At 47.8% G+C, this 141,877-nt stretch overlaps 6 protein-coding genes and 1 long non-coding RNA gene across 18 annotated transcripts; 2 read left to right on the top strand and 5 right to left on the bottom strand.

The window, feature by feature from the left end:
* Positions 1 to 44,902: 44,902 nt before the first annotated feature.
* On the bottom strand, positions 44,903 to 45,206 carry LOC128813087 (uncharacterized). Its single transcript, XR_008438907.1, has 3 exons — positions 45,160 to 45,206; positions 45,038 to 45,078; positions 44,903 to 44,956 (listed from the first exon to the last, which is right to left on the bottom strand). It is a non-coding gene; the product is annotated as an uncharacterized LOC128813087 (long non-coding RNA).
* A 37,802-nt stretch (positions 45,207 to 83,008) lies between these two features.
* LOC128812830 (carbohydrate sulfotransferase 5-like) lies at positions 83,009 to 94,202 on the bottom strand. Of its 5 annotated transcripts, XM_053987481.1 has the most exons (5): positions 91,111 to 91,174; positions 90,506 to 90,657; positions 89,145 to 89,276; positions 87,672 to 87,811; positions 83,009 to 84,495 (listed from the first exon to the last, which is right to left on the bottom strand). In XM_053987481.1, exons 4-5 carry the CDS (start codon positions 87,737 to 87,739, stop codon positions 83,286 to 83,288), a joined length of 1,278 nt encoding a protein of 425 aa, XP_053843456.1. In that variant the 5' UTR covers positions 87,740 to 87,811; positions 89,145 to 89,276; positions 90,506 to 90,657; positions 91,111 to 91,174; the 3' UTR covers positions 83,009 to 83,285. The 5 variants fall into 5 exon arrangements, with proteins under 5 accessions (XP_053843456.1, XP_053843458.1, XP_053843459.1 ...); XM_053987483.1 differs by lacking the exon at positions 87,672 to 87,811; XM_053987484.1 differs by lacking the exons at positions 87,672 to 87,811; positions 89,145 to 89,276.
* TMEM231 (transmembrane protein 231) lies at positions 93,727 to 99,008 on the bottom strand. Of its 2 annotated transcripts, XM_053987488.1 has the most exons (7): positions 98,823 to 99,008; positions 98,577 to 98,746; positions 97,427 to 97,555; positions 95,925 to 96,068; positions 95,553 to 95,634; positions 95,320 to 95,425; positions 93,727 to 94,406 (listed from the first exon to the last, which is right to left on the bottom strand). In XM_053987488.1, the coding sequence occupies exons 1-7, from the start codon at positions 98,962 to 98,964 to the stop codon at positions 94,217 to 94,219; spliced, it is 963 nt and encodes a 320-aa protein (XP_053843463.1). In that variant the 5' UTR covers positions 98,965 to 99,008; the 3' UTR covers positions 93,727 to 94,216. The 2 variants fall into 2 exon arrangements, with proteins under 2 accessions (XP_053843463.1, XP_053843462.1); XM_053987487.1 differs by lacking the exon at positions 93,727 to 94,406 and having other exon boundaries at positions 95,227 to 95,407.
* Positions 99,009 to 99,211: 203 nt separating this feature from the next.
* On the top strand, positions 99,212 to 104,163 carry GABARAPL2 (GABA type A receptor associated protein like 2). Its single transcript, XM_053987490.1, has 4 exons — positions 99,212 to 99,526; positions 99,837 to 99,892; positions 101,817 to 101,989; positions 103,587 to 104,163. Exons 1-4 carry the CDS (start codon positions 99,493 to 99,495, stop codon positions 103,675 to 103,677), a joined length of 354 nt encoding a protein of 117 aa, XP_053843465.1. The 5' UTR covers positions 99,212 to 99,492; the 3' UTR covers positions 103,678 to 104,163.
* On the bottom strand, positions 103,973 to 128,992 carry ADAT1 (adenosine deaminase tRNA specific 1). 6 transcript variants are annotated; one of them, XM_053987479.1, is made up of 11 exons: positions 128,917 to 128,992; positions 128,280 to 128,471; positions 127,443 to 127,511; positions 125,707 to 125,761; positions 124,795 to 124,922; positions 122,997 to 123,328; positions 122,710 to 122,789; positions 120,072 to 120,217; positions 117,761 to 117,860; positions 114,100 to 114,186; positions 103,973 to 109,314 (listed from the first exon to the last, which is right to left on the bottom strand). In XM_053987479.1, exons 2-11 carry the CDS (start codon positions 128,446 to 128,448, stop codon positions 109,182 to 109,184), a joined length of 1,299 nt encoding a protein of 432 aa, XP_053843454.1. In that variant the 5' UTR covers positions 128,449 to 128,471; positions 128,917 to 128,992; the 3' UTR covers positions 103,973 to 109,181. The 6 variants fall into 6 exon arrangements, with proteins under 6 accessions (XP_053843454.1, XP_053843450.1, XP_053843451.1 ...); XM_053987475.1 differs by having other exon boundaries at positions 122,710 to 123,328; XM_053987476.1 differs by lacking the exon at positions 128,917 to 128,992 and adding an exon at positions 128,770 to 128,844 and having other exon boundaries at positions 122,710 to 123,328.
* A 99-nt stretch (positions 128,993 to 129,091) lies between these two features.
* KARS1 (lysyl-tRNA synthetase 1) lies at positions 129,092 to 137,894 on the bottom strand. 2 transcript variants are annotated; one of them, XM_053987474.1, is made up of 14 exons: positions 137,811 to 137,894; positions 136,979 to 137,123; positions 136,607 to 136,772; positions 136,123 to 136,216; positions 135,675 to 135,861; positions 135,305 to 135,430; positions 134,431 to 134,550; positions 134,062 to 134,224; positions 133,790 to 133,963; positions 132,952 to 133,037; positions 132,210 to 132,295; positions 131,392 to 131,518; positions 129,576 to 129,719; positions 129,092 to 129,279 (listed from the first exon to the last, which is right to left on the bottom strand). In XM_053987474.1, the coding sequence occupies exons 1-14, from the start codon at positions 137,870 to 137,872 to the stop codon at positions 129,202 to 129,204; spliced, it is 1,758 nt and encodes a 585-aa protein (XP_053843449.1). In that variant the 5' UTR covers positions 137,873 to 137,894; the 3' UTR covers positions 129,092 to 129,201. The 2 variants fall into 2 exon arrangements, with proteins under 2 accessions (XP_053843449.1, XP_053843448.1); XM_053987473.1 differs by lacking the exon at positions 137,811 to 137,894 and adding an exon at positions 137,613 to 137,776.
* A 31-nt stretch (positions 137,895 to 137,925) lies between these two features.
* Positions 137,926 to 140,481, top strand: TERF2IP (TERF2 interacting protein). Its single transcript, XM_053987486.1, has 3 exons — positions 137,926 to 138,418; positions 138,532 to 138,608; positions 139,187 to 140,481. The coding sequence occupies exons 1-3, from the start codon at positions 137,926 to 137,928 to the stop codon at positions 139,625 to 139,627; spliced, it is 1,011 nt and encodes a 336-aa protein (XP_053843461.1). The 3' UTR covers positions 139,628 to 140,481.
* Positions 140,482 to 141,877: the final 1,396 nt, after the last annotated feature.

The raw sequence follows: 141,877 nt of genomic DNA, 5'->3' as shown, positions 1-141,877 counted from the left end.
ACAAACTAACATCAGGAACCTGGGCTGGCCACTTTTCTTTCCCAGGGAAAAAGGCTGATCTTTTCCTCCAGGGACCTGTGGCCCTGAGTGGCCGGACACCTCCAAAAATCAAAACGATCGAAGATGTGTCGCAGACCCAAGCTGCCCCCACCTCAAACCTGTGCTGCCCTGACAGTCCCAAGGGAACCCTACAAACTGACATCAAGAACCGGGGCTGGCCACTTTTCTTTCCCAAAGAAAATCGCTGATCCTTGCCTCCAGGGACCTGTGGCCCTGAAGTGGCCGGACACCTCCTAAACTCCAAACGATCGAAGATGTGTCGCAGACCCAAGCTGCCCCCAGCTCAAACCTGTGCTGCCCTGACAGTCCCAAGGGAACCCTACAAACTGACATCAGGAACCTGGGCTGGCCACTTTTCTTTCCCAGGGAAAAAGGCTGATCTTTGCCTCCAGGGACCTGTGGCCCTGAGTGGCCGGACACCTCCAAAAATCCAAACGATTGAAGATGTGTTGCAGACCCAAGCTGCCCCCAGCTCAAACCTGTGCTGCCCTGACAGTCCCAAGGGAACCCTACAAACTGACATCAGGAACCTGGGCTGGCTACATTTCTTTCCCGGGGAAAAGGACCTGTCTTTGTCTCCAGGGGCCTGTGGCCCTGAGTGGCCGGACACCTCCAAAAATCCAAACGATCGAAGATGTGTCGCAGACCCAAGCTGCCCCCAGCTCAAACCTGTGCTGCCCTGACAGTCCCAAGGGAACCCTACAAACTGACATCAGGAACCTGGGCTGGCCACTTTTCTTTCGCAAAGGAAATGGCTATCTTTGCCTCCAGGGGCCTGTGGCCCTGACGTGGCCGGACACCTCCAAAAATCCAAACGATCGAAGATGTGTTGCAGACCCAAGCTGCCCCCACCTCAAACCTGTGCTGGCCTGACAGTCCCAAGGGAACCCTACAAACTGACATCAGGAACCTGGGCTGGCCACTTTTCTTTCCCAGGGAAAAGGACCGGTCTGTGTCTCCAGGGACCTGTAGCCCTGAGTGGCCGGGCACCTCCAAAAATCCAAACGATCGAAGATGTGTCGCAGACCCATGCTGCCCCCACCTCAAACCTGTGCTGGCCTGACAGTCCCAAGGGAACCCTACAAACTGACATCAGGAACCTGGGCTGGCCACTTTTCTTTACCAAGGAAAAAGGACCGGACTTTGTCTCCAGGGGCCTGTGGCCCTGACGTGGCCGGACACCTCCAAAAATCCAAACGATCGAAGATGTGTCGCAGACACAAGCTGCCCCCAGCTCAAACCTGTGCTGCCCTGACAGTCCCAAGGGAACCCTACAAACTGACATCAGGAACCTGGGCTGGCCACTTTTCTTTCCCAGGGAAAAAGGATTGGTCTGTGTCTCCAGGGGCCTGTGGCCCTGAAGTGGCCGGACACCTCCAAAAATCCAAACGATCGAAGATGTGTCGCAGACCCAAGCTGCCCCCAGCTCAAACCTGTGCTGCCCTGACAGTCCCAAGGGAACCCTACAAACTGACATCAGGAATTTGGGATGGCCACTTTTCTTTCCCAGGGAAAAAGGACTGGCCTTTGTCTCCAGGAGCCTGTGGCCCTGAGTGCCCGGACACCTCCAAAAATCCAAACGATCGAAGATGTGTCGCAGACCCAAGCTGCCCCCAGCTCAAACCTGTGCTGCCCTGACAGTCCCAAGGGAACCCTACAAACTGACATCAGGAACCTGGGCTGGCCACTTTTCTTTCCCAAGGAAAAAGGGTGATCTTTGCCTCCAGGGGCCTGTGGCCCTGAGTGGCCGGACACCTCCAAAAATCCAAACGATCGAAGATGTGTCGCAGACCCAAGCTGCCCCCAGCTCAAACCTGTGCTGCCCTGACAGTCCCAAGGGAACCCTACAAACTGACATCAGGAACCTGGGCTGGCCACTTTTCTTTCCCAGGGAAAAGGACCGGCCTTTGTCTCCAGGAGCCTGTGGCCCTGAAGTGGCCGGACACCTCCAAAAATCCAAACGATCGAAGATGTGTCGCAGACCCAAGCTGCCCCCAGCTCAAACCTGTGCTGCCCTGACAGTCCCAAGGGAACCCTACAAACTGACATCAGGAACCTGGGCTGGCCACTTTTCTTTCCCAAATAAAATAGCTGATCTTTGACTCCAGGGGCCTGTGGCCCTGAGTGGCCGGACACCTCCAAAAATCCAAACGATCGAAGATGTGTCGCAGACCCAAGCTGCCCCCACCTCAAACCTGTGCTGGCCTGACAGTCCCAAGGGAACCCGAGAAACTGACATCAGGAATTTGGGATGGCCACTTTTCTTTCCCAGGGAAAAAGGACCGGTCTTTCTCTCCAGGAGCCTGTGGCCCTGAGTGGCCGGACACCTCCAAAAATCCAAACGATCGAAGATGTGTCGCAGACACAAGCTGCCCCCAGCTCAAACCTGTGCTGCCCTGACAGTCCCAAGGGAACCCTACAAACTGACATCAGGAACCTGGGATGGCCACTTTTATTTCCCAAGTAAAAAGGCTGATCTTTGCCTCCAGGGGCCTGTGGCCCTGAAGTGGCCGGACACCTCCAAAAATCCAAACGATCGAAGATGTGTCGCAGACCCAAGCTGCCCCCAGCTCAAACCTGTGCTGCCCTGACAGTCCCAAGGGAACTCTACAAACTGACATCAGGAACCTGGGCTGGCCACTTTTCTTTCCCAAATAAAATAGCTGATCTTTGCCTCCAGGGGCCTGTGGCCATGAGTGTCCGGACACCTCCAAAAATCCAAACGATCGAAGATGTGTCGCAGACACAAGCTGCCCCCAGCTCAAACCTGTGCTGCCCTGACAGTCCCAAGGGAACCCTACAAACTGACATCAGGAACCTGGACTGGCCACTTTTCTTTCCCAGGGAAAAAGGATTGGTCTGTGTCTCCAGGGGCCTGTGGCCCTGAAGTGGCCGGACACCTCCAAAAATCCAAACGATCGAAGATGTGTCGCAGACCCAAGCTGTCCCCAGCTCAAACCTGTGCTGCCCTGACAGTCCCAAGGGAACCCTACAAACTGACATCAGGAATTTGGGATGGCCACTTTTCTTTCCCAGGGAAAAAGGACTGGCCTTTGTCTCCAGGAGCCTGTGGCCCTGAGTGGCCGGACACCTCCAAAAATCAAACGATCGAAGATGTGTCGCAGACCCAAGCTGCCCCCAGCTCAAACCTGTGCTGCCCTGACAGTCCCAAGGGAACCCTACAAACTGACATCAGGAACCTGGGCTGGCCACTTTTCTTTCCCAAGGAAAAAGGGTGATCTTTGCCTCCAGGGGCCTGTGGCCCTGAGTGGCCGGACACCTCCAAAAACCCAAACGATCGAAGATGTGTCGCAGACCCAAGCTGCCCCCACCTCAAACCTGTGCTGGCCTGACAGTCCCAAGGGAACCCTACAAACTGACATCAGGAACCTGGGCTGGCCACTTTTCTTTCCCAGGGAAAACGACCGGCCTTTGTCTCCAGGAGCCTGTGGCCCTGAGTGGCCGGTCACCTCCAAAAATCCAAACGATCGAAGATGTGTCGCAGACCCAAGCTGCCCCCAGCTCAAACCTCTGCTGCCCTGACAGTCCCAAGGGAACCCTACAAACTGACATCAGGAACCTGGGCTGGCCACTTTTCCTGGGGAAAAAGGACCGGTCTTTGTCTCCAGGGGACTGTGGCCCTGACTGGACGGACACCTCCAAAAATCCAAATGATCGAGGATGTGTCGCAGACCCAAGCTGCCCCCACCTCAAACCTGTGCTGCCCTGACAGTCCCAAGGGAACTCTACAAACTGACATCAGGAACCTGGGCTGGTCACTTTTCTTTCCCAAGGAAAAAGGCTGATCTTTGCCTCCAGGGGCCTGTGGCCCTGAGTGGCCGGACACCTCCAAAAATCCAAACGATCGAAGATGTGTCGCAGACCCAAGCTGCCCCCAGCTCAAACCTGTGCTGCCCTGACAGTCCCAAGGGAACCCTACAAACTGACATCAGGAACCTGGGCTGGCCACTTTTCTTTCCCAATTAAAAAGGCTGATCTTTGCCTCCAGGGGCCTGTGGCCCTGAGTGTCCGGACACCTCCAAAAATCCAAACGATCGAAGATGTGTCGCAGACCCAAGCTGCCCCCAGCTCAAACCTGTGCTGCCCTGACAGTCCCAAGGGAACCCTACAAACTGACATCAGGAACCTGGACTGGCCACTTTTCTTTCCCAGGGAAAAGGACCGGTCTGTGTCTCCAGGGGCCTGTGGCCCTGAGTGTCCGGACACCTCCAAAAATCCAAACGATCGAAGATGTGTCGCAGACCCAAGCTGCCCCCAGCTCAAACCTGTGCTGCCCTGACAGTCCCAAGGGAACCCTACAAACTGACATCAGGAATTTGGGATGGCCACTTTTCTTTCCCAGGGAAAAAGGACCGGTCTTTCTCTCCAGGAGCCTGTGGCCCTGAGTGGCCGGACACCTCCAAAAATCCAAACGATCGAAGATGTGTCGCAGACCCAAGCTGCCCCCAGCTCAAACCTGTGCTGCCCTGACAGTCCCAAGGGAACTCTACAAACTGACATCAGGAACCTGGGCTGGCCACTTTTCTTTCCCAAATACAATAGCTGATCTTTGCCTCCAGGGGCCTGTGGCCCTGAGTGTCCGGACACCTCCAAAAATCCAAACGATCGAAGATGTGTCGCAGACACAAGCTGCCCCCAGCTCAAACCTGTGCTGCCCTGACAGTCCCAAGGGAACCCTACAAACTGACATCAGGAACCTGGGCTGGCCACTTTTCTTTCCCAGGGAAAAAGGGTTGGTCTGTGTCTCCAGGGGCCTGTGGCCCTGAAGTGGCCGGACACCTCCAAAAATCCAAACGATCGAAGATGTGTCGCAGACCCAAGCTGCCCCCAGCTCAAACCTGTGCTGCCCTGACAGTCCCAAGGGAACCCTACAAACTGACATCAGGAATTTGGGATGGCCACTTTTCTTTCCCAGGGAAAAAGGACTGGCCTTTGTCTCCAGGAGCCTGTGGCCCTGAGTGCCCGGACACCTCCAAAAATCCAAACGATCGAAGATGTGTCGCAGACCCAAGCTGCCCCCAGCTCAAACCTGTGCTGCCCTGACAGTCCCAAGGGAACCCTACAAACTGACATCAGGAACCTGGGCTGGCCACTTTTCTTTCCCAAGGAAAAAGGGTGATCTTTGCCTCCAGGGGCCTGTGGCCCTGAGTGGCCGGACACCTCCAAAAATCCAAACGATCGAAGATGTGTCGCAGACCCAAGCTGCCCCCAGCTCAAACCTGTGCTGCCCTGACAGTCCCAAGGGAACCCTACAAACTGACATCAGGAACCTGGGCTGGCCACTTTTCTTTCCCAGGGAAAAGGACCGGCCTTTGTCTCCAGGAGCCTGTGGCCCTGAAGTGGCCGGACACCTCCAAAAATCCAAACGATCGAAGATGTGTCGCAGACCCAAGCTGCCCCCAGCTCAAACCTGTGCTGCCCTGACAGTCCCAAGGGAACCCTACAAACTGACATCAGGAACCTGGGCTGGCCACTTTTCTTTCCCAAATAAAATAGCTGATCTTTGACTCCAGGGGCCTGTGGCCCTGAGTGGCCGGACACCTCCAAAAATCCAAACGATCGAAGATGTGTCGCAGACCCAAGCTGCCCCCAGCTCAAACCTGTGCTGCCCTGACAGTCCCAAGGGAACCCGAGAAACTGACATCAGGAATTTGGGATGGCCACTTTTCTTTCCCAGGGAAAAAGGACCGGTCTTTCTCTCCAGGAGCCTGTGGCCCTGAGTGGCCGGACACCTCCAAAAATCCAAACGATCGAAGATGTGTCGCAGACACAAGCTGCCCCCAGCTCAAACCTGTGCTGCCCTGACAGTCCCAAGGGAACCCTACAAACTGACATCAGGAACCTGGGATGGCCACTTTTATTTCCCAAGTAAAAAGGCTGATCTTTGCCTCCAGGGGCCTGTGGCCCTGAAGTGGCCGGACACCTCCAAAAATCCAAACGATCGAAGATGTGTCGCAGACCCAAGCTGCCCCCAGCTCAAACCTCTGCTGCCCTGACAGTCCCAAGGGAACTCTACAAACTGACATCTGCAACCTGGGCTGGCCACTTTTCTTTCCCAAATAAAATAGCTGATCTTTGCCTCCAGGGGCCTGTGGCCCTGAGTGGCCGGACACCTCCAAAAATCCAAACGATCGAAGATGTGTCGCAGACCCAAGCTGCCCCCAGCTCAAACCTGTGCTGCCCTGACAGTCCCAAGGGAACTCTACAAACTGACATCAGGAACCTGGGCTGGCCACTTTTCTTTCCCAAATAAAATAGCTGATCTTTGCCTCCAGGGGCCTGTGGCCCTGAGTGGCCGGACACCTCCAAAAATCCAAACGATCAAAGATGTGTCGCAGACCCAAGCTGCCCCCAGCTCAAACCTGTGCTGCCCTGACAGTCCCAAGGGAACCCTACAAACTGACATCAGCAACCTGGGCTGGCCACTTTTATTTCCCAAGTAAAAAGGCTGATCTTTGCCTCCAGGGGCCTGTGGCCCTGAAGTGGCCGGACACCTCCAAAAATCCAAACGATCGAAGATGTGTCGCAGACCCAAGCTGCCCCCAGCTCAAACCTGTGCTGCCCTGACAGTCCCAAGGGAACTCTACAAACTGACATCAGGAACCTGGGCTGGCCACTTTTCTTTCCCAAATAAAATAGCTGATCTTTGCCTCCAGGGGCCTGTGGCCCTGAGTGTCCGGACACCTCCAAAAATCCAAACGATCGAAGATGTGTCGCAGACACAAGCTGCCCCCAGCTCAAACCTGTGCTGCCCTGACAGTCCCAAGGGAACCCTACAAACTGACATCAGGAACCTGGGCTGGCCACTTTTCTTTCCCAGGGAAAAAGGATTGGTCTGTGTCTCCAGGGGCCTGTGGCCCTGAAGTGGCCGGACACCTCCAAAAATCCAAACGATCGAAGATGTGTCGCAGACCCAAGCTGCCCCCAGCTCAAACCTGTGCTGCCCTGACAGTCCCAAGGGAACCCTACAAACTGACATCAGGAACCTGGGCTGGCCACTTTTCTTTCCCAAATAAAATAGCTGATCTTTGCCTCCAGGGGCCTGTGGCCCTGAGTGGCCGGACACCTCCAAAAATCCAAACGATCGAAGATGTGTCGCAGACCCAAGCTGCCCCCAGCTCAAACCTGTGCTGCCCTGACAGTCCCAAGGGAACCCTACAAACTGACATCAGGAATTTGGGATGGCCACTTTTCTTTCCCTGGGAAAAAGGACCGGTCTTTCTCTCCAGGAGCCTGTGGCCCTGAGTGGCCGGACACCTCCAAAAATCCAAACGATCGAAGATGTGTCGCAGACCCAAGCTGCCCCCAGCTCAAACCTGTGCTGCCCTGACAGTCCCAAGGGAACCCTACAAACTGACATCAGGAACCTGGGCTGGCCACTTTTCTTTCCCAGGGAAAAGGACCGGCCTTTGTCTCCAGGAGCCTGTGGCCCTGAAGTGGCCGGACACCTCCAAAAATCCAAACGATCGAAGATGTGTCGCAGACCCAAGCTGCCCCCAGCTCAAACCTGTGCTGCCCTGACAGTCCCAAGGGAACCCTACAAACTGACATCAGGAATTTGGGATGGCCACTTTTCTTTCCCAGGGAAAAAGGACCGGTCTTTCTCTCCAGGAGCCTGTGGCCCTGAGTGGCCGGACACCTCCAAAAATCCAAACGATCGAAGATGTGTCGCAGACCCAAGCTGCCCCCAGCTCAAACCTGTGCTGCCCTGACAGTCCCAAGTCAACCCTACAAACTGACATCAGGAACCTGGGCTGGCCACTTTTCTTTCCCAGGGAAAAGGACCGGTCTGTGTCTCCAGGGGCCTGTGGCCCTGAGTGTCCGGACACCTCCAAAAATCCAAACGATCGAAGATGTGTCGCAGACCCAAGCTGCCCCCACCTCAAACCTGTGCTGCCCTGACAGTCCCAAGGGAACCCTACAAACTAACATCAGGAACCTGGGCTGGCCACTTTTCTTTCCCAGTTAAAAAGGCTGATCTTTGCCTCCAGGGGCCTGTGGCCCTGAGTGGCCGGACACCTCCAAAAATCCAAACGATCGAAGATGTGTCGCAGACCCAAGCTGCCCCCAGCTCAAACCTGTGCTGCCCTGACAGTCCCAAGGGAACCCTACAAACTGACATCAGGAACCTGGGCTGGCCACTTTTCTTTCCCAAATAAAATAGCTGATCTTTGCCTCCAGGGGCCTGTGGCCCTGAGTGGCCGGACACCTCCAAAAATCCAAACGATCGAAGATGTGTCGCAGACCCAAGCTGCCCCCAGCTCAAACCTGTGCTGCCCTGACAGTCCCAAGGGAACCCGAGAAACTGACATCAGGAATTTGGGATGGCCACTTTTCTTTCCCAGGGAAAAAGGACCGGTCTTTCTCTCCAGGAGCCTGTGGCCCTGAGTGGCCGGACACCTCCAAAAATCCAAACGATCGAAGATGTGTCGCAGACACAAGCTGCCCCCAGCTCAAACCTGTGCTGCCCTGACAGTCCCAAGGGAACCCTACAAACTGACATCAGGAACCTGGGATGGCCACTTTTATTTCCCAAGTAAAATAGCTGATCTTTGCCTCCAGGGGCCTGTGGCCCTGAAGTGGCCGGACACCTCCAAAAATCCAAACGATCGAAGATGTGTCGCAGACCCAAGCTGCCCCCAGCTCAAACCTGTGCTGCCCTGACAGTCCCAAGGGAACCCTACAAACTGACATCAGGAACCTGGGCTGGCCACTTTTCTTTCCCAAATAAAATAGCTGATCTTTGCCTCCAGGGGCCTGTGGCCCTGAGTGTCCGGACACCTCCAAAAATCCAAACGATCGAAGATGTGTCGCAGACCCAAGCTGCCCCCAGCTCAAACCTGTGCTGCCCTGACAGTCCCAAGGGAACTCTACAAACTGACATCAGGAACCTGGGCTGGCCACTTTTCTTTCCCAAATAAAATAGCTGATCTTTGCCTCCAGGGGCCTGTGGCCATGAGTGTCCGGACACCTCCAAAAATCCAAACGATCGAAGATGTGTCGCAGACACAAGCTGCCCCCAGCTCAAACCTGTGCTGCCCTGACAGTCCCAAGGGAACCCTACAAACTGACATCAGGAACCTGGGCTGGCCACTTTTCTTTCCCAAATAAAATAGCTGATCTTTTCCTCCAGGGACCTGTGGCCCTGAGTGGCTGGGCACCTCCAAAAATCCAAACGATCGAAGATGTGTCGCAGACCCAAGCTGCCCCCACCTCAAACCTGTGCTGCCCTGACAGTCCCAAGGGAACCCTACAAACTGACATCAGGAACCTGGGCTGGCCACTTTTCTTTCCCAGGGAAAAGGACCGGTCTGTGTCTCCAGGGGCCTGTGGCCCTGAGTGGCCAGACACCTCCAAAAATCCAAACGATCGAAGATGTGTCGCAGACCCAAGCTGCCCCCAGCTCAAACCTGTGCTGCCCTGACAGTCCCAAGGGAACCCTACAAACTGACATCAGGAACCTGGGCTGGCCACTTTTTTTTCCCAAATAAAATAGCTGATCTTTGCCTCCAGGGGCCTGTGGCCCTGAGTGGCCGGACACCTCCAAAAATCCAAACGATCGAAGATGTGTCGCAGACCCAAGCTGCCCCCAGCTCAAACCTGTGCTGCCCTGACAGTCCCAAGGGAACCCGAGAAACTGACATCAGGAATTTGGGATGGCCACTTTTCTTTCCCAGGGAAAAAGGACCGGTCTTTCTCTCCAGGAGCCTGTGGCCCTGAGTGGCCGGACACCTCCAAAAATCCAAACGATCGAAGATGTGTCGCAGACACAAGCTGCCCCCAGCTCAAACCTGTGCTGCCCTGACAGTCCCAAGGGAACCCTACAAACTGACATCAGGAACCTGGGATGGCCACTTTTATTTCCCAAGTAAAAAGGCTGATCTTTGCCTCCAGGGGCCTGTGGCCCTGAAGTGGCCGGACACCTCCAAAAATCCAAACGATCGAAGATGTGTCGCAGACCCAAGCTGCCCCCAGCTCAAACCTCTGCTGCCCTGACAGTCCCAAGGGAACCCTACAAACTGACATCAGGAACCTGGGCTGGCCACTTTTCTTTCCCAGGGTAAAAGGACCGGTCTTTGTCTCCAGGGGCCTGTGGCCCTGAAGTGGCCGGACACCTCCAAAAATCCAAACGATCGAAGATGTGTCGCAGACCCAAGCTGACCCCAGCTCAAACCTGTGCTGCCCTGACAGTCCCAAGGGAACCCTACAAACTGACATCAGGAATTTGGGATGGCCACTTTTCTTTCCCAAGGAAAAAGGACCGGCCTTTGTCTCCAGGAGACTGTGGCCCTGAGTGGCCGGACACCTCCAAAAATCCAAACGATCGAAGATGTGTCGCAGACCCAAGCTGCCCCCAGCTCAAACCTGTGCTGCCCTGACAGTCCCAAGGGAACCCTACAAACTGACATCAGGAACCTGGGCTGGCCACTTTTCTTTCCCAAGGAAAAAGGACCGGTCTTTGTCTCCAGGGGCCTGTGGCCCTGAAGTGGCCGGACACCTCCAAAAATCCAAACGATCGAAGATGTGTCGCAGACCCAAGCTGCCCCCAGCTCAAACCTGTGCTGCCCTGACAGTCCCAAGGGAACTCTACAAACTGACATCAGGAACCTGGGCTGGCCACTTTTCTTTCCCAAATACAATAGCTGATCTTTGCCTCCAGGGGCCTGTGGCCCTGAGTGGCCGGACACCTCCAAAAATCCAAACGATCGAAGATGTGTCGCAGACCCAAGCTGCCCCCAGCTCAAACCTGTGCTGCCCTGACAGTCCCAAGGGAACTCTACAAACTGACATCAGGAACCTGGGCTGGCCACTTTTCTTTCCCAAATAAAATAGCTGATCTTTGCCTCCAGGGGCCTGTGGCCCTGAGTGGCCGGGCACCTCCAAAAATCCAAACGATCGAGGATGTGTCGCAGAGCCAAGCTGCCCCCATCTCAAACATGTGCTGCCCTGACAGTCCCAAGAGAACCCTACAAACTGACATCAGGAACCTGGGCTGGCCACTTTTCTTTCCCAAGGAAAAAGGCTGATCTTTGCCTCCAGGGGCCTGTGGCCCTGAGTGGCCGGACACCTCCAAAAATCCAAACGATCGAAGATGTGTCGCAGACCCAAGCTGCCCCCAGCTCAAACCTGTGCTGCCCTGACAGTCCCAAGGGAACTCTACAAACTGACATCAGGAACCTGGGCTGGCCACTTTTATTTCCCAAATAAAATAGCTGATCTTTGCCTCCAGGGGCCTGTGGCCCTGAGTGGCCGGACACCTCAAAAAATCCAAACGATCGAAGATGTGTCGCAGACCCAAGCTGCCCCCAGCTCAAACCTGTGCTGCCCTGACAGTCCCAAGGGAACCCTACAAACTGACATCAGGAACCTGGGCTGGCTACTTTTCTTTCCGTGGGAAAAAGGACCGGTCTTTGTCTCCAGGGGCCTGTGGCCCTGAAGTGGCCGGACACCTCCAAAAATCCAAACGATCGAAGATGTGTCGCAGACCCAAGCTGCCCCCAGCTCAAACCTGTGCTGCCCTGACAGTCCCAAGGGAACTCTACAAACTGACATCAGGAACCTGGGCTGGCCACTTTTCTTTCCCAAATAAAATAGCTGATCTTTGCCTCCAGGGGCCTGTGGCCCTGAGTGGCCGGACACCTCCAAAAATCCAAACGATCGAAGATGTGTCGCAGACCCAAGCTGCCCCCAGCTCAAACCTGTGCTGCCCTGACAGTCCCAAGGGAACCCTACAAATTGACATCAGGAATTTGGGATGGCCACTTTTCTTTCCCAAGGAAAAAGGACCGGCCTTTGTCTCCAGGAGCCTGTGGCCCTGAGTGGCCGGACACCTCCAAAAATCCAAACGATCGAAGATGTGTCGCAGACCCAAGCTGCCCCCAGCTCAAACCTGTGCTGCCCTGACAGTCCCAAGGGAACCCTACAAACTGACATCAGGAACCTGGGCTGGCCACTTTTCTTTCCCAGGGAAAAGGACCGGTCTTTGTCTCCAGGGGCCTGTGGCCCTGAAGTGGCCGGACACCTCCAAAAATCCAAACGATTGAAGATGTGTCGCAGACCCAAGCTGCCCCCAGCTCAAACCTGTGCTGCCCTGACAGTCCCAAGGGAACTCTACAAACTGACATCAGGAACCTGGGCTGGCCACTTTTCTTTCCCAAATAAAATAGCTGATCTTTGCCTCCAGGGGCCTGTGGCCCTGAGTGGCCGGACACCTCCAAAAATCCAAACGATCGAAGATGTGTCGCAGACCCAAGCTGCCCCCAGCTCAAACCTGTGCTGCCCTGACAGTCCCAAGGGAACCCTACAAACTGACATCAGGAACCTGGGCTGGCCACTTTTCTTTCCCAAGGAAAAAGGCTGATCTTTGCCTCCAGGGGCCTGTGGCCCTGAGTGGCCGGACACCTCCAAAAATCCAAACGATCGAAGATGTGTCGCAGACCCAAGCTGCCCCCACATCAAACCTGTGTTGCCCTGACAGTCCCAAGGGAACCCTACAAACTGACATCAGGAACCTGGGCTGGCCACTTTTCCTAGGGAAAAAGGACCGGTCTTTGTTTTCAGGGTCCTGTGGCCCTGAGTGGCCGGACACCTCCAAAAATCCAAACGATCGAAGATGTGTCGCAGACCCAAGCTGCCCCCAGCTCAAACCTGTGCTGCCCTGACAGTCCCAAGGGAACCCTAGAAACTGACATCAGGAACCTGGGCTGGCCACTTTTCTTTCCCAAATAAAATAGCTGATCTTTGCCTCCAGGGGCCTGTGGCCCTGAGTGGCCGGGCACCTCCAAAAATCCAAACGATCGAAGATGTGTCGCAGACCCAAGCTGCCCCCAGCTCAAACCTGTGCTGCCCTGACAGTCCCAAGGGAACCCTACAAACTGACATCAGGAACCTGGGCTGGCCACTTTTCTTTCCCAGGGAAAAGGACCGGTCTGTGTCTCCAGGGGCCTGTGGCCCTGAGTGTCCGGACACCTCCAAAAATCCAAACGATCGAAGATGTGTCGCAGACCCAAGCTGCCCCCAGCTCAAACCTGTGCTGCCCTGACAGTCCCAAGGGAACCCTACAAACTGACATCAGGAACCTGGGCTGGCCACTTTTCTTTCCCAGGGAAAAAGGACCGGTCTTTCTCTCCAGGAGCCTGTGGCCCTGAGTGGCCGGACACCTCCAAAAATCCAAACGATCGAAGATGTGTCGCAGACCCAAGCTGCCCCCAGCTCAAACCTGTGCTGCCCTGACAGTCCCAAGGGAATTCTACAAACTGACATCAGGAACCTGGGCTGGCCACTTTTCTTTCCCAAATAAAATAGCTGATCTTTCCCTCCAGGGACCTGTGGCCCTGAGTGGCCGGGCAGCTCCAAAAATCCAAACGATCGAGGATGTGTCGCAGAGCCAAGCTGCCCCCATCTCAAACCTGTGCTGCCCTGACAGTCCCAAGGGAACCCTACAAACTGACATCAGGAACCTGGGCTGGCCACTTTTCTTTCCCAAATAAAATAGCTGATCTTTGCCTCCAGGGGCCTGTGGCCCTGAGTGGCCGGACACCTCCAAAAATCCAAACGATCGAAGATGTGTCGCAGACCCAAGCTGCCCCCAGCTCAAACCTGTGCTGCCCTGACAGTCCCAAGGGAACCCTACAAATTGACATCAGGAATTTGGGATGGCCACTTTTCTTTCCCAAGGAAAAAGGACCGGCCTTTGTCTCCAGGAGCCTGGGGCCCTGAGTGGCCGGACACCTCCAAAAATCCAAACGATCGAAGATGTGTCGCAGACCCAAGCTGCCCCCAGCTCAAACCTGTGCTGCCCTGACAGTCCCAAGGGAACCCTACAAACTGACATCAGGAACCTGGGCTGGCCACTTTTCTTTCCCAGGGAAAAGGACCGGTCTTTGTCTCCAGGGGCCTGTGGCCCTGAAGTGGCCGGACACCTCCAAAAATCCAAACGATTGAAGATGTGTCGCAGACCCAAGCTGCCCCCAGCTCAAACCTGTGCTGCCCTGACAGTCCCAAGGGAACCCTACAAACTGACATCAGGAACCTGGGCTGGCCACTTTTCTTTCCCAGGGAAAAGGACCGGTCTTTGTCTCCAGGGGCCTGTGGCCCTGAGTGGCCGGACACCTCCAAAAATCCAAACGATCGAGGATGTGTTGCAGACCCAAGCTGCCCCCACCTCAAACCTGTGCTGCCCTGACAGTCCCAAGGGAACCCTACAAACTGACATCAGGAACCTGGGCTGGCCACTTTTCTTTCCCAAGGAAAAAGGCTGATCTTTGCCTCCAGGGGCCTGTGGCCCTGAAGTGGCCGGACACCTCCAAAAATCCAAACAATCGAAGATGTGTCGCAGACCCAAGCTGCCCCCACCTCAAACCTGTGCTGCCCTGACAGTCCCAAGGGAACCCTACAAACTGACATCAGGAACCTGGGCTGGCCACTTTTCTTTCCCAGGATAAAAGGACCGGTCTTTGTCTCCAGGGTCCTGTGGCCCTGAAGTGGCCGGACACCTCCAAAAATCCAAACGATTGAAGATGTGTCGCAGACCCAAGCTGCCCCCACCTCAAACCTGTGCTGCCCTGACAGTCCCAAGGGAAGCCTACAAACTGACATCAGGAACCTGGGCTGGCCACTTTTCTTTCCCAAGGGAAAAGGACCGGTCTTTGTCTCCAGGGGCCTGTGGCCCTGAAGTGGCCGGACACCTCCAAAAATCCAAACGATCGAAGATGTGTCGCAGACCCAAGCTGCCGCCACCTCAAAGCTGTGCTGCCCTGACAGTCCCAAGGGAACCCTACAAACTGACATCAGGAACCTGGGCTGGCCACTTTTCTTTCCCAAGGAAAAAAGGCTGATCTTTGCCTCCAGGGGCCTGTGGTCCGGAGTGGCCAGACACCTCCAAAAATCCAAACGATCGAAGATGTGTCGCAGACCCAAGCTGCCCCCAGCTCAAACCTGTGCTGCCCTGACAGTCCCAAGGGAACCCTACAAACTGACATCAGGAACCTGGGCTGGCCACTTTTCTTTCCTAGGGAAAAGGACCGGTCTTTGCCTCCAGGGGCCTGTGGCCCTGAAGTGGCCGGACACCTCCAAAAATCCAAACGATCGAAGATGTGTCGCAGACCCAAGCTGCCCCCACATCAAACCTGTGTTGCCCTGACAGTCCCAAGGGAACCCTACAAACTGACATCAGGAACCTGGGCTGGCCACTTTTCCTAGGGAAAAAGGACCGGTCTTTGTTTTCAGGGTCCTGTGGCCCTGAGTGGCCGGACACCTCCAAAAATCCAAACGATCGAAGATGTGTCGCAGACCCAAGCTGCCCCCAGCTCAAACCTGTGCTGCCCTGACAGTCCCAAGGGAACCCTAGAAACTGACATCAGGAACCTGGGCTGGCCACTTTTCTTTCCCAAATAAAATAGCTGATCTTTGCCTCCAGGGGCCTGTGGCCCTGAGTGGCCGGGCACCTCCAAAAATCCAAACGATCGAAGATGTGTCGCAGACCCAAGCTGCCCCCAGCTCAAACCTGTGCTGCCCTGACAGTCCCAAGGGAACCCTACAAACTGACATCAGGAACCTGGGCTGGCCACTTTTCTTTCCCAGGGAAAAGGACCGGTCTGTGTCTCCAGGGGCCTGTGGCCCTGAGTGTCCGGACACCTCCAAAAATCCAAACGATCGAAGATGTGTCGCAGACCCAAGCTGCCCCCAGCTCAAACCTGTGCTGCCCTGACAGTCCCAAGGGAACCCTACAAACTGACATCAGGAACCTGGGCTGGCCACTTTTCTTTCCCAGGGAAAAAGGACCGGTCTTTCTCTCCAGGAGCCTGTGGCCCTGAGTGGCCGGACACCTCCAAAAATCCAAACGATCGAAGATGTGTCGCAGACCCAAGCTGCCCCCAGCTCAAACCTGTGCTGCCCTGACAGTCCCAAGGGAATTCTACAAACTGACATCAGGAACCTGGGCTGGCCACTTTTCTTTCCCAAATAAAATAGCTGATCTTTCCCTCCAGGGACCTGTGGCCCTGAGTGGCCGGGCAGCTCCAAAAATCCAAACGATCGAGGATGTGTCGCAGAGCCAAGCTGCCCCCATCTCAAACCTGTGCTGCCCTGACAGTCCCAAGGGAACCCTACAAACTGACATCAGGAACCTGGGCTGGCCACTTTTCTTTCCCAAATAAAATAGCTGATCTTTGCCTCCAGGGGCCTGTGGCCCTGAGTGGCCGGACACCTCCAAAAATCCAAACGATCGAAGATGTGTCGCAGACCCAAGCTGCCCCCAGCTCAAACCTGTGCTGCCCTGACAGTCCCAAGGGAACCCTACAAATTGACATCAGGAATTTGGGATGGCCACTTTTCTTTCCCAAGGAAAAAGGACCGGCCTTTGTCTCCAGGAGCCTGGGGCCCTGAGTGGCCGGACACCTCCAAAAATCCAAACGATCGAAGATGTGTCGCAGACCCAAGCTGCCCCCAGCTCAAACCTGTGCTGCCCTGACAGTCCCAAGGGAACCCTACAAACTGACATCAGGAACCTGGGCTGGCCACTTTTCTTTCCCAGGGAAAAGGACCGGTCTTTGTCTCCAGGGGCCTGTGGCCCTGAAGTGGCCGGACACCTCCAAAAATCCAAACGATTGAAGATGTGTCGCAGACCCAAGCTGCCCCCAGCTCAAACCTGTGCTGCCCTGACAGTCCCAAGGGAACCCTACAAACTGACATCAGGAACCTGGGCTGGCCACTTTTCTTTCCCAGGGAAAAGGACCGGTCTTTGTCTCCAGGGGCCTGTGGCCCTGAGTGGCCGGACACCTCCAAAAATCCAAACGATCGAGGATGTGTTGCAGACCCAAGCTGCCCCCACCTCAAACCTGTGCTGCCCTGACAGTCCCAAGGGAACCCTACAAACTGACATCAGGAACCTGGGCTGGCCACTTTTCTTTCCCAAGGAAAAAGGCTGATCTTTGCCTCCAGGGGCCTGTGGCCCTGAAGTGGCCGGACACCTCCAAAAATCCAAACAATCGAAGATGTGTCGCAGACCCAAGCTGCCCCCACCTCAAACCTGTGCTGCCCTGACAGTCCCAAGGGAACCCTACAAACTGACATCAGGAACCTGGGCTGGCCACTTTTCTTTCCCAGGATAAAAGGACCGGTCTTTGTCTCCAGGGTCCTGTGGCCCTGAAGTGGCCGGACACCTCCAAAAATCCAAACGATTGAAGATGTGTCGCAGACCCAAGCTGCCCCCACCTCAAACCTGTGCTGCCCTGACAGTCCCAAGGGAAGCCTACAAACTGACATCAGGAACCTGGGCTGGCCACTTTTCTTTCCCAAGGGAAAAGGACCGGTCTTTGTCTCCAGGGGCCTGTGGCCCTGAAGTGGCCGGACACCTCCAAAAATCCAAACGATCGAAGATGTGTCGCAGACCCAAGCTGCCGCCACCTCAAAGCTGTGCTGCCCTGACAGTCCCAAGGGAACCCTACAAACTGACATCAGGAACCTGGGCTGGCCACTTTTCTTTCCCAAGGAAAAAAGGCTGATCTTTGCCTCCAGGGGCCTGTGGTCCGGAGTGGCCAGACACCTCCAAAAATCCAAACGATCGAAGATGTGTCGCAGACCCAAGCTGCCCCCAGCTCAAACCTGTGCTGCCCTGACAGTCCCAAGGGAACCCTACAAACTGACATCAGGAACCTGGGCTGGCCACTTTTCTTTCCTAGGGAAAAGGACCGGTCTTTGCCTCCAGGGGCCTGTGGCCCTGAAGTGGCCGGACACCTCCAAAAATCCAAACGATTGAAGATGTGTCGCAGACCCAAGCTGCCCCCACCTCAAACCTGTGCTGCCCTGACAGTCCCAGGGGAACCCTACAAACTGACATCAGGAACCTGGGCTGGCCACTTTTCTTTCCCAGGGAAAAGGACCAGTCTGTGTCTCCAGGGGATTGTGGCCCTGACTGGCCAGGCAACTCCAAAAATCCAAACGATCGAGGATGTGTCGCAGACCCAAGCTGCCCCCACCTCAAACCTGTGCTGCCCTGACAGTCCCAAGGGAACCCTACAAACTGACATCAGGAACCTGGGCTGGCCACTTTTCTTTCCCTGGGAAAAAGGCTGATCTTTGCCTCCAGGGGCCTGTGGCCCTGAAGTGGCCGGACACCTCCAAAAATCCAAACAATCGAAGATGTGTCGCAGACCCAAGCTGCCCCCACCTCAAACCTGTGCTGCCCTGACAGTCCCAAGGGAACCCTACAAACTGACATCAGGAACCTGGGCTGGCCACTTTTCTTTCCCAGGATAAAAGGACCGGTCTTTGTCTCCAGGGGCCTGTGGCCCTGAAGTGGCCGGACACCTCCAAAAATCCAAACGATTGAAGATGTGTCGCAGACCCAAGCTGCCCCCACCTCAAACCTGTGCTGCCCTGACAGTCCCAAGTGAACCCTACAAACTGACATCAGGAACCTGGGCTGGCCACTTTTCTTTCCCAAGGGAAAAGGACCGGTCTTTGTCTCCAGGGGCCTGTGGCCCTGAAGTTGCCGGACACCTCCAAAAATCCAAACGATCGAAGATGTGTCGCAGACCCAAGCTGCCGCCACCTCAAAGCTGTGCTGCCCTGACAGTCCCAAGGGAACCCTACAAACTGACATCAGGAACCTGGGCTGGCCACTTTTCTTTCCCAAGGAAAAAAGGCTGATCTTTGCCTCCAGGGGCCTGTGGTCCGGAGTGGCCAGACACCTCCAAAAATCCAAACGATCGAAGATGTGTCGCAGACCCAAGCTGCCCCCACCTCAAACCTGTGCTGCCCTGACAGTCCCAAGGGAACCCTACAAACTGACATCAGGAACCTGGGCTGGCCACTTTTCTTTCCTAGGGAAAAGGACCGGTCTTTGCCTCCAGGGGCCTGTGGCCCTGAAGTGGCCGGACACCTCCAAAAATCCAAACGATTGAAGATGTGTCGCAGACCCAAGCTGCCCCCACCTCAAACCTGTGCTGCCCTGACAGTCCCAAGGGAACCCTACAAACTGACATCAGGAACCTGGGCTGGCCACTTTTCTTTCCCAAGGGAGAAGGACCGGTCTTTGTCTCCAGGGGCCTGTGGCCCTGAAGTGGCCGGACACCTCCAAAAATCCAAACGATCGAAGATGTGTCGCAGACCCAAGCTGCCGCCACCTCAAAGCTGTGCTGCCCTGACAGTCCCAAGGGAACCCTACAAACTGACATCAGGAACCTGGGCTGGCCACTTTTCTTTCCCAAGGAAAAAAGGCTGATCTTTGCCTCCAGGGGCCTGTGGCCCGGAGTGGCCAGACACCTCCAAAAATCCAAACGATCGAAGATGTGTCGCAGACCCAAGCTGCCCCCACCTCAAACCTGTGCTGCCCTGACAGTCCCAAGGGAACCCTACAAACTGACATCAGGAACCTGGGCTGGCCACTTTTCTTTCCCAGGGTAAAAGGACCGGTCTTTGTCTCCAGGGGCCTGTGGCCCTGAGTGTCCGGACACCTCCAAAAATCCAAACGATCGAGGATGTGTCGCAGACCCAAGCTGCCCCCACCTCAAACCTGTGCTGCCCTGACAGTCCCAAGGGAACCCTACAAACTGACATCAGGAACCTGGGCTGGCCACTTTTCTTTCCCAAGGAAAAAAGGCTGATCTTTGCCTCCAGGGGCCTGTGACCCGGAGTGGCCAGACACCTCCAAAAATCCAAACGATCGAAGATGTGTCGCAGACCCAAGCTGCCCCCACCTCAAACCTGTGCTGCCCTGACAGTGCCAAGGGAACCCTACAGACTGACATCAGGAACCTGGGCTGGCCACTTTTCTTTCCCAAGGAAAAAGGCTGATCTTTGCCTCCAGGGGCCTGTAGCCCTGAGTGGCCGGACACCTCCAAAAATCCAAACGATCGAAGATGTGTCGCAGACCCAAGCTGCCCCCACCTCAAACCTGTGCTGCCCTGACAGTCCCAAGGGAACCCTACAAACTGACATCAGGAACCTGGGCTGGCCACTTTTCTTTCCCAGGGAAAAGGACCGGTCTTTGTCTCCAGGGGCCTGTGGCCCTGAGTGGCCGGACACCTCCAAAAATCCAAACGATCGAGGATGTGTTGCAGACCCAAGCTGCCCCCACCTCAAACCTGTGCTGCCCTGACAGTCCCAAGGGAACCCTACAAACTGACATCAGGAACCTGGGCTGGCCACTTTTCTTTCCCAAGGAAAAAGGCTGATCTTTGCCTCCAGGGGCCTGTGGCCCTGAAGTGGCCGGACACCTCCAAAAATCCAAACAATCGAAGATGTGTCGCAGACCCAAGCTGCCCCCACCTCAAACCTGTGCTGCCCTGACAGTCCCAAGGGAAGCCTACAAACTGACATCAGGAACCTGGGCTGGCCACTTTTCTTTCCCAGGATAAAAGGACCGGTCTTTGTCTCCAGGGGCCTGTGGCCCTGAAGTGGCCGGACACCTCCAAAAATCCAAACGATTGAAGATGTGTCGCAGACCCAAGCTGCCGCCACCTCAAAGCTGTGCTGCCCTGACAGTCCCAAGGGAACCCTACAAACTGACATCAGGAACCTGGGCTGGCCACTTTTCTTTCCCAAGGGAAAAGGACCGGTCTTTGTCTCCAGGGGCCTGTGGCCCTGAAGTGGCCGGACACCTCCAAAAATCCAAACGATCGAAGATGTGTCGCAGACCCAAGCTGCCGCCACCTCAAAGCTGTGCTGCCCTGACAGTCCCAAGGGAACCCTACAAACTGACATCAGGAACCTGGGCTGGCCACTTTTCTTTCCCAAGGAAAAAAGGCTGATCTTTGCCTCCAGGGGCCTGTGGTCCGGAGTGGCCAGACACCTCCAAAAATCCAAACGATCGAAGATGTGTCGCAGACCCAAGCTGCCCCCAGCTCAAACCTGTGCTGCCCTGACAGTCCCAAGGGAACCCTACAAACTGACATCAGGAACCTGGGCTGGCCACTTTTCTTTCCTAGGGAAAAGGACCGGTCTTTGCCTCCAGGGGCCTGTGGCCCTGAAGTGGCCGGACACCTCCAAAAATCCAAACGATTGAAGATGTGTCGCAGACCCAAGCTGCCCCCACCTCAAACCTGTGCTGCCCTGACAGTCCCAAGGGAACCCTACAAACTGACATCAGGAACCTGGGCTGGCCACTTTTCTTTCCCAAGGGAAAAGGACCGGTCTTTGTCTCCAGGGGCCTGTGGCCCTGAAGTGGCCGGACACATCCAAAAATCCAAACGATCGAAGATGTGTCGCAGACCCAAGCTGCCGCCACCTCAAAGCTGTGCTGCCCTGACAGTCCCAAGGGAACCCTACAAACTGACATCAGGAACCTGGGCTGGCCACTTTTCTTTCCCAAGGAAAAAAGGCTGATCTTTGCCTCCAGGGGCCTGTGGCCCGGAGTGGCCAGACACCTCCAAAAATCCAAACGATCGAAGATGTGTCGCAGACCCAAGCTGCCCCCACCTCAAACCTGTGCTGCCCTGACAGTCCCAAGGGAACCCTACAAACTGACATCAGGAACCTGGGCTGGCCACTTTTCTTTCCCAAGGAAAAAAGGCTGATCTTTGCCTCCAGGGGCCTGTGACCCGGAGTGGCCAGACACCTCCAAAAATCCAAACAATCGAAGATGTGTCGCAGACCCAAGCTGCCCCCACCTCAAACCTGTGCTGCCCTGACAGTGCCAAGGGAACCCTACAGACTGACATCAGGAACCTGGGCTGGCCACTTTTCTTTCCCAAGGAAAAAGGCTGATCTTTGCCTCCAGGGGCCTGTAGCCCTGAAGTGGCCGGACACCTCCAAAACTCCAAACGATCGAAGATGTGTCACAGACCCAAGCTGCCCCCAGCTCAAACCTGAGCTGCCCTGACAGTCCCAAGGGAACCCTACAAACTGACATCAAGAACTGGGGCTGGCCACTTTTCTTTCCCAAAGAAAATAGCTGATCCTTGCCTCCAGGGACCTGTGGCCCTGAGTGGCCGGACACGTCCTAAACTCCAAACGATCGAAGATGTGTCGCAGACCCAAGCTGCCCCCAGCTCAAACCTGTGCTGCCCTGACAGTCCCAAGGGAACCCTACAAACTGACATCAATAACTGGGGCTGGCCACTTTTCTTTCCCAAAGAAAATAGCTGATCCTTGCCTCCAGGGACCTGTAGCCCTGAGTGGCCGGACACCTCCTAAACTCCAAACGATCGAAGATGTGTCGCAGAACCAAGCTGCCCCCACCTCACACCTGTGCTGCCCTGACAGTCCCAAGGGAACCCTACAAACTGACATAAGGAACCTGGGCTGGCCACTTTTCTTTCCCCGGGAAAAAGGCTGATCTTTGCTCCAGGGGCCTGTGGCCCTGAGTGGCCGGACACCTCCAAAAATCCAAACAATCGAAGATGTGTTGCAGACCCAAGCTGCCCCCACCTCAAACCTGTGCTGCCCTGACAGTCCCAAGGGAACCCTACAAACTGACATCAGGAACCTGGGCTGGCCACTTTTCTTTCCCAAGGAAAAAGGCTAATCTTTGCCTCCAGGGGCCTGTAGCCCTGAGTGGCCGGGCACCTCCAAAAATCCAAACGATGCAGGATGTGTTGCAGACCCAAGCTGCCCCCAGCTCAAACCTGTGCTGCCCTGACAGTCCCAGGGGAACCCTACAAACTGACATCAGGAACCTGAGCTGGCCACTTTTCTTTCCCAGGGAAAAAGGATTGGCCTTTGTCTCCAGGGGCCTGTGGCCCTGAGTGGCCAGACACCTCCAAAAATCCAAACGATCGAAGATGTGTCGCAGACCTAAGCTGCCCCCAGCTCAAACCTGTGCTGCCCTGACAGTCCCAAGGGAACCCTACAAACTGACATCAGGAACCTGGGCTGGCCACTTTTCTTTCCCTGGGAAAAGGACCAGTCTGTGTCTCCAGGGGACTGTGGCCCTGACTGGCCAGGCACCTCCAAAAATCCAAACGATCGAAGATGTGTCGCAGACCCAAGCTGCCGCCACCTCAAACCTGTGCTGCCCTGACAGTCCCAAGGGAACCCTACAAACTGACATCAGGAACCTGGGCTGGCCGCTTTTCTTTCCCAAATAAAATAGCTGATTTTTGCCTCCAGGGGCCTGTAGCCCTGAGTGGCCGGACACCTCCAAAAATCCAAACGATCCAGGATGTTTTGCAGACCCAAGCTGCCCCCACCTCAAACCTGTGCTGCCCTGACAGTCCCAAGGGAACCCTACAAACTGACATCAGGAACCTGGGCTGGCCACTTTTCTTTTCCTGGGAAAAGGACCAGTCTGTGTCTCCAGGGGACTGTGGCCCTGACTGGCCAGGCACCTCCAAAACTCCAAACGATCGAGGATGTGTCGCAGACCCAAGCTGCCCCCAGCTCAAACCTGTGCTGCCCTGACAGTCCCAAGGGAACCCTACAAACTGACATCAGGAACCTGGGCTGGCCACTTTTCTTTCCCTGGGAAAAGGACCGGTCGGTATCTCCAGGGACCTGTGGCCCTGAGTGGCCGGACACTTCCAAAAATCCAAACGATCGAAGTTGTGTCGCACACCCAAGCTGCCCCCAGCTCAAACCTGTGCTGCCCTGACAGTCCCAAGGGAACCCTACAAACTGACATCAGGAACCTGGGCTGGCCACTTTTCTTTCCCAGGGAAAAAGGACCGGTCTGTGTCTACAGGGGCCTGTGGCCCTGAGTGTCCGGACACCTCCAAAAATCCAAACGATCGAAGATGTGTCGCAGACCCAAGCTGCCCCCAGCTCAAACCTGTGCTGCCCTGACAGTCCCAAGGGAACCCTACAAACTGACATCAGGAACCTGGGCTGGCCACTTTTCTTTCCCAAGGAAAAAGGCTAATCCTTGCCTCCAGGGGCCTGTAGCCCTGAAGTGGCCGGACACCTCCAAAAATCCAAACGATCGAAGATGTGTCGCAGACCCAAGCTGCCCCCACCTCAAACCTGTGCTGCCCTGATAGTCCCAAGGGAACCCTACAAACTGACATCAGGAACCTGGGCTGGCCACTTTTCTTTCCCAAGGAAAAAAGGCTGATCTTTGCCTCCAGGGGCCTGTGGCCCGGAGTGGCCAGACACCTCCAAAAATCCAAACGATCGAAGATGTGTCGCAGACCCAAGCTGCCCCCACCTCAAACCTGTGCTGCCCTGACAGTCCCAAGGGAACCCTACAAACTGACATCAGGAACCTGGGCTGGCCACTTTTCTTTCCCAGGGAAAAGGACCGGTCTTTGTCTCCAGGGGCCTGTGGCCCTGAAGTGGCCGGACACCTCCAAAAATCCAAACGATCGAGGATGTGTCGCAGACCCAAGGTGCCCCCACCTCAAACCTGTGCTGCCCTGACAGTCCCAAGGGAACCCTACAAACTGACATCAGGAACCTGGGCTGGCCACTTTTCTTTCCCAGGGAAAAGGACCGGTCTTTGTCTCCAGGGGCCTGTGGCCCTGAGTGGCCGGACACCTCCAAAAATCCAAACGATCGAGGATGTGTTGCAGACCCAAGCTGCCCCCACCTCAAACCTGTGCTGCCCTGACAGTCCCAAGGGAACCCTACAAACTGACATCAGGAACCTGGGCTGGCCACTTTTCTTTCCCAAGGAAAAAGGCTGATCTTTGCCTCCAGGGGCCTGTGGCCCTGAAGTGGCCGGACACCTCCAAAAATCCAAACAATCGAAGATGTGTCGCAGACCCAAGCTGCCCCCACCTCAAACCTGTGCTGCCCTGACAGTCCCAAGGGAACCCTACAAACTGACATCAGGAACCTGGGCTGGCCACTTTTCTTTCCCAGGATAAAAGGACCGGTCTTTGTCTCCAGGGGCCTGTGGCCCTGAAGTGGCCGGACACCTCCAAAAATCCAAACGATTGAAGATGTGTCGCAGACCCAAGCTGCCCCCACCTCAAACCTGTGCTGCCCTGACAGTCCCAAGTGAACCCTACAAACTGACATCAGGAACCTGGGCTGGCCACTTTTCTTTCCCAAGGGAAAAGGACCGGTCTTTGTCTCCAGGGGCCTGTGGCCCTGAAGTTGCCGGACACCTCCAAAAATCCAAACGATCGAAGATGTGTCGCAGACCCAAGCTGCCGCCACCTCAAAGCTGTGCTGCCCTGACAGTCCCAAGGGAACCCTACAAACTGACATCAGGAACCTGGGCTGGCCACTTTTCTTTCCCAAGGAAAAAAGGCTGATCTTTGCCTCCAGGGGCCTGTGGTCCGGAGTGGCCAGACACCTCCAAAAATCCAAACGATCGAAGATGTGTCGCAGACCCAAGCTGCCCCCACCTCAAACCTGTGCTGCCCTGACAGTCCCAAGGGAACCCTACAAACTGACATCAGGAACCTGGGCTGGCCACTTTTCTTTCCTAGGGAAAAGGACCGGTCTTTGCCTCCAGGGGCCTGTGGCCCTGAAGTGGCCGGACACCTCCAAAAATCCAAACGATTGAAGATGTGTCGCAGACCCAAGCTGCCCCCACCTCAAACCTGTGCTGCCCTGACAGTCCCAAGGGAACCCTACAAACTGACATCAGGAACCTGGGCTGGCCACTTTTCTTTCCCAAGGGAGAAGGACCGGTCTTTGTCTCCAGGGGCCTGTGGCCCTGAAGTGGCCGGACACCTCCAAAAATCCAAACGATCGAAGATGTGTCGCAGACCCAAGCTGCCGCCACCTCAAAGCTGTGCTGCCCTGACAGTCCCAAGGGAACCCTACAAACTGACATCAGGAACCTGGGCTGGCCACTTTTCTTTCCCAAGGAAAAAAGGCTGATCTTTGCCTCCAGGGGCCTGTGGCCCGGAGTGGCCAGACACCTCCAAAAATCCAAACGATCGAAGATGTGTCGCAGACCCAAGCTGCCCCCACCTCAAACCTGTGCTGCCCTGACAGTCCCAAGGGAACCCTACAAACTGACATCAGGAACCTGGGCTGGCCACTTTTCTTTCCCAGGGTAAAAGGACCGGTCTTTGTCTCCAGGGGCCTGTGGCCCTGAGTGTCCGGACACCTCCAAAAATCCAAACGATCGAGGATGTGTCGCAGACCCAAGCTGCCCCCACCTCAAACCTGTGCTGCCCTGACAGTCCCAAGGGAACCCTACAAACTGACATCAGGAACCTGGGCTGGCCACTTTTCTTTCCCAAGGAAAAAAGGCTGATCTTTGCCTCCAGGGGCCTGTGACCCGGAGTGGCCAGACACCTCCAAAAATCCAAACAATCGAAGATGTGTCGCAGACCCAAGCTGCCCCCACCTCAAACCTGTGCTGCCCTGACAGTGCCAAGGGAACCCTACAGACTGACATCAGGAACCTGGGCTGGCCACTTTTCTTTCCCAAGGAAAAAGGCTGATCTTTGCCTCCAGGGGCCTGTAGCCCTGAGTGGCCGGACACCTCCAAAAATCCAAACGATCGAAGATGTGTCGCAGACCCAAGCTGCCCCCACCTCAAACCTGTGCTGCCCTGACAGTCCCAAGGGAACCCTACAAACTGACATCAGGAACCTGGGCTGGCCACTTTTCTTTCCCAAGGAAAAAGGCTGATCTTTGCCTCCAGGGGCCTGTGGCACTGAGTGGCCGGACACCTCCAAAAATCCAAACGATCGAAGATGTGTCGCAGACCCAAGGTGCCGCCACCTCAAACCTGTGCTGCCCTGACAGTCCCAAGGGAACCCTACAAACTGACATCAGGAACCTGGGCTGGCCACTTTTCTTTCCCAGGGAAAAGGACCGGTCTTTGTCTCCAGGGGCCTGTGGCCCTGAAGTGGCCGGACACCTCCAAAAATCCAAACGATCGAGGATGTGTCGCAGACCCAAGGTGCCCCCACCTCAAACCTGTGCTGCCCTGACAGTCCCAAGGGAACCCTACAAACTGACATCAGGAACCTGGGCTGGCCACTTTTCTTTCCCAGGGAAAAGGACCGGTCTTTGTCTCCAGGGGCCTGTGGCCCTGAGTGGCCGGACACCTCCAAAAATCCAAACGATCGAGGATGTGTTGCAGACCCAAGCTGCCCCCACCTCAAACCTGTGCTGCCCTGACAGTCCCAAGGGAACCCTACAAACTGACATCAGGAACCTGGGCTGGCCACTTTTCTTTCCCAAGGAAAAAGGCTGATCTTTGCCTCCAGGGGCCTGTGGCCCTGAAGTGGCCGGACACCTCCAAAAATCCAAACAATCGAAGATGTGTCGCAGACCCAAGCTGCCCCCACCTCAAACCTGTGCTGCCCTGACAGTCCCAAGGGAAGCCTACAAACTGACATCAGGAACCTGGGCTGGCCACTTTTCTTTCCCAGGATAAAAGGACCGGTCTTTGTCTCCAGGGGCCTGTGGCCCTGAAGTGGCCGGACACCTCCAAAAATCCAAACGATTGAAGATGTGTCGCAGACCCAAGCTGCCGCCACCTCAAAGCTGTGCTGCCCTGACAGTCCCAAGGGAACCCTACAAACTGACATCAGGAACCTGGGCTGGCCACTTTTCTTTCCCAAGGGAAAAGGACCGGTCTTTGTCTCCAGGGGCCTGTGGCCCTGAAGTGGCCGGACACCTCCAAAAATCCAAACGATCGAAGATGTGTCGCAGACCCAAGCTGCCGCCACCTCAAAGCTGTGCTGCCCTGACAGTCCCAAGGGAACCCTACAAACTGACATCAGGAACCTGGGCTGGCCACTTTTCTTTCCCAAGGAAAAAAGGCTGATCTTTGCCTCCAGGGGCCTGTGGTCCGGAGTGGCCAGACACCTCCAAAAATCCAAACGATCGAAGATGTGTCGCAGACCCAAGCTGCCCCCAGCTCAAACCTGTGCTGCCCTGACAGTCCCAAGGGAACCCTACAAACTGACATCAGGAACCTGGGCTGGCCACTTTTCTTTCCTAGGGAAAAGGACCGGTCTTTGCCTCCAGGGGCCTGTGGCCCTGAAGTGGCCGGACACCTCCAAAAATCCAAACGATTGAAGATGTGTCGCAGACCCAAGCTGCCCCCACCTCAAACCTGTGCTGCCCTGACAGTCCCAAGGGAACCCTACAAACTGACATCAGGAACCTGGGCTGGCCACTTTTCTTTCCCAAGGGAAAAGGACCGGTCTTTGTCTCCAGGGGCCTGTGGCCCTGAAGTGGCCGGACACCTCCAAAAATCCAAACGATCGAAGATGTGTCGCAGACCCAAGCTGCCGCCACCTCAAAGCTGTGCTGCCCTGACAGTCCCAAGGGAACCCTACAAACTGACATCAGGAACCTGGGCTGGCCACTTTTCTTTCCCAAGGAAAAAAGGCTGATCTTTGCCTCCAGGGGCCTGTGGCCCGGAGTGGCCAGACACCTCCAAAAATCCAAACGATCGAAGATGTGTCGCAGACCCAAGCTGCCCCCACCTCAAACCTGTGCTGCCCTGACAGTCCCAAGGGAACCCTACAAACTGACATCAGGAACCTGGGCTGGCCACTTTTCTTTCCCAAGGAAAAAAGGCTGATCTTTGCCTCCAGGGGCCTGTGACCCGGAGTGGCCAGACACCTCCAAAAATCCAAACAATCGAAGATGTGTCGCAGACCCAAGCTGCCCCCACCTCAAACCTGTGCTGCCCTGACAGTGCCAAGGGAACCCTACAGACTGACATCAGGAACCTGGGCTGGCCACTTTTCTTTCCCAAGGAAAAAGGCTGATCTTTGCCTCCAGGGGCCTGTAGCCCTGAAGTGGCCGGACACCTCCAAAAATCCAAACGATCGAAGATGTGTCGCAGACCCAAGCTGCCCCCACCTCAAAGCTGTGCTGCCCTGACAGTCCCAAGGGAACCCTACAAACTGACATCAGGAACCTGGGCTGGCCACTTTTCTTTCCCAGGGTAAAAGGACCGGTCTTTGTCTCCAGGGGCCTGTGGCCCTGAGTGGCCAGACACCTCCAAAAATTCAAACAATGGAAGATGTGTCGCAGACCCAAGGTGCCCCCAGCTCAAACCTGTGCTGCCCTGACAGTCCCAAGGGAACCCTACAAACTGACATCAGGAACCTGGGCTGGCCACTTTTCTTTCCCAGGATAAAAGGACCGGTCTATGTCTCCAGGGGCCTGTGGCCCTGAAGTGGCCGGACACCTCCAAAAATCCAAACGATCGAAGATGTGTCGCAGACCCAAGCTGCCCCCACCTCAAACCTGTGCTGCCCTGACAGTCCCAAGGGAACCCTACAAACTGACATCAGGAACCTGGGCTGGCCACTTTTCTTTCCTAGGGAAAAGGACCGGTCTTTGTCTCCAGGGGCCTGTGGCCCTGAAGTGGCCGGACACCTCCAAAAATCCAAACAATCGAAGATGTGTCGCAGACCCAAGGTGCCCCCACCTCAAAGCTGTGCTGCCCTGACAGTCCCAAGGGAAGCCTACAAACTGATCCTAACCCTAGCCCCTAACGCTAACCCCAACCCCTAGCCACAACCCTAACCCAACCCTAACTGCAACCCTAACCCCTGCCCCCTAACCCTGAACCCAGCTCCTTAGCTCTACAAAATGGCGGCATCCGTGTGTTCATGTGAGAGGGAGCAAGATGGTGGCGCCCATCGGGTCATGTGATGGGGAGCAAGATGGCGGTGTCTACATGGTGGGGGTGATGTGGGTAGTGGGTATTGTAATGCGCCAGGTGGAGCAATAATTAGGGGTTGTATAGGTATATATAAAAAGAAGAAAAACTATATCTCCGGTGCAGCAGTAGAATGTTTCAGGCTCCCGGGGTGTAAATTCTTTTTTTTTTTAATAATTATTTAAAGTTTGTTTTTTATTTACTCCCAGGGAGCCTGAAAGTTTCTACTGCTGCTTTTTGAAAGCTAGAAAGGGAAACAAAGTTAGAAATGAGAAGATGGAAAGAAAGAAAAAGACAGAGTTAAGAGACTACTTAAGAGACTACTTAAGAGACTACTTAAGAGACTACTTAAGAGACCAGCTCTCACAGACAGACACGGACAATCACACTCTCTCACGCGCTCTTCCGCTTACACGCTGACCGCGACCCTTACTTGAAACTCTACGCTGACGCTTCGACGCGTCTTCTGACCGCGGCTCTTCGATGTCCGGCGGTAGATTCCGGGATAACGTGTAGGGACCCGGGGACCTGCGAGACGACAGAGACGATGGGAGGCGGTCGACGAGTGACTCTCTGACGGCTAGGAGCTATTCCCGCTCCGGGTCCATAAATTTTGTACCCAAAACCCCCATAGAAGACAGATGAACTGTAAAGTTTTATACCTGCTCTACCTAACCGTGACTACGCGCCTGGGCAGGGCAGCTCCGATCGTAAGTGGCACGACAGAGGCATGTACAACATAAGCCAAGGTAGGTACATACAATATATGCACAATATAAGCCAACGTAGGTACATACAGTATAAGTACATACAATATAAACCGACATAGGTACATATGACATAAGTACATACAATATAAGCACATACAGTATAAGCCAACATAGGTAGGTACAACCTAAGCACGTACAATATAAGCCGACATAGATACAATATAAGTGAGGACTTGACGTAACTCTCCGGAAGATTAATTGTTGAGCCCAATACCCTTTGAGAAGGCGCAAGCTACGGAACTACTGCGGTCAGGCGATGAGGGTCTAATACGCTCCCTCTAGAAGTCCGAGATAATGGCACGGGAAGAGAAGGCGCTACCGAAGGCGAGAAGGAAGATGGATGAGAACGTCTCCTGTACTTCTTCCCGTCTCAAAAAGTAAAAATGTAACGATGCCGGAATAAGCGATATCCAGGAAGGTACACGAGTAAAATATGGCCGATACTGCAGAGAACAATGCCGATAAAGCTTCGAGATGTAACAAAGGCCTATGACGCAGAAATCAATGGACACGGACGACATAACACAGACACGGATGACATAACACAGACACGAGTGGAAACTGCCTGCCAGTTCCACCTTATGGACCCAAGATTGCTAGTCCAAGATGAGTCATAGGCCGATGATGCCAAAGGAAAGAAAGCCCTAGGGCAATAGCATGTGATGATGAAATTTAACTCCTTTCAAGATGTTAGAGCCAAAGGACTTAAGAGGAAGCCTAAGAAGCTCAGTAGGCCTAGACAAGAAAGCGATGACTACGGCGTGACCGTGGCTATAGCTCCGGACGTGAAGGCGGGCTCCTCGGGTGAAAAGATCCACGACGACGTCGAGAGTCGAAGAAGGCCGCCGACGCAAACCTCGCGAGGACGCGAAGACAGATCGGAACTGCCCTGCCCGGCGAAGACTCTGGTGAGGCTGAGGAGAAACCCTCTCCCTCTGCTTCCAAGGGGCCCGTCCCACTACGGGCCTCTCCTCTAAGCTAACATCTAATTGTCTCCTGTGATAGTAAAGGTTTTTCCCCTTCTCCCACCTACTGGCCCCGACACTTAGCTTTTGCAAGACGACCGGACAAAATCCATCGTCAGCCGGACGTGGACGGCGACACGTTCTCTACGTCCGCTTCGGTGCTGCCGTTTCCAAACTTCAGCTATGCGCCTCCTCACGGTACCTAAGACAAAACAGAAAATGCAACTGGCGCCCTGCAAAAGAAGAATCCCCGGAACTCTGACGCACCGCTGCCCCGGCTCACCTGAAATCTTGACGCGACTCAACGGGCTGCCAGGAGGATACCTACAAAAGGAAAAGGTACAGGCTGAGCGTGCTGCCGCATAACGGTCACCTATGAGTCACCCAGCCTAAATGCCGACTCACCCGCTTGACTCTGTTCCTTCATACGCCTAGGGCAGCAATGACACCTGCAAAGAAACAAAGCAAAAAAAACCACACTGAGATACTTAGAAAAGACCACCACCCTGACCCGACAAGTACGCCCACCTACACCTTAAGCTTGCACCCACCTGGCCTCAGACATCTGGGATCAGAGACATCTCACAAGAGGACTGCTTAAAACAAAAAAAAAAAAAAAAAAAAAAGGGGATGCTTAGATTTTCACCAGAAACTGAGACCTGTGCGAGAACAACTGCTTCTGTCCACTGCTCACCTGGCACACTTGGCCTTGACTGCAGCTATCTGCCTGGACTTCCTAATAATAGACAAAGAACAGTGCTGTAACATAGTCACCATTTATGCTTCCCCTGCAAATACAAACAGCAACTGACCTTCTCAGGGAAACCCCCTGACCCAGGAGGGGTGCTCTGCCACAGATCTTAAATGTCTGCATCTGAAAGAAAGTTAGGAGAAAATTCAAACAACTGTAGGATAACTTAACAGGTCCAAGTATCCTGTGTGAATCTAGGAATACCATCTAGAATACAACTACATCCCCCATTCCAAATTGCAGGTCTCCAGGACTTGTGCAATTACACCAGGCTATGCAGCAGGACAGAGCACCTCCGGGACATATATGTGCAGACACCCGTGACACGGGACAGGACACGACAAACGAGGGGACGCCACGAGGAGAAAAATCTCTTGGCGAGAAAAATGCCCGCGAGGACAGAGAGATTGCGGAACGAGATGACCTAGGCGAGACGGACGGCTCGGAGCCGATGAGGCTCAAAGAACCCCGCAGGAAGAAGATGCTAAGAAAACGATGTCTTCCGAGAACCGCACGAGCGGACGCCTGAAAAGCCTACGGTAAGAATGAGCTACCTAGCTTGGCGTTCTCACAAGGCCTAAGCCGCTATAATGGATCGTTGGGGTGTGCGGCTGTCGCTACCGCTCGCAACGAGACCTTAAAAGACATCCGACCGGATGCTTCTAAAGACAGATAGCACTGCGATGCCTGTCGGGACTCGCGAGTCAAAAGGCCTGTGGCGTTGGGGCCGGGCCGAGGAACACAAAGATCACATATGCCAAGATGACCCTCAGACAGCTAAGGTAAAAAAAGACAAGTGACGTGACAGACCCAAACAACACAGAATGCACAAGACACAAGTGACACGACCCACACCGGAACTGCTCTGCCCTGCGCACCTCAGCACTGAGATCAAAAGAGACGCTTTAGGTGGCCTAAGGAGACGCTTCTTAGACATCCCCATCTCCAAAGCAGACTCCAAAATCCCTTCCAGGCAGTCCCAAGCCAGCACCCCGCTTCCCTCCCCTCAGCGGGTCGTAGCCCTCAACTTATCTCGCACACTTCTGGGCGTGCAAATCCCTGCCGAATGCAAAAGAAGGCCACCTCCCCATCTGGGAACTTCCAGCTGTCACCAGGCTCTTATCTCTTCGTCTGCCAAGACAAAGAAAAGGAAACATCAGTGCACAATCTTAACAGCACATGGGCCAAAACCTGACAATTCTGCTACTCGCCTTCTCCTAAGAGGGCCCTGGCGCTCGGGCCGCACGCTTCGGCCGCGCTCCGAGGCCGACGCTGCCGTCACGAGGTACGCCTAGGTTAAGTGGAGACAAGGTGACTGGGCACGGCTGAAACTGGAGTGGACCCCCGCTCCTCCTCCCTACCTCCCCGACTCACCGCAGCTCCTCGGCCGTTCCCGTGAGCTACCCAGACGGGACCTTGAAATACAAGATGTGTGGGCTTCATCACGGGGTCCCGTCATACTTCCGGAGGGCTCGCGAGTGCAGGAAACCCGGTCCGTCCGCCACCTGATGACATGGGCTTAGCGTACGCCGAGTGGATGGCCTAAAGCACACAAATGAGAACGGATGGTTAGAGGTGCACCAGAAATTGAGACCTGTGCGAGAACAACTGCTTCTGTCCACTGCTCACCTGGCACACTTGGCCTTGATTGCAGCTATCTGCCTGGACTTCCTAATAATAAAGACAAAGAACAGTGCTGTAACATAGTCACCATGTATGCTTCCCCTGCAAACACAAACAGCGACTGACCTTCTCAGGGAAAACCCCTTGACCCGGGATTGGGGGCTCTGCTACAGATTTAATCTGCCTGCATCTGAAAGAAAGGTAGGAGTAATGTCAAACGGCTGCAGGATAACTTAACAGCACCAAACATGTCAATCTACGAATACAATCTAGAGCCCAACTACAGCCCGCATCAGAAATGTCAACTCCTGGGACTTGTCCCGTTACAGGCTATGCATCAGGGCAGAGCAGCTCCGGGACAAATACGTGCAGACACCCGTGACACAGGGCAGAACGTGACAAACGAGGGGACGCGACAGGGAGAGAGAGCTCTCGGTGAGAAGAACGCCGGCGAGTGCCGGGAGAACGCGGAACGAGATGACCCAGGTGAGACGGACGGCTCGGAGCCGATGAGGCTCAGAGAACCCTGCAGGAACAAGATGCTAACAGAATGATTTCTTAAGAGAACTGCAGAGAGGAATGTTTTACGGTCCGAAGGCTCTAGCTAGCTTTGCATTCTTATCGGTCCTAATCGGCTATAAGGGATCATTGCGGTGCGTGGCTGTTGACACAGCTCAGAGCAAGACCTTGAAAGACATCTGACTGGATGCTTCTAAAGAGAGATGCAATTCAGATGCCTGTCTGACCTCCGGAATCAAGAGTCCTATTGCACTGGTGCCCGTCCAAGGAATGCGGAGATCACGGATGCCAAAAATGAGGCCGGGGTTTCCGATAGGGCCCTCAAAGGGCTAAGGTAAAAAAGCCATGTGACACGAAATACCCAAACACACAGAATGCACAATAGACAAGTGACACAACACACACCGGAACTGCTCTGCCCTGAGCACCTCAGCACTGTGATCAAAAGGAAACCCTTTCCCTTTAGGTGGCCTAAGTGGATACTTCTTGCACATCCCTGCCACCAAAGCTGATTCAAAAAGCCCTCCCAGCGCCTCGCTTTCATCCCCTCTCAAGGTCGTAGCCCTCGACTTATCTCTCGGACATCCGGGGATGAGAATCCACGTCGCGTGCGAATGGAGGCCGCCTCGCCTGCTGGGAATTTTCTTACGATCGCCGGGCTGTAGTCCCTTGCTCAACTACAATCGAGAACACCAAACATCACTGCGTGATCTTAGCTGTACAACGGACAAAACCCAGCAGTTCTGCTACTCACCGTTCTCCTCAGAATGCCCGGCTCCTCGGGCCGCACGCTTCGGCCGTGCTCGGAGGCTGACGCCGTCATCGCAGGGTACGCCTGGGTTAAGAAGAGACAAAGTGACTCGGCATTGCTGAAACCTAAGTGGACCCTGGCTCCCCCTCCCTACCTCGGCGACTCACCGCAACTCCTCGGCCGTTGCCAAAGGCTACCCGGATGGGACCTTGAAATACAAAATTTCAAGGCTTCATCACGGCCCTGAAATACTTCCAGAGGACTCACGAGCACAGGAAACCCGGTCCGTCGGCTGGTTGGTGACGGGGGCTTGGCATACTCCTAAAGCACACAAACAAGCACACAAACAAGAATGGAGGCTTTAGAGTTGCACCAGAAATTGAGACCTGAGTGAGAACACCTGTTTCTGCAACCAGTCACTGCTCACCTTGACTGCAGAGATCCAGATTTAACGCCTAAAAATAAAGACAGAAAACAGTACTGTAACACACAGTCACCATTTACACTTCCACTGCAGAGACAAACGGTGACTGACCTGCTCAGGGGAACCCCCTCTCCAGGGACTGGGGGGGCTCTGCCACAGATTTAATCCACCTGCAACTGAAAGAGAGTTAGGACAAAAGTCAAATGGTTGCAAGATAACTTAACAGCTGCAAACACCTTATGCCAATCTAGGAATACCATCTAGAGTCCAACTACACCCTGCACTGCAAATTTCAAGTCCCCAGAACTTATCCTATTACACCAGGCTATGCAGCAGGGCAGAACAGCTCTGGGACAAATATGTGCAGACACCCGTGACACAGGACGGGACAAACGAGGGGACGCTAAACACAAACGACACGTTATGACACAAACGACACGTTATGATACAAACGGCGTGACACAAGGATGATAACTTCCTGGCGAGAAGAATAATGGCGAGGAGTGAGAGGATGCCAAAAGAGATGACCGATGCTCTGGCAGTGGTGGATGGAGGAGGCTCTAAGGAGCAGAAGAGCTCCTGGAGAAGACTGGAACAGAGTGACCCGTTAAAAGAACTGTTGGTCACAATGATCCGGATGGCTGTGAGACAATGCTACGTTTAGAATGCTTTCCATATCCGTACAATCTGGTAAGCCCCAGGATGTTACAGCTCGTGGCTGGAAAGGATGGATGGCGATACGGCCGGGAAGGAGGCCTCAAAAGACGTCCGACTCGATGCTTCGGAGATGCGACCAAGAGAGACGGCCGAGCCCGCCGGTAAAAGAACGAATTAGATCGGCGTCGTGCCGAGAAGCGCGAGCGTTCGAGAACCCAGAGATGCTGGCTGATGCTTGTGTTAAGGCCCTTGAGGGGAAAAGGCAGGGATATCTGATCCAAGGGACCCCAAAGACACACCAGATAACATGGTACATGGGACAACACAACACGGACCGGAACTGTTCTGCACTGCACACCCTACAGCTGCAATCAAAAGTAGAGCCTCTCCCTTTAGCTGTCCTAAGAGGCCCCTTAGAAGATATCCCTTTATCCTCTGCTAGTTTTCCAATCTATCCCAGGAATTTCCAATCCACTACTCCCATCTCCAGGCTGTGGCCCCGACTTATCTTTTGGGTGATCGGTGATGTGAAGCCAGGTTGGACCTGAAATGAGTCTACCTCGGAGGGCCGTGTGATCGCCTGTTAGCCTCTTAGTCAGCTACAATAAAGAACAGCAAAATCAATGCATGAGTTTAGTGTTACGTGGGCCAAATCCCAGCAAGTCAGCTACTTATCCTCTTCTGAGCGTGCCTGGGTCCTCAAGTCTCCAGCTTCATCCTGAGTCCAAGGCTATGGCTGTTTTTATGAGTGGATTAGAGAGAGGCAAAGTTACATGGCATTTCTGTGAGTGCAGTGGATGAGCTCGTGTGCTGTACGACGCACGAATGCCTCTGCTATGCTTGTGAAAACCCTTGGCTGGGTCCTCAAATAGACACCATTTCTCACCCTGCTGCCTTCAAAACCCCCCACAATAACTCCTAACCGGGCACCCTGCTTACTCTCCCTCTCCTAGTCACAATCCTCAACTCATCTGAAGCCCCAATCTCAAACATCATCTTTGACACAGGGCAGATACCTTTTGTGACGCAATGAATCTGCTGAAAAAATGTTGTATTTGACACAACCTGGAGTTGCAGGAAGTTGGACTCCTCCTAAAAAAAAAAAAAAAACCAACAAAACAAAATCGTAAATTACAAAAACACCTTACCACCCCTGAATGCAAAACCCAAATCATGAACTTAAATACTCCCTGTATTCAAGGTTGTTTTCTTCACAGTCTCTTCAAAGCCTCTGTTGCTTTAGATGCCCAAAAGCACCTGCTGAAAACAACCTGAGATAAGCTGAAAGAGCCTCTTCACCAAAATGAGAGGAGAGCTCTTACCCCAGCAGATTCCAGAGAGGGAATGAAGCCCCCTGGTAAAGGCTGGGGTTAATATACCCCTGATTGGGCCCGCCTCTAGTTCCCACAATGCCTGGGAAAGGAGAGGGGCAAATCCCACATGGTATAAAAGCCCTCAGAGTGGCTGCAGCTGTTTGGCTCCTCTGACTTGAATTCGAGGGGAGTAAAGGGCTTGATACAGAAGAAAACTCTCCAGCGAGTTTCTTTTTTGCTACAACTACTTGCAGCAAAAGGGTAGAAAGCTGGTAAGAAATAAACTTTGTTTATTTGAAAATAAAAAAAGAAATAAAACTTTGTTTTTAGGCAGCATAGCTAGATAAGTTGGGTAATTTGCTGTTAACTTATATAATTATTCCTCAGGGACTACTAAGTAGTACTCCACTTGTGACTAAGTAGGGTGGAGAAGAATACTAATTATATGAACAGTCTGTCTCCTTGGGACTACTACCTAGGGCTATCTACATGATAAGTAAAAATAAGAAAAATAATAGCCTCCCGGGCAGCATAAAGATTAAGTACATGCCAGGCTTGCCCTCCTCTGAGATATTTAGTCCTAGGGTGCAGAAAGAAGTGCCCTGAAAGGTAGTTTTAAACCCTTAAAATGCTGAAAAAGACAGAGCCTCCTTCAAGTGAAGCCTTTAACAGGAGGAAATGGGGCAGTTACCTCGGCTGAAACTGATACAATGGCAAATGAATGTCTTCTGCCCTTTAATTCAATCCCCGAGAATATTGGGAAAAGAGGGGTTTTCCTCGCTTTAAATCTCTCCAGTGATGAAGAAAGAGGGATTTTCCCCTCAATCCAAACCCTTAAGAAGGAGGGACAGCTGGGCTTTCCCCTCAATTTAAGCCTTAGGACAACACAAAGGGTTACCCTTAATTCAAATGCAGTTACCCTTAATTCAAACCCATAAAAAACATTATCAAGGTTTTCCCCTTCTATTTAATCTGGAAAACAATGGAAAATGGGGATTCCCTGTCAATCAACACCCCTAACAGCATAGAAAAGGCAGGGATTCTTTCCACTGAGACCATTAAAATTGCAGTGGAAGTGGATTCCCTCACGATTTGAACACAAGAAATAATGGAAAAGGAAGCTTTTTCTCTCCATTTAAACTCCTTTTCTCCTACTAATCCCTCTCCTTTCTGGGACTGCTGTGGAAGGTCTGGGGGTTCTAGGGAAGGGCTGACACAATAGAAGAGGAAAGATGAAAGCTCTCCCCTGGAACCCCGCATGCTGCTTGGCCTGCTCAGGTGCTGCCCCTTGGCAAGAGGGCTCTTCCCTTGGCATTTTCTCAAAGGGATGCTCTGTGCCCAGGTGGGTCCCGCTGCTCCCCAGTGCCTGCTGGAAGTTCCAACCATAGTTCCTGGAGGAACGCTTGGAATAGCCCTGTTAGGCCCTCTGGACTAGCAGCTCCCTGTGCAGGTGTGCCCAGGTAACCCTCTGAAAGCGGCTTGTCACACGGGGGGCTGCGACACTTTGGAGTGGGGGATGAGGTGAAGAAAGGTCCTGTGGGGAGTTCCCTCCCCCACGCAGCCCTTTGTCTGCCCCTTAAACAATGGGGTGTCAGACTTTGCTTGCCAAGGAAATTAACAGTCTTTCCTCTCTGTGTGCCCCTAGCCAAACAGGAATTGCATCCAAAATTGCAGACAGCGAACGATTTCTCACAGACCACAGATGCCAACACCAAGAACTCTTGCTGTCCTCGGGGTGAAGCACACCACCAGTGAACAGACATCAATACACGGTGAGAGAGTTTGGTTTTACAGGGAAAAAGACCAGCGATTGGGTCCAGAGGTCAGTGGCCCCAAAGGACATTATGCAACCTCAAGGTCCGAACGGTGCAAGATTTACAAGGGAGCAAAACTGCCCCCACCGAAAATTCGGGCTGCCCTGGCAGTGACAAGAACCTCCTGCAAACTAGCATAAAAATCGGGAGTGGTGGTTTTTGTTTCACAGGGAAAAGGGCTGGGGATCAAGTTCAAGGGGCCTGTGGCCCTGAATGGGCGGTTCCCTCCACAAATCTGAATAAGGCAGGCTGAGTCCCACACCCAAACTGTCACCACCGAGAATTTCTGCTGCCCTGACAGTCCCAAGGGAACCCTACAAACTGACATCAGGAACCTGGGCTGGCCACTTTTCTTTCCCAAGGAAAAAGGCTGATCTTTGCCTCCAGGTGCCTGTGGCCCTGAAGTGGCCGGACACCTCCAAAAATCCAAACGATCGAAGATGTGTCGCAGACCCAAGGTGCCCCCACCTCAAACCTGTGCTGCCCTGACAGTCCCAAGGGAACCCTACAAACTGACCCTAACCCCAACCCCTAACCCCAACCCGTAACCGCAACCTTAACCCCTGCCCCCTAACCCTGAACGCAGCTTCTTAGCTCTACAAAATGGCGGCATCTGTGTGGTCATGTGAGAGGGAGCAAGATGGTGGCGCCCATCGGGTCACGTGATGGGGAGCAAGATGGCGGTGTCTGCATGGTGGGGGTGATGTGGGTAGTGGGTATTGTAATGTGCCAGGTGGAGCACTAGTTAGGGGTTGTATAGGTATATATAAAAAAGAAGAAAAACTGTATGTCTGGTGCAGCAGAAGAAAGTTTCAGGCTCCTGGGCAGTAAATTCTTTTTTTTTTTAAATAATTATTTAAAGTTTGTTTTTTACTTTACTCCCAGGGAGCCTGAAAGTTTCTACTGCTGCTTTTTGAAAGCTAGAAAGGGAAACAAAGTTAGAAATGAAAAGATGGAAAGAAAGAAAAAGACAGACTTAAGAGAGGACTTAAGAGAGGACTTAGGACTTAAGAGAGGACTTAAGAGATGACTTAAGAGAGGACTTAAGAGAGGAGTTAAGACTTAAGAGATGACTTAAGAGAGGACTTAGGACTTAAAGGAGGACTTAAGAGAGGACTTAGGACTTAAGAGAGGACTTAAGAGAGGACTTGGGACTTAAGAGAGGACTTGGGACTTAAGAGAGGACTTGGGACTTAAGAGAGGACTTAAGAGAGGAGTTAAGAGAGGAGTTAAGACTTAAGAGAGGACTTAAGAGAGGACTTAAGAGAGGACTTGGGACTTAAGAGAGGACTTAAGACTTAAGAGAGGACTTAAGAGAGGACTTGGGACTTAAGAGAGGACTTAAGACTTAAGAGAGGACTTAAGAGAGGACTTAAGAGAGGACTTGGGACTTAAGAGAGGACTTAAGAGAGTTGTTAAGACTTAAGAGAGGACTTAAGAGAGGACTTGGGACTTAAGAGAGGACTTAAGAGAGGACTTGGGACTTAAGAGAGGACTTAAGAGAGGAGTTAAGACTTAAGAGAGGACTTAAGAGAGGACTTAAGAGAGGAGTTAAGACTTAAGAGAGGACTTAAGAGAGGACTTAAGAGAGGACTTGGGACTTAAGAGAGGACTTAAGATAGGACTTGGGACTTAAGAGAGGACTTAAGAGAGGACTTAAGAGAGTTGTTAAGACTTAAGAGAGGACTTAAGAGAGGACTTAAGAGAGGACTTGGGACTTAAGAGAGGACTTAAGAGAGGAGTTAAGACTTAAGAGAGGACTTAAGAGAGGACTTAAGAGAGGACTTGGGACTTAAGTGAGGACTTAAGAGAGGACTTAAGACTTAAGAGAGGACTTAAGAAAGGACTTAAGAGAGGACTTGGGACTTAAGTGAGGACTTAAGAGAGGACTTAAGACTTAAGAGAGGACTTAAGAAAGGACTTAAGAGAGGACTTGGGACTTAAGTGAGGACTTAAGAGAGGACTTAAGACTTAAGAGAGGACTTAAGAGAGGACTTAAGAGAGGAGTTAAGACTTAAGAGAGGACTTGGGACTTAAGTGAGGACTTAAGAGAGGACTTAAGACTTAAGAGAGGACTTAAGAGAGGACTTAAGAGAGGAGTTAAGACTTAAGAGAGGACTTAAGCGAGGACTTAAGAGAGGACTTGGGACTTAAGAGAGGACTTAAGAGAGGAGTTAAGACTTAAGAGAGGACTTAAGAGAGGACTTAAGAGAGGACTTGGGACTTAAGTGAGGACTTAAGAGAGGACTTAAGTGAGGACTTAAGAGAGGACTTAAGAGAGTTGTTAAGACTTAAGAGAGGACTTAAGAGAGGACTTAAGAGAGGACTTGGGACTTAAGAGAGGACTTAAGAGAGGAGTTAAGACTTAAGAGAGGACTTAAGAGAGGACTTGGGACTTAAGAGAGGACTTAAGAGAGGAGTTAAGACTTAAGAGAGGACTTAAGAGAGGACTTAAGAGAGGACTTGGGACTTAAGTGAGGACTTAAGAGAGGACTTAAGACTTAAGAGAGGACTTAAGAGAGGACTTAAGAGAGGACTTGGGACTTAAGTGAGGACTTAAGAGAGGACTTAAGACTTAAGAGAGGACTTAAGAGAGGACTTAAGAGAGGACTTAAGAGAGGAGTTAAGACTTAAGAGAGGACTTAAGAGAGGACTTAAGACTTAAGAGAGGACTTGGGACTTAAGTGAGGACTTAAGAGAGGACTTAAGACTTAAGAGAGGACTTAAGAGAGGACTTAAGAGAGGACTTAAGAGAGGAGTTAAGACTTAAGAGAGGACTTAAGAGAGGACTTAAGACTTAAGAGAGGACTTGGGACTTAAGTGAGGACTTAAGAGAGGACTTAAGACTTAAGAGAGGACTTAAGAGAGGACTTGGGACTTAAGAGAGGACTTGGGACTTAAGAGAGGACTTAAGAGAGGACTTAAGAGAGTTGTTAAGACTTAAGAGAGGACTTAAGAGAGGACTTGGGACTTAAGAGAGGACTTGGGACTTAAGAGAGCACTTAAGAGAGGAGTTAAGACTTAAGAGATGACTTAAGAGATGACTTAAGAGAGGACTTAGGACTTAAAGGAGGACTTAGGACTTAAGAGAGTACTTATGACAGGACTAAAGAGAGGACTTAAGACTTAAGAGAGGACTTAAGAGAGGACTTAAGAGAGGACTTAAGAGAGGAAAAGAAATAGGAAACCAATGGCAAAGAGTAAAAAATGAGAAGGTTTACAGTGAAAAAGACAGAGGGTGAGAGTGAAAAAGAGGACAAAAGAAGAGAGAAAAAAAAGAAGAGAAGCTGGAGAGAAAAAGAAATAAAGAGTAAAAGCATCAACTAGAGAGAAAAATAAATAGTTAGAAATAGTGAAACAGAGAAACAGAAGAAAAGACATACAGGGAAATAGAGAAGCAGAGAGAGAGAGAGTTAGAAACAGTGAGAAACAGAAACAAAGTTAGGGACGGACAGAAATGACGAGACAGAAAGAAAACTAAGAGAAGAAGCAAAGGAAGAAATACAGTGGGGAAAAAAAAATTACTAAACCACACCAAAAAAAACACAGGAGCCAAAGGGGGAGGGGGAGGGAGCGGGGGGCATCATTATTAGGGTTGATTCAACTTTATTGAATGATTTTTTTTATTTACACTCCAGCAAGACACATGAAAACAATTTATACGAATGGGAGCGTAGATACAATCCGTACGCTGACCGGTAGAAATCCCACTTACGTACGGAGCCGTATGTGGAAATGCGGCGGCAAATGCAAACACGGAACGATACGGGGCAATAGAAACCGAACGCATATTAACACAATATAACCTTTTTTCTATTTACATTACATTTTGTTTGATTGTTAGAGGAAAGACCAAAACAAAAATAGCACACAGAAAACAACAGTCATCCACCGTGACCGTCTCCTTCACATTGCACGCAAACTCACCGTCGCTCTCGTTTCAACCGCTCCGTTAAGCCCCGGCAATCGTTGTTCCTCGGGAACGTGGTTCCCTGGAGCCTCCTAAAAAATCCTCCTGCCTGACGAAAACCCCGGTCCCGGGACGGTCCGCCTCCCAACTTTGGCGATGAACTTCGCCGCGCGGACCGGCCAGGACCGAGGAAAAAAAAACCCAGCTGGGGGGAAAAAAGAAAAAACCCCAGCTGGGGATTTTTTATTCTAAATTTAAAAATGAGCTGAAAAACCTGAAAGGCAAAGGCCATACGCACAAGGTTAGAACCGGTCAACACACACTCACACCTGCAGACACCAGCTCTCACAGACAGACACGGACAATCACACTCTCTCACGCGCTCTTCCGCTTACACGCTGACCGCGACCCTTACTTGAAACTCTACGCTGACGCTTCGACGCGTCTTCTGACCGCGGCTCTTCGATGTCCGGTGGTAGATTCCGGGATAACGTGTAGGGACCCGGGGACCTGCGAGATGACAGAGACGACGGGAGGCGGTCGACGAGTGACTATCTGACGGCTAGGAGCTATTCCCGCTCCGGGTCCATAAATTTTGTACCCAAAACCCCCATAGAAGACAGATGAACTGTAAAGTTTTATACCTGCTCTACCTAACCGTGACTACGCGCCTGGGCAGGGCAGCTCCGATCGTAAGTGGCACGACAGAGGCATGTACAACATAAGCCAAGGTAGGTACATACAATATATGCACAATATAAGCCAACGTAGGTACATACAGTATAAGTACATACAATATAAACCGACATAGGTACATACGACATAAGTACATACAATATAAGCACATACAGTATAAGCCAACATAGGTAGGTACAACCTAAGCACGTACAATATAAGCCGACATAGATACAATATAAGTGAGGACTTGACGTAACTCTCCGGAAGATTAATTGTTGAGCCCTATACCCTTTGAGAAGGCGCAAGCTACGGAACTACTGCGGTCAGGCGATGAGGGTCTAATACGCTCCCTCTAGAAGTCCGAGATAATGGCACGGGAAGAGAAGGCGCTACCGAAGGCGAGAAGGAAGATGGATGAGAACGTCTCCTGTACTTCTTCCCGTCTCAAAAAGTAAAAATGTAATGATGCCAGAATAAGCGATATCCAGGAAGGTACACGAGTAAAATATGGCCGATACTGCAGAGAACAATGCCGATAAAGCCTCGAGATGTAACAAAGGCCTATGACGCAGAAATCAATGGACACGGATGACATAACATGGACACGAGTGGAAACTGCCTGGCAGTTCCACCTTATGGACCCAAGATTGCTAGTCCAAGATGAGTCATAGGCCGATGATGCCAAAGGAAAGAAAGCCCTAGGGCAATAGCATGTGATGATGAAATTTAACTCCTTTCAAGATGTTAGAGCCAAAGGACTTAAGAGGAAGCCTAAGAAGCTCAGTAGGCCTAGACAAGAAAGCGATGACTACGGCGTGACCGTGGCTATAGCTCCGGACGTGAAGGCGGGCTCCTCGGGTGAAAAGATCCACGACGACGTCGAGAGTCGAAGAAGGCCGCCGACGCAAACCTCGCGAGGACGCGAAGACGGATCGGAACTGCCCCGCCTGGCGAAGACTCTGGTGAGGCTGAGGAGAAACCCTCTCCCTCTGCTTCCGAGGGGCCCGTCCCACTACAGGCCTCTCCTCTAAGCTAACATCTAATTGTCTCCTGTGATAGTAAAGGTTTTTCCCCTTCTCCCACCTACTGGCCCCGACACTTAGCTTTTGCAAGACGACCGGACAAAATCCATCGTCAGCCGGACGTGGACGGCAACACGTTCTCTACGTCCGCTTCGGTGCTGCCGTTTCCAAACTTCAGCTATGCGCCTCCTCACGGTACCTAAGACAAAACAGAAAATGCAACTGGCGCCCTGCAAAAGAGGAATCCCCGGAACTCTGACGCACCGCTGCCCCGGCTCACCTGAAATCTTGATGCGACTCAACAGGCTGCCAGGAGGATACCTACAAAAGGAAAAGGTACAGGCTGAGCGTGCTGCCGCATAACGGTCACCTATGAGTCACCCAGCCTAAATGCCGACTCACCCGCTTGACTCTGTTCCTTCACACGCCTAGGGCAGCAATGACACCTGCAAAGAAACAAAGCAAAAAAAACCACACTGAGATACTTAGAAAAGACCACCACCCTGACCCGACAAGTACGCCCACCTACACCTTAAGCTTGCACCCACCTAGCCTCAGACATCTGGGATCAGAGACATCTCACAAGAGGACTGCTTAAAACAAAAAAAAAAAAAAAAAAAAAAAAAAAGGGGATGCTTAGACTTTCACCAGAAACTGAGACCTGTGCGAGAACAACAGCTTCTGTCCACAGCTCACCTGGCACACTTGGCCTTGACTGCAGCTATCTGCCTGGACTTCCTAATAATAGACAAAGAACAGTGCTGTAACATAGTCACCATTTATGCTTCCCCTGCAAATACAAACAGCAACTGACCTTCTCAGGGAAAACCCCTTGACCCAGGAGGGGCGCTCTGCCACAGATCTTAAATGTCTGCATCTGAAAGAAAGTTAGGAGAAAATTCAAACAACTGTAGGATAACTTAACAGGTCCAAGCATCCTGTGTGAATCTAGGAATACCATCTAGAATACAACTACATCCCCCATTCCAAATTGCAGGTCTCCAGGACTTGTGCAATTACACCAGGCTATGCAGCAGGGCAGAGCAGCTCCAGGCCAAATACCCAGACACCCGTGACACAGAACAAGACAAACAAGGGGACACAACACGGGGAGAAAGCTCTGAGCGAGAAGAATGCCCTCAGGGAGCCAGAGACTGCAGAATGAGATGACCTAGCTGAGACTGATGGCGAGCCTCTAAGGCTCAGAGAACCCTGCAGGAACAAGATGCTAACTGAATGACCTATTCCAAGCAAGGCAGAGAAGGATGCCCGAGAACCCTAGCGTCAGAATGCTCTACGGATCTCCGCATCGCTACGAGTCCTAATCTGCTAGAACGCATCCTTGCCGTCACTATTGTCACAAATCACAGCTGTCGAGAACAGCCCAGAACAAGACCTCAAAAGACATCTGACCGGATGCTACTCTGATGCCTGTCCGGGCTCCCGAGCCAAAGGCGAGAAGGAATCAGCACGGGGCCGAGGAACACAGAGATGAGAGATGCTAAGATGGACGCCCGGGCTTCCGATAAGCCCCTCAAAGGACTAAGGCAAAAGACACAGAAGGCACGACAGACAAGTGACACACTGTGCACCGGCACTGCTCTGCCCTGAGCACTTCAGCACTGTGAGGCTTTTCCTTTATGTGGCCTAAAGGGCCACCCCCATCTCCAAAGCTGCCTCCAAAAGCCCTCCCAGCGCCTCGCTTCCATCCCCTCTCAGGGTCCCAGCCCTCGACTTATCTCTCGGACGTCCGGGGACGAGAATCCACGTCCGGTGCCGAGGAAGGCCGCCTCGCCCGCTGGCAGTCTCCTAGAGTCACCGACTGTGGCCCCTTGCTCAGCTACAATCAAGAACACCAAACATCACTGCAGGATCTTAGCTGCACAGCGGCCAATAACCAATAACAATTCTGCTACTCACCATTCTCCTAAGAACGTCCGCCTCATCTGGCCGCGCCCGGAGGCCGATGCCCTCGCGGCAGGGTCTGCCTGGGTGAAGAGGAGACGAGGTGACGTGGCATTGCTGAAACTCGAGTGGACCCCGGCTCCTCCTCCCTAGCTCCCCGACTTACAGCAACTCCTCGGCCGCTCCTGAAGGCTCCCCGGGTGACACCTTCAAACGACAAAGATCAAGCCTTCATCACAGATCCGTGCACTGCTTCCCAAATTCCCACGAGAGTGACGAAGCGGGGGTCTGCGGCCCCGTTGCTGAGGGGGGTCTCGGCGTAATACGAGCGGACCGCCTAGAGCACGCAAACAAGAACGGAGCCTAAGAGCTGCACCGGGAATTGAGACCGGAGCAAGAACAACTGCTGCCTGCCACCGCTCACTGCTCACCTTGCCCACTTACCTTGACTGCTAGTACCTGGCTTTAGTTCCTAAAAATAACAACAAAGAAAATAGCTGTAATACAGAGGCACCATTTATACTCCCCCTGCAAAGACAAACGGTGACTGACCTTCTCGGGGGACCCCCCTCACCCGGGACGGGGCCCTCTGCCACGGATTCCATCTGGCTGCGTCTGAAAGAACGTTAGCACAAAAGTCAGAGCACTGCAGGATAACTTAACAGCTCCAGATAGCCTTCATCAATCTACAGATCCCATCTAGAGTCCAAATACACCCCACATTACAAATTTCCAGGCCCCAGGACACGCCCCATTCTAGACCTACACCAGGCTATGCAGCAGGGCAGAGCAGCTCCAGGCCAAATACCCAGACACCCGTGACACAGAACAAGACAAACAAGGGGACACAACACGGGGAGAAAGCTCTGAGCGAGAAGAATGCCCTCAGGGAGCCAGAGACTGCAGAATGAGATGACCTAGCTGAGACTGATGGCGAGCCTCTAAGGCTCAGAGAACCCTGCAGGAACAAGATGCTAACTGAATGACCTATTCCAAGCAAGGCAGAGAAGGATGCCCGAGAACCCTAGCGTCAGAATGCTCTACGGATCTCCGCATCGCTACGAGTCCTAATCTGCTAGAACGCATCCTTGCCGTCACTATTGTCACAAATCACAGCTGTCGAGAACAGCCCAGAACAAGACCTCAAAAGACATCTGACCGGATGCTACTCTGATGCCTGTCCGGGCTCCCGAGCCAAAGGCGAGAAGGAATCAGCACGGGGCCGAGGAACACAGAGATGAAAGATGCAAAGATGGACGCCCGGGCTGCCGATAAGCCCCTCAAAGGACTAAGGCAAAAGACACAGAAGGCACGACAGACAAGTGACACACTGTGCACCGGCACTGCTCTGCCCTGAGCACTTCAGCACTGTGAGGCTTTTCCTTTATGTGGCCTAAAGGGCCACCCCCATCTCCAAAGCTGCCTCCAAAAGCCCTCCCAGCGCCTCGCTTCCATCCCCTCTCAGGGTCCCAGCCCTCGACTTATCTCTCGGACGTCCGGGGACGAGAATCCACGTCCGGTGCCGAGGAAGGCCGCCTCGCCCGCTGGCAGTCTCCTAGAGTCACCGACTGTGGCCCCTTGCTCAGCTACAATCAAGAACACCAAACATCACTGCAGGATCTTAGCTGCACAGCGGCCAATAACCAATAACAATTCTGCTACTCACCATTCTCCTAAGAACGTCCGCCTCATCTGGCCGCGCCCGGAGGCCGATGCCCTCGCGGCAGGGTCTGCCTGGGTGAAGAGGAGACGAGGTGACGTGGCATTGCTGAAACTCGAGTGGACCCCGGCTCCTCCTCCCTAGCTCCCCGACTTACAGCAACTCCTCGGCCGCTCCTGAAGGCTCCCCGGGTGACACCTTCAAACGACAAAGATCAAGCCTTCATCACAGATCCGTGCACTGCTTCCCGAATTCCCACGAGAGTGACGAAGCGGGGGTCTGCGGCCCCGTTGCTGAGGGGGGTCTCGGCGTAATACGAGCGGACCGCCTAGAGCACGCAAACAAGAACGGAGCCTAAGAGCTGCACCGGGAATTGAGACCGGAGCAAGAACAACTGCTGCCTGCCACCGCTCACTGCTCACCTTGCCCACTTACCTTGACTGCTAGTACCTGGCTTTAGTTCCTAAAAATAACAACAAAGAAAATAGCTGTAATACAGAGGCACCATTTATACTCCCCCTGCAAAGACAAACGGTGACTGACCTTCTCGGGGGACCCCCCTCACCCGGGACGGGGCCCTCTGCCACGGATTCCATCTGGCTGCGTCTGAAAGAACGTTAGCACAAAAGTCAGAGCACTGCAGGATAACTTAACAGCTCCAGATAGCCTTCATCAATCTACAGATCCCATCTAGAGTCCAAATACACCCCACATTACAAATTTCCAGGCCCCAGGACACGCCCCATTCTAGACCTACACCAGGCTATGCAGCAGGGCAGAGCAGCTCCAGGCCAAATACCCAGACACCCGTGACACAGAACAAGACAAACAAGGGGACACAACACGGGGAGAAAGCTCTGAGCGAGAAGAATGCCCTCAGGGAGCCAGAGACTGCAGAATGAGATGACCTAGCTGAGACTGATGGCGAGCCTCTAAGGCTCAGAGAACCCTGCAGGAACAAGATGCTAACTGAATGACCTATTCCAAGCAAGGCAGAGAAGGATGCCCGAGAACCCTAGCGTCAGAATGCTCTACGGATCTCCGCATCGCTACGAGTCCTAATCTGCTAGAACGCATCCTTGCCGTCACTATTGTCACAAATCACAGCTGTCGAGAACAGCCCAGAACAAGACCTCAAAAGACATCTGACCGGATGCTACTCTGATGCCTGTCCGGGCTCCCGAGCCAAAGGCGAGAAGGAATCAGCACGGGGCCGAGGAACACAGAGATGAAAGATGCAAAGATGGACGCCCGGGCTTCCGATAAGCCCCTCAAAGGACTAAGGCAAAAGACACAGAAGGCACGACAGACAAGTGACACACTGTGCACCGGCACTGCTCTGCCCTGAGCACTTCAGCACTGTGAGGCTTTTCCTTTATGTGGCCTAAAGGGCCACCCCCATCTCCAAAGCTGCCTCCAAAAGCCCTCCCAGCGCCTCGCTTCCATCCCCTCTCAGGGTCCCAGCCCTCGACTTATCTCTCGGACGTCCGGGGACGAGAATCCACGTCCGGTGCCGAGGAAGGCCGCCTCGCCCGCTGGCAGTCTCCTAGAGTCACCGACTGTGGCCCCTTGCTCAGCTACAATCAAGAACACCAAACATCACTGCAGGATCTTAGCTGCACAGCGGCCAATAACCAATAACAATTCTGCTACTCACCATTCTCCTAAGAACGTCCGCCTCATCTGGCCGCGCCCGGAGGCCGATGCCCTCGCGGCAGGGTCTGCCTGGGTGAAGAGGAGACGAGGTGACGTGGCATTGCTGAAACTCGAGTGGACCCCGGCTCCTCCTCCCTAGCTCCCCGACTTACAGCAACTCCTCGGCCGCTCCTGAAGGCTCCCCGGGTGACACCTTCAAACGACAAAGATCAAGCCTTCATCACAGATCCGTGCACTGCTTCCCGAATTCCCACGAGAGTGACGAAGCGGGGGTCTGCGGCCCCGTTGCTGAGGGGGGTCTCGGCGTAATACGAGCGGACCGCCTAGAGCATGCAAACAAGAACGGAGCCTAAGAGCTGCACCGGGAATTGAGACCGGAGCAAGAACAACTGCTGCCTGCCACCGCTCACTGCTCACCTTGCCCACTTACCTTGACTGCTAGTACCTGGCTTTAGTTCCTAAAAATAACAACAAAGAAAATAGCTGTAATACAGAGGCACCATTTATACTCCCCCTGCAAAGACAAACGGTGACTGACCTTCTCGGGGGACCCCCCTCACCCGGGACGGGGCCCTCTGCCACGGATTCCATCTGGCTGCGTCTGAAAGAACGTTAGCACAAAAGTCAGAGCACTGCAGGATAACTTAACAGCTCCAGATAGCCTTCATCAATCTACAGATCCCATCTAGAGTCCAAATACACCCCACATTACAAATTTCCAGGCCCCAGGACACACCCCATTCTAGACCTACACCAGGCTATGCAGCAGGGCAGAGCAGCTCCAGGCCAAATACCCAGACACCCGTGACACAGAACAAGACAAACAAGGGGACACAACACGGGGAGAAAGCTCTGAGCGAGAAGAATGCCCTCAGGGAGCCAGAGACTGCAGAATGAGATGACCTAGCTGAGACTGATGGCGAGCCTCTAAGGCTCAGAGAACCCTGCAGGAACAAGATGCTAACTGAATGACCTATTCCAAGCAAGGCAGAGAAGGATGCCCGAGAACCCTAGCGTCAGAATGCTCTACGGATCTCCGCATCGCTACGAGTCCTAATCTGCTAGAACGCATCCTTGCCGTCACTATTGTCACAAATCACAGCTGTCGAGAACAGCCCAGAACAAGACCTCAAAAGACATCTGACCGGATGCTACTCTGATGCCTGTCCGGGCTCCCGAGCCAAAGGCGAGAAGGAATCAGCACGGGGCCGAGGAACACAGAGATGAGAGATGCAAAGATGGACGCCCGGGCTTCCGATAAGCCCCTCAAAGGACTAAGGCAAAAGACACAGAAGGCACGACAGACAAGTGACACACTGTGCACCGGCACTGCTCTGCCCTGAGCACTTCAGCACTGTGAGGCTTTTCCTTTATGTGGCCTAAAGGGCCACCCCCATCTCCAAAGCTGCCTCCAAAAGCCCTCCCAGCGCCTCGCTTCCATCCCCTCTCAGGGTCCCAGCCCTCGACTTATCTCTCGGACGTCCGGGGACGAGAATCCACGTCCGGTGCCGAGGAAGGCCGCCTCGCCCGCTGGCAGTCTCCTAGAGTCACCGACTGTGGCCCCTTGCTCAGCTACAATCAAGAACACCAAACATCACTGCAGGATCTTAGCTGCACAGCGGCCAATAACCAATAACAATTCTGCTACTCACCATTCTCCTAAGAACGTCCGCCTCATCTGGCCGCGCCCGGAGGCCGATGCCCTCGCGGCAGGGTCTGCCTGGGTGAAGAGGAGACGAGGTGACGTGGCATTGCTGAAACTCGAGTGGACCCCGGCTCCTCCTCCCTAGCTCCCCGACTTACAGCAACTCCTCGGCCGCTCCTGAAGGCTCCCCGGGTGACACCTTCAAATGACAAAGATCAAGGCTTCATCACAGATCCGTGCACTGCTTCCCGAATTCCCACGAGAGTGACGAAGCGGGGGTCTGCGGCCCGTTGCTGAGGGGGGTCTCGGCGTAATACGAGCGGACCGCCTAGAGCACGCAAACAAGAACGGAGCCTAAGAGCTGCACCGGGAATTGAGACCGGAGCAAGAACAACTGCTGCCTGCCACCGCTCACTGCTCACCTTGCCCACTTACCTTGACTGCTAGTACCTGGCTTTAGTTCCTAAAAATAACAACAAAGAAAATAGCTGTAATACAGAGGCACCATTTATACTCCCCCTGCAAAGACAAACGGTGACTGACCTTCTCGGGGGACCCCCCTCACCCGGGACGGGGCCCTCTGCCACGGATTCCATCTGGCTGCGTCTGAAAGAACGTTAGCACAAAAGTCAGAGCACTGCAGGATAACTTAACAGCTCCAGATAGCCTTCATCAATCTACAGATCCCATCTAGAGTCCAAATACACCCCACATTACAAATTTCCAGGCCCCAGGACACGCCCCATTCTAGACCTACACCAGGCTATGCAGCAGGGCAGAGCAGCTCCAGGCCAAATACCCAGACACCCGTGACACAGAACAAGACAAACAAGGGGACACAACACGGGGAGAAAGCTCTGAGCGAGAAGAATGCCCTCAGGGAGCCAGAGACTGCAGAATGAGATGACCTAGCTGAGACTGATGGCGAGCCTCTAAGGCTCAGAGAACCCTGCAGGAACAAGATGCTAACTGAATGACCTATTCCAAGCAAGGCAGAGAAGGATGCCCGAGAACCCTAGCGTCAGAATGCTCTACGGATCTCCGCATCGCTACGAGTCCTAATCTGCTAGAACGCATCCTTGCCGTCACTATTGTCACAAATCACAGCTGTCGAGAACAGCCCAGAACAAGACCTCAAAAGACATCTGACCGGATGCTACTCTGATGCCTGTCCGGGCTCCCGAGCCAAAGGCGAGAAGGAATCAGCACGGGGCCGAGGAACACAGAGATGAAAGATGCAAAGATGGACGCCCGGGCTTCCGATAAGCCCCTCAAAGGACTAAGGCAAAAGACACAGAAGGCACGACAGACAAGTGACACACTGTGCACCGGCACTGCTCTGCCCTGAGCACTTCAGCACTGTGAGGCTTTTCCTTTATGTGGCCTAAAGGGCCACCCCCATCTCCAAAGCTGCCTCCAAAAGCCCTCCCAGCGCCTCGCTTCCATCCCCTCTCAGGGTCCCAGCCCTCGACTTATCTCTCGGACGTCCGGGGACGAGAATCCACGTCCGGTGCCGAGGAAGGCCGCCTCGCCCGCTGGCAGTCTCCTAGAGTCACCGACTGTGGCCCCTTGCTCAGCTACAATCAAGAACACCAAACATCACTGCAGGATCTTAGCTGCACAGCGGCCAATAACCAATAACAATTCTGCTACTCACCATTCTCCTAAGAACGTCCGCCTCATCTGGCCGCGCCCGGAGGCCGATGCCCTCGCGGCAGGGTCTGCCTGGGTGAAGAGGAGACGAGGTGACGTGGCATTGCTGAAACTCGAGTGGACCCCGGCTCCTCCTCCCTAGCTCCCCGACTTACAGCAACTCCTCGGCCGCTCCTGAAGGCTCCCCGGGTGACACCTTCAAACGACAAAGATCAAGCCTTCATCACAGATCCGTGCACTGCTTCCCAAATTCCCACGAGAGTGACGAAGCGGGGGTCTGCGGCCCCGTTGCTGAGGGGGGTCTCGGCGTAATACGAGCGGACCGCCTAGAGCACGCAAACAAGAACGGAGCCTAAGAGCTGCACCGGGAATTGAGACCGGAGCAAGAACAACTGCTGCCTGCCACCGCTCACTGCTCACCTTGCCCACTTACCTTGACTGCTAGTACCTGGCTTTAGTTCCTAAAAATAACAACAAAGAAAATAGCTGTAATACAGAGGCACCATTTATACTCCCCCTGCAAAGACAAACGGTGACTGACCTTCTCGGGGGACCCCCCTCACCCGGGACGGGGCCCTCTGCCACGGATTCCATCTGGCTGCGTCTGAAAGAACGTTAGCACAAAAGTCAGAGCACTGCAGGATAACTTAACAGCTCCAGATAGCCTTCATCAATCTACAGATCCCATCTAGAGTCCAAATACACCCCACATTACAAATTTCCAGGCCCCAGGACACGCCCCATTCTAGACCTACACCAGGCTATGCAGCAGGGCAGAGCAGCTCCAGGCCAAATACCCAGACACCCGTGACACAGAACAAGACAAACAAGGGGACACAACACGGGGAGAAAGCTCTGAGCGAGAAGAATGCCCTCAGGGAGCCAGAGACTGCAGAATGAGATGACCTAGCTGAGACTGATGGCGAGCCTCTAAGGCTCAGAGAACCCTGCAGGAACAAGATGCTAACTGAATGACCTATTCCAAGCAAGGCAGAGAAGGATGCCCGAGAACCCTAGCGTCAGAATGCTCTACGGATCTCCGCATCGCTACGAGTCCTAATCTGCTAGAACGCATCCTTGCCGTCACTATTGTCACAAATCACAGCTGTCGAGAACAGCCCAGAACAAGACCTCAAAAGACATCTGACCGGATGCTACTCTGATGCCTGTCCGGGCTCCCGAGCCAAAGGCGAGAAGGAATCAGCACGGGGCCGAGGAACACAGAGATGAAAGATGCAAAGATGGACGCCCGGGCTTCCGATAAGCCCCTCAAAGGACTAAGGCAAAAGACACAGAAGGCACGACAGACAAGTGACACACTGTGCACCGGCACTGCTCTGCCCTGAGCACTTCAGCACTGTGAGGCTTTTCCTTTATGTGGCCTAAAGGGCCACCCCCATCTCCAAAGCTGCCTCCAAAAGCCCTCCCAGCGCCTCGCTTCCATCCCCTCTCAGGGTCCCAGCCCTCGACTTATCTCTCGGACGTCCGGGGACGAGAATCCACGTCCGGTGCCGAGGAAGGCCGCCTCGCCCGCTGGCAGTCTCCTAGAGTCACCGACTGTGGCCCCTTGCTCAGCTACAATCAAGAACACCAAACATCACTGCAGGATCTTAGCTGCACAGCGGCCAATAACCAATAACAATTCTGCTACTCACCATTCTCCTAAGAACGTCCGCCTCATCTGGCCGCGCCCGGAGGCCGATGCCCTCGCGGCAGGGTCTGCCTGGGTGAAGAGGAGACGAGGTGACGTGGCATTGCTGAAACTCGAGTGGACCCCGGCTCCTCCTCCCTAGCTCCCCGACTTACAGCAACTCCTCGGCCGCTCCTGAAGGCTCCCCGGGTGACACCTTCAAACGACAAAGATCAAGCCTTCATCACAGATCCGTGCACTGCTTCCCAAATTCCCACGAGAGTGACGAAGCGGGGGTCTGCGGCCCCGTTGCTGAGGGGGGTCTCGGCGTAATACGAGCGGACCGCCTAGAGCACGCAAACAAGAACGGAGCCTAAGAGCTGCACCGGGAATTGAGACCGGAGCAAGAACAACTGCTGCCTGCCACCGCTCACTGCTCACCTTGCCCACTTACCTTGACTGCTAGTACCTGGCTTTAGTTCCTAAAAATAACAACAAAGAAAATAGCTGTAATACAGAGGCACCATTTATACTCCCCCTGCAAAGACAAACGGTGACTGACCTTCTCGGGGGACCCCCCTCACCCGGGACGGGGCCCTCTGCCACGGATTCCATCTGGCTGCGTCTGAAAGAACGTTAGCACAAAAGTCAGAGCACTGCAGGATAACTTAACAGCTCCAGATAGCCTTCATCAATCTACAGATCCCATCTAGAGTCCAAATACACCCCACATTACAAATTTCCAGGCCCCAGGACACGCCCCATTCTAGACCTACACCAGGCTATGCAGCAGGGCAGAGCAGCTCCAGGCCAAATACCCAGACACCCGTGACACAGAACAAGACAAACAAGGGGACACAACACGGGGAGAAAGCTCTGAGCGAGAAGAATGCCCTCAGGGAGCCAGAGACTGCAGAATGAGATGACCTAGCTGAGACTGATGGCGAGCCTCTAAGGCTCAGAGAACCCTGCAGGAACAAGATGCTAACTGAATGACCTATTCCAAGCAAGGCAGAGAAGGATGCCCGAGAACCCTAGCGTCAGAATGCTCTACGGATCTCCGCATCGCTACGAGTCCTAATCTGCTAGAACGCATCCTTGCCGTCACTATTGTCACAAATCACAGCTGTCGAGAACAGCCCAGAACAAGACCTCAAAAGACATCTGACCGGATGCTACTCTGATGCCTGTCCGGGCTCCCGAGCCAAAGGCGAGAAGGAATCAGCACGGGGCCGAGGAACACAGAGATGAAAGATGCAAAGATGGACGCCCGGGCTGCCGATAAGCCCCTCAAAGGACTAAGGCAAAAGACACAGAAGGCACGACAGACAAGTGACACACTGTGCACCGGCACTGCTCTGCCCTGAGCACTTCAGCACTGTGAGGCTTTTCCTTTATGTGGCCTAAAGGGCCACCCCCATCTCCAAAGCTGCCTCCAAAAGCCCTCCCAGCGCCTCGCTTCCATCCCCTCTCAGGGTCCCAGCCCTCGACTTATCTCTCGGACGTCCGGGGACGAGAATCCACGTCCGGTGCCGAGGAAGGCCGCCTCGCCCGCTGGCAGTCTCCTAGAGTCACCGACTGTGGCCCCTTGCTCAGCTACAATCAAGAACACCAAACATCACTGCAGGATCTTAGCTGCACAGCGGCCAATAACCAATAACAATTCTGCTACTCACCATTCTCCTAAGAACGTCCGCCTCATCTGGCCGCGCCCGGAGGCCGATGCCCTCGCGGCAGGGTCTGCCTGGGTGAAGAGGAGACGAGGTGACGTGGCATTGCTGAAACTCGAGTGGACCCCGGCTCCTCCTCCCTAGCTCCCCGACTTACAGCAACTCCTCGGCCGCTCCTGAAGGCTCCCCGGGTGACACCTTCAAACGACAAAGATCAAGCCTTCATCACAGATCCGTGCACTGCTTCCCGAATTCCCACGAGAGTGACGAAGCGGGGGTCTGCGGCCCCGTTGCTGAGGGGGGTCTCGGCGTAATACGAGCGGACCGCCTAGAGCACGCAAACAAGAACGGAGCCTAAGAGCTGCACCGGGAATTGAGACCGGAGCAAGAACAACTGCTGCCTGCCACCGCTCACTGCTCACCTTGCCCACTTACCTTGACTGCTAGTACCTGGCTTTAGTTCCTAAAAATAACAACAAAGAAAATAGCTGTAATACAGAGGCACCATTTATACTCCCCCTGCAAAGACAAACGGTGACTGACCTTCTCGGGGGACCCCCCTCACCCGGGACGGGGCCCTCTGCCACGGATTCCATCTGGCTGCGTCTGAAAGAACGTTAGCACAAAAGTCAGAGCACTGCAGGATAACTTAACAGCTCCAGATAGCCTTCATCAATCTACAGATCCCATCTAGAGTCCAAATACACCCCACATTACAAATTTCCAGGCCCCAGGACACGCCCCATTCTAGACCTACACCAGGCTATGCAGCAGGGCAGAGCAGCTCCAGGCCAAATACCCAGACACCCGTGACACAGAACAAGACAAACAAGGGGACACAACACGGGGAGAAAGCTCTGAGCGAGAAGAATGCCCTCAGGGAGCCAGAGACTGCAGAATGAGATGACCTAGCTGAGACTGATGGCGAGCCTCTAAGGCTCAGAGAACCCTGCAGGAACAAGATGCTAACTGAATGACCTATTCCAAGCAAGGCAGAGAAGGATGCCCGAGAACCCTAGCGTCAGAATGCTCTACGGATCTCCGCATCGCTACGAGTCCTAATCTGCTAGAACGCATCCTTGCCGTCACTATTGTCACAAATCACAGCTGTCGAGAACAGCCCAGAACAAGACCTCAAAAGACATCTGACCGGATGCTACTCTGATGCCTGTCCGGGCTCCCGAGCCAAAGGCGAGAAGGAATCAGCACGGGGCCGAGGAACACAGAGATGAGAGATGCAAAGATGGACGCCCGGGCTTCCGATAAGCCCCTCAAAGGACTAAGGCAAAAGACACAGAAGGCACGACAGACAAGTGACACACCGTGCACCGGCACTGCTCTGCCCTGAGCACTTCAGCACTGTGAGGCTTTTCCTTTATGTGGCCTAAAGGGACACCCCCATCTCCAAAGCTGCCTCCAAAAGCCCTCCCAGCGCCTCGCTTCCATCCCCTCTCAGGGTACCCGCCCTCGACTTCTCTCTCGGACGTCCGGGGATGAGAATCCACGTCCGGTGCCGAGGAAGGCCGCCTCGCCCGCTGGCAGTCTCCTAGAGTCACCGACTGTGGCCCCTTGCTCAGCTACAATCAAGAACACCAAACATCACTGCAGGATCTTAGCTGCACAGCGGCCAATAACCAATAACAATTCTGCTACTCACCATTCTCCTAAGAACGTCCGCCTCATCTGGCCGCGCCCGGAGGCCGATGCCCTCGCGGCAGGGTCTGCCTGGGTGAAGAGGAGACGAGGTGACGTGGCATTGCTGAAACTCGAGTGGACCCTGGCTCCTCCTCCCTAGCTCCCCGACTTACAGCAACTCCTCGGCCGCTCCTGAAGGCTCCCCGGGTGACACCTTCAAATGACAAAGATCAAGGCTTCATCACAGATCCGTGCACTGCTTCCCGAATTCCCACGAGAGTGACGAAGCGGGGGTCTGCGGCCCCGTTGCTGAGGGGGGTCTCGGCGTAATACGAGCGGACCGCCTAGAGCACGCAAACAAGAACGGAGCCTAAGAGCTGCACCGGGAATTGAGACCGGAGCAAGAACAACTGCTGCCTGCCACCGCTCACTGCTCACCTTGCCCACTTACCTTGACTGCTAGTATCTGGCTTTAGTTCCTAAAAATAACAACAAAGAAAATAGCTGTAATACAGAGGCACCATTTATACTCCCCCTGCAAAGACAAACGGTGACTGACCTTCTCGGGGGACCCCCCTCACCCGGGACGGGGCCCTCTGCCACGGATTCCATCTGGCTGCGTCTGAAAGAACGTTAGCACAAAAGTCAGAGCACTGCAGGATAACTTAACAGCTCCAGATAGCCTTCATCAATCTACAGAGCCCATCTAGAGTCCAAATACACCCCACATTACAAATTTCCAGGCCCCAGGACACGCCCCATTCTAGACCTACACCAGGCTATGCAGCAGGGCAGAGCAGCTCCAGGCCAAATACCCAGACACCCGTGACACAGAACAAGACAAACAAGGGGACACAACACGGGGAGAAAGCTCTGAGCGAGAAGAATGCCCTCAGGGAGCCAGAGACTGCAGAATGAGATGACCTAGCTGAGACTGATGGCGAGCCTCTAAGGCTCAGAGAACCCTGCAGGAACAAGATGCTAACTGAATGACCTATTCCAAGCAAGGCAGAGAAGGATGCCCGAGAACCCTAGCGTCAGAATGCTCTACGGATCTCCGCATCGCTACGAGTCCTAATCTGCTAGAACGCATCCTTGCCGTCACTATTGTCACAAATCACAGCTGTCGAGAACAGCCCAGAACAAGACCTCAAAAGACATCTGACCGGATGCTACTCTGATGCCTGTCCGGGCTCCCGAGCCAAAGGCGAGAAGGAATCAGCACGGGGCCGAGGAACACAGAGATGAGAGATGCTAAGATGGACGCCCGGGCTTCCGATAAGCCCCTCAAAGGACTAAGGCAAAAGACACAGAAGGCACGACAGACAAGTGACACACTGTGCACCGGCACTGCTCTGCCCTGAGCACTTCAGCACTGTGAGGCTTTTCCTTTATGTGGCCTAAAGGGCCACCCCCATCTCCAAAGCTGCCTCCAAAAGCCCTCCCACCACCTCACTTCCATCCCCTCTCAGGGTCCCAGCCCTCGACTTATCTCTCGGACGTCCGGGGACGAGAATCCACGTCCGGTGCCGAGGAAGGCCGCCTCGCCCGCTGGCAGTCTCCTAGAGTCACCGACTGTGGCCCCTTGCTCAGCTACAATCAAGAACACCAAACATCACTGCAGGATCTTAGCTGCACAGCGGCCAATAACCAATAACAATTCTGCTACTCACCATTCTCCTAAGAACGTCCGCCTCATCTGGCCGCGCCCGGAGGCCGATGCCCTCGCGGCAGGGTCTGCCTGGGTGAAGAGGAGACGAGGTGACGTGGCATTGCTGAAACTCGAGTGGACCCCGGCTCCTCCTCCCTAGCTCCCCGACTTACAGCAACTCCTCGGCCGCTCCTGAAGGCTCCCCGGGTGACACCTTCAAACGACAAAGATCAAGCCTTCATCACAGATCCGTGCACTGCTTCCCAAATTCCCACGAGAGTGACGAAGCGGGGGTCTGCGGCCCCGTTGCTGAGGGGGGTCTCGGCGTAATACGAGCGGACCGCCTAGAGCACGCAAACAAGAACGGAGCCTAAGAGCTGCACCGGGAATTGAGACCGGAGCAAGAACAACTGCTGCCTGCCACCGCTCACTGCTCACCTTGCCCACTTACCTTGACTGCTAGTACCTGGCTTTAGTTCCTAAAAATAACAACAAAGAAAATAGCTGTAATACAGAGGCACCATTTATACTCCCCCTGCAAAGACAAACGGTGACTGACCTTCTCGGGGGACCCCCCTCACCCGGGACGGGGCCCTCTGCCACGGATTCCATCTGGCTGCGTCTGAAAGAACGTTAGCACAAAAGTCAGAGCACTGCAGGATAACTTAACAGCTCCAGATAGCCTTCATCAATCTACAGATCCCATCTAGAGTCCAAATACACCCCACATTACAAATTTCCAGGCCCCAGGACACGCCCCATTCTAGACCTACACCAGGCTATGCAGCAGGGCAGAGCAGCTCCAGGCCAAATACCCAGACACCCGTGACACAGAACAAGACAAACAAGGGGACACAACACGGGGAGAAAGCTCTGAGCGAGAAGAATGCCCTCAGGGAGCCAGAGACTGCAGAATGAGATGACCTAGCTGAGACTGATGGCGAGCCTCTAAGGCTCAGAGAACCCTGCAGGAACAAGATGCTAACTGAATGACCTATTCCAAGCAAGGCAGAGAAGGATGCCCGAGAACCCTAGCGTCAGAATGCTCTACGGATCTCCGCATCGCTACGAGTCCTAATCTGCTAGAACGCATCCTTGCCGTCACTATTGTCACAAATCACAGCTGTCGAGAACAGCCCAGAACAAGACCTCAAAAGACATCTGACCGGATGCTACTCTGATGCCTGTCCGGGCTCCCGAGCCAAAGGCGAGAAGGAATCAGCACGGGGCCGAGGAACACAGAGATGAAAGATGCAAAGATGGACGCCCGGGCTGCCGATAAGCCCCTCAAAGGACTAAGGCAAAAGACACAGAAGGCACGACAGACAAGTGACACACTGTGCACCGGCACTGCTCTGCCCTGAGCACTTCAGCACTGTGAGGCTTTTCCTTTATGTGGCCTAAAGGGCCACCCCCATCTCCAAAGCTGCCTCCAAAAGCCCTCCCAGCGCCTCGCTTCCATCCCCTCTCAGGGTCCCAGCCCTCGACTTATCTCTCGGACGTCCGGGGACGAGAATCCACGTCCGGTGCCGAGGAAGGCCGCCTCGCCCGCTGGCAGTCTCCTAGAGTCACCGACTGTGGCCCCTTGCTCAGCTACAATCAAGAACACCAAACATCACTGCAGGATCTTAGCTGCACAGCGGCCAATAACCAATAACAATTCTGCTACTCACCATTCTCCTAAGAACGTCCGCCTCATCTGGCCGCGCCCGGAGGCCGATGCCCTCGCGGCAGGGTCTGCCTGGGTGAAGAGGAGACGAGGTGACGTGGCATTGCTGAAACTCGAGTGGACCCCGGCTCCTCCTCCCTAGCTCCCCGACTTACAGCAACTCCTCGGCCGCTCCTGAAGGCTCCCCGGGTGACACCTTCAAACGACAAAGATCAAGCCTTCATCACAGATCCGTGCACTGCTTCCCGAATTCCCACGAGAGTGACGAAGCGGGGGTCTGCGGCCCCGTTGCTGAGGGGGGTCTCGGCGTAATACGAGCGGACCGCCTAGAGCACGCAAACAAGAACGGAGCCTAAGAGCTGCACCGGGAATTGAGACCGGAGCAAGAACAACTGCTGCCTGCCACCGCTCACTGCTCACCTTGCCCACTTACCTTGACTGCTAGTACCTGGCTTTAGTTCCTAAAAATAACAACAAAGAAAATAGCTGTAATACAGAGGCACCATTTATACTCCCCCTGCAAAGACAAACGGTGACTGACCTTCTCGGGGGACCCCCCTCACCCGGGACGGGGCCCTCTGCCACGGATTCCATCTGGCTGCGTCTGAAAGAACGTTAGCACAAAAGTCAGAGCACTGCAGGATAACTTAACAGCTCCAGATAGCCTTCATCAATCTACAGATCCCATCTAGAGTCCAAATACACCCCACATTACAAATTTCCAGGCCCCAGGACACGCCCCATTCTAGACCTACACCAGGCTATGCAGCAGGGCAGAGCAGCTCCAGGCCAAATACCCAGACACCCGTGACACAGAACAAGACAAACAAGGGGACACAACACGGGGAGAAAGCTCTGAGCGAGAAGAATGCCCTCAGGGAGCCAGAGACTGCAGAATGAGATGACCTAGCTGAGACTGATGGCGAGCCTCTAAGGCTCAGAGAACCCTGCAGGAACAAGATGCTAACTGAATGACCTATTCCAAGCAAGGCAGAGAAGGATGCCCGAGAACCCTAGCGTCAGAATGCTCTACGGATCTCCGCATCGCTACGAGTCCTAATCTGCTAGAACGCATCCTTGCCGTCACTATTGTCACAAATCACAGCTGTCGAGAACAGCCCAGAACAAGACCTCAAAAGACATCTGACCGGATGCTACTCTGATGCCTGTCCGGGCTCCCGAGCCAAAGGCGAGAAGGAATCAGCACGGGGCCGAGGAACACAGAGATGAGAGATGCAAAGATGGACGCCCGGGCTTCCGATAAGCCCCTCAAAGGACTAAGGCAAAAGACACAGAAGGCACGACAGACAAGTGACACACCGTGCACCGGCACTGCTCTGCCCTGAGCACTTCAGCACTGTGAGGCTTTTCCTTTATGTGGCCTAAAGGGACACCCCCATCTCCAAAGCTGCCTCCAAAAGCCCTCCCAGCGCCTCGCTTCCATCCCCTCTCAGGGTACCCGCCCTCGACTTCTCTCTCGGACGTCCGGGGATGAGAATCCACGTCCGGTGCCGAGGAAGGCCGCCTCGCCCGCTGGCAGTCTCCTAGAGTCACCGACTGTGGCCCCTTGCTCAGCTACAATCAAGAACACCAAACATCACTGCAGGATCTTAGCTGCACAGCGGCCAATAACCAATAACAATTCTGCTACTCACCATTCTCCTAAGAACGTCCGCCTCATCTGGCCGCGCCCGGAGGCCGATGCCCTCGCGGCAGGGTCTGCCTGGGTGAAGAGGAGACGAGGTGACGTGGCATTGCTGAAACTCGAGTGGACCCTGGCTCCTCCTCCCTAGCTCCCCGACTTACAGCAACTCCTCGGCCGCTCCTGAAGGCTCCCCGGGTGACACCTTCAAATGACAAAGATCAAGGCTTCATCACAGATCCGTGCACTGCTTCCCGAATTCCCACGAGAGTGACGAAGCGGGGGTCTGCGGCCCCGTTGCTGAGGGGGGTCTCGGCGTAATACGAGCGGACCGCCTAGAGCACGCAAACAAGAACGGAGCCTAAGAGCTGCACCGGGAATTGAGACCGGAGCAAGAACAACTGCTGCCTGCCACCGCTCACTGCTCACCTTGCCCACTTACCTTGACTGCTAGTATCTGGCTTTAGTTCCTAAAAATAACAACAAAGAAAATAGCTGTAATACAGAGGCACCATTTATACTCCCCCTGCAAAGACAAACGGTGACTGACCTTCTCGGGGGACCCCCCTCACCCGGGACGGGGCCCTCTGCCACGGATTCCATCTGGCTGCGTCTGAAAGAACGTTAGCACAAAAGTCAGAGCACTGCAGGATAACTTAACAGCTCCAGATAGCCTTCATCAATCTACAGAGCCCATCTAGAGTCCAAATACACCCCACATTACAAATTTCCAGGCCCCAGGACACGCCCCATTCTAGACCTACACCAGGCTATGCAGCAGGGCAGAGCAGCTCCAGGCCAAATACCCAGACACCCGTGACACAGAACAAGACAAACAAGGGGACACAACACGGGGAGAAAGCTCTGAGCGAGAAGAATGCCCTCAGGGAGCCAGAGACTGCAGAATGAGATGACCTAGCTGAGACTGATGGCGAGCCTCTAAGGCTCAGAGAACCCTGCAGGAACAAGATGCTAACTGAATGACCTATTCCAAGCAAGGCAGAGAAGGATGCCCGAGAACCCTAGCGTCAGAATGCTCTACGGATCTCCGCATCGCTACGAGTCCTAATCTGCTAGAACGCATCCTTGCCGTCACTATTGTCACAAATCACAGCTGTCGAGAACAGCCCAGAACAAGACCTCAAAAGACATCTGACCGGATGCTACTCTGATGCCTGTCCGGGCTCCCGAGCCAAAGGCGAGAAGGAATCAGCACGGGGCCGAGGAACACAGAGATGAGAGATGCTAAGATGGACGCCCGGGCTTCCGATAAGCCCCTCAAAGGACTAAGGCAAAAGACACAGAAGGCACGACAGACAAGTGACACACTGTGCACCGGCACTGCTCTGCCCTGAGCACTTCAGCACTGTGAGGCTTTTCCTTTATGTGGCCTAAAGGGCCACCCCCATCTCCAAAGCTGCCTCCAAAAGCCCTCCCACCACCTCACTTCCATCCCCTCTCAGGGTCCCAGCCCTCGACTTATCTCTCGGACGTCCGGGGACGAGAATCCACGTCCGGTGCCGAGGAAGGCCGCCTCGCCCGCTGGCAGTCTCCTAGAGTCACCGACTGTGGCCCCTTGCTCAGCTACAATCAAGAACACCAAAGAAACCTGTTACCATAATCAGTATTTCACAGATTCTCTGCAACAACAAACAAAACATACACGACAATCAAACAAACTAAATGAATAAAACCTCTATTATACAATAAATAATAATGCAATTTCCAATATTATAAATACCTCACTGATTAACTACAGGACAGTACCTAAAACCCATCGAAACGAACACTACATACTCACACTTATAAAACCCACTCCAGCAGAATTATAAACCTACCCTCTACTTCATGGTATGACCCATATAGACTTTTGTAGACCTTAAACAACAGATCCTCTTAAAATTTTACTGTTTTAATTTTATTTTTATACCATAAAAATATTACTACATAGTAAAAAAAAAAAAATCAAAACAAAAAAATCTAGCAAATTCCACAACAAAAAATATTCAACAAAACTCAATCCCAAAAAACCCTTGCCATCAGCACCTGAAACAAGAACCATAACATTCAAGAAGTACACCATGTCCGTTATCATACATCAACTACGAACGAAATAAAACGATACAATCAATTCCTAAAAACCACCTCAAAGTCACAACATCAAGGAACTTTGGAAAATTAAAAGCCGCGCTCCCAGCACCGGGCGGAAGGCGGCTTCCGGTAAGAAAGCGGCTCCTCCGGCGGCTCCTGAGGGCTGCAGGGGGCCCCGACGGCGCCCGAGCCCCGCGCCCGGAGCGGACGGAGCGGCCGGCACCGGCGCAGCGCCCGTGCCGCCTCTCCCGCCCGCCGGCCCGGCAAAGCTCCCCTCGGCTCCGCACGCCTCGCTCCGGCGCGGCTCCGGCAGTCCCGCGCCAGCCCGGCCGCGCCCAAGTCCCCTTCCACCTCGGCAGCTCCCCAGGCAACGCCAGCAGCTCCCGCGCCACAGCCTTGGCTGCCGGGCCAGGGGCAGAAGAAGCGCCCTCCAATGCAGCGGCACAGCCCGATTCCAACCCTTCAAACGCTGCGAGAGCTGCAGCCTCCTTCAATTCAACCCCCGGAACTTACGCCACACTCAGGTGCTCGCCTCACTTCAACAAGGGCAAATAAATGTGTTCTCCCCTTCAGTTTCATCCCCTGTAAGAGCAGAAAAGAAAGTACTTTCCTCAAATGATGGTAAAAGGGGGATTTTTACCGCAATCCAAACCCTTTACAAGGACGGACAACACGTCCCCTACCAACTACCCCCTCCATTTAAACCTCAGGATGATGAAAATGGGGGGGGGGGGCTACCCTCAAGTCAAAACCCAGCATACAACAACAATATTTTTCCCCTTCTATTTGAAATAGAACACAGGGATTCGCTGCCACCCCGGGATACCCCTAACACCCTGGAAAAGGCATGTTTTCCTTCAATCAAGACCCTCAAAACCACGAGTGCACGGGAATCCCACCCAGTTCAAACACAGGCAATAACGGAAGAGAAGTTGCTTCCCTCATTTTGAATTTCTTTTGTCTTAATAAACCCTAGTTTGTTTGGGTTTTTGGTTTTTTGGGTTTTTTTTGGGGTTTTTTTGGTTTTTTTTTTGGTTTTGGGGTTTTTTTGGTTTTTTTTGGTTTTTTTTTTGTTTTTTTTTTTTTTCGGGGAGCAACGGGGAGGGATTGGCAAAACGAAATTTAAAAGGGAAAGGAGAAAAGTCCCCGCTACAAAGGCACACCGTCTCACCTGTTTGGCTGCTGTTTCCCGGCACAAAGGTTTGTCCCTCGGCACCTCCTTTGAGCAATGCTCCAGGTATCCAAGCGATCCCCCAGACCCTGTCTGAAGCTCTCACCGTCCTTCCATGAGACAACCCCGGGAGCCCCCCCCCCAAACTCCTCTTCCCCAACAGCTCCATGCAAGAGTGAGCTGAGGCAAACCCCCTAAAACAGCCGCCGGCAGGAGCCGCCCCCTCATCATCCTCACAGCTCACACCTGGGGCTGCTCTGAGCCCTCATCATCCTCACAGCTCACACCTGGGGCTGCTCTGAGCCCTCATCATCCTCACAGTTCACACCTGGGGCTGCTCTGAGCCCTCATCATCCTCACAGCTCACACCTGGCGCTGTTGCCACTCTCCAACAGCGCCTCTCCCTGTCCAGCACACAGCCCACTTCTCACAGACACACACCAAGCAGAAATCCACTAGGGGTGTTGGCTTTTCTTAGTCCGTCTGGTTAGACGATTAAAACACGCACATGCATTGATGGTCATTGAGGGAAAGCTTTCCAGTGGACAAAATAGTCATTTTGGAAGCACACTTTGATACACCTTCAGAAAAAGCAGAATCAGCACCAGCTCCTAAGACCCTTGCTGAGGAACCCAGCCCTCCTTGGGACACCCAAAGCAGCAGACCTCGAAAAAGGAGGGGAAAAGTCAAGCTTGGAGTGGAAAAAGAGAACATAAGTACACCAGCCTTTCAAAATGCCTGCACACAGCAATAGTGGGAACCAGTCACATTTCTCCTTTCCTTGCTTTCTGTGATGACATAAATATGAAGTAAAAACACGTTAAACAAAAGGCAGAGCTAGGATTTTACAGGTCTTCATTTTGGCAGTCTGGATGACAAATGCCTCTTACGGGACTGCGACACGTTTTGGGGACTGGCAGAGAATGGAGGCAAAAGGTGCCAGAGCGCCCTTTCTATTCCCTTCAGCCCCTGCAGCTGTTCTGATGGTTTCAGGGCACTTGCTTGGTTCATTCCTAGATCAAAACGTTATGGCATTATTTTCAAAACTACTACCCATGCCCAGGCAGAGTTTCCTACATTCCTGGATACAAATGAGTGGATAGAGAGAGGGTTTCTTTCCAAATGAATTTAGCAATACTTTCCTATTTTTACCAATACCTATAAAAACGAAACATTTGCCAGGATTTAGTAGTATTCTACACACCCCCCTCCCTGTGCATTTTGGGGCAGCTTTGGGTCCCTCGGGGGGACGGCACCCGGCAGGACCCCCCCTCATTCACCACCCACCTGCTCCTCCGCCGCAGCGTGCGTCCCTCTCCTAGGGACCTTAGGGTGCCCCAAATGACACCAGAGCCCCGAGTCTTCACCCCTTTTTCCTGGCCCCCAAAGAAGGCACAGAACGAGTCTAACTGCCCCGGACAGCAGCCCAGCACTTGCTTCCATCCCTTTCCACATGTACATCCCCCCCGCAAGGGACTCTGCCGCAACAAGAAAGGGGGGCAGCCCCCAGAAGGGTCGAAGCTCCTGCCCAGCCTCGCTGTCACGGGCGAGGGGCAGAGAGAGGGAGCGGCAGAGACGGCGGGGACGCGGCACGGACGGCACGGCACCGAGCGGGGGCCGCTCTCAGCGCGATGCCGGCAAAGCCGCAGGTCCGGCGCGGCCGGGCGGGGTTTGACCGGCACGGGGGGATCCGCCGAGAGCCTCCGGCCCCGTGCGGGGACTCCCGCAAGGGCCCGGGGCCGCCGGGCTCCGGCCCTCTGGGCTTTATGCTCCGGCGCCCCCGGCCCCGCGGCTGCGGGGAAAGAAGGAACGGGGCGACGGCAAGAGAAGAGGGCTAGCAGGGCGTGAGACAGCGTATGGAGGGAGGTCGGGCTGTGGAGGAAAGCGGGAGGGCAAGGGAAAGGCCGGGAGCGGGGAAGAGGGACGGTGCACAGAGGAGGGAGAGAAGAGGAATAGAACGGAGGAGCGGGATAGGGACAGGGCAGTGGGGGTCGGGTTTGCGAGGGAGAGGAGGGGAGGGTCCGCGGACAAAGAACAGGAATACGGGGAGGAGGAAGGAAGGGTAGAGGGGGGGACGGGAGGGGAGACCGAAAAGGGAGAGAAAGGGGTCGGCTTTGGGGAGAGAGGGAACTAAGGGATAGAGAGAGAAAGAAGGGGAATACGGGAAGGAGGAAGAAAGGAAGAAGGATTGGTAGAGAGAGGGACAAGAGGGGGAGCCGATCCACCCCGAGCCCGCCCCGGCGGCCCGCCCTGCTCGGGATGCTGCGCTCGGCGGAGCTCGGCTCGGTTCGGCCCCACTCGGCTCCTCGCCTACACTCGGGCTGTTCTCCGCTAGACTCGGCTGGATTCGCCTCTTCGGCGCAGCTCGGCTCGCCTCAACTCGGAGCCGCTCGGCTCCGCTCGGCTCCCCGCGGCAGCGCGCCTCCCGCGCACGCGCACAGCTCGCCGCTCTCCTGCCGCCGAGCCCCGCGCCCGGCCCGGCCGGCGCACGGAAACCCCCGCGCCACATCAGAGCCAGCAGTTTCTGCGCTAAACCCTTTCTGTCCTAGAAGGAGATAAACTCCTCTACCTCCTTCGTATCTTCAGTTTTCTTCTTTGATTTCAAAATCAGAGTTACAAAAACCTACTCAACTACAAGACTCAGTAAGTAGCCGAGAAAGTAGTCCCGTCAATTTCAGAACCTAAAGAACACGTTATACTAAAGTTTCCACACTTAAAAAAAGAAAAATCACACACGAGTCCTACTCACTGTGTCAAGCCTTATTTAAAACACACAAAAAAAACCCTAAAAGAAATAGTTCCACAACCAAAACAGAACAAACAAGTAACACTAACTAAAACCACGCATCCAAATACACTGTTTATCAGTCACCAACCCAAAAAATCTCTTCTCAACGTGTCTCGTTTGTATACCTCCTCACAACTAACCTTATCCTTTACAAACACTAAATTGCAAATCAAAAAACTTACACGTAACATAAACTCTTCAAATAACATTTATACACTCATACCCCAAATGACAGGTAAACCACCAAAAGTAAAATTACTCAAATCATTACAAACAAATACTTGTACAATATTTAGTTACAAAACAACCCCCAAACCACACAAAACCACAAAGAAGTTACCTCAAAACAGCAAACCTACAATTTAAAACAATTAATCCACTAAGACCAAACTTAACAATAATACATTAAAAAAACACCAAAAAAAAAAAAAAAACCAAAAAAACCACAAACAACCAACCAAAAAAAAAGAACACCCACCCAAAAATACCCAATCGCTCCAACACAAATTTACTTCTCAGTATCAAAACAGTACGACCTTTTAATAACCTAATTCTATTATTTCTGCATCTCTTTTAACACCTAAAATAACTACAACTCACACTTGAACCACATTAAATGAACTTACTTATTAACTAGCCAAATGAAACAATAACACATCTATAACATTAAATAAATTACTGCCAAATAGGAACATCTTTAAACATACTACCTTACAAAATAAAACAACTGTTCATTTTTTATTATTCACACACAATCATAAATATAAAACATTTAAAAAATATATAAATTGATGAAATCACAAGAAATCAATTTACAAAAACATTACAAAAATTTTAAATTAATCAATCACACATAAATAAAAAATAACGAAATAATATTTTCAAGAATTAAAACATCACTAAATAACTTAAATCATCATTAAAAACTAAAATACTCATCTTATTAATAATTACCGCTTTTTATCTCCCCTACCGATTTAAATTTTTACATAGAACTCTACAAAAATCCTTAACAAGTAGATTTATAACTTAAATTTAAAACATTTATAGATAAACATACTTCATGAATAATCTACACACCAAACAACTAAACTAACAAGAAAAACCTAATAAAATACTAATATATTCATAACATCAAAACCCCAAATCATTAACATAAAAACCCATATAAACACATGAAAATACCTACAGTTAAAAAAGACGTACCTTAATGAACAATATTCATAGCTTAATAATTCATTACAAACTCTTACCAATTAATGATTAACATTAATTACTTGATACCAATAAAATACAAGAAAATGTTACTTTAGCCAATAACTATAATAAAATCTCATAACTAATAACTTAAAATCTCACTTTATTAAAAATATACAACGGTGAAGCAACGTATCATCAAAAATCCCATTATTATCACTACACAGCTATACGTATATACATATATCTATATACAGATAGATAGATCATATATCCATCTCAACAGCAGCATCTGGGACCGATTCCTGTTTTCTCTCTTGTCTCCTAAATTTATTAGCCATAGAGGATGGAGTAAGGAAATCATTTTATTTATCACCTTGTTCTCCAGAAACCTGAAAAACAAAATAAAACAGAACAAAAAGAAAAAAAAGAAAAAAAAAGAAAACCACATTTGAAAGGCAGATCCTCACCAGCAGCTGGTCCATCTCCTACAGGGGACCATATTCTAGGGCACTTTTGGTGCACTTGCCTGAACCTGTCAGGGCACTCTGTGCCTGCAGAAGAGATTTTTTTTTGTCAGGGAGAGGCAAGGGGAGGAGAAATAACGTTCTAGACAGCTCAAATCCATTACTGTGCCACTTCCTGTGCAGCAGGTCCTGTGACAGGATGGGAACTGAGGCTGCTTGAAATTTAAAAGCTAAAGACACCAGCACAAGGTGTCCTTTTGCTTTGTCAAGGAAGTGATTCCCAAATCACACAGCCCCCCCACCATCGTCCCTCCTACCACCACCTGAAAGCCTCTTGATTCTCTTCTCAAAAACACAAGGGACACCTCAGAGTTCAGCAAGTTCTGCCAGTGCAGCCCTCGGTGTGCCCCCGTCTCCAGGTCTGTCCCCCTTGCTTTCATCCTCAGCCACGTCATTCTTCAGCCGTGGACAGGAAATTGTCCCCATTTCTCCCGTACTTGGCTGGTTACCTTTTCTCTAAGCCGTGCAGGACCCACGAGAGGAGGCTGTGATCCTCTATCAGCTCATGGGCAGCTCTAGAGGTGACACGGGCAGCACTCTGTCGTATCTCCAGAATACGACTCTGAAACAGAGAATGCAACTTGTTCTTTTACAGCCAAGATCTGATTATCTAAAATAAAATGAGCAATTTGGCTGGTACCCCATCAACTTCCAGCTAAAATGAACACCGCCTGTTCTCAGCAACTCCAGAGAAGGAAAGACATTCTCCCTTCAACGCTTCCCACCACAGGTGCTGCTCTTACAAGAAGTATTCAGGTAGCAAGACAATTTTCTCTTTTTGTCCGAGGTTTTGATACCTGAAATCCTCAGGGTGGATGCTCCCAAACCTGAGAGCTCCCGGCAGGCGAGTTTCCCTCCTGCCGAAGCACTGTGCAGGTGACAAACGTGCTGGCTGGGGAAATAGAGACCCCAAAAAGAAAAGGCCCCGACTGCAGGAGCAAAACCACGGCACCCCCGTGAGGCTCCACGACGGCAGGAACCGGTCCCAGTTTCAGGGGATAAGGATGGGACCGGTTTAGACACAAGCAAAATTATTTCCCCATCCACACATCCACAAAACCAACAAGGAACAGATTTTCAAGAGGACCAAGGCAGAATCAGCTATTCCTTTCTGTTTGGTACTTGAGATCTCGAGGCCAATACAAGCTTTTGTGGTTTTGGGGTATTTGGGAACTGTTCTTTTTCAATTCTTACCTGGGAGCCCTGGTCACACAAAGGACTGCTGAAAAAGGCAAGAATGACCCGGAAAATCCTCTGGTAGACATAAAGCTCACAGCAATGTTTGTCACGCAGCCCTTCCCCAAGAAATCTGAGGATCCACTCGCGCTCTGTTTTCTACGGGAAGCCACAAAGAAAAACACCACTGTCAGACATTCCGACATTTCCAAAGGATACCTGCTCCTAAGAGCACAAAACCCCGGTTCCCTCCGAGTGCCAGCTCAGGGCTCACCACAGCTTCTTCTGGACTTCTCCATTTCCATTCCTACCAAATTTAATCGCTAACATCCACTGGGAACAGTCAGTCTGCAGCCCAAACATGCAGTGGAAATGGAATTTTAGAAGTATCTGTTTCTAAAATACTTCAGTTGATCTCAAAGTTACTAACCTAAACTCCTTCAAACAACTTGTTCACGAGGAGGCAGGGATTGATTCAATACTCACCAGCCCATCTGGCCAAGGTCAGAGCTCTGTGCCCACCCAGGACACGGCAGCCAGCAGGGACCCTTCTCCCACTCTCCAGCACGGACCTGTGAAGCCAGGGAGAAGTTTACGGAGCAGCAACAGCCAGAAGATGCTCTCTGCTTCCGTACGCTCTCTGATCCATCACTCCCAAGGAAAGTCCCCACGGATCGGAAGCAACCACCTCTCATTTCTCCTCCGCAATCATCACTGCCTTGCCTTTCTCTGCAAGCGTTTCCTCCCGTGCCCGTCCCCAGAGCACCTTTAGTCCATCTTTTCCTCCCAACCGCAGCTCTCCAGCACAAATGCCACTCCTCACACAGACAAAGCAAACACTCATCTGCCTCAGCTTTTGGCCTAGAAAGCAAAAACCTCAACGCGTCCGCCTACGTGATTAAAACACAGAGACGCACGGGTGGACATAGATGGAAAGCTTTTCAGGAGAGAAAAGAGCTGATTCGCTAGCACGCCTCCATACAGCTTCAGAAAAATCAGAATCCACAGCAACTCCTAAGACCCCTGCTGAGGAACCCAGCCCTCCTGGGAACACCCAATTCAGCAGCCACGGGAAAAGGATGGGAGAAGCCAAGCTTGGGGTGAAAAAAAGATGACATCAATACAGCAGCCTGTAAAAAGCCTTCACACAGCAACAGTGGGAACCAGTCCCATTTGCTCCGTCCCTGCTTTTTGGGATGACGCAAACAGGAAATGAAAACACGTGAAACACAAGGCACACCTATAGGGCGTACCAGGTGCTCCTTTTGGCAGCGTGGATGACAAAGGTCTCTCTGCGCACTTACAGGCAGCCCGGTTGCAATCCATCCTTAGCCCAAGCCTTCCTCGCCTCCCATTCGCCAGCGCTCTGCTCTGGCCTTTGGAGCGCTGGCCCCGTCCTCCCGCAGCAGCACGGCACCGGAACACAGCGAGGCAAAGCGTGCCGGAGCCGCCCGTGCTGTCAGCGTACCTGTCAGCTCCCGGCGGTGGGCAACTCCGGCCCTGCGGGCAAGGGGGAGACGGCTCGGGCACCTCCAGCGGCTGCTCTTCCCCGATGCTTTCGCGTTCTCCTGCATTTCCCTGCAGCGGAGGGGGTCCGGGACGGGGGCGGATCGTGTCAGAGTGGAGACGGCGGGGAAGCACGGGGAGGCGGCGGGAACGCGGCGGGACGAGACAGGGACGCGGCGGGACGGCGACGACTCGCTTGACCTTCCAAAGATGGCGGCAGGAGGGGCGGGGAAAGCCGGGGCCCCGCTCCGCCGCCCGCGCGCCGCCCCGGCGGCATTTTCCGGCACGCGGTCGCTTCCAGCGTCTAGAGAGGGACGCGCGCGGGGATCGGGAAAGGGGAGTGCAGCCCTGTTCCGACGCCGCTCGCCCCCCGCCCGCCGCCCCCGGCCCGTGAGCGCTGCGACCGCGCCTCCGCCGCCCGCCGAAAGCGGCCCCGCCGGGCCGCCCTCGCCGCTGCCGTTCTTCTCGGTCATCGGGTCCCTTTGCTCTCCCGAATCTCCTTCACCCCTCCCCTCTATTTACAGACACCGCCCCGCTTGCCGCTCGCTCCCGCGCCTCGCCCTTCCCACGCTCGGCAGCCGTCCTTCCCCCCTCAGCCGGCACCCAGCGGCGAGGGGCAGGGCGCTGGCTGGGGGGGGGCTGCAGTACCGCTCTCTGTCCACAAGGCGGCAGCACCGCCGCCGGCCACAGCCGGGGGCTGCCGCTCGCCCGGAGGGAAGGGAGGCAGAAAAGAACGGGGGCGATCCCCTTGGAAAAATCCTGAAAAATAAATGGCCCAAAAAACATCCGCACACAAACTAAAACACACTGCCTCTAACCCAATACAACCCCTCCAAAATCCTTTTCTTTTAAACTCTCTCTAACTATCTTTCATATTTATACTTTTCACATTCCCATTTATCATGTATATTGATGCATGATGTTATTTCGATTCTATATTAAATATCTTCCTATGACTTCTATTTATTTCTATTTTATCTTTTTATAGATCTAGATATATATATGATACATTTCTATATTTATATTGCAAAAATAGTTCTGTTATTTAAAATAAAAGCCCTGCCTGTAACCAAATTCTAGCTCTATGATATTAATATTAACGATCTCTTATTTAAAAGAAAAATGCTACCTGAAACCCACCCGCCCGCGGCGCAAGTGTGGCAACAGCCCGTGTCCGCAGTACTGGCAAGGCCGCGGGAAATCCCGGCGGGGCGGCGCCTGCGTGGCGCGCGGGCAGTGCAGCACGCGGACCACGATTTTCCCGCGCTTTTTTTTTTTTTTTTTTTTTTTTTTTTTTTTTTTTTTTTTTTTTTTTTTTTTGCCTATCCGCCATATTGAGAAGGTCAAGAGTGTCCCGGCCGCCGCGACACTTCCAAGATGGCGGCCGCGTGAGGCCCTCGGAAGGGAGAGGCGTTTTTGCCGATGCCTGTCGGCTCCCGCTCAAAACCTGACCGCCTGCGGAGCCGCTGAGCTCACAGCCCGTGGCCACGACACGGGAAAGAGCGTAAAAAATCCCGCGGGGACGGCGCCGGCGTCAGGGTGGCGTGCAGGCAGTGCAGTAAACAGACCGTGGTCCTCGTTTTTCCCGCCTTTTTTTGCCGCCATATTGGGAAGGTCAAGCCGGTCCGTGCCAACCCACTCCCAAGATGGCGGCCGCGGGAGGACCTCGGGCGAGGGCTGCAGTACCGCACTCTGGCCACAAGGCGCCGGCACTGCCGCCCGCCCTGGGGCTGCAGGCGGGGAAGGCGCGCAAAGAAGAACAGGCGCGACCCCCTTCAAAACATCCTCTGCAATAAATGCCCCTAAACAGCCCGCACGAAAAAAAACACCAACAAAGAAAACCCTGCCTCTAACCCAATAAGAACCAAAATAAAAAATCTTTTCTTTTAAACTATTTTTCAATCTATTTTATTCTTATGTTTCATATTTATATTCACAGTTTGATTTAGAATGTATATTCATGTATAACGATAATTTTATAATTTCTTACATTCATTCCCATTGCTTATAATTTATTTTATTTTATATTTTATACATATCTTAAGATATTGATTACATATTTCTATATTTAGATTAATATTTCTAAAAGGTTTATATTGTTTATAATAAAACCCCTGCCTCTACCCAAGTCAAAACCTAAAAAAAAACCCCTTTCTTCTGAACTGTGTTTAAATTTATCTATGTTTTCCGCATTTATATTGAAATTTGCATTGTAAATGTAGATTGATGGATGGTGTTATTTATATTCTATCTCTTCCTATTACTTATTTTTATTTGCACTTTATATTTATTATCTATCTTTATACATTGATTATCTATTTCTATTTTTAGAATTATATCAAAATAAAATGTATATTCATATTTTTTAAAATAAAAACCCTGCCTCTAACCAAATAAAAACCAAATAAGCCCTTTCTAATTTATTTTATTTATATTTTTAATTTTTATAATAAAAGCCCTGCCTACTACCAAATAGAAAATTTAAAAAAACCCTTTATTTTAAACTATATTTGAATATTTTTCTATTTATGCTTTTGATATTTACATTTATAGTTTCTTACATATTATATTACAGTATATTGATGTACTATATTTAGATATATAAAATATATGACATGTCATGTGGTATAATAAGACATATACAGTATAATATCCATTATGTATTGTATCAATTTCTATGATTTTGTACTTTATATCTATCTACATATATTAATTATACATTTCTATATTGATATTTTATATGGATTTGATTTATATTTATAATCTATATTCATATGTACTTATATAAACATACTCTAAAATACTCTATAGAGTATAAAATACTCTATATCAAACATTATAACATCTTACGGTGATAGATAATATTATTTATGTTACATGTTCTATTTATATGTATTCTATTTATATTTAAAACGGAAGTTTTATATTCCCATTTTTATATTTCTAGATTTATTTTCTTACATTATAGTTATAGTTATAATTTTGCATTTAAGATCCAATACCTAAAACTAAAATGCCAATACAAACAGCAACAAATTCCCACCCATACCGTCCAAAAATATTAGAATGGCTCCACCAGCCAACCAACTACCAGCAAAAAAAACCCACACTACACTCTTTTCACTAACAATTCTTATCACATCACAAAAATTAAACAAAAATGAAAAAAGAACCCTATAGAATCCCACACAGCAAATCACAAAAACCACTAAAAAGAAAAAAAAAAAAAAATCCAACTAACTTACTAAACTCCAAACCCTACAACAGACCCTGAACGTTACTAAAAAAAAAAAATAAAAACCAAAAAAACAAACCAAAACTCTACCTCAACACTAACTCATAAAGAGAACCCAATATGCTATAAAATAAACTTAAAAAAACACCAAACCAATTACCGATATAAAAAAATCTAAACCACTAAGAAACAAAAAAATCACCACCCAAATAAAATAACTACCGAAAAAAATCCACCATATAAACAACCATGTTCCCAAAAATAAAACGAATAAAAACCAGCAACCAAATACATCAAACTACAAAAAAAAAAAAATAAAAAATTAACAACAGCAAAAAAATGATTCCTAACTCAATAAACCCATAATGCCTCAAACCATCATCAAAACTAAAATACCACCTGGAAATAAACACCAAGCCAAAAGATAAATGTAACCATAAACAATATCTCCCAGATTCTCTGCAACAACAAAACATACACGACAATCAAACATACCAAATGAATAAAACCTCTATAATACAATAAACAATAATGCAATGATCAATATTACAAAAACCTCACTAATTAACTACAGGACACTGCCTCAAACCCACCAAAACGAACACTACATACTCACGCTAATAAAAGCCACCACAATCGAATTAAAAACCTAACCGCTACTTCATGCCACGACCCATAAAAAACATTGTAAACCTTAAAATAGATAATTTTAAATTATCTTTTTATAATATAAAAATATTATTTAAAAATCCAACAAAAAAAATCAAAACAAATCAAAACAAAAAAAAAAATCCAACAAATTCCACAAAAATAAAATCCAACAACAAAACTCAATCCAAATAAATCCTTGCCATCAGCACCTGAACCAAGAACCATAACATTCAAGAAGTACACCATGTCCCTTATCATACACCAACCACGAACAAAATAAAACGATACAATCAATTCCTAAGAACCACCTCCAAACCGCTACACCAAGGACCTTCGGAAAATGAAAAGCCGCGCTGCCGGCACCGGGCGGAGCGCGGCTCCCGGCAGGAAAGCGGCTCCTGCGGCAGGCAGAGGCGGCGCCGCGCCGGGAGCCCCCCGCCCGCTCCCCCTGCCCGGCGGGGCCGGCACCGGGCCCAGGGGGCCCCGGCGGCGCCCGAGCCCCGCGCCCGGAGCGGACGGAGCGGCCGGCACCGGCCGGCACCGGCGCAGCGCCCGCGCCGCCTCTCCCGCCCGCCGGCCCGGCAAAGCTCCCCGCGGCTCCGCACGCCTCGCTCCGGCGCGGCTCCGGCAGTCCCGCGCCAGCCCGGCCGCGCCCAAGTCCCCTTCCACCTCGGCAGCTCCCCAGGCAACGCCAGCAGCTCCCGCGCCACAGCCTTGGCTGCCGGGCCAGGGGCAGAAGAAGCGCCCTCCAATGCAGCGGCACAGCCCGATTCCAACCCTTCAAACGCTGCGAGAGCTGCAGCCTCCTTCAATTCAACCCCCGGAACTTACGCCACACTCAGGTGCTCGCCTCACTTCAACAAGGGCAAATAAATGTGTTCTCCCCTTCAGTTTCATCCCCTATAAGAGCAGAAAAGAAGGGCTTGTCCTCAAATGAAATCCCTCAAGTTGTGGGAATCTTTCAAACCAGAGGGTTTTGGGAAAGCTGCAAAAGGCAGGCCTCAGAAACAGCAGAACTGAGATTCGAGCTAAGCAGTAGACATAAGATTTGTCAGCAGAAAAATTATATAAGAAGTAGAGGTTAACTACAAATAGAACAATGGGCTGTGTATTATCGCTTGTCTGGAATAACTCCCTAAGCCACAGAAAAGTGTATCTAGCGAGATGTTAGGAAGTTCTAAGCTTAAGAATGGAGCCCTGTGCATTGTGTTTTAAGGCTTACGAGCAGGCATTGCATTGGAAAAAAGCGAGCGTTGTTTTAACCAAAGGTACGTGTGCTTGCAGTGGTGGGATAGAACGGGTGTCAATATGCTTTTGCTTCGTGTGACTGGTCAAAAAACTTTAAAGTAAATTCTAACATTAAGTTCTTGGTCTGCTGGCGGGGATGTGAGCTGCTGGCACCTTCCCATTGTCATAACCATGTCATGAGAGTGATGCAAAAAAATAAAACAGCTCGAGACGCCTTCCTCAGCAGTCCCGTCCCGTTCGTGATTTGTACATAGACCCCCGGCTGGCGACAGAAATAATGGGGAAAGGGGGATTTTTACCTCCATCCAAATCCTTTAAAAGTAGGGATAACAGGGCTGCCCACCCAAATTTAAACCTTAGGGTGATGAAAATGGTGGTGGGGGGGGTTACCCTCAAATCAAACCCATCATACGACAACAATATTTCCCCCCTTCCATTTAAAATAGAACACAGGGATTCCCTGACACCCCTGAGATACCCCTAACATCCTGGAAAAGGCAGGTTTTCCTTCAATCAATACCCTCAAAACCACACGTGAAAGGGGATCCCCCACCAGTTCAGACACGGTCAATAATGGAAGACAAGTCGCTACCCTCAATTTGAATTTCTTTTGTACTCAAAATACTTTTTTTTTTTTTTTTCTGGGAGCACCGGGGAGCGATTGGCAAGATGAAATTTAAAAGGGAAAGGAGAAATGTCCCCGCTACAAATGCACATGGGCTCACCTGTTTGGCTGCCGCTACCCGGCACAAAGGTTTGTTCCTCGGCACCTCCTCTGAGCAATGCTCCAGGTATCCAAGTGCGTATCCAGGTGATCCCGCAGACCCTGTCCGAAGCTGTCACGTCCCTGCAAGGACAGCCCCAGGAGCCGCCCATAAACTCCTCTTCTCCAGCAGCTCCCTGTAAAATCAGCTGAGGCAAACCCCCTAAAACAGCCGCCGGCAGGAGCCGGCCCCTCCTTATCCTCACAGTTCACACCTGGGGCTGCTCTGGCTTTCTTTCCAAATGAATTTAGAGACAAATTCCTATTTTTACCAATACCTATAAAAACGAAACATTTGCCAGGATTTAGTAGTATTCTACACACCCCCCTTCCTGTGCATTTTGGGGCAGCTTTGGGTCCCTCGGGGGGACGGCACCCGGCAGGACCCCCCCCTCATTCACCACCCACCTGCTCCTCCGCCGCAGCGTGCGTCCCTCTCCTAGGGACCTTAGGGTGCCCCAAATGACACCAGAGCCCCGAGTCTTCACCCCTTTTTCCTGGCCCCCAAAGAAGGCACAGAACGAGTCTTAACTGCCCTGGCCAGCAGCCCAGCACTTGCTTCCATCCCTTTCCACATGTACATCCTCCCCGAAAGGGACTCTGCCGCAACGAGAAAGGGGGGCAGCCCCCAGAAGGGTCGAAGCTCCTGCCCAGCCTCGCTGTCACGGGCGAGGGGCAGAGAGAGGGAGCGGCAGAGACGGCGGGGACGCGGCACGGACGGCACGGCACCGAGCGGGGGCCGCTCTCAGCGCGATGCCGGCAAAGCCGCAGGTCCGGCGGGGCCGGGCGGGGTTTGACCGGCACGGGGGGATCCGCCGAGAGCCTCCGGCCCCGTGCGGGGGGACTCCCGCAAGGGCCCGGGGCCGCCGGGCTCCGGCCCTCTGGGCTTTATTCTCCGGCGCCCCCGGCCCCGCGGCTGCGGGGAAAGAAGGAACGGGGCGACGGGAAGAGAGGAGGGCTAGCAGGGCGTGAGAAAGGGTAGGGAGGGAGGGAGGTCGGGCTGTGGAGGAAAGCGGGAGGGCAAGGGAAAGGCCGGGAGCGGGGAAGAGGGACGGTGCACAGAGGAGGGAGAGAAGAGGAATAGAACGGAGGAGCGGGATAGGGACAGGGCAGGAAGGAGTGGTGGGGGGGGGGGGGCGCGGGGTGTCGGGTTTGGGAGGGAGAGGAGGGGAGGGGAGGGTCTGCGGACAAAGAACAGGAATACGGGGAGGAGGAAGGAAGGATGGAGGGGGGGACGAGAGGGGAGGGGAGGCCGAAAAGGGAGAGAAAGGGGTCGGCTTTGGGGAGAGCGGGAAATGGGAGAAAGAGAGAAAGAAGAGGAATACGGGGAGGAAGAAGGAGGGGTAGATAGCGGGACAGGACGGGGAGCCTCAGAGAGCGCCGACTCCACCCCGAGCCCGCCCCGGCGGCCCGCCCTGCTCGGGATGCTGCGCTCGGCGGAGCTCGGCTCGGTTCGGCCCCACTCGGCTCCTCGCCTACACTCGGGCTGTTCTCCGCTAGACTCGGCTGGATTCGCCTCTTCGGCGCAGCTCGGCTCGCCTCAACTCGGAGCCGCTCGGCTCCGCTCGCCCCGTTCGGCTCCGCTCGGCTCCGCTCGGCTCCATTCACCTCCGCTCGGCTCCCCGCGGCAGCGCGCCTCCCGCGCACGCGCACAGCTCGCCGCTCTCCTGCCGCCGAGCCCCGCGCCCGGCCCGGCCGGCGCACGGAAACCCCCGCGCCACATCAGACCCAGCACTTTCTGCGCTAAACCCTTTCTGTCCTAGAAGGAGATAACTTCTCTACCTCCTTCGTCTCCTCGGTTTTCTTCTTTGATTTCAAAATCAGAGTTACAAAAACCTACTCAACTACAAGACTCAGTAAGTAGCCGAGAAAGTAGTCCCGTCAATTTCAGAACCTAAAGAACACGTTATACTTAAGTTTCCACACTTAAAAAAAGAAAAATCACACACGAGTCCTACTCACTGTGTCAAGCCTTATTTAAAACACACAAAAAAACCCTAAAAGAAATAGTTCCACAACCAAAACAGAACAAACAAGTAACACTAACTAAAACCACACGTCCAAATACGCTCTGTTTATCAGTCACCAATCCGAAAAATCTCTTTTCTACGTAGCTCGTTTGTATACCTCCTCACAACTAACCTTATCCTTTATGAAATGAACAGGGCTAATGCCTTTATTAATGTTCAGCTCTTTATTAAAAAGATCAGCTGGGCAGGGGGCTCGACGCAGAGCTCGCCCCCGCGGTCGTAGCTTTTCCCAGGCAGCCGAAAGGAAGGAGGTGTGCAGAGTCGGTCACTGGAGTCCCAAGCAGCAGCTGTCCCTTCTTCTTTCCTTGTGGCACACCGGTGGCCCGAGGATGAGGAGGCGTGGTGTGCAGAGTCTGTTGCTGAAGTCCAGAGCAACAGCTGTCCCCGCTCCTTCCGTGGTGGCATCACCAGGGCTCTCTGTCTCTCTATCACCCTACTTCTCAGAGCCTAATCTAGTCTGTTCTTTCTTAGGTGATGGCGACGGTTAAAAGTCAATCAGGGGATGTGTTTCCCTCTTCCTCAGCTAGGGCATTTGCCTGGACTCCTCTACTGTGTTCAGTTTCTGATTTATATTCTTTTTTCCCTCCTAAAAATACTCCCATGATCCTAAGGGGTTTCTATTTGCATGTTAGTCTCAGAGTGGCAGCGTGGAGGGGTGGGGGGGCCGGTTGTCCCCAGGTAGTTTAGAGAAAACAAACAGAGCAATTAGCTAATTAGCATTTCAATATCGGTACCTAGCTAGAGTTAGTAGTTTTCTTTTAGTGTTGCCATGGGAACTAGGAAAGCCCTGCCCGCGTTTCTGGGGAACACCTGGAAACTGTTCATAACACTAACCGTACACGAGCATCTGTCTCTTGTCTGCTATCAAAGTTGGTTGAACGGATCACTTCCATGCAGCAATATAATTGATATGCAAATTTTCAAGGCTTACTAAATTTCTCAGTGATCTTCATAAATTACATGTAGTTCTTAAGAGAGAGGATAGCAGTATGGAGTGCGTGGCAGGAGCAAGTGTGCACTTATTCTGTGCCACAGTATTAGAACACAACAGGGACAGCATCAAAACGCTATTTCCACTGTGATTCCAATGAAAGTTTCTTCATAGTTTCTTCAAGTCTTTGCACTCCAAGTAAACATCGCATTCAAGTATTTGATTGTAAACATTGCCATTCCAAGGAAACCACTATGAAATCTCAATAAATGAAGTTCCCATTTAAGGCTTTTACAACACAGCTGCTGCAGTTGTCCCACCTTTTGGAAAACTTATATGTTAAAATTTAAAGCATCAAAAGAAATCTGGGAAAAAAAATACAACTGCAAAACAACTTTCTTCTTTAAAGTCAAGAAGGAATTTAGTATACACTTTGTTCCATATGTACAAACAAAGAACTGTGATTCTTAAATACTTAAAGCACGAAAAAAAAAGTGAACTATTACAAATAAAAAAAGAGATCTTTGAAAATCCATCTTTTAATAGAAAGTGCTTAACTTATATTCTTAAAACAATGCTCTGAGCAGCACAGTAACAAGCTGACAAGTATCTTGCTGCCTTTTTTTTTACTATGAAAAAACCTCAGAAAAAAAAAAAACAAACTTCTTACATTAACAGAAAAGGAGTAGACGAAAAGATAGTCATCTGCCAAGGATTTTCCAATTACTATATGCTGCACAGTATAGAAATATTCAAAAAACTACCCTGCCCCACCTCCCCAGATCTCTCAAAAATGTCTCAGTTCTTTGGATTAAATGATGACCAACTGAATTGATTTTGTCGTCTTGGCAACACCAAATCCAATGTCAGATCTCTTTGTTCTTTTTCTGAATCCACTAGCTGATAACCAAGAATGTTTATAGCACCTTTGCAAACTTCCTGTATTTTCTTAACTTTCTGAAAGGAAAGAACATTTCTCCAGGCCTGTGAAACACTAACTGCATCTCGGGATGTTATTTTGAAGGCCTCTTTTTTTTTCCCCGGTCCCTGTCCATGTGTGATATTATAGATCCAGCTTTTGAGCCTGGGAGTCAAACTAAGATCTGCAAATTTATACATTTCTGAGATTTCTGATAATGGATCTCTTACCAGATCTTCAAAACGGACCATTAAATAGCGATCTTTCAGGAAATTAGGTGGTTTTAGAGTAGCTGTTTCATAAATCTGAACATGACTTCTACAAACCTCTTGCATTACTTTGTATTTGCTATCTTCCACTTTAGTGCCATTGGTACTCAAGACAATTCCATTGTCACGGGCTAATGCTTTGACCGATTGTTCCCGTGACTTAATGACTGCCCTGGGGTCGCGGACGAGGTGAATAATTTTGAGATTCAGGGATGGATCAGTGAGGAGGGGGTATAGGACCTTCAAGTCAAAGAATCGAACTTCCTTGATGACGACATGGCTGTAAGTTTTACAGGCTTCCTCTACCTTGCTGAATGGATACCGTCCACAAAGAGTCTTGCATGCCAATTCACTGGTTATATCAGTACGTTGAAAAGAGTCACAAGCAGGAGCTGAACACAGAGCCCGACTTGCTGCCCACTGGAAAAGATCGGATAAGTTTCTTTTCCAAGGCATGTAAGCATCAAACACAGACATATCACACAGAAAGACCGACCTGACTAAGTCCCGCACTGCCATGTGTAAGACTTTGGCACTGTTCTGGTACATTGTAACCCACACGTGCCATGCAGGTTCCATCAGGTAGAAGACACTCGGGTGCTGGCTGAAAAGTTGACCGACAAAAGAAGATCCTGACCGCCAAGAGGAGAGAATAAGTATGTGGACTTTTGATGGTTTCTCCTCAGACTGAGGCATGAAGCTACTGTACCGGGCATACATGAAGAGTAAGAATCCAGTCTGAACCGCAACAAAAATTATAACAATTGTGCTAGGAATCCGAATCCTTGCCATTCTCGCTGAGGAAGTGCGATGAAAAAAGCTGAAAAAGAGAAGGGAAATACTAGTGAACCACTGCTCCTGTGGCACAATAACAATACAACTTAGACAATACAAACTCTTCCATTAGTAAAACCTTTCTTCAAATGTGCATGTACGTATGTGGCATTAAGTGCTTCCTTAATCAGTTGCACTTGGGTTCGATCACTGCAGGTGACAGCTGTTGGGAAAAAAAAAGCAAGTAATGTGTGACAGTAAGATCACTGCAGAAATAAGCAAATAAGTAAATGTTCAATGTTGAAGAAAACCTTGGGTTGATGCAGCTCAACCCTTGGATTAAAAAAAAACAATACAAAACTACAAAATACACAAGGCCCTCAACTTGAATACTGGTAAACATTGTCCTTAAAAAAAAAAAAAATCTGACTTGCTCAACTGTATTTCTGTTTCAATCTAACATTACAAGGATTTCTATCCGCTAAAAGGAGTGGATGCGAACATCGGTAGCTGTGGGTGCTGAAATAAAAATCATCTAATGTGACTGCTGTACCCTACAGTGGCCATAGGGTGCTATACCAATTGGTGCTTGTCCACAACCCTCTATTTTCCAAACTGCAGAAGGTAGAAGGTGGATGAAAACTCACAACCTGAAGCCACACCTGGCCACAGATGATAAAATGAAAAAGCTGCTGACATGTATCTTTGGTCTGGAGTGCGTACACTCCAAGACTGAATACTCTGAGTTTGCATTCAAACTGCATTCTAAGTTTGGGAGCTAGATTTGTCTGCATGTAACTCCTAGAAAATCTTAGGCATGTCAACCCCAAGTGGATTTCTGATTTACTTTGCAGTCAAAGTTCAAGATACATGGACTCCCCACAGCTTTTTACTAGAGGTTTTTGGCACCTACCCTTTTGTGCTCTCACTCACGCAGATTCCACTTGTAAGCAGGCAGTAAATGTTAGCAGGCAAGGTTTTAGGAAAGTAAGACTCCTCCTGTACACAGATCATCTCAAAAGTTCTACATACACGTATTTGTTATCTAGCTGCATTTACAGTTTGCAATTACAATTTTTTTCTTGTTACAGTGAAAGACACGTTTTTCAACACACTCTGAACTCTTGAAAGAAAATCATGCAGACTAGTAAACATAGATACATATTCATTTGACATAATAAATTCAATTGAATTAAATGATCACCCATTACAAAACTTTTATGTACACTGCATATTAAAAATGTGAAACTCTGCTTCAAAATTCTGTAGCAGCAAAAGTATACAGGAGTTCAACAAATAATTACATTGATTCAGAAGTAAGTAATGGAAGAAAAGCCTTCCAAGGACTGTTAAAGGCAAAAATGAGGCTACAGCCAATGGCTTAGCAATTCCCTAAACTGTGGATAGCCCGTGGTATATGCCTGTATTGCAGTGACACGCTACGAGAAACAAGGCTTAATGTATTACTTAACTTCCTCCTTAGCAGTCCACTACTTGCTTCTCTCAGGCACAAGTGCAGATAGATAAATCCACAGTTTAATTCAGCTTGGCCATTCTTCATAGATAAAATCTGCCTTGTTCAAATACTGAAATTTTGCATATTATATCTCCAGAAGCATCTATAAGTTTCTCTGTGCTGTGAGGATCACCAGCAATCCAGCAGCCTGCATTGACACTTCACCAAACAGAGGGGATGAAAGAATCTAAGCTGAAGTCAAGGTACAGTTGCATTTGCTAATTGAAAGATTTTTCTTGAAACAGGCTCTATGCCTGAAAGTCAGCCAGACAAAACTATCTCGGATCTTTTTCTTGAGTGCAAAAAGTGAGTCATTATCTACACTAAGACTGCATTCTGCAGCTCCTTGCAGTCTCACTTATTATGTAGCTTTCAGAGACTCAATTACGCTTTTTAAAGAATTAATGTGTTTCTACTCTAGTTACGCAGAACTGTTGCTCCACTCTAATCATGCTGCAGAGCTGCGACGCTAACTGCTCTTTACATGTTATTAGCAGAATGTGAGAGACTGAGAAATAAAAGCCAAAAACTGGTTTTTACATTCACTTTTGCCTCGACTCTCTCAGACCTCTCCTTGCTCCAGTTCCCACACAAGTAGTGCGGCAGACAACACTGTGCCAATGAAAAAAAACCAGAAAACATGAGTATTAGTCCACAACATGTATCTGAACTAATCAGCCTCAAGCGCTGCAAATAACATCAAATGACTATAGCTGAAGTATTTCCCTACACTTCAGTATGATAGAAACCGCAAGAAAAAAAAGTGCAATACCAAAGTAAAACACTAAGTAGACACCAGTTTTCTATATTTAAGATTAATTTTCTACCCTTTTGGAAAAGTTGGAATGTTTCTAAGGAATATACACACACGTAGACACCACCAAAGAAAAAGCATACTTACACAACAAAATACAGTATCTGTAAAAGTATTCTCTTGTGTGGCTTCCAGTGCAAAAGGCCAAATACACCACTTTCTCTGTAAACAGTGCCCTTTATTTCTGCACTTCTCTTGTTGGGCATGTGTAATTCTATTTTCATGTGAACAACCATTTACCGTTTGCAATCGCATTCTGCAGTTAAGGTGATTTTAGCCCGGGTTAAACTTGCATTCCCTTGAAGTACAATTTCTTTTAACCCAACAAGCTCTTCTGTGATTTTTGATGAACTTTAGCTGAGGCAGAAAGCAGCTGTTGAAAAGCCCATAAAATAACCTTCTCATAGAGTTGCTGCTGAATATGTACACACATATTTATAAATCTACTGAATAGATTACATTATATCATTGCCTTAGTTGTGGACTTGGTATTGTTGTATTAATGGTTGGACTTCATGATCTTAAAGGTCTTTTCCAACCTAAATGATTCTACAATTCCAAATGTGAGGAACAGGACCTTGCGATACAGGCTACTTCTGATCCTCTAGCTATTCCACTGCAGGACTCACCAGATGGTGCTGTTAGGCAAGCTTGCTCTTTCAGCACAGAAAGGCAATATGCCAAAACTGCACACTGAAGCTGCACGCTGAAACACTAGTCTGTGACTTGCTTCACATTGCCTCTTTCTGATAGTGCCCTCCTCCTCCACCAACAGCTCAGTGGCACCACCTGCCCACCCCAAGCTTCCCTCCTGAAAGCAAAACTGGGGTTTGTTACACCTCCTTTTATCCTGCTTTGTTCCACATAAGTGCTTCCTCGTAGCTGCACCTACCTGACTATAGCATGCCTGCCAACTGCAAACACGGAGGGGGAAAAGGAGAAGCAGCAGAGGGGCCACATGTTCTAGCATTACTGCCACTTCAGCTGCCATCTCGCTGACAAAATCAGACTTGACCCCAAGTGGCAAGGGAGCTACAACAAGCAGAAAAACAGGCTGTAACGGGCCTCTCACATCTCTCAGCTGAGACTCAAGTATGACAACACTCAGTGGCATCACAATATGTGCTTCTGTAAATAATGAATACTCCTTAGTGTAAGTTATTTTACTGACAGTTACACTGTTATTCCTTTTCTGTGATAGTAGTAGTACTTCTTTGGTGATACCATTTCTTAAAGGAGAGCTCTGGTAAAGAGAATAATCAGAAGTCTCTCAAATTCTTGATGTACAATCAATTCTTCACAGGGCAATGAAAATTTTCAAAATGTGATCTGAAAAGCATTAGCTTATATAGTTCAGTTGCCAGTCCCGAATCAAGCTCTGTTCCTGGGCTTCCCTGCTAACAGCTACTAATGGAAACAAGATCCTGGACTAGATGAACTCTGGGACAGTTCCACAATAACTATTCTTATGTATTGTCCAAAGGAAATTAATTATACAAACTGGCCAACAGAGCAATCATTTTCTTCATAACTTAAACTGTCTCTGATAGACTGCTGAGCTGCAGGGCCACTAGTATCTGCTTGCCAAGAAACTAGATACATTACAGAAAGCTATCCAGTTTTACCAAGCAGGGTAAAAATACAGTCAGCAGTAGTATTGATTCCAAAAAGATCTCATTCCTAAGATGAGCACTTTTCAGACCCAGAAAGGCAGAAGACAAAGAAAGAAATTGTCCACTGGATGATAATTTAGCTCTTGCTTCCAGGGACTTTTATTTGTTTGTCACATAAGACATGTAATGTTGGAATTACACAAAAAAGATCTGGAGTAATCAGATCTTTTCAGGTCAGCTCTGAAAGAAGTACGGTTTCTTAGTAACTTGCTTTCAGCACAGAATTCAACCTGAAGAGACTTAATAAAGTAGCAAAAACTAACTTCACAGCTAAAAAAGACCCTCTTCTTAAACTGCTTTTTTTTGTTTGTTTGTTTGTTTGTTTTTTGTTTTCTGGGATATTAAAAAGACTGTAGAAAGACAGAAAGAGTGTCTCATATTAGAGATTGTCAAGGAACATGCTCTCTCTTTGAGCTTTGGACAAAAGGCTGGGATGAGACACTCTCTTAGAACAAATAAGTCTGGGTCTTTTGTGGGAAGACTGAAAAACCAGGCTGGATTAAAGCAAAAACATTGGAGTGAAGAATTACAAATACCTGCTCCCCTACAATGACTTCTGAGCAACTGAATCTTAGCTGTCTTTGTCAAAGTCTTCCCTGGCCATTTTTTGTCTGAGAAAATTTCCAGCATACTTTCATTTTAAACAGTCTGTGCAGCATTTTTAAAGAACTTACAGATTACACAGAAATTACCTCAAATAATGTACTCAGTTGTTGGTCCCTTCCAGCTCAGGATATTCTGTGATTCTGTTGATTTCCCAGATTGATTTCTTCTACTGAAAAATTAATACCTAATGCTGGATTACGTGCACAACCTTTTGTTTCCTAAAAAAAAAAATTATTGTCCTGTATGCTGACCTTTCAGAGCAATCATACGAGATGAATGTAATTATCTCTTATGTACTTAAAATTCACCAAATGCAGCAGTACTGACTGTAAAAAGAATGATAATGGTAAATGTCATCATGCATTTCATAGAATTTATAGGAAAATGTTTGTCCATGGCATGATAAATAGAGCTAAGATCACCTGAAGGTCTACTTTTCCTCATCATATTTACTCACTGCGTTCTTCACCTATAAGACATTGCACCAATGCAATCACCACCAAAATGGCTTCTGTGAGCTAATGTTAGAAACATAGTTTGCTACTCAAAAAAGTAAAATGCTGGAACATGACAAAGCTGGTCAAAGAATAATATAACACCAATATTACTAGTAATTCTTGCAGTAAGTCACCCCACTGACAAAACATCACTTTCCAGTAATCTTCTCCAGCTAGAAATCACACATCTTCATAAGGCAAAAGCTTGCTGTATCAACAATATGCAGATTGGTATTTGAATGGGTAAAGAAAAAGTTTTTTGGAGGGTGTGTTCTAGAATCACTGGTAGTCCTAAAAGTTAAAAATCTTTCCAATACTAAATAGTTGAAACTCATAAGCCTAATTTTTTTTAATAGAATAATGAAACTGCAACTAAAATAATAAAATACAGTAAAAGTACTGTAGTAATTCTGAATTATAACATTATAAATTATAATTATAATATCATTTTATACTATATAATCATATATATTATATAATTATAATATAATTATAATTATAAAGTAGCATTTCAGGTGACAGTGTTCATTCAGCTTTTGGAAATATACTTCTTTTTAGAATCTAGTAGTAAATGAGATTTGAAAAATTGCTTCCAGGAAATCTTTACACTTAAAGACTTTATAATACAATGAATACATTGTATACATTTATAATATATATAATTTACATTTATATTATATATATATACTGTTTCCTTTGGGAGATTTAAAATATTTTTGAAGTTAGATAAAGTTGGCCAGCCTAAGCAAATGGCCGTGTCAAAGCATAGCCCTATAATGCCTATTTCTCTATGCACTGCAGCTGAAGATCACAAAGTGCTTTCAGCTACTAGAATTACTAGTGTTCAAGAAACGAGGTCTGCTTAGTTGCAGCTTTTGTTAGGAATTTTTACCATGGCAAAAGTGGCCTGACAAAGAGACACCAGCAGTGACTGAATGCTATTCACTTACTTGAGACTCTGTCTGCACTGGCTCAATAGCGTCCTCAAATTCAAACAGTCCGAGGACGACCGGGCAGAGGTGCGCCCTGTGTGCCTCACTTGAAGCAACTGTTGCAACTAAGAAATACTGACAAATGCTTCCGATTAGCATGTCACCTTCACCTAAAACGAGGCAGGACACAACAGAAAAATGGGAAGGGTTCACTAAACTCTCTCATCTAACTCCAACAAACGAAACCACTTTAACCTCAATCAGCCACGTTCCCCAGGGAAAAGGAAGAAAAGGGGAAAAAAAAAGAAAAAGGGGGGGGGGGGCAGAGGAAAGGAGGGGGGGGGGGAAACCAACCCCCCCCCCCCCCCCCCCCCCCCAAAAAACCCACCTAAAATAACCAGGCTGATTTTCGACAGCTTTCTGTCGCACTCTGTCGGTGCGACATCGGCTCCGCCGCAACTGGTATTAGCGCTAGTCCGCCGCCACAAGCAGGGGCGTACGTAACCCGATCAAAAACATCTCCTTTAAAGAACCGTTGTTTGAGACCGGAAAAAAAAAGGTCTGACCGGGACTTCCAGTCCTGTGGAATAATCGCACCCCCACCTGTATCAGCCTGCCCGTACCTTGTCGCCGCCTCTCGCCACCGCCGTGGCTCCGAGCTGCCGACAGAGACAATGAACCGCTTTCAGACGTGGCCGAGGCGCCGGGGCAGCGGGAGGAGCCCGAGAAGAAGCCGATCCGCCCCGCTCCCGGAGCATCCCCGGGCAAAGGCGCAGCCGGGCAGAGGCGGTCCGCTGGCCTGCCCCGCCCAGCACGAGTGGGACCGGCGCGGCGGGGCAGTGGCGCCCGCCCCGCAGGCAGGCATGTGCGTCCTGGAAGCGCCCGCTGCGCAGGATCCCGGCTGGCTCGCCGAAATCGGCCCGTGGCAACTCCGCCTAGCCGCCGCAGCAGCCAGCGCCCCGCCACCTCTCCTCCGCGGGGTCCCGCGTGCCTCGGGTCTTCCTGTCGCAGCTGCCCCCTCCCCCCGGCCCCCGCCTCCTCCCTCCATCCCGCCGAGCGCTCCCAGGCGAACAGAGCTCGGCGCGGCCGCGTCCCGCTCGCCTCGTGCGAGTAGAACGAGAGGATAATGCCCCCTGCCCCCTGCAAAACGGGCTTGGTGAGTTAAAAAGCAGCGAGGTGGTTTATTTTCTCCTAGTTCTACCTCTTAAAACCCTCCCGAAGCATGGCTCTTCTAACTTAAAGCTGCTTTCTTTTTCCTTCTTACAGAACCTTGATTAATCGTAGGGATCCACCATGTCCTTTCTCAATGACGAACATTCAGATTGCTCTGTCATATGTATACAGAGAAGATCTGTGTAGTAGCACTGTGGTGCATGGTAGTGGTCTTGACTTTTTGTGTTGCTTAGCAAGCTGAAGGAAGAGTCCTTGCAGATAGCTTTCTGAGAAAGGCTCTTCCTTCCTAAACCTCTTCTAATGCTGGCTGCAGTGGATTCCCAGGTATATATTTTTCCATTGTAGTTCAGTTTGTTGCTTAAGCTATAAAATCTTGCTTTTTTTCTATTGCTTGGTTACTTACAAAAGTAGACTATCTCTTCAAGCTCGAGAAAGGAGTCAGAACTATGAACCAAGAACTACGGTCAGTAGAAAAAGTCATCCAGGAAGTGACCACAGCAGAGCGATCACAGGGTTTTTTTTCCCTGCTGTGGTAACGTGCCTTTACGGCTCCTTTTACCCTGCATTCAGTTATTAGTCCCAGTCATGAAACACCTCTTTGACAAGAAACGGAGGTATGTCTTCAGGTCATATTAAGCAATTACATGCCACCTGCAAGTAAATAACTCTTTTGATTGCCTCTTCTTAATGTATATAGTTCTTTGCTTACATTACTGTAGAGGATTTTTTCCAGTTTTCTCCATCTAAAGGAAAAGAGAATGTTAAGGACATTTTTCTCTGTATTTCTGGAACTAGACCTGATCTCCATTTCTTATTTCACATGCATTCACTGAACTGTTGTTCTCAGCAGCATCAGTTGTTCTAACTTAATGTGAAAGGCTACAACAGGAGAGAAAAGTGAGAGAGGGATTAATGGAGTCTCCCAGTACTGTGGCTTTCGAGCATGAGTCTCTTCCATGTTTTTGTTACCACCTAAACAGACTTCTGTTCAGCTTGGAGGAAGATTCTTACGCATTCCATTTTTGTGGGAGTAGAACATTCAAACCCTTAAATTGCAGTCCTATGGTCTCTCCAGAGATTTCCGCCCCTTGCTCATGTCCACCTTAATGCTTGTGCCAATACCTACCAAGTTCAGTCAGGGAACTGACTTGTCTAAAAAAGTGATTATAAAGATCATCTTCACCATAAGTAACTCCCTGAATTAACTCACGCAGTCACACAAGCACCGTTACTGCTGCAAGGGAGAGCGTACCAAATGTACACCAGCTTGAGATATGGGGGAAACAAGCTCACAGCCCCCTTCGTTCATGCTGTGCAGTGGCTAGAAGCACAAAAAAGCAGCAGACTATTGCTTTGACTCTGGAGATGTTGATACGAAGCCAGTTATCAGTAGCCCTACGCTGCCACATAGAGACTTCAAAGATCCAAGAGCAAACAGGAGTTTTCTGGAAAAGGTAGCTCTCCTAACTGCCAGGATGTTGAATTCTAGAGGACAATGGCCAAAAGGTGGCATACTGCTAGGCTGCTCTTTCATATTTCATAGCTGCACTGTGTCTTAATAGTTCAAGAGAACCAAAGCCACTTGGAATTTTTTTCAGAATTCTAGCATCTATAATTTTTTAAAATTCTGTCCTGCCATAACACTGCTTTGCTAGAATTAATTCTTTAATACAAAACTGAAAACATAATGGAAATTTTGTTGTTTTCTCTTGTAAGCTTGTCTAGCATAAAAAGTAAGCCCAGAAAAGGAAGATAAAATAATCTTCCCTATGACCACCACCATCAAGAATGAGGGACAGAGTCTTTCAATGGCTACTAGGTGATTATAATTTTTATCTGTTCTAAACTATTTAAGCTCTGAAGGTAATTATTCACTTGCTTTGAAACTCTGAGGCTTCCCTGGTAGATTTTTTTGCTAGTTTTCTTTCAACAGATACAAGGATTCTCTGTTTTACTATTCACAATTCACACTTAACGGTTGGGTGCTACAGAAATAATACCAGTAGCAAATGGTTGTGCAAATTTTGCACACACTATGGCCCAAAACCTGATTCCTCACATCAACCTTGAATTTATTCATCATCCAATTTAATAATTAAATTGCTGAGTATGTATAGCCACAGTTACAGAAGTGCATATCCGACCTTAATTCATCCATGCTGTTTTTCACTTCATAGTGCACATAAATGCATGTACAAATAACTCTTGACAGCTCTAAGACTGCAGTGAATTGATTCACAAGAAGTAAAAATAGTTAATGTTGTTACTTTCAGCATATTATTTTCAGTTTTCAAGGTGGTTTTTGAGGCATGTTTCAGTTGCAAAAAAACAACTAGGCTCTTTTTTGCTGTCAAAAATATAAACTTTTCCAGCTCCAAAGCAGCGTTCCTAAAGAAATTAAATGAATGAACATGTATTTTAAAAAGGAAGCACAAACAGAGCATACTTGGAACATACTTACAAAATTCTGATCTTCTGAAGTAAGAAGTGTATAGAGAATAAAATCAGGTAACTATTTCTGAATGGCATTTCTATGAAGTGTTCTCAGGCATCTCTTCAAGACTGGTGCTGTTTGTAGGATAGTACTGGAGATACAGGCAGAACTGGTGATACTGGAATTGTAGTCAACACCTGATTCTGGAACAAAAACGTCTTAATCCTACCAAACACCCAAAGAAAGATAAGGAGGATGCTGACGTACTGGATCCAGGCAAATTTAATAATTTCCCAAAATCCTGGCTGATATTTAAGGAAAGTCAAGGAGTGTTAATAGAGAACCTTCTGATGCTACCATTGCAATATCTAAACAAGGAAACTCATAGGCAGAAAGGCACAAACCTTGTTAATACATTGTTTTGTGTCACAAATGCTAAGCCTCTGAACCACAGAAACACCTAAAAGCCTTCTACCATGGTAGGTAACCATGGTAAAGCTGGAGAGAACGTCTCTCCTAGAAGACATTTAAATCAATTCTGGGTAAAGTACCTACTTTGTGCCTGAGTCATCAGGAAGTACTTATTGTTAATATTCAGGCAGGCAAACAAATCTTGTTAAAAGCGTGCTCCATACAGATTCTTCTAAATGCAGACTTGTTCTTGTCTAAGAAAAAGAATGAAGAACCTAACGAACGAAGAATTACTTTTTTAAAATAAAAAAATTACGGTCTGTCTGCACATGGACAGATGTAACAATTTCCCTCTGCGGGAGTTATTATTTGGTGAGATGATCTTACCTACAGATTTCTAATCATTTGCTTTAGGTCACAGACTACAGTATCATGCTTTGTGAGTGGCATCTGTGACAGACTGGGATAGCAGGTACTGCAGAACCAAAGCAAGATGTACTACAAATATTCCCTGAGAATAGCTAACTGCTTTAAAGAAGAACTTTAAAGAACTGCTTTAAAGGCCTTTTTAACAAAGCTGAAAAGCAACACAGGTTCCCAATAAAGAAAGGCAAAAAGTGGTTATGAAGGCACCATCATCTGAAGGAAGGGACAAATAGGTATTTCATCAACTCCAGTACTGTAGCATTTGCTTAGCTTAAAAAAAGTTTAGCAACACATCTAAGAGAAAACATCTTCATTTGGCCTGCATGTGGTGGAGGCTCAAATAATATAACCCTGTTATGTCACAGTTTGTGCAGTTTTTGAAGGATATAAGATAACTTCCACTGGGTAATGAATGGTGGCATTAATGACAAATGGCATATCCGTTGCTCTTCCAGTCATCCAAACAGGGCTGGGATCTGAAAAGACTGTTGTCACTATAATGGAGAAAGGAAATGTCCAGGTTGAGGGGCTTTTAGGTATTAATACAGAAGTCATATACCTCGCAAAACAGCTGCCAGTATGCTAACTACTACTGTCCTGTAGCTACACATTCAGGCTTACCATTTCTATCCCGATACGCTCCAATGACGTTTGCTAGATCATAGTCACTTGCAAAAGGACTTGTGCCATTGACCACAGACACCTGTTACAACAAGGAGACACTTTAATTATTCGTCCAGTCTTCCAGACAGTAATTCTACTGAGTTTCTTACACAAAGTAACCGTGCCCTTCGAGGAATGAACATAAACATCAGACTGAACATCTTGGCAGAAAAACCTCTTCCCTCTTGCAGTCTTAACAAGAAAACACCAGTTCCAAAGTCTTACAGTTCACTCTGTGCAGTAGTACAAACAATTAGGGTGTCACCTAGGATACTGGGAGGATTAAGAGGGGGGAGTGATTTGATGGGGAAGGGAAAAACATTTCCTCACATTGTATCTGGTATCCAGTCCACAGTGGTTAAGTAATTGCCTCTGGTTTAATTTCAAGTCTCCATTCACATAGAGCTGAGACCCTGGCACAGGAGAAAAAAACTGAAGAAAAGCCATGCTCTGCATCACAAATGTTGACATTCTCTGAAATAGTGAACACAAAAAAGGAAAATTTATCAGGGGGAGGAGGGACACAACACACTTTTCTACCTCTTGGTATCTACACGTTTTTCTATATTGATTTGATTTTTCTAGGACTCCCAAGTTTCAGATCATCACCTTAGTCTAAACAAGAGACCATCAAATAAAAAATACCATTTTTTAAAAAAAGTGAACTACCTTAGTTAACAGTTAACTAACTTTATTAACTCAACAAAGTTCCACAGGAAATTCAGTGAAGTCCAATGTCTGTGGCCAATGACAGAAAGTTTTGACTAGCCATAACATGTAAGAAGCAGCAAGGTGACTAAACACATTCATTGAAGACACACTTTAAAAAAACTCAGCAGTCAAAATCAAGGACTTGCACTCTGCAACAAGAACCAAATAAAGAAGGTAGGTCCTTAGTTCTTATCTACCATTCAGTCTGAAGGAAAATTTCCACATTTACAGTGGGATAAAAAAAGCGCTCCGAATATCGTAACTCTCTGCGATACTAATACCTGACCAAATACTTCAGCCCAAATCTAGGACTGTTGGGCCTTTATTCTGGGCCTCAGGCTTAAGAATGTTTTCTACACCACATAGCTATACTTGCTAAGCTTGTCCATCTGCAATCAGCAAGACTCTCTCAAGAAACAGCCTAATCTCCCTAGGCAAACAACTTTTTGTCTGTGTGGCTGCACCCAACGCAGCTCTGTATTATTGCTCCTTTCAGATGTATCCCTGGGTTCTCTGTGCACCGGTGGTTTACTCTTTGCTTTAGGTATTAATTGCACTGCCATTTGAGGTACAATGGCAGCAGAATTGCATTGTCTTGTCTTCCTATAACACTTCCCCGTCCCAGTTACAAGATAGAGAAGATCCTGGCAGGTGATCACCGATGCTTCAAGAGCTGCTAAGCAAAATCTAAGGACTTTTAGGCTGCTGCAACAGCCTGACTCTCCACCTCAAAAAATGAACTGGTTAAGACACAGCAGTCTGTAGGAATACACATCCTTCTGTCTATGGCAAGACTCTCAGTTATTTTCAGGTGCCACCCACGCTGATACTCATTGTTGCACATTTCTGTCCTCTATGGTGCACTACAGCCCAAGAGAATATAGAGCTTAAAAATATATATTAAAAAAAAACAACCCCTAATAAAGTGTATCCAAATATGCAAGAGAGCTAGACTAGGAATGACACAGCAGAGGTGGAGAAAATTAAATATTTTTCAGTAAAATACATATTTTAGATAGGAATTTCAAATGTGGAAGGTTTCTTTCCATCTTTTGTATAACCACTACTGGAATTTTACAATGGGTCTATACATCACAACAAACAAAACTAAAAATGCTCACATAAAGCTGGTAGGAAAAGAGTAGAATCAGCTGAACGCCGACTACATGCTCTGTTGGTTGTAATGGAAGTTCCAGTTTAAAATGCAACTCATCCATTTTGCCATCTTGATTTTTGTCTTCTTCTCTAGTCTAAACAAATTTTTTTTAAAGACAGGAATTTCTGTTAGAAAGAAAAACAAAAAAAGTAAAACCCCAGGGGACCCTACAAGTGCAGCACGCACATACCAAGGAAGCAAATAAACTGCATAGTAAGGAATGCAATAAAACGCTACTTGACTATTTACAGACAGAGGACTAGAGACAAATAAAAAGCCAACACTGTTGTCTGTTATACAAGGTCTCATACACCCCTCCAGGGAGGGAAAGTTTACTTCAAGGTCTTTTCTGCCCTACACCATTCCAACCATCTTCCTTGCATGCCACAAAGCATGCCTTAGTGCTGGATCTTCTGTAAGACACAGTGCAAATATATGACTGATGGTCAGGCTTGTGCCTCCTGCCATTGTAGTATGCCTCTTAAATGGCCTCTGTATGCTGATTCCTGGCTGTAAGCCAAGGCTTGCTATGCTTGTGCGCCAGAGTGTCCAATACTTCAGCTACTTGCAAAATATAGCAGGGCTTGTAACAGAGGCAGACAGAAAAATAACTGCCACTGTGAAATCCCAGAAAGAAAAGTGACATATGCTTCTGAAGGGACATAACTACTTCCAAATCCAGGGGTACCCTGCAAACTCCACATCATGGTAAGTCATGTGGCCAGGGGAGAGGGGCACAACTAATTTGATGAAAGTAAACCCCTGTGTTCACGCAAACCACCAGCGGTGCTTACGGACACGGTTTAGTGGCAAAATTGGTAGGGCTTGATTAATAACTGGACTTGGTCTTACGGGCTTTTCCCAATCTAAGTAATGCAATGATTCAGTAACACTGAGAGGGAGTGAAGCGGGACTCATTAAAAATCCAGCAAATCCCGATGTGAGGCACAAGGTCATACATAAAGCTGCTGCTATCTGAAGGCAGCAGTGCCTGACGGGCCACCCGCTCAAAAGCGCCATCAGCACTCGTGCCCTGAGCCGGCTGCCGGTCCACTGGCTCCACTCTGCAGCCTCGCTTCTAGCCACTGTTGCCGGGCCGCCCCGGGCAAGCCTACCGACAGGAGCGGGACTCGGAGCCGGTCCTCCTGGAGCCTGTTGAACGCTGGGAATGTGCTCCACGCCAAGAAGCTGCCCGGGCCGGACCCGATGGTGGCGACGAAGAGAGCCTCGTACCGGAAACGAACAGTGGGCTGCTCCAGGTACGCGCTCTGCTTCAGCCAGAAACCTGAGGGCAGAAACAGCACGAGGTTTCAGGACTGCAGCAGGCCCAGTCGGGCCGCGTGGGGTCCAGTGGCGCTCACCGTGGCTCCGGTAGGCCACCAGCAGCGGCGGCACATAGGTGAGCGCCGTGATGAGCAACAGCGCCAGTGCCGCGGCGGAGCAGAATCCAGCCCGGTAGCGCGTGTACAGCGCGGGATGCGAGAACAGCTCCACGCCAGCCATGGCGAGCAGCCCCCAGTGCCCGCAAGCACCAACCCTCCCCACACTCTCACCGGCCGTCCCCGCCCGCGCCTTGAGCGCTGCACTGGGCGGAACCTCGGACTGACGAGAAGCCGCGCCAATCAGCGCCGAGGGAACGGGCGCATCAGCCAATGAACGCGCACTACTGCCTCCCGGGGCCGTCGGCGAGATAGTGCCCGGCTGCGGGATGGGGACACACGGATGGGGACACCTGCCGGGGCGACGAAGTCTGTGGAGCGGCTTCGAGTGCCCCGGGAGCCCTGCGGGCGGCTTCGCACCCGGCAGGTGCGACTCCGTGCTCGGATGCTACAGCCCCGCCCTGCGATCCCCGGCCGGAAGAAGCGCGGCTGCTCAAGCGGCTGCCAGGGGACAGGCGAGCCGGAAGTCCCGCCTGCCGAGCCGCGGCTGTTGTTGTGACAGGGACCGTGACAGCGACAGGCCCGGCACGAGCCCCCGCCCCCCGCACACGGGCCTTGCCGCCTCTGGCTTCGCTCCCCGCCCGCCTGCACCATGAAGTGGATGTTCAAGGAGGACCACGCGCTGGGTAAGGGTGGATCTGGGCCAGGCGCTGCCTGGTAGCGGCCCCGCTGCCCTCGGTCTCCCGTGTCGCCATCTGTCGCGGTCGGCTTCCCCAGGCGGTCGTCTTGTCTGTGGGCGGACAGCCGCTGGCGGCCCTCGCCTAAGGGTAGTGCGATGCCCGGGGACGGTCTCCCCGAAAAGCTAGAGACCCGCTCGGAGGCGAGAATATGATCGCGATCCCCGCAGGCTCACGGCCCTGCCGGCGCTGCCCTCTCGGCCTAGGATACCGGCAATATAATTACTATGCAATGACTAATTACGAGTTTTGTTCACAGAGCACAGATGTGTAGAGTCCGCAAAAATCCGAGCCAAATACCCCGACCGTGTCCCGGTGAGTAGCCAAGCCAGCTTCAACAGCGTACTTACAGGCAAAGGTGGATACGCTGTTTCCATCCTGCCCACTCTGATGAGTTCCTACAGAGTAAATTCATTTTCCTTTTTGTGTCCTTAGATGTTTTAAAGAAGCCCCAAACACATCTAACTACTCCAGCATTTCCTCCTCTGTCCCACTGCATATTGACAAATAAGCTTTCTAAAAACTTTCCAGGGATTTTTATGATATAGCATGGTCCTGCTTTCTTCTAAGGGCAGTTATATCCCAGCAATTATATCCCTTCATTGTCTTGAAGATTGTGCCTGATCCTTAGAAAGATTATGAAGACTACTGAAACTTTGACCATCTTCCACCCTGGCTAAATGGGTTAGATGATATCCCTCATGTATTCCACGCCTATAACCAGTCATCACGGTGAATTTCCCCATGCAAACCCTGTTGTTTGAAGAGCCAATGCAAGTGGTGACCCCTCCTTTCTGCATTAATACCTACCAATCTGCTAAATAGTGAATGAGCTCTCTTCTCTCTGCAATCTCTTTTACCATGTTTCAGTCTCTGAAAAGACCACAGTTCACATCCTTATGTAGCAGCTAGCAACATGTCCACATTCTCAACTTACTTGCTTGAGTGCAAAATTTCCCACATCCCATCTGACCACATGCCAGTTAGTGCCACTCCTGCCTCTCACCTTTTGGTAAGTAACTTTTCTGTTAGCAGAGCCCAGAGAAGAATCTTCATTCCCATTGACTTTTTTTGCTGCTCAGTTGCACCTAGTCACAAGATTTTTTCCAGTTGCAATCTGGCGAGCTGATATGATCCTTGCTGTTTTCTCTTGAATAACTATTCCCTCCCACATAGACTGCAGGCTCCTTAATGACCATACATCTCCACAGTATCCATTTATCCATTTCAAAAATATACTTGATAACCTTAGGGGGAAAAGAAACACAGAAACTCATAGTGTGAGTCAGAATGACATGCTGCTGTATCAGGAATGGACAGCAAGGTGTAGACAGATACAGGAATTGAATCTCAAATTGCAGCAGTCCTTTGTCTGGAGCAGTATGCGTTTTCTGCTTGGTGATTCAAATTGAGCCACATACCATTGATACCAAATAGTTGGTATCAATTTAACAGTCAGAAGTGTTTTTCAAACTTAATGTTTCAAGTGGAATGCACAGCTAAGGAATGGAGACCCTGGAACCTCTTGTAAACCCCATTTCCTGACCCGCTGGATTTTTCCTTCAAGAATCAGCCTGTGTACTACAATGAGCATTGGGTTTTTTTAACAAGCAATACTTAATTATCCTTCCCCCTGTACCTGTTGCTTTCTGTTTGGTTTGTTTATTTTTGTTTGGTTTTGTTTCTGGCCATCTTGCTATCTTTCCTTTCTGTAGTCAGTTTCTGATTTCCAAAGCAATGATGGAATACTCTAAATGCCAGTTCAGCAGAATACAAAGGTAGCCAGTACCAGTACAGGGGAAGGATCACCTCCAGTCCTTTGCCTAATGCAGTCCAGGACACTATTAGCCTTACTTGTGGCCAGAGTACAGTGCTGGTTCACTTTCAGCTTTGGATCCACATTGCAGCAATTTCGTATCATCAGTGTACAAAAGGTTAAGTGATGTGCATACTTTCCTGTCACAGGTGTCTTTAAGGCATAATGCACCTTTTTACACCATGACTGCCAAACACAGGCACAGGAAGTTTCAAGCCATTGTGTATATAAACATGGGTTTCAGTGCAGCTGTAAAATCAGGTCTTACAGTGCTGAGCCAGTTCTACCTCTGATTTGGTTGTGGTCAGGAAACCTTTTTGTTCATCCCCCTGCTCACCACTGTAAGTCTGTATGAGCAATCTACCAAAGCTGTCTGTTCATACCAATCCTGAACAGCCTGACCTTCACACCTGCACTTTACAGGTCATAGTGGAGAAGGTCTCAGGATCTCAGATTGTTGATATTGACAAGAGGAAGTACTTAGTTCCGTCTGACATCACCGTGGCCCAGTTCATGTGGATCATCAGGAAGAGGATTCAACTGCCATCTGAGAAGGCAATATTCCTCTTTGTAGACAAGACTGTCCCACAGTCCAGGTGAGAGTCTATTCACTTGGTATTCAGAATCATTACAGCAAGCCTGTGCATATTAGAGGGTCAGTAAGACCATTCTTCGAGGCTCATTTGATGATTTTAGGAGATGTCTGTCACATCTTAATCTCACTAAAGGTTTTTTTTTCCTCATGAATTTGATAAATGTCTTATTTCTTGAGCGAGGCTGAAAGGAAGGGTGACTGAAAAATAATACTGTGATTTACTTCCATGGCAAAAGGGTGAGCTTTGCAGTTACTATATCATTACATTTGGTTGAGTGCAAAAACACATAGATCATCAATGTCAAGAAAACAATGATTCTCAGTATAACAAAAAAGGTTGCACATTAAATACTCAATAGCAAATGGCATAAATTATTTTGAAAAAAACCAATAACCTCTCAGTTTACAAAGAAATTGTAACATTACAAACTAGTTGTTGGTTTTTTTTTTCAAATTATTTTCTTCTATGAAAAAAAGAGCAATTGCAATAGAAAGGTTTTTTTGTATTGCTTTTACATAGGAGTAAGTTTCATTGTTTTCTGCTACATACAGAATATAGTAGAAGCAGCAACTACCACTTTCTACACTAGACACTTCAGTAACATTTAAGGAAATAGTATGCTGTTACATGCCTTAGATGTGATTATTCTTAATACTTAATTATAAAATATATAATACTTAATTATAAAAGAAAGAGTCCCTCCAGGTAACCTGATACAAAATAGGGACCCGTGAGAACCATCCTTTTCTGCTTGTTTTCTTCTAACAGTACTGAGAATGCCTATATGTCATCTTTGTAACAGTATTTTAGAATTGCTAAGAGCAGGAAAGGGAGATCCATTGTCTCTTCTCATATGTTCAAAATGAGATGTTACATCTCAGCTAGAAAAACAGGGCTTTGATCATTCAATATTAATGTAAAAATAGTAACTTCTTAACCGATAAACAAAACCACAATCTGTTCATGGCTTTGCTCATCTCAATGGCTTCAGTTTATGTAATGAACTTCTGTATGAAGAGAGAAGGATGTTAAGGATTGGTGATCATCTACTACTCACCAATTCTCTTCCATTTCAAGTACTGCTTACAAATCTTCCCAGCTCCTCTCTTGGGCAGAATGATGTCATTGTTTTTCCCTGTCACTCACATCCATCTCCATCTTTCAGTTCATTAGCCTCTTCTCAGTTTTGGGAAATCAGAGAAAGGTGAGCCGAGGAGGCTTCATTTGTGCACCCGACTGATGTCTACTGCTCCAACCATCTGTAGAAAGATGGTTGGAGCAGTTGACCAGCCAAGTAATTGCCAGGGTTTCTTTTTGTTTTTAAAATAGAAACCAATTTCCAACAAAATAAGGAAGCATTCTGACAAAGGCATCTGTGAAGAAATATAAAAAATTTACTCTCTGCAGGGAGTCCAGGATCATTTCTCTAACTTAGGAGTCAACTGCTTTTCATTTACCCTCATTTTTTGTATTCTAACCCATACACAGACTTACAAGTTTTAGCTTTTATTAATCCTCGTTTACATGAGGTTCTAACTGTTAACATTGACAACTTGCATGAGCCAAGCAAACCGTTTCTCTTTTTTTCCCTTTCAAGCTTAACTATGGGACAACTTTATGAGAAGGAAAAGGACGAGGATGGATTCTTGTATGTTGCCTACAGTGGAGAGAACACATTTGGTTTCTGAATGGTGGGTCTTGGCTACTGTACCATCCTGCTGTGTATCTTGTAAATAGCTGATCGTTTTCTGTTCTGACATCCTCAGAAGTTCCTTCTATATACATGCATTTGTAACTGAATTTATTTCTTAATATATTGCTACATCTTGTTTTATTAGACTGTTAAATTATAAAAAGTTTTGTTGGTTTTGTGCATTTTTTTTCCTCACGGCTATGAATTCCCAGAGCCTCAGTTCTTTGGGGGGGGATACCTTTGATGACATTGATTAAATAATAAAGCAAAGTAGTTGGGCTACTAAAACATGAAGAGAAGAACACAACATTTATTCTGTTTTGCGATGTCAGCTTAAGAAAAATAAAAACAATAAATTGGTATTGGAAACATATTTGCTAGCTTATCCAAAACCAGGAGCAAGATGCTGATCATGTTAAATTGAGCTAGTATGTTCCTTTCTCAATTAACAAACAAGTACAATAAAAATTCCTGTCACAAACAGGCAGTGCTGTCATTTCTTTACCTTTATTTTGGCCAGAAAGTTACTCATCACATTTACCAGATGCTACACAGCTGCTTCTGTTACTTACTAGACATTGTACAGCTTCTCAAACTTTAGTGTGTGGCTGCTGATCCCAGGAAGAAACAAGTAGCTCTTTGTAGTTTTCAAAACCAATAGCTTCAGAGCTACTAATATCTCGCAGCTACTTCTATTTACAGGCAAAGAGGCAAACCCTTGGATTGTGTTGGAGAGGGTATGAAAAGCAGCTTATTGACCTAATTGCACAGTGCTGGAGTTCGCACTCTGATATTAAAGGATAACATTGTGCTGAGGTAGCATCACTTTGACCTTCCTAAGCAGCAAGGAAATGCTAAATACAATTTATATTCCTATTAGAAGTTTTAATTAATTTTCAAACTATGTGGTGCCTAAGAATCTAGTTTTTAAAATACTTCCAGTTACAATGGAAATTTACCACTTTCCAAGCTTAAATCAAATTCATACTAACTCAAATCCCCATGAAGATACATTATGCCTAGAATTGTTCAGATCTGCGGTCATTCAGAAGTATTGGCAGAAGGACTCCAAAATGTGAGCGTAGGAGCCTGTGAAAGGTTGACACTACCCTATTAACTGCGGCTTGGCACAGTAACTGTGATGCATGTGCTTACTGCATCTGAAAATGTGCTGTTGATCTCAGTAAGCCTTTCATTAGTCAGAATAGCGCTGCATTGTAAACCACTGCTTTAGGAAACATTCTGTCAGTGCTTCCATCCTGAATTACTTCTAACTCCCTTTTCACACATTAATGCTTACTCTTAACAGAATTTTTGATTCAGAATGAAGAAAAGTGGTTTCACCTGTCATTTTTTAAATTACCTTTTATTACTGGAAAATGTTCTGTTTCCTTTATGCTGAAATGTTACCATTTTTCTACTGTTACCAAGTAATACTTTTTTCTTAGCTGTTAACGGAGGAGTAAGAAACACTTAAAATGCTAGATAAAGTTAATTACATGCTACTAAAACAGATGTATCTGAAACCAAGGGAAGATTTTATGATTGAGGCAACTTTTGGATTACCCTTCATAAGCCCCTAAACCCCCCACATAACTGCTCTCTTTAAAATCTCTGTATTTATTAGTTTAGATTTAGGAGCCCAGACATGCAAGCAGTTCCAGATAATGTAAGGATAAATATTCTACAGCAATAACTTCACTTTTCATCTGCAGGTACATGTAAAATGGCAATAAAACATCAAAAGGTTTCCTTTTGAAATGCAGAGGTGAAATGCATCCCTTTAGATAGGAGACTCCTGTAAAATTATATAAAACATTTGAGGCCATATGATCTTCATTTTCTATTAACGCTTCGATTGATGCACTGAACAAAAAACAAAGAAATACCTCACTGTACCTACACCAACACCTCTATGTCACTTATCTCTAAGCTAAATTGAAATGTCATCTCCAATATAACTAAACCAGTACTGGATGAATTTAGTATTCAGTCAATATTTAGCGTATTACTATAGACCATGATTACATTATAGACATTATTATAGAACAAATTTAGACCATTTAGATGGTCTTTCCTCAAAAAATATCTTGCTTCTACATCTATATATGTTAATTGTATATATTACGTAGCTATCATTGCTGCAGCCCTCTTATGACATTATCAGACAGTCTGAGAGAAAACTCCAACACCTTTCTTTCCTCCTTGCCAACAGAATTCTGCCCTCAGCAGCACAACCCTAACTCTTCCTTTCCTGTAGTGCTTAATGCATTTATTGCAGAGGTCTTTTAACTCCTAGTGAAAGGCTGCATCTTGTTTTGGGCTCATGGTTTGTTTTTCTACAAATACAGTAATTTAAATAGTCTTCATTTTACTTGCAATGTACCGAGATCAGTAAGCCTTCCAGCCTGTGTTAAGGTGAGCAGTGGAAGCACACTCTCAAGATCAAAACCTTGCTTTTCCAAAGACAGTGGGATGCTAGCATCTGGTCTTGTGGAACTGCAGCCTCAAGGTCAAACATGATTACTCCTACCCTTGAGAAAACCACTTGTTTCTATGCTCTGGTTTTGACTTCCTTAAAGATAAGCAGTCTGTCCTGCCTTCTTACTATGACTGAAAACAGAATGACACCTCTAATAGTGACACTGTTAAAGACAGCCCACTCAATGATTACAGTTTCTTTGTCCTGCCGATTAGGAGCCATTGGTCCCCAAACAAGTTTGGGACAGGCAAGGACTTATCTGGGTAATACAGATGCCCTCATTTTACACATATGGTGAGAATCTTGGTGCCCTCCTATGCTCTGCCACTCCCACTGCCAATTGTTTGCTTGTCCTCATTAACCATGCACTGTGGGCACTTCATTCCTGCTGCTTCCCTCCCTGCTAACTCTGCTCTCCTGTGGCAGAGTCTCTGCATTCTGCTGTCCTCCCCGTGCCTTGCCTATCTTTGTTTTTGGGGTGTCAGCTATCCCAGTGCAAAGGAGTGATACAGGCTTGGAACATGTCAACTGTTACTTTCCAGGAACAATTCCTCCAAAGATCTGCTGACAATGATCCAAGTTTAGTTTGCTACCAATTACAAAAGTAGAGACTTTTCTTTCCTATCTCTGCATTTTTCCCTTCTGATTTTTAGAGCAGTTTCATGCCAACAGCATGTACCTGTCAGCATTTCCTGACATTTTCAAATGAAACAAATGCAGCATTTAAATACTGATTTTCCATCACAGAAATGCCATACAGTTGAGGATGAAATCCCACAGGCTTAGCCCCTCAGCCTTTTAAATGCTGTTCTGTTTCAGCTCCTTCCCTCTCTTCACATATTCACTGACTTGCTCTAGGCTTAAGTATGTCCTCAACTCCATCCAAAAAGTGAGGTTAGCATCAGTGTTCAGCACCTCAAAAACTACTTTTAAACCTTACAGGTAACAGAAAAGCATCAGTCTACAGTTCACAAGTATTTTAGAAATGCAAGACAAAAAAGTCTTACCAGGAACAATCCTAACAGCCAGGCTCAAATTTTAGAAAATAGTTAAAAGAATTTAAACCATCTAACTGCTTACCTGAAAACTGATGCATGTCTACAGAACTAGTCTTACACAACCCATTTTAATATTGCAGCTGGATAGGAAATAGGAACATTCCAGTCTGGTAAGCAGGTTCACTGCAGACATTGTTGATTAACTATGGGAAACTAGGGATGGTAAGTTAATAATTTCTGCAAGATTTCAGCAAAGAACAACGGTAAACTTCAGGAACCTGGAAATCTACTGGTAGCTCTTCAGGTACGCTATTGAACTCTGCCCTTGGAATGCTACTTGCTTGATTACAGGAACAGCTACCATTTATCTTCAGCAGTTCACCCTGTAGCCCATGTGCAATGGCATCTGGCCATTTTTTTATCCTCTGATGACTACTCCAAGTCCCTTATCTCCATAATCCCTGGCCCTCTACAAACACATAAAATTACTTCCCCCTCACCAGTACAACTGGTATTTCTGCGTGTTAATGCTGGATTTGAAAAAATGGGCATATACGCACAGAATTCAAGTTGTTACTTCTTGAACAAGATAACTATTCTTACTTGACAAGTCAACCTAAGTGTGAAGCAAAAAGGATTTGCTGCAATCACTTCTCATACTGTAACGTTATGTGAACTGTTTGGTCAAATATGTAGCTCAGCAGGTTGACAACGAAGGCTGTTTGGAAAACTGCTGTGCCCATTTTTCAAATCCAAAACTCTAGGACACCAAAGAACAAAAAAAATTCAAATCACTAAGGAATTTTTAAGTTCTAAATTATCCACTTTTAAGTTCTAACTCATCTATCTTAAAGTTAGATTCTAAGTTCTAACTTAAAGTTAGAACTTTAAGTTCTAACTTTTTAAGCTCTAAATTATCCACTTCTTTCATCTTGACATTGCCTTGTCCAAGTATTTTATGAATTGTGGTTTACAAGAGAAAAATACAAACGGGGAACGTGCTCAGTAGCAGTTACACAGTCCTGAAATTGTTCACAAAAGGCAGTAACTGGGACAGAAGGTTTAAGGAGGAATAGAAGGTACATGCCAGAGACTACTTGCAATACTCCCCAAGGCATCTCCACTTTTGCCAGGCTATTAATGAACACAAGGAACAGTGACATAAATGGCTGAGGCATTTTTGCTTTTAATTGACCATTTCCCACAGAGGGGCATGGAGATGGACAGTGCTTTTAACACTGAAAAGTACGTAAATGTTTGCCTGTAATTACACAGGATTGGCCAATTTGAACCAAGTCATTCAGGAGTTTTCTTTCCTGCCTACAGAAGCAAAGCAGTTGAAACGTTATCTGGCAAAGTCCTGAAATTGAGATGAACAGGATATCATAAGTAGTATTATTTGACACAGACTCCTCCCCAGTGCTTTTGCTTCTGCTGTGGCAGTATCTGTGGCTATGTTTAGTAAATAGCAGCATATATAAAGGATTCCCCAAAAAAAAAGAGACACTTTAACAGAACTAGTTTTTCCAGTTAAAGCAATGGGGCTGGGGGACATAGCAAATTCTTGTAGGCACCAGACAACAAGAGCTCAGAGTTATGTATGTATTACTTATTATACACGAGAGTTGTCCCAGCAACAGAAAAACAACCACAACATTATGAGAAGTGGAAGAAAAAAGTGACACTAAAATTTTCCATAGTACCGCTTGAATTTCAGTTGACGTTGCTTTCACTGCAATGACTATGGCTGGTAGATCATATCCTCAGATACTAGGATAGCACATCACTGCTTCCTTTCTTTTGGAGGCATATTGTTTCAAGCAATGATCCTTTTCTATATTTCAATAAAAAGAGGCTTCAACTCAGTAAAAATAAAAGTATTCCGTAAATTGCTTTCCTTTTCACTCCTGCCTCTTTACAGCACATAAACTAGAGGGTGTCTTTTTCTGGCCCTTGAAATGCAGAGGTATCTGCTGCGGACCAGAGCTTATTCCTGGATTCACATAGTCACATGGATTCTCATGTGAAGTGCAGGTATTCCTTGGCATTCTTGACCCAACCCAGCAAAGCTTGGCTACGCAGCACTCTCCAGGCTTCTTGATAATTTAATGCAGCTTCCTTGTAGTCCCAGTAGGTTTTTAGCGTCTTCATCCTGACAGAAAATGCACAAAAATGAAAACAATTCTATGATCCTATTGAATATGAGGTCACAAAATGAAAAAAGAAATCAAACATCTAAGGATATGAACTCTTCCACGCTACTTACTGAAATTCTCTTCTAGGGAGACTTGGAGACGCCCAGGCTTTAAAGACAGACATTGTCATCAATCTCACAAAAGGAAGCAAAACAACTCTTCTAGCACTAGAAATGTCTGTGTTTGACTATATGACCACAGGTTACAGAAAACTTCCATGACAGCAAAAACCACTGAAGCAAAGCTGAAAAGGTAGCTAGGGTGCTTTGAATTGGGTGGAAATAGCCTTAGCGTGCTAGAAAATTGGCTGGAAGGGAAAAGGACAGAATGAACTGGAGAATTTTTCTTTTCCAACAAAAAACTAACAGGGAAAAACGAGACAAAGGAGAAAATACTCTCTTTTCTTTCCTTAAAGCAAAAGAGACACATCAGTTTTGGTGTTATTCCCCTTCCTCAAGTAGCAACTACGCTCCACAATCTCAGCAGAACAATTGGTTACTCTGCTGAGTACATTATACCAATGATTTTCAAAACAGGAAAATTCAGGTCTAGAGTATCTGAACACAAGTGTCTGTAAGACAATTTCATCAAGATTTTTTTTCCTTTCCTTGCATTCCGTTCCCAACCTCTTTCACCTTCCTTTGCCAAAGCATCTGTCAGCCACATGTGATAGGCAATGTTTACACACTAAACCCAACATGAAGGGAAGATCATAGGCAACATGACCTTCACCAAGAAAGAGCCAAACTGCTACAGGAACCCTAATCTGTGAGGTCTGAGTACTACTGCATTAACTTCTAAAACAGGCTTTCAAGCTCAAGGGCAATTATGATCACCCCTCAAAAAACCCCACAGCTCTACGACAACACCAGACCATCAGAAGCTGTGTTTGAGGCACTCAGCATTCTGCCATGAATTTATTTCTAAAACACCGTGACATGCAAAGCAAGCCATATTATCTACCCTTCAAACCTTGCGTTCAGAAAGGTGGAAGAGTGGAGCACCTGTCTATGCCATTGCTGAATACGGGAGATATATTCTCCCTTAAAAAACCTGCCCTGCACTCTTATCACAGCCAATCCATTTTGCTTTCTCCACCTCTTTCACATAAATCATACTCAGTGAAATGAACCTGTGAGCTGCTCTCAAAAGTCCCACGTAAGGGCCCCACTAGAACTCTCCCCCACCTGGCCAGTGGAATGGCCACAGAACCCCATTATCTGTACTGGATCTGGAACTGGAATCCTCCATACTGTGAACTGAGCAAGAAAGAAAAATAATAGTACAATCTTAATTGTGATGGCTCCTGATTACAATTTAAGAGAAAAGAGGATTAGTCACTCATTTAATAAGCCCAGCAAGAAAGTCAGGACAGGTTTATTTTAGAAAGTCTCCCTTAGATTCAAACAAAGGACCATACAGCCAGCCACACCTTGTACAAACAGCAATGCCTGGAGACTCTTTATGGTGGATGCCACTGTATGACAAGAGAAGGTTTTCACTTCCCCAGGTGGTGACTAGGGCATGTTTTTTTTTTCCTAACGGCAGGGAAAAAAACCCCAGTAATGCAAAAAATCTCCTTTGCCACATTACCATCAAGTGATCTGCAAACAATACTGCAGAGGATTTTATGTAACAATTCAGATTAGCAATAGCACAACACTGTCCAATGGTGTGTCACCATTCCCTTGGCAGTGAGCATGGAAAACATGAAAAGACAAAAAAAAAAAAAAACTATTTATGCACCAGTAATTTCAAAATGTTAACATGTGAGAGGGAATCAACAGAAGAAAATTAGGTATGACAGGTGGCAGTAACAGGTAATAAATAAACAACATTAGTCTACCTAGAGAGAGGAGTGAGAATTTAAGTAAGGCACAGAAGACAGATCATAAGAATTATTGCAAAGGAAGAAAGAAGGTGGGACAGCATTATACAGTACTATCTGCTTCTTGGTAAAGTAGCTCATACCAGCCAAACACCACCTCCTTCTCGGTGTCATCTGAAAGCAAATAAACGAAATCCTTAAAAAACCCAAATTGATGAATGTCATGCTTAACATCCTAAATAAGCTATACTACTATCAATACCTAAATTTGCCGTTTTGAAGAGCCAGCAAAGTTCTGGCCCCAGTGGGCTGTCTACCTGTTCCAATTTAACAGTACCCACACAGATCCTCTTGTGTGAAGAATGAATAAGTCACAAAAAGCAGGAGAAGAAGCTTTAGACACACACATACACACAAAAAAAAAAAAATCCCCCCCAAAAAAACCACAAAAAAAAAAACAAACAAAAAAAAACCACAAAAAAACCAACCAAAAAACCCCAAAAAAACAAAAAAAAAAAACAAAAAAAAAAAAAAAACCAAAAACAAAAAACAAACAAACAAACAAACAAAAAAAAACCCGAAACAAAAAACCCAAATAAAAACCCAAAACAAAACACAAAAAAACAAAGCCAAAAGAACATCAGAATAGAAGCAGTTCCATAGTTCCATGTAAAGCTTTAAACTCCTGGTTCCTAAGTCTGACAGTGGACAACAGTAAATGAAGGCAGCGCTAAATGAAGAATAACCCTTGTCCTAATATACCCTACAACTACAAAACAAGCTGTTCAGCAAATTTCAAAGTACTACAGAATGAGCTTTCCTTGATGGATCAGAAAAGATGAGAGGCAAGAGAAATGGACTAGAGTAGTCAGGGAAGGAACTTAGGGTTAAAGTGGAAAAAGGAAAGTGCATGATAGCACAGCTTTAGAGCTAACCATTTGTGGGAAAACAGAACAAGATACATCTGAATGTGAAGAAAATACAAAACTGGTAGCAGTTAAAGACACAGAAGTTTAAAGAAACAGTTTGAGAGTGTAGGATTTCTTATCTAAAGTTCACTCAAACTTAGACTCCAAGGGGGAAAGAAAAATCAAAACATCAGAATACCATGTAGGAAAAAAAAAGGAAGATGAAGGAAACAGAATCACTAAGGCACTTTTTAATTTTGCTTTTTAAGTGAGGAAGAGGAAAAACTAAAGACTTCAAAGGAAATCAGCTGCACAAGCTGACTGGTGAGCTAGCACCTCCTCTGTATAAATAGAGTTTGTGCAGTGTAAAAACAATGTCACATCTGTGAATCAGCTGGACTTTCGTCAGGAGAAGCCCAGACAGACAAACAGTAGAGGACAAAAAAGTCAAAGGAAACAACAAGGCCAATGGTCTAGAAAAGCCCTGAGGTGAAGTGACTTTATGTAAGCAGCATGTGATCAGCATAATGAGTCACCTACCCAACAATGCACAAGTTCACAGTACATTTTGAGGAAATTATGATAGCTAAACAAGTGAGGACAAACTCCCACCCAAAAGAGGCTAAAAATTTTATATTTCAAACTGATTTAAGGACAAAGTATCTCTACTTATAGAATCAGTTGAAAGCATCTCAGCAACAGCATGGTCCATATTGACATCGGAACTTTGAAACAGTTATGAGACACTTCCATAGACACAAGGTAACTGCAATCTTTAATTCAACAAAACTCAAAAGCAAGCAAGACCCATTAATTAAAGATCCAGGGTGCACTTTGTCTAAGTTTGTTGCATCTACTGTCTTAGTACTATGAAAGGCTGAAATGGCCTATCTCCCCTACCTTCAGGCACATATGCCTCCTACTTCCTTGGCATAGGTTTAGTCTGGTTCAGATTTCCATTAAGTTCATTAGTCCGAGAGAAAACAAAGAAGACAAGGAAATTGTTTTCAGCCACATTACCTACTTGAACTGGCTCATCATGAGGTTGGAGAGGTTCTACTGATACCAGGGAGGAAACAGGAATCAAGAGCCAGTAGCAGCAGTGAACTGCTGTGGGACCACCTAATCAGCAGCTACAAGCAGTTAAACTGGCTCAAGAGTTGGGATAACTGCATCCTAAAGCTGGTGAAATTATATCTGGAAGTAAGTCTAAAATAAAATAAACCTTCCATGACAATGGATTTGGAACTCTCTACATCTCCCAGAGTCTCTAAAACAAAGAGAACTAAGTTTCTGTACATGTGAAACTATGTTTTTACCTTTATAGTATACCACCAAATATATAATGCACCTAATGCTATGCCAGACCAGATGATTACTGGAAGTAATTAACCCCAGTCTGATAAACTAAATTTGTTTTTAATAATGTAAAGGAAAATTCCAATTATGGCTTCCTCAGACAAAAGCTGCTTTATTTTCTTCCCAGAAGATCTCTGCTTATACAACATATGCACTGCAGAAAGAGCCCTACCTATCCTTACCAACCATATGAGAGAAAAATGCAGAAAGAGCACTATCTCACTTTACTAGCTCTTACTACACCATACACTAAAACAAAAACTGATTTTAACCTAAACTTAAAAAAAAAAAAAAAAAAGAAAAAAGGGTTTTTTATTCAAACTCTTCCTTCTGGTGAATCAAAGAAGTGAAATTTGATGGAATTACTAAACACCAACTAGATATCAATAACTCCATGGCAATTTTGGGATGCAGGGTTTGAATACCACCAAGGGTAGAAAGCTGCAGACAGCTGATCTAATAGCTCATATTTTCAAAAAAGATACCACTTCCTCATCTTGTGTCTCTTTCCACATTTTTCAAGTATCAAACTTTAACAATGGACTTATCTAAAATGAGATTCATGAGCAGATAACTGTATCATTACAATATTCTTCAGTTTGATTAAAATAAATTCACTCTTCTAAAGGCAATGATAATGTCTTTACCGTAGAGTATCTGGTAGATCCTCTTGTGAAATACTTGTCACCAGCTTTTGGAATTTATGGAAGAATTCCACTTTACAGATTTTGGATCTGATATAAAAAAAAAGTTTAAAAATTAGAAATTCTGATGGAAAAAAAAATCATAAATTCACTCCACCTTACAGCAGCACATCCCAGCTAAACATTTTTGATAGAAAGCATTATGTTCACTTCCCAAAGAATGTAAAAACTTCTCTATTGTTTACCTACCCCACCCAAGCTGCCCTCATGCCTTTTTCCTTAAGTTTAAATGCTATATTGACAAAAAGCTCCATTGCCCCATTCTCCCAGCCAGCACTCACCACTTTGCAGAATGAACATTTTAATATCACACTGTTATTTGCATGAAACTGCACTGTTCTGCATGAAACTGCAGTTCACAGCTGCAGTAAGGTTTAGCCAGAAGGACTAGTCCCAGAACAGATCAAACAAGCATGGGACTCCAAAGGCTTTTTCAAACTGTTAAATTTTGTATTATTCAAAACAAAAAAAAGAAGGAGCAGAAATATCTGGAACAATGCTGATGTTTTCACAATGGTGATGAGGACACATTCAGCAACAGCTGCAGGGCAGTTAAATACAAAGAGGCTTATCAAAAAATAAAGTGAGCCAAAGTTTTAAAGATCTTCAGAAGATACTATATACATCTGTCAGCTTTGAGCCCTTCTATTTCCCCAAAGAGATGGCAACCAGAATCACTGTTTATAAAGTGCAGCTTTGTTTTGAATGGCCCAGTTGTTTCCTCCATTTAATTATCTTTGCATACTCGTCTTAACAATGACAGATTCAGTTCTCCAACAAATGCAAGCTGATTCTCACTGAAAACAAAATCAATTAAAAAAAAAAAAATCTTCCTATGTTGCTAGCATGTATTTTAAGAACATCAAAAATGGCATAGTATCATAGAATCGCCAGAAGGATCATCGAGTCCAACTCCTGGCCCAGGAAAACCCCAGTAATCCCAGCATGTACCTGAGAGCATTGTCCAAGTGCTCCTTGAACTTGGGCCGCTGTGACCACTGCCCTGGGGAGCCTGTTCCAGCACCCGACCACTCTCTGGGTGAAGAACCTTTTCCTAATATTCAGCCTAAGCCTCCCCCGACAGAGCTCCAGCCGTTCCTCGGGCCCTGTCACTGGTCACAAGAGAGCAGAGAACAGTGCCTGCACCTCTGTGTCACCCCACGAGGAAGTTGCAGCCTGCTGTGAGGCCTCCCCTCAGTTTGCCCTTCTCCAGGCTGAACAAACCAAGTGACCTCAGCTACTCCTTGTAGGGCTTCCCCTCCTTCATTATCCTGATGGCCTCCCCTTTGGACGCTTAGAGCTTTATCTTCTTACATTCCCATGCCCAAAACTGCCCCCAGGAGGTGAGGCCACACCAGAGCAGTGCAGAGCAGGACAGTTCCCTCCTTCACCTAGCCACCAGTGCTGGGCCTGATGCCCCCCGGGATGAGAGTGGCCCTCCTGGTTGCCAGGGCACTGCTGACTCTCATCCAACTTGCCATTAACCAGGACTCCTAGGTCCCTTTCCATGGCCTTGCTTTCCAGCCTCTCATTCCCCAATCTGTCCATACATGCATGTCACCCTGTGCCATGTGCAGAAACTGGCATTTGTCTTTGTTAAACTTCATACGGTTGGTGATTGCCCAACCCTGTTATTTGTCAAAGTCTTTCTGCAGGGCCTGTCTTCTTTCAAGGGAGTCAACAGTTTCTGCCAATTTAGTGTCACTGGCAAACTTAGTGTACCTTTGACTCTTGCATCCAAGTCATTTATTAGGATGCTGAAAAGCACTGGCCCTAAAACAGAGTCCTGCTGAACCCCACTGGTGATGACGGCATGCAAAGATGCTCTAAAATTTAATATTCAATTTAATTTGTCAAAGTTTCATCTTGTAGTTTTTGGTGGTTTAGTTAATTAAGCATTAACAAAAGCACATACCAGACATTTACCTACAAATTCCTTTCAGTCAGTCAGCCTTACTGTCCTTGGTATTTAATGTTATCTAGCATATTGAAAGGGGGGGGGAAAAACCCTGAAACAACACTTCCCAACAATCACCCTGAGATTCCTTGAGAGGAAAAAGAATGTTGAAATACAAGTCTTGTTTATTATTAAGCACCACCAGTCCCAATAAGGTTGTAAGTTCCTTATTTTCATTATAAAAGTTCCTTTTGTGACTGTTTACCTCAAAAGCATAAATAGTTTACTTGTTCATTGACATTGTTTTTAATTCTGATTTCCTAAGGAAAGGAGACATTTGTAATCACGCAGTCTTGTAGGCTCTAATAACTTTTGAAAGTTTTAGTGAACTTCAAGCACATGTCGAGAAGATGATCTTTCAACAATAATTGAGTTCTTACACTTTTGTGCTAATTGTCAGCTAGGAGATGGCTCTCAAGTTTTAGAGCTGATGCACAAATGCTATGTTACAAATTTAATCCTACTGAGAAAAAGGGGTTAGCTGGTTTGTTTGATCTTTCACATGTCTTCTGGAATACTTGCATATTGAAAGTAAATATTCTACAGTGCACATGGAGCCTGTCTTAAAAGATGCACTAAGTCACCTAGGTCACCTATGTCAGCAATACCCCCTACACCAATACTGGTCACAAACCACTGAGTTTCTGATCCTCCTCTTTCCACTGAAAATTTGGAAATACTAGGATATACCTGGATAAATTTCAGTCAAATCAGGCCTAACTTCAAGACGCTCAGAACGTGCAACTTGCAGGCAAATGAATACATTCTCCACAAGAATTGTCTAAGCTGTATTTACTGTGTTATTCACCCCTTGTCAGGACTGTCATCATCTTTCCAAAAAGTCTGGGAAACATGAACAATATGATCAGTGATAATTTGGTAGTATAATCAGCCAACAGCTAAAACATGAACACCAATCCTCAAGGTGAATTTTCACAGAACAATGATAATTTTGGCCACCTCACCTAAAATGGAGATAATACAGAGATGGAGAAATTTGTCTGCAGTTGCTTATGAGTAATTCCTCTTAACCTCATGAAAAATAAGTAATCATTTCTTTAAACTATGACTGTTGATAGAGGATTTCTTAAAGAGCCAAGTGACAAGTTGGCTGAACCAAGTGCCAAGATGAGTTGGAAAGGTGACATGCTCATGTTAGGAGTGTGCTACCATCATTTCAACACATTTTCAAACTTTAAGGCAGAAAGTCATGTTTCAAAGCTGCACTTTTAATCATCATACATCCAGGACAGCTGGCTTGACTATTCAAGAAAAAGAAATCTCTAGAAAGAGAACATGCAATGCACACATTTCCCTCACAGTCAAAACCAGAAAGCAAAAATTCTGTTTCCTTCAACAGTAAACATCCTTATAATAAAAACTGATCACAGATCCTCACCACCATTATCTACAATGTTCTCAACAGGGATAAAGAAATAGGATAAACTTGTTAGTTCTCATGTAACTTTCATTATTCCAACTGCCCTCCCTCTCTTACACAGCGACTCTTCCCTTTCCCCTGCTCTCTACTTTCCCCCTTCTTCACCACTCTCTGGATTTCCTCCTGCTCTGACAACATCAGATGAGCTGACAAAGGCACGTAAGCGAACAAATAAAACATGTCTGGATATTACAACACTCTCACACCTGCTCTGACGGCTCCCAATCCCCTTCTTTGTTGTTCCCTGGCGGAAACCGTCTGAGGTGACATCCAGAGGTTGTTCAGGGACTGCACTCCAACTGATGGCTGTAGAAGACATTGTTATGAACAAGGGAGATGCTCTTGTCACAAAAGCAGAACCAGAAACACTTCCTTTCATTATATTTGTTCATGTGCTGCTTCCCAAAAGCATTCAAACTAGAAAGAGGACCATGGTTTTCTAGGGCCACGATTCCAGTATGTAAAAGAATGTTTACTTTAAAAAAATGAAAACACACACACACACACACAGAGCTTTCATCTTCACTTGATCATTTAACAATCCATGCCTCTAAAATATCTGGTCTTCAGCTTTGTAATTCTCCATTTCTTAGGGGGATTCTACTTTCTTTTGTGCATCCTGTCCAGACAACGCATGAAAAAATTTCCAAGTCAGATGGCTTATTTTCACATCAGGCTGTAAAATACTGCCCTAAACTACTTGCACCAGTCACTCTATGTTTTCCTTCTTAATTTATTGACCGCTATTATTTTATTGTGTGCTCTAAGTAATTTCATGTTTGATAACTGACATACACCAAATATTTGTAGACTTTACTTGAAAAACATTATTAGGTAGTACTTAAATAAAAATAATTTGTTGAAAGAGATAGCAAGTGCCAACAGCCTTAAACTCTACCCCAAGTCTGAGAACTTTGTAATCATCTCAGGCTGTAAACTTCTTAATGCTGAAACTCTGTACACAATACCTTACAATTTCTAAGTAATGAGCAAAGCATAAGCAGCATGTCAACAGAAACTGACATGTCCAATCTGTCCCTCCATAGCGTAACAGCAGATTCTTCAACTTCTACTACCATGAGACAGCTTCCATTTCATAAATTCTCCCTCTTCTCTGTGTTCCTAACAGGCAAAATAGCTGCACATGCATTGACTCCTAAGACCATCTTGTTACTCAAGATGCTCAAAGACTGCTTATGTTACTCACCCTTGTATTACAATTCAGCTGTATGCTGCCAATTGTACTTACACAGTGATTCAAGTACAATGCTGTATCACTCTACTAAATTACAGTCCTGTGTAACATGAAATAACATTAGATACATATGACTGGTATTAAATCCTCCACATGTGAAATATCTAAAAATCACCTGGTTAGAGGGTATCTGTTTCTGACCAGCAGATACAAAGTTACTTAAAAATTAAAACATTTTCCATTCTTTCACTTTTTCATCATTACCTCAAACTTCAAAGCACTAAACAGAAAAGATATTTTCTTAAAATGACAGCTGAAATGTTCCCATCAAGCATCTTTCAATACTCTCTGTAATAGCCCTAAACTCAGCGTTTATTCTGATTTTTACTCCTTCAAGAAAATAAACCACCTGGCACAAATAAACTGTGCTAAGGCATCATTCATCTTTATTTAACAGAATGACCTGAGAAGTGTACAGCAAGAAAGACATACACCACATTTAGTCACAGCTGCTTTCAGGCCTTTTTTGGCAACTTAACTGGCACTATTTTTCAATGACGAAATTTGTTTCCTATCTCACAAAATTAAAATATTTTCCTTCCTGGCACTTGTAAATAACTCCAATTTAATGAATGTGAATTCCATTAAGGAATATCTCCATTCTATTTTATCATTAACTCTATTGTAATAGAAAAACTTCCAATTCTCATTCAGACAGAAAAGTCTGAGCAGAAGTAGGCATGTCCAAGTTAAAGAAACTACTTAGCCATGCACATAAAGCAGCAGTTCCTTTTTTCTTCCTGAATGAGACCATGTTGCAAAATCACATTGAGATTTAAGCATTCATGCATCACCACGGCAAATATGCTACGCCCAAAATATCTATCAACACAGCTTTTACACTACACTACTCTGAATTCTTTCTTCATTCACAGATTTTTGGAGCAATTACAAAAATAACTCAGCATGGCAAGTCTTTTATTCATTACCAAGGAGAATGCAAAACTAACTGGAAACAGAAAGCTTTTGTTTTCTTCTTGTACTCAACTTTCGTTGCCCCTGGTTATTTTCTGTCTGTGTTTAATTATAAATTCTTAATCACATCAACCAAGTGTTTATTCAGCCTGAAAACTGCCTACTGGAAACTAGAGGCTGAGACAAATATTAACAATTAAGTCATGACCTGAAAATAACTTCTTTCTTTTCGTACTTTGCCGCTAGCATACTGGGAAGGAATGATGTTCCATTCCAAACAACCAAACCCACCTCATTTCTATTCGGACTTTTGCACGCAGTTACGCAACTAGCCCAAATTAACTCACCTGCACTACAAGGAACAAGTTTTGTTTTGCTGTTAGTTTGAACTTCCTGAATTGCCTGACGGCTGTGTTCAAACTGAAGACCTGATTGAAGCAGCTTAACCTCCTGAGTGAAAAAACCATCTGGTAAAGATGAGATGTGCTGACACCTACAGTAAACACAGAAAAATGCAAGCGATTTTCAGTATGCTCTTCCCAAAAAAGACCATTTTGCACAATTTCCCTTCATAATCTAAAATACATTTCTTTTACATTAAAACTGAATTGAACATGAGTTATATAGGTGAGACAAGGAGGTTTGGAGGCATTTTTCCCTTCAGAAAAATATTTATTAAATAAAACCCCAAAGCCGCATTAATTTATTACGACCTTGTCCATCCTAAAAAAAAAAAAAAAAAAAAAGATGAATTGGCTTTTAAAAAGATCTTGTTAAAAGCTATTATGATCAATTAAGTATGCAGGACAAAAACTGCAATATACTTCTGCAATCACAAAGAAAAATAAAAATCATAAGGTATTTACATAGTCAACTGCATTACATCGGGAATTGTTTTACGAGTCTAAAGGTTTATAATCAAAGCCTAAAAACATACAAAGTATACCTACAGTTCCATGTGTATCTTATCTTTGTTACCTTAAATTACGGTTGCATACTGAATGACATTAGGATCACATAAGGAAAAAAACAGCATGTGTTTGATGACTACAATATTTACAGAGAGCAGGAATTAATACTGAGATTCATACTGTCAGATGCAATAGTCTGAAAATGTGCCTGACTGCACTAGGACTAACAAGGCTAGGCAAATTCTTGTTACGTGTCACAGAATGAGGAAATGATTATCCAGAAAGCTCCACCGGGTACGTCACTAGAGTTTCTCCATTAACAGACTTATGACCACTTTTATAATCATTCTAGAAGGATGGAGGGGTATAGAGAAAAGGAGTTACTAAACAAAGTCAAACCTTTCATATGAACTGGTCTAGTAACTACTGCTTAAAAAGATTGGTTCAGCTCCCTGTTTCTTTTCTTGCTCTCCTTTCCCCTCACTCTGCCCAAATCCACCTACCCTTCTCTACTCTACTGATTTAGCCTCCCAAGTAAGAAAAATATTCACTTCCTATTCTTGCTGCTGGGATAGTTTTCATCAACTGAAGAATCTGAGTAGGAAGAGGGCCAGTGCACAACAGATAACCTTCCTCATTTTGCAGCAGTGCAGTTCATCTCTCACACAGATCTCCCTGAGGTGACAGGTTATGTTATGAGAGCTCTACTAGTCATGGCAAGGAAAAAGATCAGCTCTTGGATGTAACTGAGATTAAAGAAGCAGACAAATTTGTACCACCAGGAAAATGCATATAAGCTTTGCCTCTCCAGTGTAACACAACTGTCCACTGCCAGCTGACCAGTACAATCTGTCACATACTATGCATCCTGAACCACTGCAGTAAATCAGAAAACAGCTGAGGTGGGAGGGGACTTCTTGTAGGTCATCTAGTTCAACCACCCCTCCTCCAGATGGGCAACCTACAGCCATCTGCTCAGAACAGTGTCCAGATTGCTTTTGAGTAACTCAAAGATGGGAGACTCCACAACCTCTCAGGGCAACCTCTGCCAGTGCTCCATCACCCTCACAGTAAACAAATGTTTCCTGATGTTCCAAGGGAACCTCACATGCTTCAGTTTGTGCCCATGGCCTCTTGTTCTATCACCAACACCACTGCAAACAGCCTAGCGCCTCCTCTTCTCTGCCACCTCCCTTCACATATGTATATGAATTGATAGGATGCCCACAAGCCTTCTCTTCTCCAGGCTGAGTAGTCCCAGCTTTCCTCACATGAGAGATGCTAAAAATCCACTATGCATCTTCAAAGGCCCTTTGTTGGCCTCTCTCCAGTATGTCCACATCTCTGTTGTACTGAGAGGCCCATAACTAGACACAGCCCTTCAAATGTGGCCTCACCAGTGTCAATCAAGGGGAAGGATCATCTCCCTGGACCCACTGTGATACTTGGCCTAAAGTGGCCCAGGACATCATTAGCTTTCTTTGTTGCTAGAGCACACTACTCGCTCGTTTTCAACTTCACATCTAGCAGGAACCCCTAGTTCTTTTCTGTGAAGCTGCTTTCCAACCAGGCAGCCCACAGCATGTATTGGTGCATGGGACAGTTTCTTTCCCAGGTGCAGGTTTTTACTTCCCCTTGCTGAACTTCATGGAGTTCCCACTTTTCTCCAGCATGCTGAGGTCGCTGTGGATGGCAGTACAATGCCCTGGCCAATCAGCCACTCCTCAGTCTTGAGTCTTCAGCAAACTGTCTGGGCATACAGTCTGCACCATCATCCAGATGACTGATTAACGAAGACATTAAGTAAGTTTGGACCTAGTGTTGATCCCTGGGATACATGGCTCCTTACACCTTTAATTACACTTAGCCCAATGATCACTACCTTCTGGGCCCAGTCATTCAGATCATTTTCAATCCACATGTCTGCTCATCCAGCTCACACTTTAACAGATCCTCTATCAGGATCTTACAAGACACATTATTGAAAGCTTACTAAAGTTCTAATATTTGTATGACACACGTTGTCTTCCAAAGCTCCCTGTCTCCATACGCACCATCTGAGGAGAGCACTTACCTTTCAATAACTGCTCTCCGCATAGCTTCTTGGCTATATGGACACTTCCCCACTATAACTGCTGACAGATACACTGGATACTGCAAAAAATGCATCAGAAGAGCTCCTTGACACCCTAATACATTCCAGCGAGCCAGTTTATCACTGCAGGACATAGAGGATGTTCTGTCTCCTCGACCTGGCTTCACTCGTAATAATCCCACACAGTGGTACCCCAGCCCAGGCATTCGGGAATCATCTAGCTCTCCAGGTACACATTTTGCTCCAGTTCTGTGAACATCTACTACCTTTGGTCTCACTAAGCCAGTCTCCTTATTAGCTGTTTGCATCTCTGCAGAACATTCATAGCTCTTCTGATTTGTGCTGTCTTCTCGTTTCACAGATCCATGCTGAACAGCCAGGTCTTCAGTGATTACAGAAAAACAACCACCATCATCAGTTTTCATTCTCTTGATTATATAATTCCTTGCAATCTTCTCTGATTTTCTTTTATCTTCTGGACATAAGTGATTATGGTTACTTCTACATACTGCTGATTGTACAGCTGCATAACCTTCAGTCAATGGCTTAGAAAGCTGGTTCTCTGGTTCACTGATTGGAAAAATAGAAGCATCTCCACCTGGAACAAAAGAAATAACATAAAATTGGCCAAAAACCCATTTGCGACTGGAACACATCATACCAGTAATATTACAACTACTAGTAGCTTTCACAGATCTGCACTCAGGAAAACTTAACTATGAGAACCTATTTTTGAAACAACATTGTCCTGTGCCATGCTGAATCAAATCTCACTGAACTTTGAGCCAATATATGCTTCAATTCAAGTTCTGCATTCTATTTAAGAGATAATCAAGAAAGCAAAATTTACAACCTATAAAGTAAAAGGTAACAAAGGCATTTGACAGACTACAAGAAGTGCTGAAGACTCGCAGGAAAACCAGCCTGATCTAACCAAACGATATGAACCTCAAAAGATTAATGAAAGAATAATCTGTCAAATAAGGGTGAAAACTTTAATCTGTATCACCGAAACAAGCTCACAACCAAAATTTTGAAGTTCAGCTCAAAGCAAAGCAAATCTGACAGGCCTGCTGATTTATGTGAGAAATTTCTCACAATATGAGAAAAAGAAGGCAATGAAATTATTCTCACTAATAAATGTGGAGACGTAATTTCTATTCTCAAATGCACTAATGAAGAAAAATAATATTGCGTATTCCAGCAATGCACTCAAAATCATGAAAATGTATGAGCAACTAACTCACTCTGAAGTACTGATGAGGCATATTTTGAGAGTTCTTAAAACTCCTTTGCTCCTTAACAGACTAGCTGTTGAAGAACACACCGCCGCATTCCTTCATTCTGTGAACAGATCTTCATCTTTGTGGTGATGGTTTTTTTAAACACATGAATGTTTTCCATGACAGACGTTTCATTACATTCCCAAAGAAGTTTTGTGTTGGGGAGCTAGTGATGTTTCATGAATGGGGCTTTTTTTTCCTGTTTTTCAGGAGCGTGGTTTTGGTTTGTTAGGGAGTTTTGTATGAGTCAGTTTTGGCTCTTCCCCCTCGTTTTTCTTTTTGCTTGGGTTTGGATTTTTTGTTTGCTTGTTGGTTTGGGGTTCTTTTTCTCTGTTTGCTTCACGGGGTTGGGGGTGGTTGTTGGTTGGGTGTGGGGTATCTTTTGTTTCGTAGTTTTTAGGAACGGTGCTAAATGTCAGTATTTCTTATTAAAATTTTAATCCAAGGAGATAATGTTTGAAGCAAAGCAACTAGGCAATATGGCAGGACCTCTGACAAGTATGTTATTTTCTGGAAAGAAAAATAATAGCTATTGTTTAAAGTGAAACATTCCACTATATAATGAGCAGTACATCAGACTTTCTGAGTTCTCCTGAATCACACGCAGTGAAATAAAATGCCAAATCTGTCTGGGGAGTCAAATACATCTTTGGGCACATATCGATAACATGAGTTGCTGCCTCGCTCTCAATCCACACCAAAGAGAGACAAAACAAAGACATGGGGCAGAAAAGACTCTATAAGTGGGAGCAAAGTACTTGGTTCACTCCAGCATACTCACATGGGGTATGACTGGAGAAGAAAATAAATATGATATTTGGTTTGAGTTTCCATTTCCCAGTTTCAGTTCCCGGACTAAAGATACATTGCTGATGGGAAGCTGCAAGCCACAGCTGATGGAGAAGATACCTGTTAGGCAGAAAGTTTTCATGAAACACTGACTTCCTTTTTGATACACGAGAAAACAACAAAACTTAAATACCATCTAGTGCCTGTTCTTTCCTGATGGGAGTCTATCAGGAGCCAATCATTTATGCTTTTACAGAGAGACGGCATCCAACATAATAAATGTAAACACATCATTGGAATTTTAATAACAGACCTCAAAGAGTTGGGTTCAGTGGAGTTAGCGTTAACCATCTCGAACTGCATAGGTAAAGTCCTCTCCTCCCACTGTGTGTGCTTTTATCAACTCTGCAATTCATCTTATTCTATGAGACTCAGTCTAGTGGCATTGAATTGCAAGAAACGCACTCATTTCTGCAGAATTACTGTTTTCCTGGCTCAGTTCCCTGAACCAGTTTATCCCACATAAACAAGAGGACTGGCACGTGGGAAAGAGCAAAAATTCTATCCTTGACTAACAGTCATCAGATCTGCATTGACGTCACATGAAATCAGATCCTAATTCTTCATACAGAGGTTCCAGAAAAACAAGGAAGAAGCAAGCATTTGTGAAAAGGCCTTAACACTACCTAGAAGTATAAAAATTAGGTTAAAATCCTGCTGACAACAGGAAAAAGAGTCTTGCCCACACAGAAGTAATGCAGTCTTTCACTACATTCTCATATGTGAAGCTACAAAATTTGGCTGTTTCAGCAATAGGTCAAAACCATTTCTATCACAACAACCTCAGGTGGCACTGAGTAACGGTACTGTTACAGCACTGAGTAAAATTTCATTCATGCCTCACCTCTGGAAGCTCCTCTTGGCCACAATTTCAGCATGGCTGTCATTCAGAATGTCTCCTAAACCAAAACCCAAATGCAAATACTAAATCATTACTAAAAAAAAAAAAAGACAAAACAAATGGAATTCGACATAGGACAGTTCTCCATATTTATTAGTATCTGAAGGTTTCCAATTGGTTTTAGAGTATTGCAAGATATTTAAACTTCCAATCCTGACAAAAGGAGGTCAACAGCCTACACAAATGAAGGATAAAAGTACTCAGTCTGCAGCAAGTCAGAGACTTCTCTGAATACCAAATTTTAACTCTTCTGATATTGGAAACCCTTTGAGTTGAATAAACACAACCATCCTTCAAAATCTTCCTGTGACTTTTGTTTCAAGCATAAATCTTGATATTCTCAAAACACATTCTGCCAGAAAATTTCAAGTGTTTGTTAAGCTTTTGGTTGAAGATTCTTTTTGAACTATGTCCTACAATTTTAACTATTTTTCCTGCAAATAATTCTGAGACTTACTAAGTATGCACATCTCATCTTCAGCTTTCCTGAACAGTATCTGCATGTTATGGTATGTAAAGGAACAGGAGCTGTAGATCATCTTTTATTTCAGGGGTAAAAGGCCAAGTGACAGAAATCCTCCTTAACAGTTTTAGAAGTTTGTAAGTGATCTAACAGATAACCATTAACATGACCTACCACCAAGTTAAAAACGTTATTGTAAGAGGAGAATATTTTCTAAATTTGAGATCACTGAAGACAAACAATGGCAAAACTAACTAGTGTTACTTTTTCCTAGTCCATTTTCTACTTATACCCTTAATATCTAGATTGTAAATGATACAACAGTTTGATCATATTTTTCCTAAATCAGTCAGAAAAATGTCTATATCAAAACTCTTCTGAGATGGCAAAATCACAAGAAACATCAAAAAAAATCTAAGATACAGAATCTAGTTTCTTCTCTTTTGCGCCACTAATTAATTTCAAAATGAAGGACACTATAGAGAACATAAAGTAGCCTAAACCAGATACAGGCAAAACCCTTTCTGATATCTCAGTCTAGTCCTCCTCTGAAGTCTAAAGAAGGTAGAAAGCCCTGTACCTACATATGCATGAACACTTTGCCCCCTTAGCCACTTTACAGCATTCATCATTACTACAGCTTTTTCCCTAGCAGAGGAGACAGATACATCATGAATTAAAAAATGGACACAGAGAGCGATGCAAGTCTCCTACAACACATAGCAAGGAACCGTAGTTGTGAGAAGCTGTGTTATCTATCCCATACATTTACTGTACAACACTTAAAACTGTCTAGCAGTAATATGCAGTAAGAAAGAAAAACCCTACTAGTGCCTCCCTGCTGGTTAGTACCAGCAGTGGTAACCTCTTGCATCAGACCCCAACAAAACTAGACTGCACAATTATTTTGCTTATGTTTTGTTTTGCTTTTTGTTATGAAGTCTTTGAGTATGCAGACTCGGGGCCTAAACTACACCTTTCCAAATATAAAAAGTTCATTCACCTTTGAGGCAGCAAGTGCAGCATTGCTTTGTGGCAGCCATTGTGGCTGCCTAAGCTCCTCTCTTGTTGATGAAGGAAGGTCTGCCTTACACTTATGGCTTCAATCCAGAATAAGTCTGAGCAGTATGCCTTGGACATTTTCACTGACTCTATGACACGAGCAAGAAAGAAGGTAGTACAGGTAGTCTGTTCTTGAATTTTATACCATACTTACCAGTTTTTCGCATTTTGTTTTGGCCAATACATTTTGTTCCAGTTCCCATAGCAACAACTTCCTTAGTTACTGAAAAAGAAACAACATTAACTGAAAAAACTATCACCTCTAGCATTGCTCTCATACAGTCATTCTAACACACAGAACACTGAGTAGAAGGGAATGTACAGAGAGGAAGATGACGCAACCTCACAGAAAGGAAACTGATCAAGAACTGACTACAGCAGGCAGAAGCACTAGTGCTACGAAAAGTCTATGACCACATAGGAGGAATGCTAATACGGGCTTGATATGCTAGACAGCACACAGCAGACACTGCCATAGCATTCCTCAGGCACATAAAAAATAATAAATACGGGATACAATCTGCCTAACAACACTGAAGTGCCACTAAGGGAAAAGAAGATGATGACAAACTAACACAAACACAAGATGTAGTAACCTGTTACAGGAGAGCAAACCTTTCTCGGGTTCTATCAAATCAAACACGTTTTTTCAAGAGCTTGTATTAGGAATTCAGGTCCTGCCTAGACTTTCACCAGATATTGAACAGCCAAGTGAAGGCTTTCATTGTCTTGTTTACAGTCTGGGAAGAATAGCATTTCACTAAAACCACCTCTTTCCAGAGAGAAGTTGTGAATCACAACAATTGCAAAGTTTACAATCACAAAGAGTAGAGAATTTGGGTGGAGACCGATGGAATAGGAAGGGATGCATGTTTTTTTTAAAGGCATTTAAAAAAAAGGAAATTTTAAAAAAAGGAAATATAAAGAAAGCACCAAGAACCTTCTCTGCCCCTCCTTTTCTCCCACCACTATCCCCAAAAATCATTCTTACCCTGCAAGTTTCCTGGACTATCAAGAGCCTCTCTTTGGGCTGCAGATTCCACTTTGACAACAGCTGCCAGGGAAGTCCATTCCCTGTTTGGATCAGGCTTCCCCTGCTTAGGAAGTCTGGTCCTGTAATGCAGGTAACATAGCCCAGCGATTTCATCAGCTGACCACATGGCTCTTGATTCGAGTGCAGGTTCTACACAGAATTGGATTCTATCACAACACTTGAATAACAACCCCCATCTTTTCAAACGCTACCATCTTGTTCTGCATGACACCATCCCGCACCACATTTCAACAACAAAGACCTAACTGCATCGTCCCTTTCAAGACTACTTATATGAAATAAGTTCTTCCAAATCGCAAGTAATAAAAAGCAACGCTAGAACCCTTAAGTGCAGCAGCAGGTGGGTCTGCCGGGCTCCCAAAGCTCCCACTATGGAGCCATCAACCGCATGCATCACGGCCACCCCGGTGAGGTCTCTGCAGCACACCTGAGGCGCCTGGCACCACCCGCCTCCTTTTCGAGGCCTCCCCCTTGCCGAGCGACCCGAGGCAGCCCACGCTCCGAGAGCGCTGCCGCCGCGCTCGGGCGCACCTCCCGCCACCCCGGCTGCAAATCCCTGCATGCCCCTCCCTACCCGCCGGGACACCGGCACCGCTGCTCCTCGCCAGGACGGACGGCGACAAACGAACCTCCGCGGCCGCGCCGCTCGCAGAGCGCCCCAGGGCCCGCGCACGCGCAGCCGCTTCTCGCGCGCGGCAGCCACCGCTCCCAGCGGCTCTTGCGCAAGCGCACAAAGACTCAGAGACGGGTGCAGAGAAAGCTGCCTTTATTTGAAGGTATGAGCCACTCCGAAGTTCAGGCAGAGGTGCCCTCGCCACGCTCGGGCTTCACGCGGAGGTGCCCGCGGCGGTCTGGAGGCTCACACAGACGTGCCCTCGGCGGGCTGCGCCTCCTTCTTGCTGTCCTCCGGTTTCATGGCGGGGAAGAGCAGCACCTCCTGCGAACAGCGATAGGGTCAATGGCCGCGCCGATCGGCAACACAACATCCCGTGCGCAGGTCTCGCGAGAGCTGCCCAAGCGCGGGCTCCGCTGCTCAACCGCGGGCCTCAAAGAGCTGAGCAAGCGCACCAAAGGGCTTTTCGCAGGCGGGATTCCACGGCTTAAAAAAAAATCTCACACAGCTCCACTGTCAGGCACTGGTTCCGTCAAAGAGATGGCCAGCTTTGCCAAATCCCAGTCCCTGTTCCCTGACAAAGCCAGCAGTAGGAAGGCACTACCACTGCTTACGCTTACCTTGATGTTATTGGAATCTGTAAGGAACATGGTCAAGCGATCAATTCCCATGCCCCAGCCAGCTGTAGGAGGAAGACCATACTCCAGTGCGGTACAAAAGTTTTCATCAATAAACATGGCTTCATCATCACCTGCAGCTTTTGCCTGAATGATGAAATTCATAGTAAAACGTGAGTTGTCAAGAGCTAGACACTACCACTCCCGCTAACTTCTACCAAAGAGGAGGAATACTGCTATTTGTAGCAGCCATGTAACTGATGAAACCAAAGCCCTGTAGAGCTGTGCAAATGAGCAACAGACAAAGAAATCTCAGCACAGAGAACTCTGGAGGTCCTTTGTACAGGTGCTCCCAAAATAGCTCTAGACTCAAGTCCTTTCTGACCTGTAGGTTTCCTATCTTAGCAAAGGCCCAGGCTCTTTACTTCAGTAAAAGCCATCTTTCAGAGCCATATGGCAGCAGATGACAGCAGAATGAATTGCTTTCAAAGGCTTAGGAGGTTCTTTATCAGTAGCAACTCTCCTTTCAATGTTTGCAGAAACAACAAAGAAGTATAATTGGTGGAATCATCAGTAGCTGCTCCACAAATAGGGCCTGTTTTTTTTCCTTTCAAGTAGAAAGACTAAAAAACCCTACACTGAGATGGTAACTAGTGTATCTGACCCTGACAGCCTCCAAGTGACAAAAATTGTAATAATGAAAACACAGATTAGCCAGCATTTCAAATTTAGAAAGAAAGCCAAAAATAAGTATCAAAACAACAGCAAACATTTTTGCTCACAGGTTCAAGGAAGACTTTGCAAAGACTGTTACGGCAAATTTTTCTCCTTGGAATCCTGAAATGCAAACTGTCATCCCTCATCTCAGTCTCCACCTTAACATTAAATTTTGAGGCTGATTTTCATTCAATACATACAATCATATGTCTGCAAAGTCTGGCTATAATCACGAGGGAACTGCAGCAAGCATATGTACAACAGACCAAAAATTAAAAGTATCTGTAATATTACTCATTCTGATTGAACATTTTGAAATTTACTATCAAGTTAGTTAGTTAACATAAATCTATTTTCCTGGCTTTGAAAATTGTTTAAACCTCTCAGGCACTGTGAAGCCATTAGAAAGAATATGAAGATCAGGAACTCTATTTCTGCAGACCACATCATTTGACCTCAGTCATGTGTGGCCAAGCATGCATTCATGGATGTGTATACAAAATTAATAACAAAATGGGTTTCAGTCACTCCTTTTGGAGGCTTACATAGAGAAATCTACCATTATAAATCTGCAAACTAGTAGATCCCAATATGCACCTCTATCCTCTGAGTCAACCTAATATATTAGTATTCTGCTCAGGAAATTAAGATATTTCTTAGACAGCATTCAAAATCTTACTGGACATGAAAATTTGTTTAAGAACCTAGAAGTATGATGTTGCATGACTACATCAATACTTAGCTAGGGAAAAAAAAAAAAACCCAACCTTTCACCCTGGGAAAGACACAAAGAACTTTCTGCACATTTCTGTTTTACCAGATTACTACTTTGGGTGGAATAAAAGGGAAGATATTCCAAAACAAAGTTGCACTAAAAAGACCTAATCAACAGCAGTATTTCACCTTGTTTATCTTAAAGAGCAAGGTTCCTACAAAAGGAATTGCATTTTATTGACAGCCTTTCACTTGAGTGAGAAACACTCGCTCAAAGTAGTAACAACTCTTTTCAGCAGTAGGTACTAATGACAGATTTGGGACAGACATAGGAAATACTCTTTGCTTACATGCCTCTAGTACATTCAGTATCAGCAAGACACCATACCTTGGCCTGATCCTCAAAAAGCTGATGCTGTCGGAAAGGATCATTAAGTTCTGTGTATGCATTGCACACTTCCTTCTTCATTACGAAGAGTTCAAAGCGTTCTGTTAGTCCCGGAAGAGAGCGATGCCTATGTGAAGTAGACGAAACAGACATTCCTTAAAATAATCACACTTATAGAAGCAAACAGCACATACATTACTTAGAGGCATTGCTCACACTTAGCACTAACAGCTGTCAAAATTTCAAAGTACTAAGCATTGACACACGTCTTCCCTGGATGATGGGTTTCACAGCTCAGGAACCAATGTCTGTCTTGGTTTGTGTTAGAATTCCCAAACTAGTATACAACATCAAAATCTGTTTTCACGTATGCAATACTGTAAATGCAAGTAAACCCGGTGGGAAGAAATGATCATGTCTGACTCTAGTTCAGAAGGCTGAATGATTTCTTTATTATAACTATAATACATTAATATACTATTTAAAGGAGATACTAGAACTACATACTTCCTTTTTTTAACTACCATAACTAACTCTTCACAACTCCTGACCCTCTCTCGATTAGAATGGCCATCAGGCTCAAACAATCCTCACCAGAATCTAATTAAGCAAACACTCTAAGTAAATGATTCTCCAAGCACATTCTACATAAGAAAAACAAAAGAGCAGAAATATAAATTGTTTTCTCTTTCTTTCCTCTGTGCTCCACTATGAAAAAGTCCTGAGAGAAAAAAAAATGTACCTGTGACAATGCAACTTTTTTTTTTTAATTAGGTACAAGATTTGAGTTACACACTGACCACGTGTCACACTCTTACCATTTGGCAAGTGGACTCATGACCTGTGGGTGATCACAGATGAATGTCGGGTTGATACACGTGACTTCCAGGAATTCACCAACTAACTGGGAAAACAAAAGTGAAACAATTATGCAGTGTACAATTATGCACATTCCTAGCACTGCCTTCACCAAGCACCCTAATTTCCTCTCTTTCGCTACTGAAGAAGGTACCAAATATCTGAAGAGTTTCCAAAGTATTTCTGGTTATGGTAATGTCTTCATCAACAGAGTGTCCTAGTCAGGTAAGGAAAAATGACACAGCAAAAACTGCATAATAATTCAATTTGCACATGACAGTAAGGGTCAATAGGAAAAGCATCAAAAGAACAGCTATCAGACAATATTTGGGTACAAAGAAATACAGCTGATAGAATGATATTGTACTCCTACCCTTTGGTCAGCTACATACAGATGCACACATCTCACAGACAGAACTGACTGACGACAAAGCAAATCTGTTTTAACCACAAGCAACCAGTTATCCAACTAACATCCCCTAGTGCTCAAGTTAAGCAGACATAAGTAAACTATATTTTTGTGTAGACAACATGAAAGAAGATTTTGACACAGCAAGTTTTCTCACTGTAATATAACAACAGCTGAAATGCATTGCAGCATGCTTTTCCTGGTGCAGCTAAACCTTATCTTCTAAGAGACTTCTGTTGACACACAGAGATCCTCAAAGACATTAGGATTACAAAACCAGCACCTTTACTTACTTTGTCAAGAAGCCTAGCTGTTGTCCTGGGAGGTGGACATTCAACATTTCTCTCCACACAAAGGTTATCAAAGAACCTGCGAGTTTCTGAAATTGCAGAACGAAAATTAGAACAGCCATGCCAAAAACCATTTTTTGTTCTTACTAGATCCTTCAATGTTTCTTAGAGTGACTTGTAAGATCTCAATGGTAAACATCATGGAAAACATGAGCTTAAATGTCAGTCTATAGAAACGGTGTTTGGTTTTAATTGTTTACAGTAAAATAGTAGTTATTTTATACTTCAGAAATTTGACAACAGTTAAGCACACACCACATAACTGCTGGACATTATTATTTGGGGGCTGAGGTGGGGGGAGAGAGGATGAAACCGGGGATGGGAAAAACTATCACTATAAATTATATGAACTTGTCTCCTTATGTCTCTCAATTCCAGGAATAAAATAGCACATAATTACATTTTTAAGAAAGCCCCAAATATTCATACACCAGAGCTACAATTACAGGCATGGAAACTCAACTGTACATGAGAGAAGAAATAAGAAGCAAAAAGCTGGATCTCTTCAACAGATCAAGAACTCCATACATCAAGCCTCTTGAGTATATTCTTTCACATATATTCAACAAAGAGCCAAAGGAGTCAGATCCTGCCAAAGATGGCAAGGAATGAAGGCTTCTTTCTGGACTTGTGTAAACCAACAGAACCAGAGGAAAAGAATCCCACGTGTTAGTACTGCTTCAAAAAAAGCAGCTGACAAGACTGCAACCCGAGAACTTGCAACCTTTTGGCCACTTTCAGTTAAGGAAGAATTACAGGACATTCATATTCAGCATCTAACCTTCAGTTTCAAAACACTCAGTTGACGGAAACTTCACTCCCAGGACATTTTCCAGATCACACACCATGTTAATTCGCCGGAAGGGAGGAGTAAAATCTATCTCATAGGCCTGTCCATCTTGACCATCTGGATGGTAAGTGATCTTGTAACTCCCTGTAATATGTTTCACCATCCCTACAAAGGAACGTGAGGTTTAGAAAAACAGCATGCTACATAATAACCGATTCTTCCAGAGATTCTTATTAATTTTAAAATAATATTGCATACTTCACCTGAAAGCAACTTCTCTGTAATTTCCATTAAGTCATGATAGTCCGCATAAGCCATATAAAATTCACAAGTTGTGAACTCAGGGTTGTGAGTCAAATCAATTCCTTCATTGCGGAACTGACGCCCAATTTCATATACTCTGTCCAGACCACCAACCACCAACATCTAAACAAAATGAAATTCTGGTAAATACACATTCTCAAAAGAACCTAAGAGAGCCCAAGCACATGCAACTACAACACAACCTTACAAAACTAATTCATGAGACAAGTCCACCTTTTTTTAAAAAGTAATCGTCATTTTAGCTACATTTGCTTTTTTTATTACAGTTTGAAGAATATAGGCTTAGCCATGAGAAGTTTGCATTTTACCTTATGGTAAAGTTCTGGAGCAATTCTCATATATAAATTCATATCCAGTTCATTGTGGTATGTGATAAATGGCTTTGCCACAGCTCCACCTGGAATTACATTCATCATAGGAGTTTCAACCTGGAACAACAAAAAAAATTCCCCTGTTTTCATGAAATCTGTTTCCAAACCAGAAATGCAGGCATCAAACAAACAAAAAAACCTAAACCAGCTAGTTTTGATGAAAAAATCTGTATTTCACTTATAGTTCAGCATTTCAGTATATGAAAACAATTCTGAACTAAAGTGCCCTGAACAAACCTGCACTTCTTTCATGCAGTCAATAATAACAAATTACTTAATTCATCTGTTGCTCTGAAGAGTCACTCATATTTACTACAAATGTGAACCTGCTGGCTTCATGTTATCAAAGCCAGGAACAGTGCTGTGGCATTATCACAAAATCCTCTCTCTACACTACAGAAAATTAAACTCAACAAGGCCAAGTGCAGTTTCCTGCACCTGGGTCAACACAATCCAATTCTGCTTACAGGACGTAGAACTGGCTTTTATCTCCAGAGGCAAAACAACATTTCAAAGATGTTGTTTTCACCTTAATTTACTGACCTATGGAAAGGACAGTAGTAGTTTGGAGTATTACCTTCATAAAAGGCTCCCAAGCCACAACCTCACCAACTGATGAATAATCTTACCTTTACAAAGAGAGGAAAGGAATTGCTCCCATTACATTAAGCTGATAAAATACACCATGCTGAGGCAATTATTGTCAGTTTCGCAAGTACTTCGTATATGAGCCTGTATATAAAACATCCTTGAAGCTAAAAGACAGTACACACATTCGGTATGCAGAGAGAAGCAAACACTGATGCCTTACCTCAAGAAAGCCCAACTCATCCAGAAAGCTACGAAGGTAAGTGATGATCTTTGCACGGGTTATAAATTTCTGCCGCACATAATCGTTAAGAATTAAATCCAAGTATCTCTGACGATATCTGGTTTCCTGAAAAGAACACGTATCTTTAGAACAAGCTAGATAAAATGTCATCCCAAAGGAAAAAATACCAAAACAAAATGAATATTCCTTTGTTGACAGATAATATCAGCAGGTAACAAACATCATCTATTCAGACTTATCTGTGGCATTCTTGCCCGTGGCAGGGATGTTGAACTAAATGATCCCTTCCAACCCAAACCATTCTATGATCTGTCAAATTGTTTCCAAGACTGACAGATATGACAAATACCTTATCTTTGAGGCCAAAATGAAGATGAGGCAACATGTGCAGGCATGGAGACAAGAGAGTGATTTCATAAGGAATAATACTCAGTTCCCCTTTCCTTGTTTTCCCAGGATTCCCCTCTACACCAATAATGTCCCCACGACGCAGCTTGCTGTTAACACGGAAATATTCTTCCTCAGATTTGTAGTGGCTGTAATTGCAAAACAAACGTAAGCAAGTTTGTTTAAAATTCAATACTCCAAACTGTCCCCAAGTGTCTCACAAGACAAAATCCATTTAAAATATATATATATAGAAGTTATTTTAACAGGAAGTCAACCACGACATCTGAAGCAAAGCATTACTTGGCTGCCTAAGCCAAACCACAAATGAAATAGAATACTCAAATACAGATGCCTAGACCCCAGGATGCAGTGCAATTTCGAATGCTACTGGGAATACCTCTACTTACCTGGAATTTGCCATGACCTGCAGCTTGACTCCTTCACCACGAAGATCATAGAAAATCAGTTTCCCTCCAGCAGCACGCTTTGCGTGGATTCGACCTAAATATCAAAAGTATGCTAGACATCAGGAAAAGAGTCCCGACCAGAAAGGATAGAGGGGCAAAAGCCACAGTAGTATCACTTAGGCTCATCAGCTCTGAACTATTCACTAACTGTGAAAGAGAAGCAGTTAAGTCTCAAAATGAAAACTAGTGCAAATAAGACCATAAAAACTTTGAGTCCCAGAACCCATGTTACATACAATCTGATCTTATAGTTGCAAGGGATGTTGCACAGGTCCATTCAGTCTGAAGTGTATGTCCTGAGTAGTTTAGCACTGCTACAAGGCTTCACGACTGAGTAAGAGATCAGCAAAATCAAAAAAAGACCAACCCATCAATAAAAGCAGCTAAGACTTTACATTTTTCTGTATTCCAGGTAAACTTTTACCTGCCACTCTCATGGTAATGTTTGTCAGGTGATCTCCTGGCTGCAGGTGACTGTACTTGTCTATAAAATCTGAGAGAGATAAGTCAACGTGGAACTTGTGGGGATAGGGATCTTCACTGGAGCCCTTAAGCTGTTGGACTGCATGGCTACGGATCTTGTAGTATTGCTGTCACCAGAAACAAACAAAATCAAATTATTTTATTAGAATCTGAAAATATGTTACAGGCTGTGAATTAAAATGTAGCTGCCATAATGTAGGAATATACATCTCTCCCCTTTTAACCTTTTAATTACCCATTAATAAAAAAATCAAATACAAGTCAGTAAGATTGATTCACAGAACATCTAATAAGCATGGGACCAGATGCTCACATTTGGATCCAAGCTCTCCTCATCAGTACCAACATTATCCTCAGAAGTCAAGGAAGGCTTATTTGAATGCTTTTCACTTTGCTCTTTCTGCTTTGCTTCTTTTTCAGCTGTTTTTCTCTCAGCCTTTAAACGTCTCTTCAGCTCACTGCAAAAGAGAAGGAAACCGGATGCAGCAAGTACTCTAATTCAACTTCTATAGGGAAACGGTTGGCAGGATTCTGCCAAAACCTAACCGTACAAATAACCTGCCACTTCTCTTACTTTTTCCAATAATCAAAATAATTCTTAAATACGTTTAAATATTTTCTACTTTGAACTCCTTCAGTTCATCCCCTACGATACACTCACAGAAAGTGAAAGCGAAATTAAACATCGTTCAGACAGACCTTGACGACGCGTGCCTAAGTGCTCAAGGACTAGACGGACTCCATTTTATCCATAAGAGTCTATCAGCCCTACGCAGCGTGTAAGTGAAAGAAGGCAAACTCCCCCCTAAGTAACGTACGGTTCCCGAAGCCACCATCGCGGTCCAGCCTATTCCCCCATGGCCCTCAGGCTCCCGTCGCGCTCCTGACCCCATCTTCCACGACTCCATAAGGAAAGAAGCGGGCCAAGCCAGACGCAAAGCACCGACCTGCTTTGGTCATGAAGCGCCTGCTGCCATCGGAGCGCGGGCGCGGCCCTCCAGACCCAGCTGCGGAGCCGCGCAGCGCCGGAGCTCAGCATGGCGCTCCGACGGGCGCCTTGACGGAGACAACGCACCGGGTCAGCTGGATACACTTCACTTTCACCTCCCCGGCCCGGCCCCACCTGATCACCCGCCCACCCTCACTTTTTGCTGAGGTGCGACTCAATCTCCTCCGCGTTGCACTCGCGCGCCGCTGCCGCCGCCATCACCTCCCCGCAGCTGGCACCGCCTCCGCCCTTCCACGCCTGCGCACGCGCCGATGGCGGTGGGCGGAGCTGGGGCGGCGATGGCGGGCGTCCAGGCGGGAGCCGCGCGATCCCGATCGCTGTTCCTGTGGGATGACGGGCATCCTATGAGGTTCTACCTGCGGCCCGGCCTGGCCAAGCTGCGCCTGGCGCCCCTAGTGCTAGCGGGCGGCGGGCGGCTGTGTCGGGTGCAGGAGCCGGGGGCCGTGCTCCTGGCGCAGCCCGGCGAGGTGGCTCCCGACGGGGCCGTCTCAATCGAGTACGTGGCGGAGTGCGTGAAGCGCAATCAGCGGCTGCCGCTGGAACCCTTCCTGCTGGCAGCCCGCGGCCGTCTGGCTTTCACGGAGGCGGAGGATGCGGCGCTGCTCCAGGCGGTGCGCGGCCAGGGCATGGTGCGGGTGAGCGGCCGTGCGCTGTGGATGGAACTGGAGCGGAGCGGCCTGACGCGGCACAGCTGGCAGGCCATGCGTGACCGCTACCTGCGGCACCTGCTGCCGCGGCTCTGGGGTGAGCGGGGGCCACAGCGGCGGGGCAGGGTTGCGAGGGGGCGTGGTGGTGGCGACCAGCGTGGGTCCGGGCCCCGCTGAGGCCTGGCAGACGATCCCCGCTTGTTTCCGCAGAGCCCCCGCAGACGGAGGATCCCATGCAGATCAGGGGTCTGTTCGCGGCAGCTAATCGGGAGTTCGAAAGCACAGAGGTGAGCGACCGGGGCCAGCCTGGGAAGCAGCAGCCTCCACTGCGCGCAGTGTTCGGGGCAGACCTTCCCCGGTGTCGCAGATGGCACAATAGAAACTCACGATTAACACATGAAATGAGTTTGCACCGCGATATCCCTTCTGCTGTGGCTAAACTGTGAGCTGTCACCTTTGTGGTTTGCGATAAATGGTGCCTGGCTGGTGCATTTTTTCTTCTCTGTGCAAGTTAGCATGAGGAGGTTTATGTGATGGGGGTTGTCACATTAAAAGCTGTATTGGCAAATGGAAGTCATCCTTTCAGCTCAGGCAAAAAACGTTCCTGCCATTGCATCAACACTTACTTTTGCCTTTTATGCTTAGTTTGTTAAAATTCTTCCTTATATTTTATGGATTTCTGTCATCATGTGCAGACATATTAACACATGTGGCTTTGCTTTGGTCACTAGCTTTTACTATGCTTACTAATTTCTGAGGTTTTAATACACTGTAGAGACAGAGTAAAAGGTGGTTGGTTGCAGTGGTAAAAGATTTGCCAGAAAATACCATCTTTAATTGGTGATTCCACTTCTCTTACTGTTAGTCAGAAAGTGACTCTTCAGATGTTGCAGAACTTCCTACACAAGATGGAGTGAGAAGGTCCCCAGGAGAAACAGCATCTGAGCTAAAAATTGGGCCAGAGGACTCTGCTTTCCCTGACATTCAATTACAAAGGCAAGAAAGACCAAAAAGCACTTGTTCTTCTTCGAATGTGGTGGAACAGGTAGTAAAAACTATGGAGCACTTCATGGAGAAGTTTGCTGTGGACCTGCTCACTGTTACACAGGCCTTTCTGAAAAACAGCGGTGACGTGGAAGCTACTTCATACTTTCTGCAGACAGGGCAGCGCTTGGATGGGTACCCTGTATGGAGCAGAGAAGATGATTTAGAATTGCAAAAGGATGATGAACATGTCAGAAATAAATTGATGGCCAAATTTGGAGCTGAAAATGTAGCAAAGCGGATAGTGTTTAGGGAGAGTTAACAAGAGGACGTTACTGATCTACTACAGTTGCATAAACGTAATAGTCATTTCAGAAACACAGTGGAAAATTTGATCAAAGTTTCAGAAATGCTTTAATTTTTTTTGTATTAAAAGGCCTATTTTGCATCTCTGCAGATCTAAGAGATGCAGCTGCTTTAATCAAAGTAAAGCTTATACCAGGCCGTATATATTCTAGTTGGGAAAAGTAGACCAGCTTCAGGGCTATGAGTAATAGTTGAAGTAGGAAATGAAAGTGAAGAGGGAATGATCAGAGGTTATGTATCTATCACCTAAATTGTGTTTGAGAGAGAACACTATTGCTGGGATACAGTCATAATCTGAAAAACTCAGTACTTTTAGCCTGAAATTGTGCTCTGGTTACTTACCTTAATATTATTTGAAGTGTGTCCTAAAAATCTGGAATTCATTCTTTTGGTGAAATAAAATGGGCTGGTAAAGGCGAATTTTTTTTTTTTAACCTCTCTAAATAGTTAACATTTTGGGGTTTTAGCATATTGCACTGTGGCACTCAGAAAATTAAGGTGAAATGTGAAATGGCTGATGTTAAGCCAAATTAAAATTATACTGAAAATAAAAAACTATATAATGAGACTGCTGCTTCAGGAAGCCACTGTAACACCTACTGATTATTCAAGGAGTTAACCAATGTAACCAAATAAATGCTAAAACGGCACTACACAGTGTTTAACTGGACTGAAAAAGTGAGAATTATTTGGCACAGTCATGCTATTCAGACTTTGAACAGTTATTTGAGATTTGTGTGGAAGCCAGACAAGCACTTAAGGAGAGAGTGCAAGAGAATATACCTAATAAAGTAATTGTGTTTTACATTAGGAATGTTACCAGCTTGGTTTGAAATCCAAGGTTTGCTGATGACCGGGTTCATGAACAGGAGACCTGTCACCTCTTGCAGCTGAAAACTCCCATTCTAGCTTGGACTGTGTACACATCTCAGCAGCACCATAGAGTTGCAATGGTCTTGTTTAACAAAACTGCTCTAGAATTCAAAGTGAGAGGTAGAACACATTAAATAGCTGCAATATAAAATGGTCAGATTTACTCTATCTTTTTATAATTCTAAGTGGCACATATTTTAAGAGTGAGTTTATCTTATTGGAGCAATTAGTCTAAGGTGCAGCGTGAAGTTCTGAGTTCACATACAGTGTTTTTCCCTTTCCGTGTGCCTTACGGACACATTGTCTAATGCTGAGAATCTTTCCATGTATGCTTGGTGCACTCAGTGGGTGTAGGAACTGACACAAAGACCACCGTTTACTCAAGGTTGCCCTCTTTCCTCTGTTATGAACTCCTGAAAGGCATTGCTTATCCACAGATGCACCTGCTTGTGCATGCATGTAGGTCTAGGTCTCTTTTACCAGGTTAAAACCTGGAGGACCCAGAGATAGCACCATATTGTATGGTTCTACTTCTGGTTCTGTCTTTTCCCATGATAAAAATCCTTGGTTTCTGTGCTTGGTCTTACCTACAACACAGTTATGCTCGTTTCAACATGCTGGAGATAGTTTGGTTTTCCATATTCCTATCAGGTTCCTCTACTATCACAAAAGGTCAGAAAGGTTCTTTTTGTAGCTCAAAGAAGTTTATTTCTATTATTGCCTGGAGCAGCAATATTTGTATACCTGGAAAAGTGAGCAAAGTGGCAATACACATACAAGAACTTTTGAGTTAAAGAGAATTCTACAGCCAGAAATTCTGGGTCTGCAAACTATCATCTGGAATTTGGATATTTCCTATTTGCTTCCTTTTAGAGTTAGCCAGCATTCATCAAAATCAGTTAATTTCTATGCTTTCATAACTAGAGTTACCAATGAAAAACTGATTGTATGCACCAGTTTGAAGAGCAACAGACCTGAATACCACAGTCAGCTTTTAAATGTCCTTTTGACTGGAGACTTCTCCATCTTACATTTCATTCGTATAAAAACAGAGTTTACTCTTTTAAACTTGTACAATGCAAGCAAAATGTTTGTTTCTAAACAGACTTCTGTGATCTTTATTGCATGTGTCGAAGTCATAGTTTTACACGTCATCATCAGCATCTTGAGATTTTGGGGGATTTTTGTTGAGTTTTCTTTTTCCTCCTCCAAAAAGTATTTCAAGTTATATTCGCTCAAATCAAGACAACTTTACATTTTCATGTGATTTTTCAGACTGGCAGCAGACTGCTGTTTCCAGAAAAACAGAAAATCTTACAAATTTTTGTATTGA

The sequence above is a fragment of the Vidua macroura genome, chromosome 11, assembly GCF_024509145.1.
Source record: "Vidua macroura isolate BioBank_ID:100142 chromosome 11, ASM2450914v1, whole genome shotgun sequence".
Classification (NCBI taxonomy): domain Eukaryota; kingdom Metazoa; phylum Chordata; class Aves; order Passeriformes; family Viduidae; genus Vidua; species Vidua macroura.
The sequence above is the reverse complement of the archived record's forward strand: the minus strand, read 5'-3'. Positions and strand labels throughout refer to the sequence as shown.

Coding starts and splice junctions, on each gene's coding strand:
- TMEM231 (XM_053987488.1), bottom strand. CDS start 98,964: ATGGCTGGCGTGGAGCTGTTCTCGCATCCCGCGCTGTACACGCGCTAC. Junction 97,556..98,576: donor TCCGAGTCCCGCTCCTGTCG/GTAGGCTTGCCC, acceptor AAATTTGTTTAG/ACTAGAGAAGAAGACAAAAA. Junction 95,426..95,552: donor AGCGTATCGGGATAGAAATG/GTAAGCCTGAAT, acceptor TCTCCATTATAG/TGACAACAGTCTTTTCAGAT.
- ADAT1 (XM_053987475.1), bottom strand. CDS start 128,448: ATGTGGTCAGCTGATGAAATCGCTGGGCTATGTTACCTGCATTACAGG. Junction 124,923..125,706: donor GCCAAGAGGAGCTTCCAGAG/GTGAGGCATGAA, acceptor TCTGCCTAACAG/GTATCTTCTCCATCAGCTGT. Junction 114,187..117,760: donor ATTGGGAGCCGTCAGAGCAG/GTGTGAGAGTGT, acceptor TTTTTATATCAG/ATCCAAAATCTGTAAAGTGG.
- LOC128812830 (XM_053987482.1), bottom strand. CDS start 94,189: ATGCCATTCAGAAATAGTTACCTGATTTTATTCTCTATACACTTCTTA. Junction 84,496..94,121: donor CTTCAGAAGATCAGAATTTT/GTAAGTATGTTC, acceptor TCTCTTTTTCAG/CTTTTTTCATCGCACTTCCT.
- KARS1 (XM_053987473.1), bottom strand. CDS start 137,704: ATGCTGAGCTCCGGCGCTGCGCGGCTCCGCAGCTGGGTCTGGAGGGCC. Junction 136,217..136,606: donor CATTACCATGAGAGTGGCAG/GTAAAAGTTTAC, acceptor TTTGATATTTAG/GTCGAATCCACGCAAAGCGT. Junction 131,519..132,209: donor ATGAGTCCACTTGCCAAATG/GTAAGAGTGTGA, acceptor TACTTCACATAG/GCATCGCTCTCTTCCGGGAC.
- TERF2IP (XM_053987486.1), top strand. CDS start 137,926: ATGGCGGTGGGCGGAGCTGGGGCGGCGATGGCGGGCGTCCAGGCGGGA. Junction 138,419..138,531: donor CCTGCTGCCGCGGCTCTGGG/GTGAGCGGGGGC, acceptor TTGTTTCCGCAG/AGCCCCCGCAGACGGAGGAT. Junction 138,609..139,186: donor GGGAGTTCGAAAGCACAGAG/GTGAGCGACCGG, acceptor TCTTACTGTTAG/TCAGAAAGTGACTCTTCAGA.
- GABARAPL2 (XM_053987490.1), top strand. CDS start 99,493: ATGAAGTGGATGTTCAAGGAGGACCACGCGCTGG. Junction 99,893..101,816: donor AATACCCCGACCGTGTCCCG/GTGAGTAGCCAA, acceptor TGCACTTTACAG/GTCATAGTGGAGAAGGTCTC. Junction 101,990..103,586: donor AAGACTGTCCCACAGTCCAG/GTGAGAGTCTAT, acceptor TTCCCTTTCAAG/CTTAACTATGGGACAACTTT.